The sequence below is a fragment of the Apodemus sylvaticus genome, chromosome 20, assembly GCF_947179515.1.
Source record: "Apodemus sylvaticus chromosome 20, mApoSyl1.1, whole genome shotgun sequence".
Taxonomy (NCBI): Eukaryota; Metazoa; Chordata; class Mammalia; order Rodentia; family Muridae; genus Apodemus; species Apodemus sylvaticus.
In genome coordinates this window covers 4,388,822-4,527,824 of record NC_067491.1, presented here as the reverse complement: position 1 = coordinate 4,527,824, position 139,003 = coordinate 4,388,822, and the positions used below count along the sequence as shown (strand labels likewise).

Below are 139,003 nucleotides of genomic sequence, written 5' to 3'. Positions count from 1 at the left end.
CCTTTCCTGGTCCCCCCCTACACATTATATATTTTTAATGCATCGTCTCACCAGGGCTGATGGTGCTCCTTCCAAGAGCCAAAGACCACCTAACAAAAACCCCAGTGCTAAACAATACCAAAAAGAAAACCCATCTTTTAAGGTGCTGGCCAGGGTTGTCCAAGAGACTCTCAAACATACAGCCTATTCCGTTGCCCTTGGTTACCCCCTGAGGTGGAAGGTATCTTGCTGTTATTGCTAAAGGCAGGATGCATGTTAGAAGTAAGGCCCAGAGACCCCTGAGTGTTTCCTCCCTGAAGTCTAGCTTTCATGATACCAGAGAGCACCATGCAAGCTTCCCAAGGAGGGAGTCAACCTAACGTTCTCCTCAGTTAGGATGCCCGTGAACCAGCATGGATGGCACAATAACCCTAAGATGCAGTCGTGGCACTCATATTTTAACAGTAACCAACAACTCTTTAGTTGAGCTTAAGAACCAGTCAGTAGGGCTGGAGAGATGGCTCAGCGGTTAATAGCACTGACTGCTCTTTGGAAGGTCCTGAGTTCAAATCCCAGCAACTGCATGGTGGCTCACAACCATTCCCATCTGTAATGAGATCTGACACGCTCTTAAATAAATCTTAAAAAAAAAAAAAAAAAAAAAAAAAAGAACCAGTCAGTAAGAAGGAGACCATGCTCAGTGCTGGTGAAATCCTGACTATTAGAGGAGAAGCTACAACTTCTAATTAACCATGCCAGCATAGTCCCCAGCAACAATCTATACACATTTGACCTTACACCGAGAGATAAGTGTACACTTCACCCCTCGTCAAGGAAACTTCTCTTTGCACCAGATGGAGACCACTACAGAAAACCACAACTATTCAAAATGCAGAGTTGTGGGGCACAGTCCCAGTGGGTACAACTACAAAAACACTTCTGCCCCTGAGGCTCAGGGAACCTTGCAGAAGGGCAGGGTAGGGGGGAGCAGAAGAGCCAGAGGATCAGGGAGTTTACTATGAGAGTGTGTCTCCTTGCAACATCAGAAACTACACCCATATAATCTCATCAGGACGACTGCCCAAATGTGAGCTGAACAAGGATAATACCAAAGAACAACTCAAACTGGATGGGGAAAAGGCCACGGGCCTCAGTCCTACACAAAGAACTATAGGCAACTGAAGAAAGGCGGAGAGATGGTTCTCCCCAGGGAAGACCCTTCCCACTGGCTATCCTGTGGCAAATGGTAAACACTGGAGTATACATGCTGGTAGATTACACAGACTGAACAGACTAGGAATACATGTGTATTATATACATATGTGCAATAATAATAAAACAATATTATGTTATTATAATAATAAGAAAAAAGACCTTAGATTTGAAAGAAACTGGGGCTAGGTATTTGAGGAGAGAAAGGGAGAAATGTTATAATCAAAGTATAATCTTAAAAAAATTTAAAGCCAGGCGGTGGTGGCGCACGCCTGTAATCCCAGCACTCTGGGAGGCAGAGGTAGGCAGATTTCTGAGTTCGAGGCCAGCCTGGTCTACAGAGTGAGTTCTAGGACAGCCAGAGCTAATCAGAGAAACCCTGTCTTGAAAAAAACCAAAAACCAAAAATAAATAAATAAATAAATAAATAAAAATAAAAAATAAAATAAAAATAATAATACAGGCTAGTCACGGTGGACCACGCCTTTAATTCTAGAATTTGGGATGTAAAAGCAGGTAGATTTCTGTGAGTTCCGGGTTGGCCAGGCTACAAACAGAGACACCCTACCTCTAAAAAAAAAAAAATCTGTTCTGGGGCTGGAGAGATGGCTCAGTGGTTAAGAGCACCAACTGCTCTTCCAGAGGTCCTGAGTTCAATTCCCAGTAACCACATGGTGACTCACAACCATCTATAATGAGACCTGATACCCTCTTCTGAAGTGTCTGCAGACAGCTACAATGTACTTACATATAGTAATAAATAAATATTTTTTAAAATGTGTTCTGCTAGACCAACAACTTCAGTAGTCTTGTTTGGTTTCTTCTCAGTCTTGGACTTGTCTAAGTCTTGAACAGAGAAATAATTGGTATGAAGTCAACCTCCCTCCCAGAAGGAAAACAAGGGAAAATGAGTCTCCAAGAACAAACAGGGGTGTTAAATTACTTGTGTTTATTTATAACAGACCTTCAGCCAGTACAGTACAAAACTTACAGTAGTATTTCTCCATTACACAAATATTTACTTACAGTATGTTACATATACAAAATGTTTTGCAGTAAGTCTCAAAAACTGGTTTAACTCCCTTTGAGAAAGGAGAAAAACTCTTTAAAAAGAGGGAAGGGGAGGGTAGGTCAGAAACCAGAGGAAGAGAGACAAGGTCAAGGGTCAAAGGGGACACTGAAGAGGCTACAGAGGAACCCTGGGGAGAAGGAGAGGTGGTATTGCACTTGCTTCTGTGTTTATTCTATTTTTGATCTTCATAGTTTCTGATTAAAAATATATATATATTATGTACACAAGGAAAGAAGCTGCCAGAAGTATTATAAAATTCCACTGCAGCTTGGACACTGACACGCACTCACACACACACACACACACACACACACACACACACACAACAGGTCTGGAAAAGTGTCTATTTAGAAATTTTCTCCCTTCCCCCCACTTTTTTGTGGTGTTGTTTTTGAAGAGTGATAAAAACAGAGAACACCTCTTTTCTCTGCGTGGGTTTTGGCATTTTGTTTTTTTTGTTGTTATTTTCTTCTTTTTCTTTACTTTTTTTGTGTGTGTGTGTTTTTATGCAAAAGGACCTGGGAGAGAGCATGAGGAGGTCTGAGGGTCCAGAGCTGGAAGGCTCTGAAAAGTAGCATTTTGTACCTAAGACCCTGGTTAAAGTGCAGTAGTGGGCTGGAGAGAGCGGGGACGCCCCCTCCTCCCGAGCACCTGGTCTTGTCCCTTCCACCTCTGCTCTCATGGGCATTAGCATAGCCTCGGAGGAGTGGCAGTCCTTCCTGTTCCTGGGAGGTCACAGGTGCTAAGGCTGACTAAACAAGGGGAGGGGTGGGGCTCTCTAAGGCTCTAACGCCTCTGAGGAGCTCTTCCTTCCGAGGTATCCTCAGATACACGGGCAGGCGGACACAGAAGAGGTGGGAGCGGGTCTAATGGGAAGAGGCTCAACAACCAGCATCCGAGGAGAAGCCCAGACAGTAACCTCAGCTGTGCTGCCAGCCCGAGAGGGAATTAGTGCCAAGGTTCTGCTGTGAGGACCCTTCCCCTCTCTCAGGGCCACTCCTTTCAGAGCTCAGACCCTGTTCTCTGCCTTTGGCAGCACCTGCTTATTGCTACGTTGCCAGGGAAGAAGAACAGTCCACAAAGCTTCTCTCTGCTAATCTGGTCCTTACAGGAAGCCATGCCACGTGGAAGGAAGAAGGGAAGAAAGGTTTTCACCCCATCACCCTCCTCATGATAGGGGAAGGCAGACTCTCTTCAGCGTGCTTAAGAGCCCCAGTCCCGGGATCTGATCTACCCACCGTTTATCACGCCTCTCACCATTCCTGACGGGGAGTGAGGCGTTGGAGAGGCAGAAGAGAGAAAGAAAGGGCATGCGGAAAGGAAGATGGACGGAAGGACGGGAGAGAAAGGGAAGGGGAAGACCAAGACTATAACTTATGAGGTGTTGTGTTTGGTTTCTTTCTTTTCTTTTTTTTTTTTTTTTCTTTTCTTATTTTCTTTAAATATAGAAAAACAGCCTTTGGTTTGAATCTCAAAGAAGCAGAGAGTGGGATGCTTGTAGCCTTGCCAGGGAACTCTGTAGAGAGAGACTTCCACGTGCAATGGAGCTAGGCCTCCTCCTGCATGGTCTCACGAATCCTCGATTATCTGAATAGCCAGTGTCTGTGACCACCAGAGAAGACTGCCTCTCCTTCCCCCATGTCTGGAGCTAACGTATGGAAGGGCAGTGGAGGTGACTCCCAGTTGTGTCCGTCCCATTCTTGCTGGGGCAAGGGTGGGACGGTGGACGGGCACATACGTGTTATTCATCCTGGGACAATTTTTGGTTATACTGAAAATTGGTAGAGAGGAAAGAGACATCCCTTTCTCCCTGCCGTTGATCATAACAGGGTCCAGGAGCCTGGCAATGAGGCTCCGAGTCCTGCTGGGAGGGAGAGGAAAAAGGCAGCGTGACTGGTGGGGTTGAGAGACCCCGGTCACTGAGCAGCAACCCACTGGTTTCTCATAAGATGGGGACAGAGGAGTCCCTGAGAGCCTAGGAAGGTCACTGGAGTGAAAGAGTTTGACAGGTGGAGAGAGTTCTACCCATCCCCTTTCCCATGCCCTGGTTCTTGGCCAGGTACCTGCAGCTCCCGGCGTGTCAGAGAGAGGGTCGCAGGCCTAGGCTTAGCCCCTGAGATTATAAAATGGGGGCATTCCAAGGAGAGAAAAGCCACCACTGACAGGAGTGGCAAGTTGAGACCAGAGTGGTGTTGAGGGGTGAGCCAGGGAGAGGGAAGGGTGGTATCACATCCTAGAGGGAGGTCCTGAATGTAGTCTTTAGGGGGCTCCGATTCCCAGGTGAGGTCACGCCAGGTGAGGTCAAGAGAAGCCTCAGTCCACAGTGCCTGGGGAGAGTTTCTACAGCCCCTCCTACCTGCGAATGAGGAAATTCTTCATTCATTTAAGACTAGTGCAAGCTGCCTAAAGTGAGTGGGCACGAGAGGTATGGAGTGCCAGGCTGAAGGGTCCCAGAGAGGAGATAATAATGCCACAGAGCTAAGGTGGGGCTGTCAGGAGGTATCAGCATCAAGAGTGAAGGGTCAGATAAATAAGGGCGAGGATTAAAGCAAGAAGCTAAGCGTCTCTTAGCACAGAGAGCAGCTTCCAACCCCTGGGGCTGTCGGAAGATGTGGGATCCACAAAACAATAAAATAATAATATAAAAATTAAAAAAAAAAATCTAGGCTTAGGGCAGAAGGGAGCCGTGGGCAGAAGAGTAAAGGAGTGACCAAGGAAAAGTCATTAATTAAAAAAAAAGCAAATGTGCCGGGGAGAGAGAAGTTAGAAGGAGAAATATAGGCAATGCTCAAATCGGTCTGGGTGGAAGGGAACAGGCAAAGACGGTCAGAGTCAAGTGTGAAGCGAGGTGGTGGCCAGTGGGTGGGGCTACAACGCAAAACTCCTTAGGGTGTAACAGGAATTGGGCTAGACACCTGTAGGTGGGGCAGCGTGGAGGGGGCGGGGCCGAGAGCAGGCCTGGGGGGCGGGGAAAGAGGTCTCTAGCCCACCTTATGTTCCCCCCGGACGATGTGGGAGGAGAACTCATACCGATCCTGGCTGTGATAACCGCAGATGTTACACTCAAAAGGGTCTCTGAAGCCGTGGCAACCCATGTGGATGGTGAACATGACGTGGTCCAGAAAGAGGATGCGGCAGTGCTCACACTTAAAGGCCTTCACCGGCTCTCCACTCTCACCCACCACCCGAAGCACTTCCTTGGAGGGGCCTGGGGTGCCCCGCAGTAACCCCTCCTGCGGTTTGGGGTCCTCTTTGGCATAGGCGGGACTGTGCCGGCCCACCACTATGGTGGGAGGAGGCTGAGGTGGGGGGCCCTGAGGGAGGGATACCACCCCGCCAATCCGATCTTCGTGGTTGCTCTCTGTATCTGTGGAGTCCTGGCAGCCATTGCTGGGGGATGCCCCGGGGTCGGCCAGAGAGCCTCGGGCCCGATAAAGGAGGGGGCCTCCATCTCCCAGGTCCTCGGGTCCCTCACCTGCTTCTCGGGACCCTGGAAGGTCCAGTCGGCTGGGGATGGGCTGCATCTGGGTGTACACAGAGCTGATGACAGGTGTGAGTTCGGAGATGCAGTTGGTGGGTGGAAGGCGGAGGGGACGCAGATGCTCTGTACCTACAAAGGCTAGAGACCCTCCGAAGCTAGGTTCCAGGCCATGGTGCGCCACCAGCTCCACGTCCTTTTCATAGCCACCGTTGGGGTTCACATCATAGGGAAGGTCTGAGAGGCTGAAGCGCATCTGCTTTTCACCTGCGGAGGAGGATCGGATCTCATTGGCTTTGGGTTCGAAGAACCCCAATTCTTTGCTTTCTAACCCAGGAGCTTAAATGTAACAGTAGCCTCATCATTGATATTAATTAGCTTTGGGGACCCAACCCAGGCGTCACACGTGCTGAGCACACATTCTCCCGATGAGCTGTCTCTATGGCCCTAGGTGACCTCACTTTCCCTGAGGGTCAGGCCCTGGACAGGCTGTAGTCCTAGAGCAAGGTCTCTCTATGAAGTCATCACAATAAAACGTTTCAGATCCTCAGAGAGATGTCATTTGTGGGACAAGGAACCACAAGCTGGCTTCCTCTCACTGATTCTAAGACCAGCCCGTGTAGACTGAAGTCCTTGTTATCTCCAAAGGATGGAAAGGTTCAAGGCCCCGTTGAGTCCTCAATACTGACTGCTCTCTACTCCCTCTTATGTGTGTTTTGTGTATATGTGTGTGTGCATGTGTGCACATTCACCATTGTGCTCGTGCATGTGTATATACATACAAGCGGAGGGCGGAGGACAACCTTGGGTATCTTCAGGACCACCTGCCACCATCTTTGAAACAGGATCTATCAAGGGCCTGTGCTTACCAGGTAGGCTAGGCCGCCTGGTTAGTGGGCCCCAGGGTCCACTGTTCTTTCTCTGCCTCCCTGATGCTAGGATTACAAGCACAAGCCACCATGCCTGGCGTTCTTAGGTAGGTTCTGGGGGATGAAGAATCTGGTTCTCATACTTGCCCTCTATAGACAGTGCTATTCCCCCGACTTTTCTGCAGCACGGATTCCCTCTCCATCCACTCCCTTCTGAGTGTGCATCCTGAGCGCCATGGAAACTACTCGGCTCATTTTTCCCCCTAAATCAAATCTCCAGACCCAGGTCTCTCTGGTCGAATGGCAATCAAAACTGCGACGTATTTGAGCTACGGCTCGGAGCTGCTACCTCCTTTCGAACGGGAAGCTCTTACCTACAAACTTCTGTGGGGTGGAGCGCTTGCGTTTGGTGAGGCTGTTGGCCAAACGATCAATGAAAGTTGGCCGCTCTGTCGATGGGTGCAGCATGGAGTCAGGCACCATCTCCAGGTCCCGGATTTCATCACCTGGAGGGGAGGGGCAGGTGGGAGCTGCTGAGTAACGGTGGCATTGGCCAAGCAACCTTTGCCTGGAGAAAACCATCCAGTCAGGAAGGGTTACACCTGCAAACCTGGACTTGCTCCCGTTCCTTCTCCCTCTCCTCTCTCTTCCTCCTCTCACTCCTCTTTCTGTCTTTTTTTTCTTTTTTCTTTTTTGTTTTATATTTTTGAGCCAGGATCCCACTATGCAGCCCTGGAAGGCTTTGAACTCACTGTGTAGATAGACCAGGCTGGCCTTGAACTCACAGAGATCCACCTGTCTTTGCTCTCTACGTGTCAGGATTAAAGGAATGTCTCACCATTGGGTCTTTACCTTAAGCTCGTTCCAGGAACACATTAGAGCACTTGCCGAGAATCATACACGTCTAACCCTTGATCTTCAATTCCTTGAGCCTTCTCTCCCACTACCCTGAGATTATAGAGCCAAACTTTCTCTATGTCTGGATCCCCCTACTGACCTGTCTCAGAGCTGTGCTGGCCACTCATGGGGTTGCTTAGGAATGAATGCTTGGAAGGTTTGCTGAGTGCAACCTCTTCCCTGTGGGAAGAGGTGCTAGAACCACTCGTGCCTGAACTCCTGGCCCTCCCCTCAGCTCTCCTACGGTACGACCCACGGCCCCACCTGGCTGGCCAGCCAAAGCCTGGGCATCAGTGCTGAGGCTCTGTAGGTAGTTGTGGCATCTCTCCTTGTGTTCCTCCAGGGTACTTTGCTGTTTGTAGCTCCGGCCACAGTAGTTGCACTTGTAGGGCTTGCCCACGGTGGGAGAGGAGACTGTGGAGGAGAGAGCAGAGGCAACGTGAGAGGAACTTCTCCCTCCCTGTACCTGGCGCCGCCGAGGTGTCATGAAGGAGCAACAGCATGGTGGCGTGCAGAGGACAGAACATTGACAACTTGATTTTTTTTTTTTTTTAAATTGTTTTCCCTTCCCCAACTCCACTTACAGCAAAGGAAAGGTGAACTAAATCTGAGGGAGCAGCGGACAACATACAGCTAAGGTTAGAGACCCCGTGGCACACTGCCTTAGGCTGGCAGTGGGATTCTAGATGCGCTGGCTGCTTCTCAAAGGAAGTGATGTCATGAGTACTTAGCAAGGGATCTTCCCTGCTAAGCGCACAGGCCCCACCCCAGGATCTCAGAGTCTGGGGCTCAGACTGTGGTTTAACCTTTCTGTGCGGCAGGCGGGCAGGCAGGCGGGTGGCGTAATGGCTGTTTATCAGGCAAGGGGACTTTTTGCTTGCAAGCACTCTGCTTTGGTTGGAGGGAAACTGGCGGGCTGAAGCAACAGAAAGGGCAGCCCTGAGCCCTGCCTGTGCAGGAGGAGCAGCAGTGGTTGGCCTCCACTTGTGTTGTTTTTACCTCCAGCCCTTGTCTGGTTTTACTGATCTTTTTCTTTCTCTGTCACTATACTGAAGTACTGAGACCCCCTAGAGAGCCCCACCCTGACAAAAGCCTCAGAAAGAGCAAAAGAACAGAGAAGATGAAGGGAAAGAAAGAACAAGTTTGCGTTTATTTTTTCTTGTGTTGTTTTTAAAAGAATGTATTATAAAGCACTAAAAGAAAAAAATGGGAAAACAGATTGTTAACTTCTTTAAACTCAACTCTTGGGAGGAGGTTTTTTTGTTTTTTGTTTTTTGTTTTTTTGTTTTTTTGTTTTTTTGTTTTTTTGTTTTTTTGTTTTTTGTGAGAGAGGAGAGGAGGAAACTCAGAAGAATATTTGTGGATATTTGTGTTTATTGCCACCGTTGAGCAGCGTGGCAGCAGCAGGCATTGCTAGGAGACTGGTAATTATTATTCAGCCCCACATATGTCTCTGTTGGCTACGTCTAAATCGACCTTTGCCACGTTACTCTTTGCCCGTAAATGACCCTTTTTTAAAGGATTTATTTATTTATTATATATAAGTACACCGTAGCTGTCTTCAGACACCAGAAGAGGGCGTCAGATCTCATTACAGATGGTTGTGAACCACCATGTGGTTGCTGGGATTTGAACTCAGGACCTTTGGGAGAGCAGTCAGTGCTCTTGACCGATGAGCCATCTCTCTGGCCCCATAAATGACATGTTTAAGAGATGAAATGAGGGCCAGGTTCCTCTCCACCCAAGACCCTTGGGGTTTGATTTGTTGGGAGAGGATCCTTCGGCCCTTTGTTTCTTACAAGGTGAATTATAGCAGAAAGCATCTCATAGAGATGGGACCCACATTTAAGTCCACTTTTCCCCTCCATCTCCAATGGAACCATATTCGAAATCTATTCAGTTGACCTTGTGAAGCGTCTGTGTGGTTGCGGGGCCTTGCAGTGAATATCTTTAGTCCCAGTACTTGGGAGGCAGACCCCGCTGCATATCTGAGTTTGAAGCCAGCCTGGTCTACATGACAAGCTCCGTGTTATCCAGAGCTAAATAGTGAGACCCTTTCTCAAGAAAAAAAAAATCCGGCATTCTTGGCGGCCAAGCTATCCTTGTTCCGAGCAAGCAGGGGGAGTTGCTCTTTCCTGAGAAAGAGGAGCGTGTATTTTGGCCATAGGATCTTGATGAAGGCCAACTAGGCTATAGTCCAAAGCATCAGTTCCCTTGTTAAACAAATGGAACCTGTAGCTCATTTAGTAGTGTGTGTCTGTATGTCTGTGTGTGTATATAAGTATTTGTGTATGTGTGTATATGTGTGTATGTGTATATGTATGTGTGTATGTATGTATGTGTATGTATATGTGTGTAAACGTGTGGGTATATGTGTGTGAAGCATGATCCCCAGCTGCTCATAGGCAGGAGTAGTGGTCTATCCCTTCCAACCCAGTGCTCATGAGATAGACAAGGAGGGCCAGGATCAGAAAGTGAAGGCTATCCTTGGCTACACGGGGAATTTGAGGTCAGCTTGGGATACATGATACCCCTTGTCTTAAAACGTGAAGTGTCTGTCAGGTAAGGGGCATTTTCATCTTGCCTGTATCTGAAATTCTTACCATCACAGAGGGTGACACAAGATTACGACGCGTAAGTCAGTGATAATCAGAGAGACAAAGAGGTCCCAATTTCACGTGAGAATCTGGAACAAGGCTGGATGGAGAGGCAGAAGACTGCTGTGCCTCTCTGGGGCCCTAAGTCCTACTCAGTGGGGCTGAAGAAAAGAGAAAAGCCCAGGAAAGATTCTGAAGATAGACAGAACTAATTCCTCCCTCTCTTCCCTCTCCTCGACCCTCAGATCCCCCTTTCCCTGCCACCTCTAGTCTCTGGATCTGACCTCTTCTCCAATCCAGCCAAGAGTCCAAAACTTGGTAAAATATCTAGAAAGTTCTCCAGTTCTTCATTTCTCCAGTTTCTTCAGAGACACTACCTCGAAATCTTTCACTTGTTTTTGTTGTTTTGAGGCAGGGCCTCACATAGCTCAGGCTGACTGAATACATGACCTTCCTGTCGCCAACTCTCCCGTACTGGGAGACAGCCACACCCAGCTTTGGAGCATCCCGAGTGGACTAGTGCTTTGTTGCTCCAGTTCCCTATTAGCGATCCAACCACTGACCCCTGGGTTCTCTCTGGACTTGCTCTTATCTATGAAACAATTGCCCCTTGGGATGCGGAGCAGAAATGAGATGGTCTTTCCTATTTGCTCCTAGTTTCTGTCCTTCCAGATTTGGAAGCTCGTAGGTTTGTGGGAACCACTAGAAAGTAGAGGGGAGAACACATAGTGATTGCCCAAGACCTCCGGTATTTCAGGAATGGGAGTGGGAGTGGGGTAAATATGGTGGCAGGGCTAGGTCCTGATGCAAGAGAGAGTGAGGAGAGAGCCTCCTTCCATGGGGCTCAGAATTAGAGGTGATGTCACAGGACATCATGGTAGTGTTAAGAGGTGAAAAAGGTCACAGAGAAGCCAGGAACATTAAACCATGCTCTTTTTGCTTTATGTCACAGAATGTGGCAGTAAAAAACCCCAGTGAGGACTCCCACAAGTTCCTCTAAGAGCCTGCTGCCCAAGTCAGTGCGGCAGGGCCCTTCCTGCTTTGTCAGTGTTCTCTGCTCCTGTGACAGACATTATGCTAACCCTCTTGAGAGAAAAGTCTCGAAGCGCCATTTTCTGCACATGCCGGGTACACTGACTAACCTGAGTGTGTGCGGAGGTGGCCGGTGAGTGCGTCACGCCGGCGGCAGGCGTAGTTGCAGAAGGGGCATTTGAAGGGCTTCTCCCCCGAGTGCAGCTTGATGTGACGCAGCAGATTCCCCTTCTGCGTGAAGGAAGCTCCGCACTGATTGCAGTGGAAAGGCCTCTCCCCTACACACGAAAGAACAGGCATGAGGGGTGTGGAAGATCGGAGGGAAACCTTTCCGAGCACTCTGGAGGGGCAGCCGGTGCCACACATCCCAGGCCTACGTTAAAGAGGTCACCTGGGGGCCCTTTTACCCTGGAAAGGTGTGGATTACAGGTGTGTGACTTGAAAACAGAACTTTGGTAGAAGACCGACCAAAAGACCATTGCCCCAAAATAGCTCGGAGAGTCCAGTCTGACCTAGGAGCTCAATGTCTGAGGAGGATAAGCAGGGGCTCTGTATCCCCCCAATACACCCCCCTCTGTTTACATTCTGAGATGAGAAGGCCCTGGAATTCTGTCCCGTTTGGACCAAAAGCTCTCCCCACGTCTGCAAACCTTTTTTGGCGCTGAGATCCACCACAAGGCCTTACACACGCCCCCCCCCCCATCATCACCACCATCTACACTGAAGCTTCAAGAATCCTTCTAGGGGCCCCAGTACCCACTCTCTCTACACCCTGAGAAAAGTAGTAGTGGTTTTTCTTTGTCACAATGGCTGAGGAAAGGGGCCAGGTAGTTACAGACATTCCACGGGGCTTATATTCCTTTCTCTCTTTTCTCTTCTGTCATCTAGGAAACACGTTCCAACTGACCCTTCCATTTCTGAGCATCCCGCCCCGCCAAGCCCTCACTCTCCGGTGGGTCTCTTCACCCTCCACCCTAGCAGAGTCTTAGCACAGCTCTGTGTCTGAGCCCCACCCCCAGCCCCACCCGGAGCTCTTCCATGATGCCTTTGGGCTTACTTACCAGTGTGGCTGCGCTTGTGCACCATGAGCACATTGGGTCCGATGCAGACCATGCCACAGACGTCGCACTTCAGCTTGCCGTTGGGTAGCCGGATGCCACCAGGGGAGTGAGGCTCTGGCCCACTTCCATCGCAGTAGCCCAAGGGCTCTGACAATGAGTCCTCCACAATCACACTGTCATCCTTATCCAGGAGCCGTTCGTCTGGCCCCAGCAGTCTGCTTGACTCCTCATCGCTGTACATCTCCACCTTGATGGAGTTGGCTGGGGGTCGGGGACTGATGTTTAGAATATAGGCAGACAAAGGGGCGGCCATTCCCAGGAAATAATGACACTGTTATAGTCCAATAGGGTGCCTGACTCCAAACACTGAGGCTTACGGGCATCAGGAGGGACAACAGCCTATTTATTATCTCAGGTGAGGACCCCAGAGTCTCATCTAAATTGAAAGCAACGGAGTATGTGTGGGGTGTGTATGCACTGTATTCAGTTGCTGGGCAGAAGAGGTGGCTGCAGAGGAGCCTTAGCTTGAACTTTCTTGTCACTAAGAACGATGTTTGGTTGGGCTTGGTGGTATGCGCCTCTAATTCCAGCACTTGGGAGGCAGGGCCAGTTGTATATATGTGAGTTTACGGCCAGCCTGGTATACATAGTGAATTCCAGGTCAGCTAGGGCTACACAAAATAGACCCTTAGACAGTGTCTAAAAAAGTAGAAGGAAAGAAAAAAGAAGGAAGGAAGGAAGGAAGGAAGGACAGACGGAAGGATGGAAGATATCTAGGTTTGTCTTGGGCAGGAATCCAGCAGGTAACAGAGGCTGGAAAACAGACCTGGGGAGACTGGAGGGGCGAGCAGGCTAAAAGCAGACTAACACTGGAAGACAGGTGTCCTTCTCCTCTCTCTGAGACGAACCCCCCACGCCTCTGCCCAGCAACCTGAGGGGACATGGGGGAGGAGCTTTGGCACTAGCTCTGACCTACATTCCTGGCTATTTCAACCATTTAGAGAATGTCACAGATCTAGACCCAGCTGGGGAGGGGTGTTCAGGGGACCCTGTCTGGCACGAGGAGTGTGGTGAAGTCCTGCTACTGCTACTGTGCATTTTCTGCCTCTCTCTCTCTACCCCAGTGACCATTTCTGTGTTCTGGAACCTTTATTTCTCCTGCTCCCTGCCCCCTCTCAGAATGGGGATTTTCTGTATAGCCCTGGCTGTTCTGGAACTCGCTCTGTAGACCAGGCTAGGCTCAAACTTACATTCCCCCATCCCCCCAATGCTGGGACTAAAGGCGTATGTCAACATGCCCCCCTGGAACCTTTACCTTAATGTCACCCGTACACTTTTTAACTTTACTTCAGGCTGGCATCAGCCATTCACTGTTTCCACAAGCTAGGAGAGCTCTAGGTTCTGGGCTCCTCCCCACCCTGAGAGTCTCGGAGCAGGAACCAGAAGGGGACGGTGTGGAAATGGTGGACGGGGAAGTCAAACTGAAGGCTGAATAAAGCGCTGCCTAGTGCCAGGAGTGGGTAGAGGGTCGCACTTACCACTGAGCGAGCGGCTGGGTGAAGAGTGCTGGCTGTTTGGGGTGCTCACCGAAGGCCCCACTGGGGCCCCAAGGAACTCCTTCTCCAGAGATGAGTCCCCGCTACCTTGGAGGAGAAAACGGATGGCAGGTAAAGCTTGGGCTGAAGCCATCTATAGTCCACTACCTAATGTTTAAGAAAAACTTCAGTTAAATATCACAAACATTTGTCCTATAGCCACGTCCAGGGCAGGCTGGACGTTGAACACCCTACCTTGTGCCCCAGCAGCCGGTGCCCCTTGCTGACTCTGACTTCCGGGAGCTCAGCAGCCCTACCCTACCTTTATCTATGCCCGAGGGGAAGAGCATCACCCACTACCTAACTCTGCAGGAAACAGGCCCAGGGCTGGGCGGGCCGGGGTAGAACAGAGAATAGGGATCTGAGAAGGCAGCAAGGGGCATTTTTACCTACTGCTCTCTCTGGTGTTCCCAGGGGCAGCTTTGGAATCCGTAGGAGAGGGATCTGAGCTGTCCAGAATTAATTGATAATATTAGTAGCAATGATGATAGCAGTTAATTAGTAATTACTGACTGGATACTTGTATCAGGCATTGGTCTGTGTGCTGGGACCGTCTCCTGTAAGCTTCACAATCACCAAATGAAATAGGGGCTGCAATATTATTTCAATTTTTTTTTTGGATTAGGAGGCACAAAAGATGTTATATTACTTGTCAAAACTGGTAGTGACTGAGTTGGGGGCAGGATCACGAACAAGGTAAATGCCAAGTCCTTGGCCACTGCTTGAGTGAGGGTGGGGTGGGCTCATTAGACTTTCTAAATTTAGCCAAACTTCTAAATATCAGAGCTAAATATCAGTTATCCTAAGCATGTCGATTTCAACTTGTTGACAACATACTTTGTAAAAATGTTCTTTTTATCTGCGTTTTAAATCTGATAACATACCTGAAAACATGTGTACCTTCAAAGTTCCCCCTCCCCACAGCCTTCCGCACATATATATGAATGAAATCAAGACACATGTAGATAAACACACAGACACAGATCACACATGTAGATACACATAAAGAGAACATACCTAGTGGGATAAACATCACAGTCGTCTACATTATCTGCTAACATGAACATGCATGGGTATATGCACAAAGGCCTAAACATGGAAGAGAGAGAGAGAAAGAGAGAGAGAGACCCTAAAATTCATCCCTAAAGTTCACCTAGGTTAGTATTTTACCCAGTTTCCCAGCTATGCACATACTTACTTTCACAAAATAAAGATTCCATTATAAAATGGTTGGAGTCCTGGGCCTGAGGCAAGAAATCCGGAGCACACCCTCCTGAGAGCTCCCTCTCCAGCTTTGGTCAGTGGGAAGAAAACAACCACTCAGGACTTTGGGACCATTTCCCATCACAACCTCTCCTAAAGTCCCGTTCCCCGGTTCTGTCCTCGGAAGCCTGAGGAGCCCTGTTCTGTTTTTCTATAGAAAAAGCCTTATGGCTTGAATCTGATTTCCCCCGCTGAGAGGCTCCTTAGGCCAGCAATGGTTTTCTTACAAAGTTGCCTCAAGTCAGCACCCGACACAAACCAGGATGTGAGTGCACGTGCACGGCTCAGGACCATTATGACTTGTAATTCAGGTCCAGTTTTAACACATACCCTTTTGACTGAGTTTACTGAGGTTCGAAGGCTAGACAGGCCGAAAAAGGCCAAGTAAACTCACAATCCTCCTGCCTCAGCCTTTGGAGTACTGGGATTGCAGGCATGTGCATGTACCACACCCAGCTTCTCATTCCTTTCAAAGGTTAGTGCTGACCTACTCCAAGCCACCCAGTATTAGTAAGAAGGGACCTGCTGATCCTAAAATGAGTAAATTCTCCTTGGGAATCCGTATCTGGTCCCAGACTCCTGGAGCTGAGGCTGCCTCTAGGACTAGGGGCTGGCTTTCTGGGGGACAATGTTCTTAAAGGACAGCTTAGGGACACTGAGGGGAGTATTCTTTGTGGCTCTCCCAACGAAGGGCTGCAAACAGAAGAGAGAGCAGGAGCCTCGAGGCGCACCAGTAACTCCAGAGGCTCTTTGAAGCTGCTGCCATCCCTAGGATAAAGGCAAGAGGGAAAACACACTCAAGTCTACTTTCATGGCACTAAAAATCTGAGAAGAAATCTGTGTCAAAGGCCAGAGGGTCTTTGTGGGGCTCCAGGGACTCAGACTTCTAGCCTGAGGCTGACAGGGACAAAAGTCAGATTTGGGAAACTCATCGGTTCCCCCTCTCAGCCTCGGAAAGCCCAGTGAGGGAATTTCAAATGCCTGGGACTTCCAAGAAATCTCAGACTGTCAAAGCCAAGAATTAAGGCTGCTCTCAGGTATCAGAGACATTTTCTCGGTCAAAGCCATTGTAGATTGGCTGAACCTCCAGGGAGCAAAGCTAAACCGTGAGGTCCACAGCAAAGCAACTAGGAGGCGGAGAAAGGGTAGAAAGGCGGGGAAGGGATAGGGATCTCATAAGATCATAAGTCTCCTAAGCTGAGCGAGCCAGCGAGCGAGCGGTCTCACACACCGAAGGAGACCTGCCCTCTCCTGGATCCCTCCAGTGGTTGGTTGCCTCTGGGGAATAGCCGGAGCTCTGCAAGCCTCCACACTGCTCTGCAAGGGATCTCTTTCTCCAGCTTTCTCTTCTTGACCATGGCTCCAGGTGGCAGGAACCTGCTGTCAGGGACCAGGAGTGCAAGAGCAAAGAAAGACTACCACCCCCAGCTCTATTGTGGGCAGGAGGCTGAGGCCCCTCGCCTCAGTTCCAGGCTGAAGCATCTGCTGTCAAAGCTCTTCCTACCTCAGGTCTTTCTACTATCCATTCCCACCCAGGCCTCTTTCAGCATTCCACCCCTGGCTGCTCTACCTCTGTCCCCAAGGCCTAATCAAGATGTCACCACAAGCTCCCACTGTCCAAGTCACCGTCTTTGCTTAGCAACACCAAGCACCCTTTCCCATCCTCCCCAAGTGTAAGGAGGAACGCCCCCTCCCCCGCTACATACACAGCCCCCATCCTCTCCCTCTCCTCAGGCTTGGGAGTTGTTACTGAATTGGCTCCCTAGCCCCATCACCCCCCCTTCCCCCCTCCTAGCCGTCTTCTGCCTGAACTTACATTATCCTTCCCTTGCCGGTGAGACCCTGGGGTGCGAACGCGGCCGCCGCCTTGGAAACGGCGAGGGAGTGCGGGTGGTGTGTGCATGTCTGCGTCTCGGTGGCAGGCAGGGGTGAGCCCAGCCACTCACCTTCCAGGAAGCGTGGATTCCTGGAAGTGAGGGGAACCGCCGTCATTTCGCAGGCAGTGGCAGCCGCACGGTGAGCAGGGGCCCACGGCTGCAGCCGGCAGAACCACTCAGCCCAGGGTGTGTGTGCCGAGAGCTCGTGTGAGTGTGTGTGTATGTGTGTGTGTGTGAGAGAGAGAGAGAGAGAGAGAGAGAGAGAGAGAGAGAGAGAGAGAGAGAGAGAGAGGAGAGAGAGAGAGGAGAGAGAGAGAGAGAGAGAGAGAGAGAGAGAGAGAGAGAGAGAGAAGGAGGGAGGCGTGGATGTGTTTGGGGAGGGGGCAGGAGAAAACGTACGAGTGTGTGTGCGTGGATGCTAGGCTACAGCATCCCTTTTCCAAGACAGTGGAGGGGTGGGAGTAGGGGTGCACAGGGAGGGCAGGCAGATGTGTTTGCCCTCCTGCCCAGCAGACAAAGAGGACAGCAAATGCTTGAGAGGGAAGCAAGTGTGTGTGTGTATGTGTGTGTGTGTGTGTGTGTGTGTGAGGGGGGGGGGCAGGCTTGTGGGGAGGAGGAAGGGGGGTATCCCAGGGAAGGTCCAATCCTCTGCCAGCTAGGGAAGCCAAGGCCCCAGAGGTCATGGGGCCCGGGACACAGGGGCAGCCTCCAGGATCTCGAAGTGGCACAAAGTTCCTCCCCCGGCAAACTCAGGCTCCTGTCCCTCTGTCCCTTCTTCTGACAATTCCCCCTTCCCATCACCGACTAGTGGAGATCTGCGACCCTGAGCTCTTTCTAATCCCTGGCTTGGTGTCTGTCTTCCCTCTCCCGTGCCTCTGGAGTCCTGGACGAATCTGTCCTCTATCAGGATAAGGCCCTTGCCTCCCTTCCCCTCCAGAGGAACTGCTCACTGCTGAGCTGACCTACTTTGGAAGACTGCATTTTCTGATTCCAAGAATCTGGGGCTGGGAGGGGCCGTAAAACTTTGGGCTGCCAATCCTTGCACCCCTCTCTCCTCAGGTTCCCCTAAATGTTTCACAGCACCAGAAGCACTGCTCCATCTGATTTGAGCAACTCAGGTTCTGTTTTCAGTGTATGTGTGTGTGTGTGGGGGGGGGGGTAGGGTGGGAATCTGTGCTGTAAATTAGTGGACTCTTGTTTCCCTCATTTCTTCCCATGGGAATTATCTGTACTTTTAGAAAGGAAGTTGGGGGGGGGGCAATGCGCTTTCATAATCAGGTTCTATGAGACGGTAACATCCCTTAGTGGAATGGGAGACTACTTCCCTTTATCAGGTGGGCAGTGGGGGAGGCAGAGGGCTATGGTGACCTAAGAAAGGACTAATAAAAAGCCAGACACTGGGGACAACTCATTGCTTCCGGATCAGCCCAGAGGTGGGATGGAGGTCAGGAATGGGTTCTCAGATGCCCCATTACACACCCTCTTGGTCATGGCTGGCCCCGAAGAGGCATTCTTTAGACCTAGTGTCAGTTCTGCCCTGACTTTGTCTTTTCGAAGGTAGCTGCTGACATCTAGAGTTCTCAGAACACACAGGAGTGGTTTGGGTTTCTCTTCTGTGCTGGGTCCGCTTCTCACTAGGCCATGCCGACCCGCTTTAAGCAAGTAAGGCTTGCTCTCGTAGCACAGTGAAACAAATAGCCTCAGAAATTTCCTGCGAGTGCCCAACATGCTGCAGACACGCCGGTGAGAAGAGCATGGGGCATTTCCCCAGCCTCCTTCACAGCTCCGTCTGCCTCGTGGCACGGAGTGGGTTCTGTCCACCTGACAGGAACCACCCAGCATTAACTGCTCCCTGGTGTTCTTGTTGCTCAACAGTGAATAAACCTGACTGAACCGGAGGTGGGAGAATCGGCTGGTTCCCCAGAAAGGCCTCTTTCAGTTAAAATGGCCCACCTGAACTGTGTCACTCTGTCAGGCGTGTGGCAAACACGGCACACCCGTACCTCAGCCAGTTCCTTCAGAGTCGGTATCTTTCTGCGCATTACGCAGAGGATGACGGTGTCCTCCCGTCCTCCCGTGTGTCTGACTGATTTTACTCTCTCCTTTGGTACGTGTCAATAAGTCCTTTGCTGGCTCCACTTTAGAGTAAACAAAATACCTCGTAGCTCATTTTCACAATGGCACTCTGGCTTGCTCTATTGAGATGGGCTCTTCACAGGCTGTGTAAGATAGCCTTGAATTCATAATCTTCCTGCTTCTACCTCCTTGCGGTTGAGATTATAGCCACCATAATATTTACTGTATTTTGTTGTTGTTTTGAGACAAAAGGTGTTGTGATATATCCTTGGCTGGCCTAGAACTGCCTATGTAAATCAGGCTGGCCTTGAACAACGCATAGAGATCTGTCTGCTTCTGCACCATCTTGTAAGACTCAACATTTTTTTTTTTTTTTTTTTTTTTTTTTTTGGTTTTTCAAGACAGGGTTTCTCTGTGTAGCCCTGGCTGTCTTGGAACTCACTCTATAGACCAGGCTGGCCTTGAACTCAGAAATCCACTTGCCTGTGCCTCCCAAGTAACATTTTTACTTTTAACTTGAGTTAGGGTCATACTATATAATTCAGGATGGTTTAGAACTCACAACCACACCTCAGCCTCTCACAGACTAGTATTATAGATTTATGATATCATACCTGTTTCTTTAGCCCTGACACTCTAATAGTTTTTAAAAAAAATCTTAAAGACTAACTTTCAGGCCAGGCTGGACAGCACACATTCATAATCTCAGCACTTGGAGAGTGGAGGGAAGGGCGTCCAGCCTTGGCTACATAGCACTGAGTTCATGTCCAGCCTTGGCTACATAGCAAGGCAGACTAGGCTATAAAAGTCTCCAATCTCAAAAGACAAACAAACAAACAAAAATTACTAACTCTGTCTTAGGTTCTTTCTCTACTCAGAAAATTGGCTGGACGAAGCCCCTGACTTCACGCCCCGGGATGGCAGGTGTGCATCGGGGTGCACACTTGGTTTATGGAGTGTCGAGGTCCAACAGGGCCTGGCACGTGTCAGGCACTCAGCCTCCCGAACTGCACCCCAGCCCTCCCCACCCCTTATCTCTTTTTAACTCATTAAACCTGATTGTTCTGCTTCTACAGAGCATTCTTTTTTTTTTTTTAAAGCTTTATTTCTTTATTATATGTAAATACACTGTAGCTGTCTTCGGACACACTAAAAGAGGGTGTCAGATCTCATTACAGATGGTTGTCAGCCACCATGTGGTTGCTGGGATTTGAACTCAGGACCTCTGGAAGAGCAGTAGGTGCTCTTAACCTCTGAGCCATCTCTCCAACCCCAGTGTATTCTTATAATAGGTAATGATCTCTTTTTCTCCCTCTGTAAGAATATCTGAAACCTGCCATCTTGTGGAACAGGTTGGGGGAGAATGAGAACTGGGCTCTCTGTCCCTGTCTTTAAAGTAAACCAGTGGCCTCCTGGCTGAATTCAGACTGTCTCAATTATTATTTTATCGTTTGAGACAGGGTCTCTCTATTTAACCCAAGTTGTCTTGAAACTTACTACACAGACCAGGCAGGCCTTGAGACTACGGAGATCCACCTGCCGTGGAATTCCAAGTGATGATGACACACAGACCTGACTTACCACATGGAGCACCTTTTAAAATATTGAATGATTCTTTTTACTTACTTTAAATTTTGTTTTTCTTTTTATTTTTAAAAATTTATTTATCCTTATTTTATGCACATTGTTTTGTTGTTGGTGGTGGTGGTTTTGTTGGTGGGTTTTTTTTTGTTTGTTTGTTTTTGTTTTTTTGGGTTTTTTTTTGCCTGCATGCCTATTTGTGTGAGGGTGTTGGGTCCTCTGGAATTGGAATTACAGACAGTTGTAACAGTTAAGTATGTATGTATGCATGTAGCTGGCCTGGAACTCACTGTGCAGACCAAGTTTGCTTCAAACTCACAGAAATCTGCCTGCCTCTGCCTCCTAAACACTGGAATTAAAAATGTGAGCTATCAAGGTTGGAGAGATGGCTCAGCAGGTAAGAGCGCCAACTGCTCTTCTAAAAGTCCTGAGTTCAAATCCCAGCACCCACATAGTGGTTCACAACCATCCTTAGAGAGATCTGACGTCCTCTTCTGGTGTCTGAGAACAGCTACAGTGTACTTATGTATAATAAATAAATAAATCTTTTTTTTTAAGTGAGCTATCAAACCCAGATTGGTTTTATTTCCTTGAATCGGGGTCTGATTCCGTGGTCTTCAAATTCATGTTAATCCTCCATCCTCCGCTTTCCAAGTAATGGAGTTGCATGATCACATCTGGCTTGAGTGGTACATGCATCTTTAGCCTCTGCACTCAGGAGGCAGAGGCAGAGGCAGATGGATCTCCACAAGTTCAAGGCTAGCCTGGTCTATACAGAGAGTTCCAGCCTCTCCCCACAACCCACCCAGGGCTACATGATGAAACCCCTGTCTCTAAATAAAGAGAATAAATTTTGATTTCTGCTGGACATGGTAGGGGTGATAACATGATATAGGTCTTATCTTTTTTTGTTGTTGTTGTTGTTTTTGTTTTTTGTTTTTTGTTTTTTTCGAGACAGGGTTTCTCTGTGTAGCCCTGGCTGTCCTGGAACTCACTCTGTAGACTAGGCTGGCCTCGAACTCAGAAATTCGCCTGCCTCTGCCTCCCAGAGTGCTGGGATTGCAGGTGTGCGCCACCACCGCCCGACTGATAGCGCCTATCTTTTTTTTTTTTTTTTAGAAAGATTGATTTATTTATTTCATGCATATGAGTACACCACTATTGCTCTCTTCAGACACACCAGAAGAGGGCATCAGACCCCATTACAGATGGTTGTGAGCCACCATGTGGTTGCTGGGAATTGAACTCAGGACCTCTGAAAGAGCAGTTGGTGCTCTTAACTGCTGAGCCATCTCTCTAGCCCGATAGCTCCTACCTTTAACACAGCATTTCAGAAGCCGGGCAGGAAGAATTGCCACAAGTCTGAGGCCAGCCTGTGGTCACATAGTGAGCTCCAGATCAGCTTGGAGCATATAATGAAGTGGACACTGAGTAGCAGTGTGGGAGAGTGTCCTCCAGTCTGTGGCGTCCCTGCTATTCTATTACCCTCCCCACTTGAAAGTTTGTGAGGGGCTGGAGAGGTGGCTCACTGCTTAAGAGCACCGACAACTCTTCCAGAGGTCCTGAGTTCAATTCCCAGCATCCACATGGTGGCCCACAACCATCTGCAATGGAGTCTGATGCCCTCTTCTGGTGTGTCTGAAGACAGCTACAGTGTGCTCACATTCATGCAATAAGTAAATCTTAAAAAAAGAAAACCAAAGTTTACAAAGATGCTGCGTTCTGTTTGGATGGGACAGAGCTCTCTGTTTGGCTGGTGGTCGCAGCACAGATGAGAAAAGCACATTTCCCACTGTGCACCTGCTTCAGAGCATCCATTTCACCCACCTCTACCCCTCCCTCTCTGCAGTCTAGAAAAGATCCACTATTAGAGATATAAAACCACGAGGGAACAGGCAGTGGCCCACGCCATTAATCCCAGCACATGGGAGGCAGAGGCAGGTGGAGCTCTGTGAGGCCGACCCAGTCTATGGAGTAGGATAGGGTAGACAGAAACCCTGTCTCAAAAAATCCACACCAAAGCAACCCAAGCAAACCACACGGGGTTGCACACTACTGCAAACACTACCACTCTGAGTGGCAGCTGAGACTGACATCTAGTTAAGAAGTGTGTGCCAGGGCCAGAGGCTGCCAGCCTTCCCCAAGTCTCTGCTCCCGTGTCCATCTGAATGGAACATACAGAAGGCATACCAGACATATAGGAACGGTCATTGCAGTCTTCTATGTCCATTGCGAGAAGATCCTGTTGAAAGAGAAAAGGCTTGCTGTTAGGAGCCACCGTTGGGGAGGGGTAAACAGATAAGCTTTTCTTCTTCTTTTTTTGGGGGGGGGGGTGGTATTTGTTTTTTTGAGACAGGGTTTCTCTGTGTAGCCCTGGCTGTCCTGGAACTCACTCTGTAGACCAGGCTGGCCTCGAACTCAGAAATCCACCTGCCTCTGCCTCCCAGAGTGCTGGGATTATAGGCGTGCGTCACCACCGCCCGGCTAAGCTTTTCTTTTATATTCTGGCATAAACAAGAAATCTAAAGGATCAGAACAAAAAATATTTTTTTTTTGTCCTGGGAAATAGACGTTTTTAGACTTATAAATGCAAAGATTTCCTTCAACCTACGTTTCATCTATCTATCTATCTATCTATCTATCTATCTATCTATCTATCCATCCATCTATCCATCCATCCATCCACCTATCTAAAGGCGTGCGCCACCACAGCCCAGCTCATTATATTTATTTTAAAGACAAGGGAAAAAAGTGCACACACACACCTGTCAGTAGTTAGGAACTGGAAGCAGAAGGATCTCCATTTAAGACCTGCCTCGCTCGTCTGCTTTTCTGGATGGTCCTGAGTTCAATTCCCAGCAACCACATGGTGGCTCACAACCTTCTGTAAAGTGATCAGATGCCCTCTTCTGGTGTGTCTGAATACAGGTACAACGTATTCAGAGCTAGGCATGGAGGTTTAAGTTTGAGCCCAATATTTGGGAGGCAGAAGCAAATGGATCTCTTGTGAGTTCAAGGACAGCCTGACCTATGAAGCCTAGTTCTAGGCCAGCCAAGGCTACATAGTAGTAAGACCCTGTGTTATTCTCTCTGTCTTGGGGGTGGAGAGATATCTCTGTGGTGAAGAGCAGTGGACACTCTCTTCCAGAGGACCTGGGTTTGATTCCCAGTGCCTGAATAGCAGCTTGCAACTTTCTATAACTCTAGTCCCAGGGATCCAGTGTCTTCTCCCAACCTCTGTAGGCACGGCACACACATGATGCACAGATATACATTCAATACTCTTACACACAAAATAAAAATAAAATGTCAAAAGAAACACTGGATGTTGTCCTTGGGACTCCAAAAATACTGCACACAATGTTGTGCTTACTTGCAGGTAAGTACTCATACACAGAAAATGAAACAAATACATCTTTTTAAAAAGTCTATATGTTGGAAGTTTATGTACATCATAAATTGTTTTTGCCACTCTCCTAATAGGTATGAATTCCCCAGGGGCAGATCTGCAGAAACCAGAGTGCAGCAGGAAAACAACCTCCAGGAGCCCCGGGGCTCTTTGAAGACTCCTAGGAAGGCAGAGTGAGGAAAGTTTGGCTTGTTGGTGAAGCTGTCTTAGGGGAGTGTAGATGGTCTGTCTCACAGGGGAGAAATGTCTGTTTTCCTGCCTGAGTCTTATGTGGAGCAAGGCTTAGGGGAAAGTCTGAGGTGCAGGCTTGTGTCCATCTGCAAAGCAATTCTCCTTTTCATTAACCCTAGGAACCCTGGGTGTGTGGGGACAATCCTTGTCTCTGCTTCCTGGGATGGACTGAGCTTTGGAGCCAGGGCTAGAACAAGCCACAGCTCTATGGTGGTGAATACATTTCCAGTTCTGACAAGCCACAATTGTAAGTGATTGCTTAAAGTTTCCCCTAGGGGCAATGGTTAGGGCGCCTGAGCGCACATGCTCAGAACACCCTTTGGAACTAGCCACAAATCAAGAAGTGGTCAGAGATCCCAAGACAAGGGAGGTCAGTCTGTACTTAGAAATCAGCAGCTCCACAAAAGGCTTCTGGGATGTTTTTTTCGAAAACAGCTACAAAGCTCAAAGTGTTATGCATGACTTCCCTCAAATGTTCCCCTCCCCCATACAGAAGAGGGAGGGTTTTCCCTTGTTCTGTTTGGAAAAACCTAGGGTTAAAGCAGTTTAGACACTGTCTCAAGGCTCCATGAGACTGAGTTGAGAATTAGAATTGACTCTCCTGCATTGTGAGGTACACTCTTTCTTTTAAGTTCTATTTTTTTGTTGTTGTTGTTGTTGTTTTGGGGATTTGGTTTTTTCAAGACAGGGTTTCTCTGTATAGCCCTGGCTATCCTGGAACTCACTCTGTAGACCAGACTGGCCTTGCCTCGAACTCAGAAATCCGCCTGCCTCTGCCTCCCAGAGTGCTGGGATTACAGGCGTGCGCCACCACCACCCGGCTTAAGTTCTATTTTTATCATTTTAAAAGTGTGTGTGTGTGTGTGTGCGCGTGTGAATGCAGGTGCCCTTGGAGGCCAGAAGCATTAGATTCCCCTTGTCTTGGCTGGTTTCCTGTGTCAATTGGACACAAGCTAGAATCTTCATAGAGAAAGAGGCCTCAGTTAAGGAAACACCATGAAACACCATCTCTAAGGCATTTTCTCAATTAATGTTAATGATGGGGAGGGGTGCATTGTGGGCGGTGCCATCCCTGGACTGGTGGTCCTGGGTTCTATAAGGAAGCAGGTTGAGCAAGCCATGGAGAGCAAGCCAGTAAGCAGCACTCCACCAGAGCCTCTGCATCAGCTCCTGCCTCCAGATTCCTACCCTGTCCTGACTTTGGTTTTTTTTCTGTGTTTTGTTTTGTTTTTTGAAACAGGATTTTTCTGTGTAGCCCTGGCTGTCTTGGAATTAGCTCTCTAGACCAGGTTGGCCTCAAAGTCAGAAATCTATCTGCCTCTGCCTCCCAAGTGCTGGGATTAAAGGCGTACGCCATCATGTCTGGCTTTGTCCTGATTTTCTTCAGTAACAGACTATGATATGGAAGTGTAAGTCAAATAAACCCTTTCTTCCCCAACTTGCTTTTTGGTCATGGTGTCTCATTGCAGCAATAGAAACCCTAAGACACCTCCGGAGTTAGAGTTACAAACAAGTGTGAACCATCCAACGCAGGTATGGGGTCCTCTGCAAGAGTGGTGCATACTCCTAGCCACTGAGCCCTCTCTCCTGTCCCTACAGAGCACTTTCTTAGTTATTTTGTATTTGCTTCCTTTCAAAAGGGAGGCTAGGGCTGGGGCTGTAGCTCAGCTGACAGAGTGTTTGCCTAGTATACACAAAGCCTTGGACTGAATTCCTGGCATAGCTGCTTACCTGTCATTCAGGAGATTGAGTCAGAAAAAGAGCAGAAGTTTAAGGCCGTTCTCAGATACAAAGTTGAGTTTAAAGGGCACTGCGAGCTCCAGGAGATCTTGTCTCAAATAATACCAAAATGAAGCAAAGCGAAACAAAACCAAAAAAAAAAAAAGTTTTTTTTCTTTAGAATGACCCTTAATCGCTTCTTGGCCTTTTGGCTAAGATCAAGTGTAGAGTGACCCTTGTAGGAGGAAAGGGGTCTGTTCCTTAAAAGGTAGAACAAGTTCAGCTGGTTCTTCAGTTGAAACACTGTCTCAGGAAGACTGGCTCCTTCTTGGATCCTTGCTGAAACAGCCCACAGTTTCCAGAAAGATCTCTCTCTCTCTCTCTCTGTCTGTCTGTCTGTGTGTGTGTGTGTGTGAGAGAGAGAGTGTGTGTGTGTGTGTGAGAGAGAGAGAGAGAGAGAGAGAGAGTGTGTGTGTGAGAGAGAGAGTGTGTGTGTGAGAGAGAGAGAATGTGTGTGTGTGTGTGTGTGTGTGCGTGAGAGAGAGAGAGAGAGAGACAGACAGACAGACAGACAGAGACAGAGAAAGCACAAATGTGCTTCTGCTGATGCAGGCCAGAGGACAATCATCTCAGGTGTCATTCTCCAGATGCCATCTACCAGTGGTTGCTGAGTGGTGGTCTCTCACTGGTCTGGAACTTGCTAAGTACACTGGGCCAGGTGGTCAGCAAGCCCGAAGGATCCATCTGTTTCACCTTCCCAACATGGACCCTATGCATGTACAAGCACAGCCATCGACACTGACACTATGCATGCACAAGCACAGCCATCGACACTGACACCATGCATGTACAAGCACAGCCATCGACACTGACACTATGCATGTACAAGCACAGCCATCGACACTGACACTATGCATGCACAAGCACAGCCATCGACACTGACACTATGCATGCACAAGCACAGCCATCGACACTGACACTATGCATGTACAAGCACAGCCATCGACACTGACACTATGCATGCACAAGCACAGCCATCGACACTGACACTATGCATGTACAAGCACAGCCATCGACACTGACACTATGCATGTACAAGCACAGCCATCGACACTGACACTATGCATGTACAAGCACAGCCATCAACACTGACACCATGCATGCACAAGCACAGCCATCGACACTGACACTATGCATGTACAAGCACAGCCATCGACACTGACACTATGCATGTACAAGCACAGCCATCGACACTGACACTATGCATGCACAAGCACAGCCATCGACACTGACACTATGCATGCACAAGCACAGCCATCGACACTGACACTATGCATGTACAAGCACAGCCATCGACACTGACACTATGCATGCACAAGCACAGCCATCGACACTGACACTATGCATGTACAAGCACAGCCATCGACACTGACACTATGCATGTACAAGCACAGCCATCGACACTGACACTATGCATGTACAAGCACAGCCATCGACACTGACACTATGCATGCACAAGCACAGCCATCGACACTGACACTATGCATGCACAAGCACAGCCATCAACACTGACACTATGCATGCACAAGCACAGCCATCGACACTGACACTATGCATGCACAAGCACAGCCATCAACACTGACACTATGCATGCACAAGCACAGCCATCACGCGTGGTGCCCGTCTTCGTTTCTCTCTTCAGGCTGTCCTCCAGCTTGCTTTGTAGTTGAGGACGATCCTCCCGCACCTACCCCAAATGCCTGGATCACCGGCATGTGCCACCATACCCAGTTTTACGCAGCACTGAATGAGAGCTGAATTCAGGGCCTTCTACTTGCTAAATAAACACTCTTTGACTAAGCTATATCCCCAGCCCCTCCTCGCCCTTTTAAAGTGGGTTCTGGTCCTCATGTTTGCAAGGTGAGTAAATACTTTATCTGCTGAGCTGTCTCCCTAGGCCTGGGAGCATTTTCTGAGTTAGACTTTAATCATGGTTGTAAACTGAGCTCTCCTCATTTGCAATGGCTCTGGTCACGTTCGCATGTCATATTTTGAGCAGAATCAGTGCTCAGTTTTCTCCAACTGATCCTAAGATGGTAATTCTGAAAGTAAGAGTGGTCTGCAGTCCGCTGTTCTCAGTCTTGGCTTTCTGAAAGCTAGGAGCAAATCGGTAGATGGACTTTACTCTTTGCCCAAATCTTCCCACAGCACATGACTCCCAACTTTCCTGTTTTCACCCCTCAGAGCACCTCCTCCCACTACCTGAGCAGGCAAGCAGCTCTAAGTTCTCCTTAGAGAAACTGGGTTAAGTTTGGCACAGCCTGCTAGAGACACTCTGGAAAAGGTGGTGTAAGAAGAAAACAAGTTAGCAATTCAATACACACTTTGCTCAAAGATCTCAGATGGGAAGGAAAACATTTAAAGCCACATGGATATGCGGGGCCTGGTGGTACACACCTGTAATCCCATCACTTAGAAGAGGTTGAGGCAGGAGAATCACCATGAATCTGAAGCTAGCCTGCGCTGTATAGTGAGTACTAGGACCAAGACCTTGTCTTAGCACACACACACATACACACACACACACACACACACACACACATACACACACACACACAGATACATACACACACACAGATACACACACACAGATATATACAAACACAGACACAGAAATAGACACACACAGATATATATACCCACACACATACAGACACACACACATACAGACACACACACATACAGACACACACACAGACACAGATACACACAGATACATACACACACAGATACACACACACACATAGATACACACACAGATACACAGATATACACACACACAGATACACACACAGACACAGACACACACAGATACACACACACAGAGACACACAGATACACAGATACACACACACACACAGAAACACACACAGACACAGACACACAGATACACACACACACACACACACGCAGACACAGACACACACAGACACACACACACAGATACACACATACACACACAGATACACACACACAGACACAGACACACACACACACAGATACACACACAGACACAGACACACACACACAGATACATACACACACACAGATACACATACACATAGATACACACACACACACATAGATACACACACACATAGATACACACACACACACACATAGATACACACAGACACAGACACAGACACACACAGATACATACACACACACAGATACACACACACATAGATACACACACACACACACACACACACACACACAAGGTGGTTCCAGCTCTTGAAAAGGTTGAGACAAGAGGATTGCCTTGAACTGGGGCCAGTCTGAACATAATGCCATTCAGTAACAGTAACGGGGGAGAAGCATGTGCACTTGTAAATCCTGCTCAGTGAACTGCATGCAGAGCAACTAGAAATGGCTGGTCTCTCTCCCTCCTCCCCACTAAGAAGGAAGTACTCTGTAGGGGATCAGAAATCAGTCATGAGCCGGGTGGTGGTGACGCACGCCTGTAATCCCAGCACTTGGGAGGCAGAGGCAGGCAGATTTCTGAGTTCGAGGCCAGCCTGGTCTACAGTGTGAGTTCTAGGACAGTCAGGGCTATACAGAGAAAGCCTGTCTCGAAAAACCAAATCCGGGGGTTGGGGATTTAGCTCAGTGGTAGAGCGCTTGCCAGCAAGCCAAGGCCCTCAGCTCTGCTAAAAAAAAAAAAAAAAAAAAAAGAAGAAACCCAAACACAGTTTCCAGAGTGTGAGCAATTCAGGAACCCAGAGAAGATGGGACCCACAGCCTCATCCTCTCCTGTGTGTGTCCCTACACAGCATGAAATACGAGCAAAGCTAGGAGCTGGATTTGCTTCCTACACAGGCTTTACAGAACTGGGTTACAGAGGGAACAGGGCTAGAGATAAATGTAGACAAGTGCGTGTCAGCAACTATATACCCTTTCCAGGAACCAGACCCAAGCTGAGCAACGCCAGCTCCAGCAGCTCCTTAGGGCAAGCTCACGGGCACTGAGGGAGACACACGCTCAGGCCCTGCATCCGTCCTTACAGCAGGCTCATCTTTTCACCCGGTGTGCCTTGACTCGTAACCTCCGCTTAAGTATCAACCAGGTAAAGAAGATGGGTTTCACGATCCAAGAGCTTTGGGAGCAGAACATGCTAGGAATGCCAGGGCAGGGGAATGTCACCTCATTGTCTCCTTTTAGATCTCAGATGGCTGCATCTTTTCCTTTTGTTCTTTCTGCTTCCCTGTCCTCCCCATGAAGACTGCAGAAGAGAAAGTTGAGGTTTTTATGGGAAGGATGGGAATCTCCACCACTGCAACCCCTTGATCCATATCTCATTTCAGGATCAAGAAACTAAGGAAGAAGGCCAAACAAATTACTTTAAATCACCAGGCATGGGGTTATAAGATTTTTTTTTTTTTTGATTTGATTTTTTTGAGACAGGGTTTCTCTGTGTAGCCCTGGCTGTCCTGGAACTCACTCTGTAGACCAGGCTGGCCTCGAACTCAGAGATCCACCTGCCTCTGCCTCCCAGAGTGCTGGGATTACAGGCCTGTGCCACCACCGCCCGGCACAGGATTTTTTTTTTTAAACTATAAGAATGTCAGGGTCAAAGAAACGGGTATGATATCATAAATCTGTAATACTAGTCCACGGGAGGCTAAGGTGCGGCTGTGAGTTCTAAACCATCCTGAATTATATAGTATGACCCTAACTCAAGTTAAAAGTAAAATTATTACTTGGGAGGCAGAGGTGGGCAGATTTCTCAGTTTGAGGTCAACCTGGTCTACAGAGTGAGTTTCAGGACAGCCAGGGCTACACAGAGAAACCCTGTCTCAAACAAACAAACAAACAAACAAAGTATGTGCCCTTATATGCTGAGCCATTTCACCTGCCCAGCATAATCTCAATATGGAGTGCAACCTAGCTTGTACATAGCCTACACCAGCGTGAAAATTGCAACTCTCCAGCCTTCTGAATGCTTGGGTTAGAGTTGTGTGTCAACATGTTGCTATTAATTTGAGCTTCGAAACAACAGTCAGTTTTGAAGTCAAAGAGTCCCCCAAACAGGTGCTTGAAATTACATAGAAGTCTTCATTGCAGCAGAGGATAAAACTTTGGAGAGGTGGAAACTGTCTTTGATGGTGATACTGGTCAGAAGTCCAAAGAGCTCATTGCTGCTTGGGCCAGAAAGACATTTCCAGGCTCCTTGGGTAACAAAGATTCTTACTTGTGATAAGCTGCTTTGGTAAAAGCCTCTCCACTTCCTGAACTAGGACTAGGACAGAGGCTTCAAGAGCTTAGAGCTGGCAATGGAGCTCAGAGTCGATCTCTAATCTCTTGGAAAGAAAAGAAACCAAGCCAAAAGCCACTTATCTGGTCCACAACACAAGTAGCAGAAATAGAACCTGGGAAAAGAGCAGAAGCTTCTGCCCAGGATTTAATCTTGCCCCAGCTGGTAAGCCTGGGGAACCCTGTTTGCTTTTTCTCAGGTTATAAGGTAAATGTTTGGGGGTTATGCGTGAATGTATGCATGTTCACATTCTTGTGGGTGCACATGTATGTGAGTGCATGATGTGCATGTGTGTGCATGTAGATCCCAGAGATGGATGGTGAATCTACATCTATCTGTCTATCTATCTATCTATCTATCTATCTATCTATCTATCTATCTATCTATATCTATATGCATACATGTATAAGCCAAGGTTCTCTAGAGTCACAGAATAGACTAGAGTCTCTATATAGCAAGGGAATTTGTTGATGACTTACAGTCTGTAGTCCAACCAACTCCCCAGCAATGGTCAGCAGCAGCTGTAAATGGAAGTCCAAGGATCTAGCAGTTGCTCAGCCCCACAGGCAAGCAGGTGAAGAAGAGATAGTGAATCTTCCTTCTTCCAATGTCCTTATCTAGGTCTCCAGCAGAAGGTGTGACCCAGATTAAAGGTGCGTGCCACCATGCCAGGATCTTGGACTTGCTTTGTCCCAGATGACCTTGAACTCAGAGATCTCCCCATCTTAATCTTCTGGGATTCATAGCCACTATGCCTCAAGATCTCCATGCCAAGATCCAGGTCAGAAACTTGTATCTCCCAGCCTCCAGATTAGAATCACAGGTGAGCCTTCCAATCCTGGATTGTAGTTCATTATATAGCCAGGGTCTCTCAGTCGAACCCAGAACTTTCTAATTAGCTAATGTAGCTAGCCACCTTGTTCCAGAGCTCCCTTATCTCCGTTTCTCATGTGCTGGGATTACAAACAAGCCACTACACATGACATTTATGTGGATTCTAGAGATATGAACTTCAGTCTCACACTTAAGCCATGTGAAGTTTGTAGGTTCTGTAAACAGGGACTTAAACCGTTGAACTGGAGACATGAGATTTATAAAGAATAATCCTCTTAGTCTCACATCTTTCCAGAAATTATGGGCTTGAGAGCAATACCAAGCTGGTATTCACTGATCTTTGTATGATAATAAGAGCTCTAATCAGCTCGGGACCACACGAGCGTAAGGTTGTGTGCTAGCTAGTGCCTACAAAGTTGATCTCACTGAGAGATCAGCTTCTTATCAACCTTACAAGTTCTTAGATGGTTTTGTCTGGTAAACTTTGACCTTATCTCTCTGTTTCCAGGACAATGATGCTTCTGAGAAGATGCAAATCAACAGCCGGGAACTCAAAGCCTTCTCCAGCAAACAGAATGATGAGACCATTTGAGGCGTTTTGAAAGGTCTGGCCCTATAGCTTGACCCATAGGAAGTGGCACTATTAGGAGATGTGGCCTTGGTGGAGTAGGTGTGGCATTGTTAGAGGAAGTGTGCCACTGTGGGGTGGGCTTTGAAGTCTCCTGTGCTCAGGAAATGCCCACTGTGACACAGTCTCCTGCTGCCTGCAGATCAAGATGTAGAACTCCCAGCTCCTTCTCTACTCCATGTCTGCCCGTAAGCTGCTACGCTTGCCACATTGATGATAAATCCTCTGAAACTGTAAGCCAGTCACAGTTAAATGTTGTCATTTATGAGAGTTGCCTTGGTCATGCTGCCTCTTCACAGCAAAAAAACCCTAACTAAGACACCAATAAAGAATGGGAGACCCCTGCCTCTGTCATAGCATTCTCTACACCCACAGGGCCCGAGTCTTTGTTGTCCCTACAAGTTTAATGAGTAAAATGAGGCTAGAGGCACCTGACCAACTCATCTCTCTTTAACATCCTTAGCTAGTGTGTGTGTATCTATGTGTGCACCACGCATTGTATGTGAAGTAAGGGGGAATGAAGTATGTATGTGTGCACCACACATGGTATGTAAAGAGGGAGTGAGAGTGTGTGTGTGTGTGTGTGTGTGTGGTGGGGGGGTGATAAAGGATGTGTCAATTTGAGAGAAAAGAGTTCTTTTGTAGATGGTGAGGTGGAGATGGGGGAAGATGGACAGTAAAAAAAGTTTCTCCCATGCTGGAAAGAAAGTATAAGCTGCAGATTTTTTTTTTTTTTTTTGGATTTGTTTTTTTCGAGACAGGGTTTCTCTGTATATCCCTGACTGTCCTGGAACTCACTTGGTAAACCAGGCTGGCCTCGAACTCAGAAATCCGCCTGCCTCTGCCTCCCAGAGTGCTGGGATTACAGGCGTGCGCCACCATCGCCTGGCTAAGCTTCAGATTTCAAACTAAGAGGAAATATGAAAAAAAATCTGGTTACAAACCCACCAACAGTGAGCACTTTGGACCAGCATGTATCAGCACTGTTACTAAAGACAGTATCTTCTGTGTGCCTACATTTTTTGCCACCCTACCCTAATCAAAACTTCTACACAATTTCAAACACCTGAAAGAGATACTCTTTTACCTCGAAACTGACTATTTTGGGAAGAGGTCATGTCTTGGAATATGTTAACCTACCGAGCTGAAGGGGCTTCTCAGAAGCTGCCCTGGAACTAACTGCACTAAATGGGTATCAATGTGCGTCTGACTCCAGTGTCTGCCAAGCAGGGCGAGGCAAAGCTCTAAAGAAGCCCCCACAGAGGCAGCTCTGCTTTCCAATGATAAAGCCAGTTTCTTCTACGAAGATTTTTATCTGAGGGACCATCCATGGAGCCAACTCTCCAGTTTTCTTTCTTTCTTTCTTTCTTTCTTTCTTTCTTTCTTTCTTTCTTTCTTTCTTTCTTTCTCTTCCTTCCTTCCTTCCTTCCTTCCTTCCTTCCTTCCTTCCTTTTTTTCTTACTTTCGTCAGGATTCCTCTATGCAGCCCTGGTTATCCTGGAACTAACTGTAGACCAGGCTGGCCTCAGACTCAGAGATTCGCCTGCTTCTGCCTCCACCACCAAATGGTCTCTTTTATTTATTATTTTATTTTGAGACATTATTATTTAGATGCACACTTACCAAAAGTAGGGTGGGGAAGGGAACTGTAGGGATGGCTCATTGGGCAAGAACACTTACTGATCTTGAAGAGGATCCAGGTTTATTACCAGCAGCTACTTGGTGGCTCATTAACTATCCATTACTACAGTACAAGGAAATGTTATGACCTTTCCTGACCCCTGAGGGTACCAAGCATGAATAAGGATCACATACAGAGATGTAGGCAAAACGTCTCTCCAGCCATTTTAGTTTTGAAAAGGGCTCTCACTATATAACCTTGTCTGGCTTGGTAATCATTATGTATGACAAACTGGGTTTGAAGTTACAGAGACCTGCCTGCTCTGTCTCCCAGAGTGCTAGGGATTAAAGATACAAAATATGTGACACTATGTTGGGCTTCATGGTTTTTTTTAAATTTTTAATATTATCTTTATGTGTATGGGTGTATGATGGTTTGACTAAGAATGGCCCAAAAGGCTCATATATTTGCAGACTTAGTCACTAGGGAGTGGCATTATTTGAAAGGATTGGGAGGCGTGGTCATTAGAGGAAGTGTGTCACTGAGGGTGTGTAGGCGTACATTCGGCTATTTTATGGGTTATTTTTCCTTCCACCCTCCTACAACCCTCATCTTCCACTCTTTCAATACCCTAACACTAGATAGGAGAAGGAAAAAAATGATAGAGGGAAAGTCTAACATTATTGTTAGACTGCTTCCTGCTGATGAGGGGCGTTCAGTTTCTTGGGGCAAGTTTGATCTTCGCCATCAGGATATCTAATTTCTTCCTCTTGTTTCTTTTTTTCCCATGACTACTTAATAAGCCAGCAACAAACCATCAATAACCCACCCAATAGCAACCCACCACAACCTCTCCGGGCCCTGGCATTTATATACCCTCTGAAGAGTCCCCAGAATTCCAAACATCACACAGTTGTAGAAACTATCTGCAGCTGGCAAAATCATGCCCCTGCTAGAGCCCAGGCAAATCATAGTCAGGTGCTGTGGACAATCTGATGCGGCCCCACATCCCACACCTGGGATTAAAACGAAAGCATATTCCTATATTTGTGTGTGTGTGTGTGTGTGTGTGTGTGTGTGTGTTTTAAAGAAAACAAAAATGCCAAAATTGTTACTACAGAGGTGGGCTTTGAGATTTCAAAAGCCCATGCCAAGCCCAGAATCATATCATCAATCTCTCTCTCTCTCTCTCTCTCTGGATCTGAACGTAGTTCTCAACTGCTCCAGTGTCTGCCTGCATGCCACCGCCACCATGCCCCTCACCATGACTAAACATATGAAACAATAAGCAAGCCTCCCCTTAAACCCTTTCTCATAACAGCTGCGTTCGTCATGGTGTCTTTTCATAGCAATACAGCTGTGACTGACTGGGAGTTTTAACTGCACATGTGTCTATGTACCAAGTGCACGACTACCATCTACCCAGGCCAGAAGAGAGTGTCATATCTCTTGGAACTGGAGTTCCAGAGACTGTTAGAAGCCACCATGTGGGTGCTGAGAATTGAACCTAGGTTTCTAGAAGAGCAGCAAATGCTCTTGACAACTGCACCATCTCTCCAGCTCCCATCTCAGTTTTTTGAGACGAGGTCTCTCAGTCAGCCTGAAGGTTATTAACCGGCTAGGCTGGCTGACTAACAGATCCAGGAATCTCCCTGTCTCCGTCCCAACGCTCTGAGATTACAGATGTGTTTTTGCATCACTCGGCTTTTACATGGATGCCAGAGATTCACACTCAGGACCTACTGCGTGCAAGGCAAATACCGCATGTGTACACACCTGCGTGCAAGGCAAACACTGCATGTGTACACACCTTCCACCCTGTAAGTCCCGGGGATGGAACTCAAGTCAGGCCATTTAAGCTTAGCGACCGGTACTTCAACCACCAAGCCATCTTGCCAGCTACCAATTCTCTTCACACTGACTAATCTGAAAATTCTGTCTTGAAACCAATGATGGTTTTACCTGAGCGTAAGCTCCCCAAAGATGAAAGGAACTGCTCAGAATGATCCAGGCAAAGGTGTAAAGCCGTGTCTCAGTCTGCCACTAAGAAAGAATCATAATGGTTGACGCTTTCGTTGAAAGGCGGGCAACTCTTTACACACACCGGTTGGTGATAAATTCTCGACCTTGGATGAACACATGGGGTACCTTATTCATGAAATAGTTCATATCAGAAAGTCCACATTCCAGTGAACATTCCACTTATCCCAAGAAAGGGTTAGTCAGATTTAAATGAGACACACGTAGCCAGTCTTGCAGGGTGACGGCCTATAATCTCAACCCTTGGGGGATGGAGGCAGCAGGCGCAGAAGTTCAAAGTTATCCTCAGCTGTAGCAAATTTGAAGCTAGCCTAGGAAAATTGAGATTCTGCCTCAAAAACAAATAGCTGAGCATGGTGGAACATGCCTTTAATCCCTGCACTCAGGAGGCAGAGGCAGGTGAATGGATCTCTGAGTTTAAGGCCAGCCTGGTCTATTGAATGAGTTTCAGGACAATGAGGGTTATACCATAAGACCCTGTTTCAAATAAACAAAAGCCCACACAGAAATTGAAGGAAAACTCAGCTAGACACAAATGCAATCCCAGCACTCAGAAGATTAAAACAGGAGAACAACATAGTTCAGGGCCAGCCTGGGTTACATGAGACTGTGCTTTAAAAACCCAACCATGGTTTGCCGGCTTGCCTGCTTTGAAACCTGGTGACATCAACTCAGTCCCTGGAATCCACATAAAGATGGAAAGAGAGAACTGACTCCAAAGTTGTCGTGACCCTGGCATGCAGCATACAGCTGTGACACACACACACACACACACACACAGAGGCACACACCTAACAAGTCAGGAAAGCAAACAATACAACTCTAGAAGATAAAGGGTAAAAACACTAATGTGAGTCTGTATGAGAAGGCACACTGAGGATGGTTTTAATAGTCAGAAAGAGGCATTTTGCTTCCCACGTTTATGTGGCTCACATCTACAGGTTTGCGATAGGGCTTCTCCTGTGATTCCTCTCTAGAGCTCTTGAGTAGTAGATCTTTTCCTTCCCAGCCCTGCTTCTCAAGTTCATTAGTCTTCTCACTTAAACAGCAGAACAGACAGCGCGCCATCCTGCTGCTTCTCCCACTCTTTCACCGCCTCCTGGACACAGTCGTAGGTAGGCCTGGCTCTTTTTCTCCAGGATTCCCAATGAAGCTCCTAGGCCCCTGCTTTTTCTGGTGCTCTGTCGCTTTGTTTTTGTTGTCCTGTCCCTCTGTTCTGTCTTGGCTTTCCCCGCACAGGAGCCTCCGACATGTCAGTTCCTATCTGTCTTTAGCCCTCTCTGGACCGATCTTCCTACTCATCTCCAATTCTGAGGTCTCTGGCCAAGGCGCTGCAGACAAGCCCCTGTCCCTTAAGACCCAGCTCACCACCTCCTCACCCCCACCCCCAGGCTGCGACTCCCCACTTCGAGTCCAAACCAAAGCCCCGCCCCGAAGGCCAAGCCCCGCCCCTGCCTCGCGCGGGCTCCGCCCCTCACTCACCTGAGGCGTCTCCGCGCGCGCGCGGGCTGTTGGGGGTTGAGGGAGGAGGACGGTGTCGGGTGGGAAAAGAGGGGTGGGGAGTCCCCCACTCTGGCCCAGGTGGCCCAGCGCGGGGGGATGGGGTCACTGAGGCGGCGGCAGCCAGGCCGAAGCCGGGATCCCGGTGCTCAGCGGTGGCGGCTCCATCTCCATCAGGGGCTTCACCTGAGGAGGGACCGGCCCCCCCACAAGGCCCCCCCCATTACGGCCATCACCCCCCCTCCCGAGTAACTTCCGGTCCCACTCTTTCGCGACAGGCGACTGGGCCAAACACCGAGCGCCCCCAAGCCGGGGAGACTGCTGAGGGAAAAAAGGGAGAGGAGCTAGGGGAGAATAGCCGAGCGCCGAAAGATTTAAGTCCAAAAGGCCTTCCCGTGCCGAGGTTAGGCCAAAGCTATCCTTCGTCTGCATCTCATTTGCAAACTAAGTGCACACTGGTTGCCCCACGCGCCTCGGCACGGCTGCCGCGGTGCCAAGGTTTGCCCCTGCCCTCCCTAAGATAAAATCGATTTCATTCCTTTTTGCATTCATAGTCAATCCTGCCTAGAGAGCAGGAATTGGGGAAACAGTTTGAGGGCAACAAACATTTTTTTAACAATCACTTCTCTTCTTCGTAGGTATCTCCTGGTCAGTCATTTAGGTGGTGCTGCAGATGACAGCCTACCTAAGAAGCGAGACACACGCCTTAATTTTTCTAGCGACTGTACCTCCCTCCTGCTAGCTTTGGGTTAGTAGCATACCTCCCTCTTGCAACATGTTCTCTGTCCAGGCTCACGAGGTTCCAGTCATAAACTGACACTTTATTGGGATAGTTTTAAAGTAGCACTCTAAGAGGGAAATCCCCTTGCATCCCAGAGGCAATTGAAAATAGTTATGTAGCGGGGCAGTGGTGGCGACTGCCTTTAATCCCGGCATTCTCCAGGCAGAGGCAGGCGGGTTTCTGAGTTCGAAAGGCCAGCCTGGTCTACAGAGTGAGTTCCAGGACAGCCAGGGATATACAGAGAAACCCTGTCTTGAATGAAAACAAAACAACAAAAAAGATGATGAAGAAAAAAAAATGTACATTTTTATACATTCCACACACCACACACATAGCTGAAGAATCTAAGCAATGTAAAATAAGGTCCTGATGGGAGACAACAGAAGTAGAAGTAATGGTAGGGTAAGAAAGCAGTGTCTTCAGAGCTGCTCTCACCCCCAGCCTCTCTCCAAGCACAGGGTCTGGGGCCAAAAGAGATGTGTGTGCCTAGGTTCAGCTTAAGAAGACATGGTAAATACAAGGTACAACCAAGCAGAGGAAGGAAATGTGTATCTATGGCACTGAGGACTAAGGCTGGGCTGGTATGGTAAAGAGGTCTAGGTGGCTCTTTGGGTACAAACGGTGCCGTTCCATGCTTTCAAGGGACCACCTGAACACGGACGCGGTGCCAGGCATTGCTGAGTACGCCTCGAAGGTTCCAGATTGGGGCTACGGTGTCTGGCTGCACATTGTAACTGTCATCTACAGCTTTGCAAACTATGTTCAGTTCCTTTTGCTCTTCTGACACCTGAGTTTTCAACTGCCATATCCGCCAAGCCCAGGCCTTCCTGGGAAGCTGCTCCTCTCCCTCTAGCTCAGCTTCCTGCCAGGTCAGCCCACCATCCAGGGAGACATCCACCCGAATCACGGCCCTGCCACCACCACTCCACGCGTAGCCCTTGATAGTCACCTCTCCTGACTCTACAGTGGCCCCATCTTGAGGTTGTGTGATAGCTGACTGGACAGGTAGTTCCTGAATTGATGGAGCGAGATCAAAGTCTACCGTGTCCCAGTCCACAGACGGAGAAAAGCCTTTGTAATCCCGCCTCTGCCAGTGACTATAGCTTTCCTCTGACTCCACACTCACTCTACCCAGCCATTTGACATTGCGGGCACCTACCACACCCGGAACCACCACCCGGACAGGGAAGCCATGGTCACGAGGCAGAGGCTGACCATTCATTTCATAAGCCAGGAGGACCTCAGCTTCAGGATTCATGGCCCGAGCCAGAGGGATAGATGCCCCATAGGCAGTTCCAGTGGGGTCTGAATCCAGTCCTTCAAAACAGACATGGGCCTCAGTTTCACAGACTCGGTGACCAGCCTGGGCCAACACATCGCAGAGCCGTGCGCCGGCCCAGCGTGCCGTGCTGATGGCCCCTGTTCTCCACTCCAGACCTTTCACCTCCTTGACCTTACTCATTTCAGAGCGCCGGTTACCAGCACACTGCAGAGTGACAGTGACCTCGTGTTTGGGAAACTTCCGCAAATCATCCAAAGACAGAGACAGTGACTGACCTCCAGGTGCCCCTACTATGTGCAAGCGATAGGTGACTGGGTCCACGTTAGGTACGGGCAGATGGTTCCGGGTGAAGAAAATGGGGTTTGGTGTGATGTAGCTTTCTGTTAGCAGTTCAGGGGGGGGCTCCGCATTAAAGGGGCGCTGGCTATTAATCCGCAGGGCCGGATGGCGCATAGGATCATTAGCATAAGGGTCAGAGGCTTCCAAAGAGGGGGGCGTGCTATCTTCGGGGTTCAGTTCCCCAATCTTATACTCAGCCAGTAACTCACGTACATGGGGCTGGTTGTGGAAAGCATAGAGGGACCAGAAGGGTTCTAAGGGACCTCCAGCTGCTAGCATCAGTTTTGATGGTCCTCCTGGATGCAGTTCCACAAATTTTGTGACATCGAAGACCTCAGAGCCTAGAGTTACCCAGACTCCAGTTTCAGGGCTGTTGTGAGAACGCACATCCTCTTTAGAGTACATTCGTGGTGACTCCTGAGAAGCCTGCGGGTTGGGGAGGGAGAAAGGGAAAGGAACAGGATATTAAATCACTTTAGGTCATTCTGACTCCATCCACATCAGCCTCGGAAATGAAGGGAGCAGGTAGTATTTCTGCAGTGCAGGAAGACAGAGCCATCACAGGCAAGAACATATAAGATCCCTTTGTTCCGACATGGAAGCTCTTTTCCCACTTACCCTACACTGATGCTCATGATAGGCCAGCACCACACCAAGGCCTAGCAGGGACCCCATGACTTTCCATCCCCGAGTCCTTGAGTTATCATCAGAAAAGTCGAGGCTGGGATGCTGGGGCTTAACTGAATCATTTGTGGAGCATGCTTGAACGCAGAGCCTCAAGGGGGTTGACTTGACTCTGGAAGACAGAGATATTAGTAGCACAGAACGACCCGTGAAAGCGCCGGTGAAGTAGTGCCATCAGCCACCTCTCCCTCATTAGTCACCGGTTTTCAGTTGGAATTTGGTTTCTTCCGGATGGGTAGGACCAGTGAGATATAGCTTTCCCTTTCCTCCATCAGTGTACTATATTACATGCCAGATAAGATAAATATCTACCAGATAAGGTAACTGTGAGATGGGCAAGGAGATAAGTACTGGTTGGGATAGCCTACCTGACGGCCTGTGGAAGTCCCACAACCACCGATCGGTACAGCCGCAGCAGCATTGTGGCAGACCTAGGACAAGAAGAAGATTCTAGGTTTCAAACCAAGAAAAAGCCCCAGTGTTTGGGAGACCTGAGAATGCATGGTCTAAATGTGTTCTTAAGAGTTCACTTGGAGCTGGGCAGTAGTGGTGCACACGTTTAATCCCAGCACTCTGGGAGGCAGAGGCAGAGGCAGGTGGATTTCTGAGTTCGAGGCCAGCCTGATCTACAGAGTTCCAGGACAGCCAGGGCTACACAGAGAAACCCGGTGTCGAAAAACCAAAAAAAAAAAAAAAAAGAGTTCACTTGGAGCACTTCAGAGACACACTGTGCAGAAAGGAATGGGGGTGGAGTGGGGATGAAAAGGTACAGAGGCTTCTAGAAAGAACAATGCCCCAGGCCGAGGGACTGAAGGACAGATTACAGGTTTGCCAATTTTATTTTTTTAAATGATGCTGTGTATTGAACCTAAGGTCTTTTTTTTTTTTTTTTTGGATTTGTTTTTTTTTTTTCCCACAGGGTTTCTCTGTGTAGCCCTAGCTGTCCTGGAACTCACTCTGTAGACCAGGCTGGCCTTGAACTCAGAAATCCGCCTGCCTCTGCCTCCCAGAGTGCCGGGATTACAGGTATGCGCCACCACAGCCCTGCAAATCTAAGGTCTTGAGAATGTTATATATCTACCACTGACTCATATCTCCAGCCCCCCTACTTTATAATTATTTCTAAATGGAGATTGATGAAAACAGACAAGAGGAGGTGGCGGCAGCCTAATGGGATAAAGAAGCCGGAATCCTGGAAGCAAACAGCCTTGGATTTGCAAAACCAGGCCTTGGCATTAACCAGCTCCCATGGCAACCCGGCAGGCTCTCTGGACTTGTATCCCCATCTCTACCCAGAGAGCTGATAGGAAGAGTAAACAAGTAATAACATTCACTCTGGCCTCTCCTCTTTTCTCCCTCCACCCTTCTAAAATAAATACCCCATCTGAGAACTGAACCCCAATTCAGAGTCTCCACCCTGACCTCGTAGTCTATGGCATTCTAGTGATCTCAGCAAACTGAGCGGAGTCAATGGCCAGGATGTCAGGGGATGGGCTAGAGAAGGAAGTTAATTGTTCTGCTCTGCCCTGCTGCAGTGTCTTCCTCACAAGCTAGTGTCTCTCTGACCCAGGAGGGTCAAAGGGGACAGGAGGGAGAAGCGCTGGTTGCTTAGATGCTAGGGGTGGGACGCTTACAGATGGCGAAGGAAGGAAGATGGAAAAAGCGAATTTTTCTCCTCTTTATGCCTGGGCCACGGGGATCCGTACTCTTCCTGCTATCTACCCTTAATTTCAGCAACCCACTTTCACCATCCCCATTCCATTCCATTCCATTCCCATCCCAGGTTTGGGAGGGGTGGCCTGATAAATACCGAAATGCTACTCCGTCGTGCAAGCTCCTTACTCTCTGGGACACTTTAGGTAGAAGGGTGTGTGTCTGTCCAGAATTCGGACAGAACAGCAGCCTGCGACCCCAGGAGCACACAGACATCATAAATGGAGATACTGATTCTTTCGCTACTCCTAAGATTTGGAGTTTGTTCCAAGTTACTCCAAGATTTGGCGGCACTGGCCGCCTTGGTCCCACCGTTGCCCTCCCTCCTTCCTCTCCCGGTCGCAGTCGCCTTACCCGGCTGGAAGTCGGCAGCGGAAAAATTTCACCCGCCCCGCGCCGGGCTAGAGCGGCCGGTGCGGAGGGACGGGGCGGGGCGGGGCGGGGCGGGGCTCGGCCGTGACGTGTACAGTCTGTGCGGGCGTCCTCACGCCCCTCGCCCGCCCGGCAGCCATTGGCCCCTAGCTTCGCAGCTGCTCCTGACGAGGACTGGCAGCTGTCGCCAGGTCGCCGGGTCGCAGGGTTGCGAAGCCGGGGAGGCGGAGCGTCGTCGGATCCTGGATGGCACAGGCCTCTGTCTCCCAGGGACCGGGGGCACCCACTCCGGAGAGCGGACCGCAGCTCCGTAGGGAGTCGTGAGGCCGCACTGATGCTCTGCACCGAGACAGCGGAAGGTGACCAGGGCTTCAAAGGTGGCCTCGGCAATTCAGGGTTGCAACGTTGAGCCCCGCTTGTGCTTTAGAGAAAGCAAGGCCAGGAATAACGGGAGAAATGATGCCCAAAATAGTGCCTCAACGATTCCCAGAGTGAATTTCTGAAGTGTGAAAAAGCAACACCGAAAACCCGTGTTTTATTTGAGATAAGGTCTCACTGTGTAGCTCTGGCTGGTCTGAATATTGCTTTGTAGACCACGCTGATCTGGGACACATAGATCTGCCTGCCTCTGCCTCTGCCTCTGGTACCGCGCTTAATTAAAAGCATGAACCACCATACCCTGCCTTTAAATTTTTTTTTCTTAATTTTGCGTAATGGATTTTTTAAAAAAGTGTCTAACAAGAAAACTGCAGCTTAACAAAAGTGTAAACATTGTAGTCTTGTATATAAAAAGTAAAGGACACTAAAAAATTTGCTATTACTCTTAACCATTTACTAGAGATTGAAAATTTGACACTCTGCGCTCCGGGAACAAACATTCATAGACTGCCCTCTAGAGACCAGAGGGTTGAGCTACAGTCGCATCAACTTAAAGCAAACTTTTACCTCTGGAATATCATCTCTTCCCCCCTCCCCCTCCCCCTCCCCCCGTTTAGTTTTTTTTGAGGAATCGGACTATGAATCCTGAGCAGGGAAGAGTACTCAGAAGAAGAGACGTGATAGTGAAAAGGTGATATTGGCTCTAAAGTTTTTGGAAGTGGAAAGGTTTCCAGCCTTTGCATATATCATGCTAACAGTTGGTTCTGCTTTTGTTTTTATATTTTAAGGCAGTGTTCTGTGTAGCCCTGACAATCTTGGAACTTGCCGTGTAGACCAGGCTGGCCTCGAATTCACAAGAGATCTGCCTGCCTCGGCATCCAGGGTGCTGGGATTAATTTAATTAAAATTTCACCTCCAGTCCCTGTTGTTGAAAACAAAGCTTCAGCTGGTGTTACAGTGCAAAAGGGTTATTCCAGCAAATAGGCTGAGGCTGGCCATGACTGTACACAGACTGTCAAACGTGTCCCTCCATCTCCTAGTGCACTGCCTTTATTCTATGGAGCCGCTATCCCCTGTAGCTCAGATGGATCTCCACTTCCAGGTGCTGGGAGTGCTAGGTGTGCGCCACACCTGGCTCAACCTTCAGTCTCTTCACTGCCCAGCTGGAGACCGAAGCAGTGCTAACTTGACAAGGACCCACAGCTGGTGTAGGACTGGCCTGGAAATTAAGGGCTGTTCTGACACTGGCCCTCTAAATTTCCTTTCTCACTTAATACTTATACCTACATCCAATCTGTTTTCATTTTGTGTTTCAGCCCTTTAGACTATGACAGATGGGAAGACTTCAAGCAGAAATAAGAAACATATAGGAAGAGATGTTCCTTGTTGGGGTAGAAGCTATTTGATCAAAGTTAATTCAGTAATTTTTCTTTTTTGAAAATATGGTCTTGCTAAACTACTATTTAGGATGCCTTTAAACAAGTCTTACAGCTTCACCCTTCCTAAGTAGCTGGCAAAAGTGTCACCATACCCAGCTGTTCTTTTTTTTTTTTTTTTTTTCTTTTTGGTTTTTTTGGATTTGGTTTTTTCGAGACAGGCTTTCTCTGTGTAGCCCTGGCTGTCCTGGAACTCACTCTGTAGACCAGGCTGGCCTCGAACTCAGAAATCCGCCTGCCTCTGCCTCCCAGAGTGCTGGGATTACAGGCGTGTGCCACCACCACCCGGTTCAGCTGTTTCTTTTTTAAGACATAGTTTGTATGTATGAGTCATGTATATGTACCATGTGCCTACCTAGCACCTATGGAAACCAGAAGACATCAGCTACCCTGGATCTGGAGTTACGGATGACTGTGAGCTGCCATGTGGGTGCTAGTATTGAACCCAGATCTCTACAAGTCCAACAAGTACTTTAAACCACTGAGCCATCTCCCCAGATATCTTTTTTCTTTTTTGATCTTAAGGTTATGGATCCAATTCAGAAACTAATATACAAATGAGTCCTAGAAAAATGTAAAAATACTGCATATTGGTCCCAACAGTTCAGATACACCATCCATCCCTCTAATCTCAATGTGGTACAAGAGATCCAGACTATATATACCAACACAGAAAAAAAGTGACATTTGATAAATTATGTATGCTCTGAACATAAGTTCACACACACACACAAATAAAAATAAAAACAAAAAGACATAAAAAAGGGTTATTTTCCAAAGTGGTTCTTGAACTGGTTAGAGGAGCCAAGATGGAGGAAAGGAAGCTTGAGGTGTCATGGATCTCTCTGAGCCCTTTCTTCCCAACTTTTAGTTTCAGGCAGACAAACAGTAAAAACAAAACAGTCCAATGCACTTTCTTTTTTCCTTTTTTACTTACATTAAATACATCGATAAATCAGCAGTTGCATTCTGTTACCACGATTGTTATGTTAGGAGAGTGAAAGAAAGGCAAATGCTTTCTTAGGAAAAAAATATAAAGGCAAAAAGATGAGCCCTCCCCCTAAAAACTGATCAAAAGAAAAAGGTAACAGGGGATGGTAGGGAGAGAACAAACCCCTCAAGCCCAACAGAGCTCCAACAAAGGCAGAAGAGCTGGGAGGAGGAGAGGGAAGGCAGCAGGTAGGCCCAGGAACGAAGGCCAATACTGTTCCTAAGGAAGGGAGGGAGGGAGGGAGGGAGAGAGGGAGGGAAGGGAAAGCCTAGGGAAATGGTTTCCCAGCCCCAAGGCAATAAAACATCTTCACTTCTGCAGAGAAGGAATTAAGTTTCTAAGAGACTTAGAGAGCTTCCCTCGAGTCTCCACTCGTAAAAAGGATGTGCCTGGGTGTTTTGCAGATGAACAGGCTCTAGAAAGAATGTCTGTATTTCAGGGCTGTGAGAACTAAGGCTGCCCCTGGATGAGGAAGAGGATGGAGCACTAAATGGAAGAACCTCAGTTGGGTCCTGGAGAATCTTGGCTTCATGGGTCCCTCGGCCGCTCTGGAATACAAGTCAGTCTAAGCCAAAGGGGCAGGAAGGCCAACTCGAGGTTACCACGGTCTTTCCTTTCTTCTGCAAATTTTCCCCAAACTCTGGCTAAAATACCAGTTTTCCTCTTGCTTTGATGGCTTCCCATAGACACCCTCAAACACCTAATATAGTATGTAGAGAGGCCAGAGACTTAGGAAGGACCAAAGCCCTCTGATGATACAAGGCAGTTGTGAGGCACCTTCAGTTCCAGCTGCCCTGTCATCGGACAGCGGGCTCTGTAGTAGGAGCCCCTAGTGGTACATGGATTAGGTAGGAGTAAGTGTGTGTGTGTGTGTGTGTGAGGGGGGAAGGGAGGAACTAAATCCAAGATATTAACAAAAAGAGAGGAAAAGAGGGCTAATGGGAACCAGGAGGCAGAACAGACTGTACAGAGAATAAAGACATATGTATTTACAGGGAAGTAGAAAAGACATGGTAAGACGTAGCAAATTGAATGTGAACCCTGGGAAGATACAACACTCCTTTTGCCTGACCTTTCTTTACTCCACTACCACCGCCCATGCTATTCTGAGGCCACTCCCTAGTTGCTCAGACAAACCTATACCCAAGAAGAGAGGTACGAATCAGTCAGAGGAAGCTAGCAGTGGAGACTGGGTGTGAGTAGCTGCCACTGTTACTGTCTTCTATAGGGCCAAACCTCATTCATTGTAGATTCTATTTAATTAAAACGGTTGAAGGATAGGTAAATCAATCAAAACCCCCCAAAAACATGTATCTTGACTGAACTACCATCAATTAAAGTGCAAACTGCAGGGGCATGGTGTCTGGGGTTAAGGCCATCTCAAGGCCAGGGCAGGGGAAATGCCTATGTATACATAGGCCTCAGAGGACGGTATCAGAAACTGGTACCTCCTCCAACTAGATCACAGCAGAGCTAAAGGTGCAGGCAACCAGTGAAGATTCTTTGGAGCACTCTGAGGTCCAATCCCCACAGTTGAGTGGGGTTAGTGGATGGGGACAAAAGGGAAAACAGCCTTGGGACAAGTTCCAGAGCCATAGATGACACTGCACCTCAACCTTTGTCCTATTTGCTAACAGACTCCCATTCAGTGCCTGCGAGCAAGCTTGACTCCCTGTTCTCACTCCGACCTAGGAACACCCTCCACAAGTCCAACTCATTGGTGCCGCAGTGTTTCATAGGCAAGAAACTCTTACCTGATAAATAAAATGAAAAAGAAATGTTTCGTTACTCCCTCCTGCTCTGAGCCTTACTCTCCCCACAAGGTCTTTAATGTAACTAGAAGTATACCCCTCCCCTCTCAGTCCCTGGGACCACCTTCATCATCTTGTAAAGAGGAGGGGACAGGATCAAGAAGAGTAGTGATGAGAGCTGGGGAGGGAGGTGGGAGACAAAGTCTCCTCTGAAACACCGGGGAAACACGGAAGGGGAGGGGGACAATGAGGAGGTCACTGTCTTGCACCTAGAACACGAAGTGAAGAAAGTTTGTTTGGAAGGAAGGTCCTGGGGAGATGTGACCCCAAACCCCAGAGTAGGGCATAGAAGTGGCAACAGCTGCCTGGTGTTGGTCGCTGAAGCAGTAAAGAGGGCCATGACGGAGCTGTCAGGAGGCCGCCCTCGGGAGCCAGGGCTGTGTGCTGAGGGGGGTGGAGGTTATTTCTTAGCTCTCGTGCTGACTCCATACATACTTGCTGCCAGCCCCCCCTCAGTTGCTACAACACTGGCTCTTGTTCTGCTGGGACTGCTCATGAAGATCCACGCCCCGACTTCGGCCTGCTGCACCCCCCAGATTCTGGGGTTCACTCTTTGGCAACTTCTTTGCTAAAAATAAAACAGAACAAAGCATGGTAGATTTTACTCATATACACTTTCCACCCCAAGCAAGAAGACTATTGAGAGGGGATAGGAGAGATTAAAACAATGATTTGAAGAGGACACAAGGTTTTGCAAACCTCACTGAACCCAGGGAGCTAAAGCTGCTACCAAAGGAAGTGAAACTTTCTACATTGAAGATTTTCTAGTCTGATGGTGCTAGGGACTGAACCCACTGTTAAACCCGACTTTGGTTTCTCTCTGTAGTCCAGACTAGCTTCAAACTCTCGATCCTATAGTCTCAGCCTTCTGAAAGGCAGGATTGCAGGTGTAGACCACACCACCACTTGGCTTACCCCTTGGAAATGGAGCTGCAGGTGGTTGTGAGGCACCTGATGTGGGTACTTGGAAACAAAAGGGGACCTCTGTAAGAGCAGTGTGTACTCTTAGTCACTGAGCCAGCTCTCTGGCCCACTTTTGTTTTGAAGCCAGGTCTTATGTAGCCCAGGTTGGCCTCAAACTTGCTAAACAGCCAACGATGACCTTGATCCTCCTGTCTCCATTTCCCAAGTGTTGTGATTATAGGCGTGCTTCACTGAGTATGGCTGTCATCTTTCTGTGTTAGCCCACGGCCCTGACTGGTGAGATTTTGTGTATGCATTACTGTGCCAGAGTGAAAGGTTTGTTTTTTATTTTGCCTTTTGTTTTGTTTTGAGACAAGTTTCAATACATAGCTAGTAGCCCTGCCTCTACGTTTCGCCCTTCTTCTTTTTTCCTGAGACAAGGTCTATCTGTTCAAGAATTCATTACACCAACCTGACTGGCCTCGAATTAAAAAAGATCCATTGGCCTCTGCAGCCCAAGTTGCAACAACATAATTTTAAGGTTTGTGGCCATCACAACATGAGGAAATGTATTAGAGGGTTGCAGTATAGGAAGGCTGAGAACCACTGGCCTAGTACTTATTATGTAGTGTGATTAGTTTCAAACTTGTGGCAATCCTCCTGTTTTGGCCCCCCAAGTGCTGGATGATAAGCATGTAGTACCATGTCTGACTTTAGGCTTATGTGTTTCTTGTTTTGCTTCTTGGCAGTGCTGGCCTTCCATTTCCTATGCAAGAATTGTAAAACTACTACATCTCCAGCCCCATACTTACAGTAGTAATTTATAAACCCTATCCTTGGTTTTGGGTTAATGATAGCTTTACCTACAAGGAGAGAGAGAAGACTTCAGAGCACTCTGACCTTACCTATTGCCAGGAAGAGATCATTCACGTTCATAGCAGTCTTAGCTGAAGTCTCCATAAATAGTAAGCTGTTGTCATCTGCATATGCCTGAGCCTCCTAAAAGGATGAAAGTAGCATTGCTTTTATATTCCCATGGAGTACTCTAGAGTGAAGGAATAGTTTATGTTCTCTCCTCTTAATGCCCTTTTGTATAAGGACTGTGGTATGTAATATATAATTCATATTTTATATATGGCCCTGGACCCATAATATAATAATGATTCCCCTCAAGATAAACCCATGTCCACTAAATTCAGCAGAGAAGTCAGGAATCTGTGTGTGTGCATATACTCAGATGTGCACACATGTGCATATACTCAGATGTGCACACATGCATGCATGGAGAGGACGGAGGCTGACTTTGGGTATATTCCTTTGAGATGCAGTTCATCTCATTTTTTTTTCTTTTCAATTTATTGTTTGTAGGATGAATGGCACTGCCACCTCTGTACAAACACTGGGGGCCAAGCAGCTGCAAAAGCATCTCCTGCAGGAAGACCTAATTGAGGACTGCCGGAGAGACCAGGGATTACTAATGCAGACAATGTCAGCCAATCAGCTGCTGGTTTAGGAACCAATGGGGCACGGGTGGAGGGTGGTAAAGGAGCTTGCAGTCGTTCAGAGGTGCTTGCTGCCAAAGTCTCAGTCTCTGTGGTTGATTCTGTGCCACCTCACTTCCAACCCCCAAGGGCAGGTAAGGTCAGGCAGCGGGCACTCCAGGGCCCAGACAACAATTGTTTGTATATATGTACACATGTGCATGTGTGTGCATGGCTGAAAGCCATGGTATGCTGATGGAGATCAGAGAATGATGAGGTTGGTTCTCTCCTTCCATCTTTATGTGGATTCCAAGGACTGAACTCAGGCCCCCAGGCTTGCACCTTTACCTATAGATATCTCACTAGCCCCTACCTTATTGTCTTTTAAGACAACCTCTCTCACTGAACTTGAAACTCCTTGTTTTGCCTAGAGTAGCTGGCCAGAAAGTCCCAGAGATACTCCTGTCTCCACATCCCCAGCACTGAGACTGCAGGCAGGTGCAACCTTACCATGCCTTTTTAATGTGAGTGCTGGAAATCCCAAGTCTTCACACTTGCCACACAAGTACTTTACAACTGGAACCACTTCCCCAGGGTAAAGAATCTTAATTGTGGAGCAGGGTAAACTGTGATAGGAGTCTTTGGGTTATGGCATGTCAACAGTCCCTTACCTCAAATTTAACTATTTCCTAATTCCCATTTTCACCCTGGTACCCTACAACCAGTATTTCCCTAGCCCTATCTGGAACTTTCTTCTCATTCCTCTAAAATCTGTTGGCTGCCATTTGGTCACACTGGTGCTGTATTTATCTGGTATACAACTAGGGAATAAGACAATGAAAGCCTCACATGAAAATTTAGGAGACTGGACGGAAGAGGTCCCACATACAGACCAAGGATGCTAGGGAGGGATTCTGTGGGGCATCTTACTTCATACTCCACCATGCGCTTGTTGGCAAGGTCGGCCTTGTTCCCTGCCAAGGCAATGACAATGCTGGGGCTGGCTTGCCGCTGCAGTTCCTTTACCCATGTCTTTGCCCGGGCAAATGTTTCCTGGGAAAACATGAAAGAGAGAATGGGCTAGAATGAGTGCTAATCCACAATCACCACTTTCTCAGACTCACAACTCTCCTTCTCCAGGTGTCCTTCCCTCTGATATCATAGGTCTCTGACAATCCGCATCCTCTGGCTTTGTGCCTGAAGCATAGTTGGTACTTTTATCTTGTTATTTAAGAACCTGTTTCCTCTCCCCACTTAATTTAATATCTACGAAGCTCAGTGAACAGCCCACTTACCTGATTAGTAATATCATAGACCACGATGGCAGCCTGGGCACCCCTGTAGTACATGGGGGCTAAACTGTGGTATCGTTCCTGCCCAGCGGTGTCCCAGATCTCAAACTTGACTGTTGTGTCATCTAGACACACGGACTGGGTGAGGAAGGCCGCTATGAAGGAGAAAATGAACAAGTTGTAAGTGGGACAATGGATGGGAAGATCCCACTCCCCTCCACGTTACCTCTACACATCCTAAGACCAGTTGCCACCAAGGCCCATCAGCTGCAGGTTTGGTGTTCTCTGTTCATGTAAATATTGGAACAGGATCAGGATGGCTTCTGAATATTTTTGAGTACAGGCAGGAGGCTCAGGAGTTCAAGGTCATACTTGTCTATTTAGCAAGTCTGAAGCCAGTCTGGGCCAAGTGAACCTGGATGTATTTGTTCATTTATTCACTTAAGAGTCTCAGAGCTGGGTGGTGACGGTGCACTCCTTTAATCCTAGCACTAGGGAGGCAGAGATGGGTGGATCTCTTAGCCTGGTCTACCTACATAGTGAGTTACAGGACAGCCAGAGCTACATAAATATGCAAACCAGCAAAATATTCATATATCCCAAATAATAAATCTATAACCATAAAAAGCATTCAGACAGACAAAAAGAATTGTAAGGAGCCAGGCATGGTGGGGTTGTCTTTAATCCCAGCACTAGGGAAGTAGAGGCAGGTAGATCTCTGGAGAGATGGCTCAGTGGTTCAGAGTACTGGCTCTTGTTTTTTGTTTTGTTTTTTGGTTTTGGATTTGGTTTTTTCGAGACAGTGTTTCTCTGCATAGCCCTGGCTGTCCTGAGAAATTCGCCTGCCTCTGCCTCCCAGAGTGCTGGGATTACAGGTGTGCGCCACCACCGCCGCCCGGCCAGAGTACTGGTTCTTACACAGGACCAAGTTTCAGCTGCCGGCACCCACATGGTGGTTCACAACCATTTATCTCTCCAAATCCAGGGATCTGATGTCCTCTACAAGCACCAGGCACACATATGGTATACATACACACATGCAGGCAAAACACTAACACACTAGAAATAAATCTTTTTAAAAAGCTGAATAAGGCCTGGAGGGATAGCACAGAGGTTGGGGAGCACTGGCTGCTCTACCATAGGACCTGGGCGCAATTCCCAATACCCCTATGGCAGCTTAAATATAACTGGAACTCCAGTTCCAGGGGATCCAACATGCTTTCATGGTCAAAACGTATAAAAATATAAATTAAATATAAAAAGTTAAATAAGTAATTAAACCAGTAACTTTTAAAAATGAGATTTTCAGGGCCCAGCACACCTGTCCTTCTAGCACTTGGTAGCAGAGGGAGGAGGATCAGAAAGACAAGGTCATTCTTGCTATACCAGTCTGGGCTACGTGATTCCCCATCTCAAGCAAACAAACCCCACAGGATTTTAAAGCCTGCTGGCAGGCACTAGAATAACACACTTCCAGGTGCACATGTGGAGGTTGGAGAACAGTGCTGTGGAACTGGTCCTCTCATCCCATCTTTATATGGAGTCTCATATGTGCAAGACGGGACTCAGGTCTCCAGGTTAGCACAGCAAGCACCTTTACTTCTAAGCTATCTTGTTGACTCACACTTTTTCCAATAAAATAAATTTTATTTAAAAAAAAAAAGACATACCATGTATTTGTGTGCCTACATATGGATATATGCATGTGAATGCAGACACCCACAGAAGCCAGAAGAGGTGTGACATCCCCTAGTTTGTCTTCTAGGATTATAGTAGTTTTGAGCTTCCCACCTCATGTGGACACTAGGAATTCAGGTCCTCTAAAAGAACAGCAAGCTGCCTTAGCCACTGAGCCATTCCTCCAGCTAACATCCCCAGGAAAATTCTTAGAAAGGGTTCTAATACAGACTTCAGCGAGTTATTAAGTAAAAGTGGTGTGCGTGCTAGGTAGAGGTGGTGGCCCAAACCTTTAACCCAGCACTCCAGGAGGCAGATGCAGGTTGGTCTCTGTGAGTTCAAGGCCAGCTTAGTCTTCATAGTGAATTCTAGGACAGCCAAGGCTACACAGAGAAACCCTATCTCAGGGTGGGGTGGTGGAATATTTTTTAGAAGGGTTTTAATATAGACTTAAGCAAGATTATTAAGTCAGTGGTACTTACTTAAGAACAGCTGTGCACTAAGGGTGGGTGTGAAATGAATCTGATTACATATTTGACTATGAATCACTGCTCTGAAACAACAAAAAAATTTTGGTGGGATAGTACTGGGGCCTGAACATGAGGTCTTTTGTATACTCAACAAGTACTCTACCCACTGAGCTATATTCCTAGTCCTTTTTGGTTTAGTCAGGATGTGGTTTGTAATGGAGACTAATCTGGAACTCACTCTGTAGCACATATAAGTTTTGAACCTAGATCCTCACGCCTTAAACTACCAAATATCTAAGATTACAGGCCTGTGTCAATGGGCCTGAACGGCTTGTTTTTAAAATTTTTATTTTTAATTAGATATATATTTGTTTTAAAAATATTTATATTATTATTTTTCAAATTACAAGTACTGTGTGGGTAGTGCCAGTAAGGCCAAAGGTGTCAGATTACCCCTGAGTTGGAGTCACAGGTAGTTGTGTGCCAACTGAGGTTTGCTCAGAACCAGACCTGGGTATGTGTGTCAATGTGTGCCCCTACAAGATCAGTATGTTTTTTTTGTTGTTGTTGGTTTTTTTTTTTTTTTTTTGGTTTTTTGGATTTGTTTTTTTTGAGACACAGGGTTTCTCTGTATAGCCCTGGCTGTTCTGGAACTCACTCTGTAGACCAGGCTGGTCTTGAACTCAGAAATCCGCCTGCCTCTGCCTCCTAAGTGCTGGAATTACAGGCATGTGCCACCACTGCCCGGCTAAGTATATATTTTTTAACTTCTCAGCCATCTCTCCAGTTCCTGAGTATCAGCCTTGCACTGACCCAGAACTTGACACAGTCCCCCTGCCTTAGCTTCCAGAGTGTTCCCATGTTCAGGAAAGAACCACCTCACCCTGCTCTTTGTTTTTTGTTTTCTCCAAAACAGGATTTCTCTGTTACCTCCGTTACCATTCTATAGACTAGGCTGGTCTCAAACATGGAGATCTGCCCGCCCTGGCTCCAGAGTGCAGGGATTAAAGGCATGCATCACCATGCTCCACCTGATTTTCTGACAGGGCCTCACATAGGCCAGACTGGCCTCAAACTCAATATTGTTTTTTTTTTTTAGATTTATTTATTTATTTTTTATATGTAAGTACACTGTAGCTGTCTTCAGACACACCAGAAGAGGGCATCAGATCTCATTACAGATGGTTATAAGCCACCATGTGGTTGTTGGGATTTGAACTCAGGACCTTTGGAAGAGCAGTCAGTACTCTTAACCTCTGAGCCATCTCTCCAGCCCAAACTCAATATTGTTAAGAATGGCCTTGAATGCCTAATCTTCCTGCACTTTCCATTTCTGGGATTAAAAACCCATCCTGCGAGCCAGTTCTAAAATCAAGTCCCAGATGTTCCTTTCAAGTCCTACTCGGTGCTGAACAGTCCTACTAAGCACTCACCTCCAATGGTACTTTCCTGGTACTCATGGAACTGCCCCTTGACAAAGCGTAACACCAGGCTAGACTTCCCCACTGCAGATTCTCCCAGTAGGACCAATTTGAACTGGCATATTTTGCTGGCCTGGGGCTGCCCATTGGGCCTGGCTGTACTTCTGCTAGTCATAGCCAGGTTATCAAAGAAGGAAAAGGTAGAGGGAGGGGAATGCCACAAAGCGGCAAAGGGGGGAGGGGAAGGGGAGGGACTTCCAGGTCTCAACAGTCCTGTAAGAAAAAAAAAAAAAAAGAAATTAGACATAGTTCCACTGAAACTGCATTTTTTTTTACAAAACATTTTTTGTTTTGTTTTATGAGATAGTCTAAAGATGTTGGTATATGGTCCAGGTTGGCTTTATACCTGTGACAATTTTCCTGCCTCAGCCCCCTCAAGTGCTAGGATCAGAGGCAAGAACCACCAAACTCAATAAGGTTTAACAGGGTCTAGACAGCTCAGAGTGACTTGAACCCCTGATTCTTCTACTTCACACACTCCCACTGAAGTGCTAGACCTGCAGGCCCACATGCACCTTACGCCAAGTTTATTCTGGTTTTCTGAGACAGTGTCTCATCACATAGTAGTGGCTGGCCTGGAACTCACCGTGTAGACCAGGCTAGCCTTAAAATACTGTGATCTCCCTGCTTCTTCCTTTGAGTACTGTGGTTACAGGTGTGCACAATTACTTTTTAGAACAAGATCAGAATCTCATTTCCTTGTTTCTAAAACTTGGCTCAGGTAATTAATTATACAACACTGAAAGGTTATTCACACTTCTGATAAGGTCCTACACAGCTAACCTTCAGTAAGGGTGGAGGACAGCAAAATAAGAACTGCTTTTGGGCAGTTGTGGTGATGTGTGTGTGAAGTCGCAGCATTCAGGAGGCTGAGGCAGAAGGATCCACCATTAGCTTAAGTCCCACCCTGCCTACTCCCCCTAATCAGCTGTACACACAAAGAACTGCATCTGCAATAAAGATTGTTCTACCAGAGTGTGACTCGCAAGGAAGCTGAAATGGAGACAAAAAAGGAGTCTTTAATCCCCACCGGGTCTTCAAAGTTTTCCCCTAAATCACAGCAAACTTTATTGGCCTGTCCAACTACAGGTACACTAGAATGCAACTAGTGGTCTTTTTTTCCTCCTCCTCTTACTGACTGGTTGATTGATTGATTGATTGATTGACTGGATGGTTCTGAGGATTTTCACAAGCTAGGCAGGCAGGTATTTTACTACTGAGCCCTTAGTTTTCTTAGATAAGGTCTCATTATATAGTTGGCTTGATGCTTAATATGTAGCCTAGGCTGGCCTCCATTTGATAAAATCCCATGTGCAGGGCACCATACCTTGATTTTTCCCCCTGGTGTCTTTGATGCTATCCTACATTTATGTTTAACATTTACATATATTAATTATTACTATATCCCTGCAAAGCACCCAAGATATGAAAAAAGAAACAAAGAAATGAAGATGAGGGTAAAAAAGATCAGCAGAGGATTGAAGCAGTGTAATCACAGGACTGACTCACACATGGCTGTGCCCTGTGGGCTCTACATCGACAGTCCTAATAGTCCTGACTTACAGTATCATTAAGTTTGTGTGTGTGTGTGTGTGTGTGTGTGTGTGTGAGAAGACAACTGCATGAGTTTGTTCTCCCCTCCTACTACATGGGTTCCAGAAACTGAACTCAGTGCCTGGCCCTGGACAAGCATCTTCACCTGCTGAGCTGTCTTGCTGCCTTTCCATTACTCCTCTAAAGACTTGCACTCTGGCTGGGTGTGATGCTGGACATTCAGGAGGCAGACACAGGTGACTCTGAGTTTGAGACCAGGCTGGTCTACATAGCAAGTTCCAAACCATATATAAACTACATATATATGTGTGTACATCTATACACACCATACACAATTGACTGAGAAATCTGAAAACTATTATTGCAAACCAGAATTAATTTGCTTCTTAACCAACTGTGCATCTTTCTCAAACTGTGGGCTGTACAACAATAATGATCTTAAAATCAGAGGGGTGGAATGAAGCTGTCTCTGGCCATCCTATAGCTATTAGTGCTACTGAAACACTTTTAGATGCTTAGGTGAGAATTTAATATAGAGCATCCCAAGGGCCAGAAGAGCCCTCAACCTTACTACTAAAATTATAGAGCAATGTAGTCCTAGTCCAAGCTGCCCCGCCTCAGGCTCCTAAGTGCTGACATAGGTCTTTACCAGCATTTTTTTAAACTAAGAGTTAACAATGGGCAAATGATCCACTTAAATTTAAAAACAATAACAACAACAAAAAAACCAAAAAACCCAAAACCAAAAAAAAAAAAAAATAACAGTGATCTGGCTGTAACCTTGAGGGCTGATTTGGCTGTGGCTGGCTAGCTGGCTGTCATCTTCCTTCTACACAGTTAAAAGTTTGTCCCTTCTAAAGAACAAGCAAGCTCCCTGGAGAGGAGTCTTCTTCAGTCAAGGGTTTATATGCTGCCTGCCAGGACCTCCAAACAGGCTCTCAGGGTCTCAGAGGCAAGGAAGCGCAGCAGCACAGCCGCAGGTGCCACCATCACCACCTTCAAACCCGAGGCTAAAAGATTAACTTCCGAAAGAGCAGCTGAGCAGGGCCTACTGGGCCAGGCAGATAATCACACTTAGGACCTGTGGCAGAGGACTGCATTGAGTTCAAGGCCAACTTGGAGAATGAGAAAACGTATCTAATTAAACAAACAAAAGCTGAGTGTAGTGATGCCCATCTATAATCTCACCGCTCAGCGAGCAGAGCCAGAGTATCATCACAAAGTTAAAAAGGCAGGGTGAAGGCACCCATGTTTAGTTCTAATACTGGTGAGGAGATCTGAGAGGCGAGGGCCAGCAAAGGCCACATAGTGAGACCTTGACTGAAAATACAAAAATTGACAGCAAACCTGGTCTACTGAGTTCTTGCCCAGCCTAGGTTATACTGCACGACCAAAAAGAAAGCAGCCTCATAGACAGGAGCAGCTTAGGAAAACATCCGCTAACTTGGGAGGACTGAGGTCTGTCCGTAGGTCAGCCCACTGGGGAGGGACACAGGAGGTTGTTTTCTAAGCACCACTACAAAGTCTGAATAACAGGAAAGGTTTGTTAGCCTGCCAGTCCCAACTAGAGGAAGACTGCATTCCTCAGGCCCCCATAACCTGTTTCAACTCAGTACACTAAGTCTATGTAAAACTACTAGAGGCCTGTCATCTGTCAGTAAACAGAGTTCCCAGTACATGGCCCCCACACTCTGCCCAGTCTGAAAACGTCAGCCCTGTAAGGTCAGTCAGTCAGTCGGCTAAGAGCTAATCCATATGGTCAAATACTCCTTTTCTACTTTACAGGTGAGAAACCTGAGGCTCATAAAATTAGTTAACTTGTTATGCATTCAGTATGCACAGCCAGCTGAACAGTATTTCTGCCCCTCTACATCACTATGCTTGCTTTCCTTCCTTTTTCCCTGTGGCTGTGCATCCCAGGTTGATCTGGCAAGCTTTTTCCTTCTATGTGCTGGGATTACAGACATGCATCACCTCACTTGGCCTCCATCCACTGTATTTTGTCTTAAAATTTTTTTGAGGACAAGATAGTCTTATACTTGTGGTGATGCTCTTGTTTTCGCCGCTCAGATGCTGGGATTATAGATGTAAGACACCAACCACACCCAGCTCTGTTGTACTTTGTTATTGCCGAAGACAAGGTTTCTCTATGCAGCCTTGGCTGGCCTGGAACTCGTATTGTAGACCAGGCTGGCTTCAAACTCAAATTTGCCTGCCTCTGCCTCCTGAATGCTGAGATTAAAGGCACTGACACACCAGATCTTACTGTGCTTGTGTGCAAGCATGCTTATGATGACCAGAGGGTCCTGAGATGTTTCTCCAGCACTGTCCATCTGATTTTTTGAAACAGGGTCTCTCTCTGGCTTACCAATTATGCTGGTTTGGAAGGATGGCCAGTGAGCCTCAGTAATCTGTTTATCTCTACACCTCTCCAGATCTCCAAACTTGGGATTACAAGTCTGTGCCTGGTTTTTCCCCCCCTCACATGGGTTTTAGGGATCAAAATTCAGTCTTCAAAAACATGTTTCCCACTGAGATATCTCCCCAGCTCCTCCACTATACTTCTCGAATTTGGAGTGCTTAACTTTGGTGAGATTACCAAAACACAAATGAGTGTGCACCAAATAGAGCTTCTGTCTCTGTTCAGCTTCTGTTAGGACTTGCTTTGCAACTGGAAACTTTCCTAACTGAAAAACTTAGGAAAGCAGGCCTTCCTAGGATCTATTCTTATACTGTTCCAACAGGACTGCCATTACATTCCTCTGTAGCAGGCCTTAAATAAGCCCTGCCTGCATAGTTGGCAAAAGGGAAACTGTGGCAATTTGTAGGACTTGGTGAGTTTTGGAGCTAATGTGAGATTTACTAAAGGAAGATGGGGCAGAAGCCAACAGATACCTTCATTTCCTTTCCAACTTGGGTTAGACTCAAATCACTGAAATCTTGACTTGAGAGTTGCACTACTTAGCTCTGCTCTTTTTTTTTGTTGTTGTTGTTTTTGGGTTTTTTTTTTGTTTGTTTGTTTTGTTTTTTGGATTTGGTTTTTCAAGACAGGGTTTCTCTGCATAGCCCTGGCTGTCCTGGAACTCACTCTGTAGACCAGGCTGGCCTCAAACTCAGAAATCCACCTGCCTCTGCCTCCCAGAGTGCTGGGATTACAGGCCTGCACCACGGGCCTTTAACTGCTGATTCAATAGTATCCAGTAAGTCACTGGCTTAGGAGTTCCACCTCCCCCCCCCCCCTTTTCCCCAAAAGGTGAAAAGCATGCTTATCGCTTATCAGCATAGCAGTGCTAACTCCCTATTATTGACTTGGGAAAGATTAGAACACCTTCCTTAATTTGTCCACCTAAAAATTCCCAAACTTACAGGGTTGAGTATCAATGTCACCAGTGAAACTACATAATTATCTTCTTACTATAGTAAAATTCATCACTGCTCTAGAATCCCCACAAAAGCTAATTAAGACTAAGACTGAAGGGCCAGAGAGCTAGATCTACAAAGTGAATTCCTGGTCAGCCAGGGCTACACAGACAAACCCTGTGTCAACAAAGCAAAACATAACAAGATATAAAAAATTAAAACCATTTGTTTTTCTATGTATATGTGCACATTCATGTGCTTGAATGCCACAGTACATTTGTGGAGGTCAGAAGTCAGCCTCTGGGAGTTGGTTTTCTCCTTCCGCAACGTGGGCTCTGGGAATCAAACACTCATCAAGCTTTCAAATACCTTTCTGTACCTGTAGAGCTATCTGCCCAGCAAGATAAAGCATTTTTTCCTGTATTTACCACTCTGAGTTATATCCATTTACTCTGCTAAACCTTCTCAAAAAGTGGGATTTTTAAAAACGTATGTAATTATAAACCTTCAGAGAAGTAGTAGTTGTTCATTAAGTGTTCCTGAAATCCTTTCCAACCTACTCTTCCCTGGATAGACCTCAGTTCAGTTTAGGGAGCTCTTGACAAGTTTTACAACAGTTCTCTTCCGATAGAGGGACCCCACCCACACGGTACTGTTGAAATTCACCTGGGCCAACTGCTCTTCCTGTCACCCGTTAGTATGTCTCACACGGCCCAATCACACAGTGTCTCTGTAACACTGAGGCAACTCCTAATGCCTACAAACAAACCTCTCTGAGGTTTTAGGGGATGTTAAGCAGGTTTTTGTTTGTTTTCTGAGACCAGGCTTCTCCATGTAATAGCCCTGGCTGTCCTGGAATTCTCTTTGTAGACTAAGCTGGCCTCAAATTCACAGAAATTAGACTGCCTCCGGAGTGCTGGAATTAAAGGCTTGCTCCACCACACCTGGCAAGCAGTTTTTAAAAAAACTTTAGGTCATTATCCCTGGCCTTGAGAAATAAGTTTAGAAATAAAGGTCACACACCACCAGACAGCCAGGTATCCACAACCCCTGAAAGAAAGGTACACTTTAGCCCAGAAACCTGTACTTTCCTCACCTGGGTGACTCCTTTATCAACTCAGTTACTGTTCGGTGAATGCCTAAGTCTTCCCTGAAGCCTTCTCGGGAAGTCAGAGTGGACTGTGTATGCTTCTGTGGCATTTTTCCTCTCAGAGGGCCACTGCATTTCCTTACTTGAAGTCCACTGTTCCGCACTTCAGTTACACTTGGCTTCACAAATGCTAGGCAAGCTGTGCCACTGAGCCCTCGCACCTGACATGTTCAGGGTTAGGAGGTAGATGTGTTGCCTCTACCTGACATGTGGCTCCTTCTCAGAAGCCAAATAGATTAACACACACAGACAAGCAAACCACAAAGGAATAATGCTTGCACTAAAGCAAAGTAAGAGAAGATACAGGGTATGATTTTTAAGAGCAATAAGAAAGCCCTCTTCTCCCAGGACACTATTATAACTCTAGGCCTGTGTCTGAAATTGTACATTGTTAAGTCTCCTTAGCTCCCTAAATATGCAGAAGCCTTTGGTAAATGTAGGAAATAATATTTTAAGTCACTATGAATAATTTACAGCTTAAATTTTAGTAATTCCAGATACAACCTCTATTTTCATTCTCTTTGTGCTTAGGATCTGGTAAATGCTAATCATATATTCTACCACTAGGCTACAATCCTAAACTCTAGATTCAAAAAACAAAAACAAAAACAACAAAAAAAAAATCTTTTGGACAGTAGTGATAGTGTTAGGGATAGTGTCTGCTATGCAGCAGACTTGGCCTGGCCTTGAACTCTGCTGCTTCAGCCTCTAGAAGGCGGTAATCAAAGGCAAATACCACCACACCCAGCTTCCAGATCCTTTCCTGAAAGGTTTTAAGGAGAAGAAAAGCAAAACAAAAACAAACAACAAAACAAAAAGAAAACTCACAAAGTGACTCAGAATAGGACAGGATATGATCAAGGTTTAAAGACTGGCTGTGTAGGTGAGAAAGCTGGGGGGAGGGGCAGGACTGAGAGGTTTTTGCTGGACACCATGCAATGAGCATATCAGAGGGCTTCAAAAAGTCAAAAAAGTCAAGTTCAAACTCAGAGAAATATGGGAATTTCTTGGGTCACTATACCAAGCCAGGCACAAGACAAGATGGTTCCTCTTCAGGAACCGTCCCCATCTCCCTGAGATAAGGAAGAGACAATCAAGTACTGTGAAAATGTTAACAAAGGTGGGGTTTCTGATTTTTTCACTCTAGTAGAGATGCTAACAACTACCCTAAACAAAATTATTTCCTGTAACGTGCCTTTCTTGCCCATAAGAGTTTTGCTCATGCATTTGGGCAGTTTCTAGGCTACCCAGGGCACGACTGTGTGAGTATATATAAAGGACAGCTCTATGTTTGTGCTGAATTTGATAGAAGACAAGATGAGCAGCAAAAGGCACACAATAAATAACAGAGTATCATCCAAGAGAGTGCTGTGGAGAGTGAGAACAGCATTTAGGAGCGCATGAGGAAATCTGTCTTTGCTTGGCTTTTTCTTCATGCGCTCACTAAACGATGCTCTCACTCTCTCCACAGTACGTTCTCCTCTGGTTTCATCTAACTGTCCTATGAAATACGCCCCATGTACAAGGACTCAGATTTTATATATGTCTGTACAGCTTAAACACTTTAATGGATTTTATGGATTACTTTGGTGATTAAGAAATGTAGTGATCCTGGGTCTGGAGAGGTGGCTCAACAGTTAAGAGAGTGCCTGCTCTTCCAGAGGACACAGGTTCAATTCCCAGGACCCACATGGCAGTTCACAACTGTCTATAACTCCAGTTCCAGAGGATCTGACACCCTCACACAGACAGGCAGACATACAGGTTAAACATCAATGCACGTGAAATAAAAATAAATAAATAAATAAAAAAGAAATGTAGTTAGTGATACACGTTATTGAGACGGCTTGGCAGCAAGTTAAGAGCACTTAGTGCTCTTGCAAGAGACCTGTGCTCAGTTTCCAGCACCCACATGGCAGCTTGTAATTGTCTCCAATTCCAGGGGATCTAATACCTTTTCTGACCTCTGAGGGGTCCCGCATGCATGTGGTACATATGCATATACTATGTGGTAAGAAAGATAAATAAATGCAGTGAAAAATAGCATTAGTCTATAAAGGAAAGAGGAGGTAGGATCCCACGGGAGAAACCAATAGGGTCCAATGTATAGAAAATTTGACAGGTCAGCAAACCCCTCCCTCTATATATGTATATATGTATGTATGTACACACACACACTACAATTTAAAGACATCTTCATTCTCTATAATTCGTCTTTTTAAATACCTCAGGGTTTGACCTAAATAGCTAATCTCACCAAAGAAAGAAAGAAAAGAAAGAAAAGAAAGAAAGAAAGAAAGAAAGAAAGAAAGAGAAAAAGAAAAGAAGAGGAAAGGAAAGAAAAGAAGAGGAAAGGAAAGGAAAGAGCTCCTGAATAAGAGGACAAAGAAGAAAGGAGGATGGCAACATTCTGGTAGCTAACTTCTCTCAACTCTTCCCCAAATCCCTTCAGGGATATCACCTCACAGTTCCTGGCGTGGAGACCTCCATTAACTGTCTAGGAAATGCCCAAGTGCAAGCCTCACAGAAGTTTCAATAAACATGCCCCCCCCCTTTTTTTTTAATGGCTGGGGTTTGCTCTGCCCCTTTCCATGCAGACGACAGAGTTCCTCAATTCGAAGTAAAAGTCATGAGTAGTCACCCGGACCACATTATGAAATGGGAAAGGCTGAGCAGAGCACTCCCAAATTTCCTTAATTCTCTCACAGTACGTGAAATAGGAATAACAACGAATACAGTAACACACCTAAAGGAACCAGCTATGAAGTCAGAGTAAAAAGTGTAGGGGGGGTGCTGAACTTGGAGCTGCCAGGAGCCATGGAATACATAATTTTTACCTTTGTCTTCACTCCCTACTCCTGAAGGATCCCCAAAACTTCAAATCACCACACCCAAGCACCTCCGAGAGGCAGAGCCTCCCCCAACCATCATTCCAGAAGTTCCCATAACTGACACCAGGCCCCGGTTCTACTTCCTTCTACTTTGGTCTTCTAGATCAGCACTACATTCTTCATCTACTTCACTGAGCCCAAACCCCTCCCGGCAGCCAGCGCCCCCCTAGTTCCCCTTTCAACAGCCACTCTCCCTGAAATGCCTCCCGCCGGGCCGGGAGCCCCGACCGACGGCGGCCGGGGTCCCGGGGTCCCCACGGACCCAGCCTCCGCTACCCTCGGGGCTGGGCGTAGCACTGTCCCCTCCACACCTCCTGCCAAATGGGCCGGCTTCCCTCCCTCGCTGCCTGGGCTCCGACCCCAGCTCCTCCTCCTCACCGGGGACCCGAGGCCGGCCCCGGTCCTCACCGGCTCCGGGTCCCCGCGCCCGGCCCCCGAGCGGCCACAGCCAGAACCCAGCCGCCTCCCAGCTAGAGGCTCGGCTCCCAGCCCTGCCGATCACCTCCTCGGCGCCCACTAGGCCTGCGGGACAGCCCCTTCTGCCCTCTCCAGGAGGCCTTGGAGCCCTGGCGTCCGCCCGACCCGCCTCTGCCGCAGGCCAGGCTGCGCTCCTCTCGGGACCTCCGCCTCTGCCCTTGTGGGCTCCATCAGCTCGGTACCTGGGGCTCCGTCTCCCCCGTCGGGCCCAAGCCTGTGTGGAACAGACAAACAGCTGCGGCTCAACCAAACTCCTGCCCTCTTCGCCGCCTCCTCCTCCTCACCCGGGCGGGGGCTCCAGCCAATAGCAAGATCACCCGCCTACCGTGGTGGGTGGGCTAAGTGGGCGTTCACCCGCCAATCCTCTGGAAAAAGGCGGGCTTTGAGGGATTGTCACCAATTAGCACAAGTGAGAGACTGGACTGGCGAGGCCGCAGGCCAATAACGAAACGAGAAGCCTTGACGATTGACGGGACAAGTAGCCATTAAAGAGAGAGATCCTGAGAAAGGGGGCAGTGCACCACTGACAGGCATGTACATCAGCCAATAGAACCTCGACACCCGTGACACCCTCCCCCGCCTTTTGACTCGTAAACATCTAATCAGGTGAGTGAAGAAGGCGGGTCAAAAGGAAATTTTAACCAGTATTGGGAAATCTCCGAACTTGACAGGCAGGCAAGGCTAGTGCGAAAGAAGCCCTAGAAAGGCTTTTGGTCGGGTGTGGTGTGGCAATCCTAATCCCAGCACAGTGGATTGGGGTGGAGGCACTTCTAGGTCTTCCTCCTCTACTAGCCCGGGCTCCACAGTTTAACAAGATATCAGTATAGGGAGGGGATGGTTAGAAAAGGAAGTTGGTCTTGGTGGCCCACATGTTTAATCCTAGCAATCAGGAGGATCTCCAGGAGTTCCATGCCAGCCTGGTCTACAATCCGAGTTTCAAGCTACATAGTGAGTCAAAGAAAAAAAAAAGATACCAGCATTAGCCTTCTCTTCTCCCCTCGGCCTGGATTACTCTGGTGCCCCACTTTCTGTGTCAAATTAAGAAAGTAAAGACCTGAAACCAGAGAACTAGACTTTTTTTTTTTTTTTTTTTTTTTGGTTTTTTTTGAGACAGGGTTTCTGTGTAGCCCTGGCTGTCCTGGAACTCACTCTGTAGACCAGGCTGGCCTTGAACTCAGAAACCCACCTGCCTCTGCCTCCCAGAGTGCTAGGATCAAAGGCATGGGTCACCACCGCCCTGCAAACTTTATCTTGTAAGTTCTTTTTCTTACCCCAAAGCTAAGGACTGAACCCAGGGCCTTGTTCTTGCTAGGCAAGCGATCTACCACTGAGCTAAATCTCCAACCTCTTATAAATTCTTTTTAATGGAGCATTAGAGAACAGTAGTTTTTGTGTGAATTGCCTGATTTTTTGATGGTACAAAACCATGACAACGGGAGCTGGAGAGATGGCTCAGCGGTTAAGAGCACGGACTGCTTTTCCAGAGGACCTGAGTTCAACAGTATACTCAAAAATAAAACAAATACATCTTTAAAAAAAAAAATAACAGAAAGTGGTAGTCTGAAGACACATCAGCCTCCTAAATTTTCACATTATTGATATTTTCTCAATGGTTTTTAAATGTGAAAAAAAACATTTAGACAACTTTGATGAGGATTTTGTTGTACTGAGGACTGAACCTAGGGCCCAGAGACAAACTAGAGGCATACCATTCCTGCAGAAGACTCAAGACCTGTTCACAGTACCACACTATGCTGCTCACAGCTGTCTGTAACTTTAGGAGAGATGCAATGCCCTTTCCTGGCCTCTGCGGACACTTGAGATTCACGTGTACATACAATTTAAAAACCAGAACAAACAAATGAAACCCTACACAAAATGCAGAAAGACTGCTGGGACATGGAGTGTTGAGATGAACGCCTCTGGAGCCCACTTGAGTCAAGTTGCTGCTAAGAGAAAAAACTGAAACATTGGTGTGCCCATGTGAGTAGGGAAAAGTAGGAAGGAAGCTTCTTCAGTTTCTCCACCCTTAGAAAGGCCCCACGACAGAGCACGGGAGGGGGGCCTGCACATATAAGGCACTGCTTATTCGCATCCAGAATTTCACCCACACCATTCATTCTTTCAGTAAAAAAATAAATGAATGAGACTCACACTACAGCTGAAAATATTTTCTTTTAATGAATTACAAACTAAATTACAAATAATATTAACAGAACACTGGAGACAAGGGGTGGGAGAAAAAAGTCGTAAAAGAAATAATTTCTTTAAACAATTACAAGATGCCAAAGTGCACATGGCAACAAATCCATCCACACTAATAAAAAAAAAGAAAAAAAGAAACAACAAAACCACTAAAATATCCAAACTACTCTAACTTGAAATATAAATATAATTGTTCACTCTTTTATAGAAAATTTCCCCCAATGACCTAACAAGGCCAAAGCCTTTAAAAAATATCTAGCTTGCTTCCACTCCTAGGGAGTGAGGTGTGACTCTCAGAAGAGGATGTGATAACAAGGCCCTCTGACAACTGAAGAACTGAACTTCAAAAGGAGGGCTGGGAATCTGGCTCATTGGTGGTGCATTTGCTTAGTGAGGGCAAGGTCCTGGGTTCAGGCGTCAGCACCAGAAAACAGTAAGATTGCTAAAAAGAGAAATTCAAGTGTCTTTCACCTTGCCCTGTGAACCACGATGAACAGGCTAGAGTGAAGCGCAGCCCTGTGCCCTCCTGGCTCTTCTTGCCTGGGGTGGTAGACAGGGCACTGGAGGGAATCATTTCTTCTGCTTCTCCAACCAGGCCTCCTTGATTGCTAGGTCAGGCCAAAGGCTAAAACTAAGGTACAAACGGCTTAGGTCTATTTTCAATCTAATTTATTAAAACGGCCCCCTCTTGCTTGGTTCTGAACTGTCCCAATTTAGGCTTCTGCTCATCAGTTCACAAAACAGTGGCAGCAGGAGTCTGGGGGAGTTTCCCTCAACGTGGTAATTGTGAGACAGTCATAAGATTGGGATGGCAAAACCTGACACGGGAGAACTGTCAGTCTTGCTCTGAATACCAATCCTTCTCAGTAACGGCTAAGAAGAGGGAGAGAAGCTGGTGGAAGCCTGGGTAAGTGCATCTAATGCCAAAACCTTTCCCCTTTTCACCTAATCCTTCCCTGTACCTCTGAGTCCCCAGAACTGACGGCCAAGAGAAAAGGCACAGCCAGAAAACAGCAGAAGGCTGACCTGTATCCAAAAGGCCCAGAGTCAGGTCAGACCCCAGGTGGAGAGGGCTTTGGGAAGAACATCAGAGTCGAAGGTGGGGCACTGGTTTAGTCACATCCTGGAAGAATGGGTGAGCCAGGGCTGCTTTGGCTGAAATCCGCTTGTTGGGGTCATAGTGCAGCATTTGCTGGAGAAAGAAAGGTATTCTGACTTCAGCGATGTGGCAGCGGTGCAGACAGACAGCAGGTGTACTCAGAAACTAGGGAACCAGTACTCCTCTTACCGAGTTCTCATTTGCCTCCTCCCGCATCTGAACTAGTCTACTGATGGAGGAAGCAAAGGCTAAGGTACTTCTAAGAGGGTTTAGGGGCTTAGCTTTTCTTCATCCAGGGAAAGCTCCTCTCTGGGAAGTGGGAAGGGGCTTACAGGGATCTATTCCGGGCACTTACTGATAACAAGCTCCGTCCATCTTCATCCAGGGGAGGCACAACTTTGCTAAAATCTTGCCGAGCCCACTTGGGGAAACTTGGCTTATAGTCAGGCATAGAAGTAACTCCTGGCCAAACCACCTCATCTGGGGTCCCCAGAGTCCGAAAGATCCGGAAGAGTTGGTCAATCTCAGAATCACCAGGGAATAGGGCCCGGCGGGTCACCTGAAAATGGGGAAAGAGGCAAGCCAAGGCCCACACAGACGTCAGTCCACATTACCCTTGTACAAAGGAGGTTCCCATAGGCGGTGAAAGGTCAGCAGGGCCCATGACTCCCCTCCCCAGGGCTTATCATGGGGTCGGTCATACAGAGCTAGAGACAATAAAGTCCCTTATCTGTCTCCTTGCCCCTCCTTCCTTCCCCCAACCGTGGCTTCATAGATCCCCAAGGTTGGGTGGGGCTGGGAGGGGGTGAATGTCTGGGGTGCCACTGACACGTAGCAAAGGGATCCCAAGCCACTCACGGGGTATGGGGTAGACACTGCGGTCATCCCCCCTCCTTGTGATGCAGCCACTTCTAGATAGGAGCACAGCGGGCAGAGACTGTGTCTTCCATTTCTTCTGTGCTCCCCACAGCACTTAGCATGGTGCTGGGTACACACTAGGTGCTTAACAAATATTTTTTGATGAATTGAGAGAGGAATATGGGCAATTGTAAAGGTAATGGTGGATAAATTCACATTCTATATGTATATCTATATCTAAGCTAATGGTCTCCAAGCCCCCAGTTTCAACCCAAAGGACCATAAAAATACTACTGATCTGTCTACCCATTATTGCATTAAATGGGATGGGAGCTCCAATATGAAGCTAGGCTTAAAGGATCCTTCAATCTGAAAAGCCAGAGGTTGAGGGGGCAGGGCATGACCAAGTCTACAAAAATAATAGGTGTGGGTTAGTTGGACCTGTTTGCCTTTACTAAATCCCTTGTTTCTAAAAAGAGGTCTAGGACTGGAGAGATGGCTCAGCAGTTATGAGCACTGACTGCTCTCCCAAAGGTCCTGAGTTCAAATCCCAGCAACCATATGGTGGTTCACCACCATCCGTAACTTCTGTCTGAAGATAGCTGCAGTGTACTCACATATAATAAATAAACCAAAAAAGAAAAAGAGAAAAGAAAAAAATAATTTAAAAAAAAGAAAACGGTCTATAGGACAAATGGAGACAAAACAGACCTGTCCAACCCTTGATACTGTGACATGATGTTGTCATCCACAAAGTTCAAGCTCAAATGTCATTAAATCAAATGTTAAAAAATTAAAGCTGAGCCAGGCAGTGGTGGCGCACGTTTGTAATCCCAGCACTGTGGGAGGCAGAGGCAGGCGGATTTCTGAGTTTGAGGTCAACCTGGTCTACAGAGTGAGTCCCAGGACAGCCAGGGCTACACAGAGAAACCCTGTCTTGAAAAAAACCAAACCAACAAAAAAAAAAAAAAAAAAAAAAAAAAAAAAAACCCAAAAAACAAAAAAATTAAAGCTGGGTGCACACCTTTAACCCAGCACTCGGGAGGCAGAGGCAGATAGATCTTTCAGTTTGAAGCCAGCCTGGTCTACGGAATAAGTTCCAGGACAGCCAGGGCTACACAGAGAAACCTTGTCTTGTAAAACAACTCCCCAAAAACCAAAACACCAAAACAAACAAGTAAACAAAAAACCCAAAGCAAAAACCAACAAACAAAACCCAAACCAACCAAAAGCAACAACAAAAAAAATAGCACTAACAAAACAAAAACCACTCTTTTAACTAAGTTTATGATTTTGTGTTGAGGCCACAGTCACAGCTATCGTTGGAAGCATGTGGCCTGTGGGCCACCTGTTGTACTAAATGGAATTCATTCTTCCACATATTTGAGGATTAAGGCCGGAACAGCTGAATGAGTAGAGCCAGCAGGGCGGCTCCTGCCTGTCACGGCATCCCATGGGCCAGAGGGTAATGGTGGAAAGTGGAGCCCAAGCAGAAGATCAATAATACCAAGCCAGTCGGGGCTACGTGGAGAGACTATCTCAAAACAGAGCCACAAAAACGAAACAGAATGGCTGAATGGGTACAGAGTGGTATATATACCAGATAACTAAATCTGTTTACGGATATTCCAAAATGTTGGTGTCGGGGCAACCACCTCTACAGTGGTGGTACTTAAGAGAACCCTGTGATGAAAGGCCCATGGTTCCAGGCCAGGAAAAGGGCTTTGCTCTTGGATGTAGGCGTGGGTGGGCCGCATGGAACATGGCGGGCCTCCATACCATTTCAGCAAAGATGCAGCCCAGGCTCCAGATATCCACGGCTGTGGAGTAGTACTTGCAGCCCAGAAGAATTTCAGGAGCTCGGTACCACAGGGTCACCACCTGGGGAACAAGAAGACAATAGGGGTTACAAGGCAGGGAGGGTCACATACCTCAGTTCAACGAAACCCTGTTACCAGCTTCTTTTTAAAAAGGGTTTTATTATTATTTTTTTATTTCAATAATGTGCACACATGCATGTCTATGAAGGTTTCCACAACTTCATGCAGTGTCCTCAGAAGCCAGAAGAAAGTGTGTTGATACCCTGGAGCTGGAGTTAAGGGTGATTGCAAACTGCCAGACATGGGCTCTGGGAATTGAACTCAGGTTATTTGCAAGATTATACAATCCTAACTGTTGAGTCATCTGTCTATCCAATCATGTAATTCTAAATCCCCAGATTTGAGATGTTCCTGGAAAATCTGAGATATTTAAACAGTATAGCAACCGGTTTTCCTGTCCTAGTATCTAAGTCCAGGCAACCTTATTGTATGAATTCAGTGCATATTATCTTAAGACCCTTTGAGCTGGGCAGTGGTGGTGCACGCCTTTCATCCCAGCACTTGGGAGGCAGAGGCAGGCAGATTTCTGAGTTTGAGGCCAGCCTGGTCTACAAAGTGAGTTACAGGACAGCCAGGGCTACACAGAGAAACCCTGCTTCGAAAAAAACAAAACAAAACAAACAAACAAAAATTCCCAGCACCCATATGGCAGTTCACTACAATCTGTAACTACAGTTCCAGGGTATCAGACGCTTTCTTTTGACTTGTGAGCACCAAGCAGGCTGTGGTACAGATATACGCAAGCAAAACACTCACGCTTTACATAAATAAATACCCTTGGGTTGTCAGCGATTCCATTTACCAAGGAACTCTTACCCCAGAACTCTGGTAATTTCTGAATGCTGTTACAAACATCTCCCAAGACTCTTAAAGAAAACCATCAAGGGACTTACCTCATGAGTGTAAGTTCGGACAGGGACTCCAAAGGCTCTTGCTAGTCCAAAGTCTGCCAGCTTGATAGACCCCTCTGCATTGATAAGCAGGTTCTGGGGCTTAAGGTCTCGGTGCAGGACACGGTGAGAGTGGCAGAATGCCAGGCCCTGGAGCAGCTGGAACAGATAGCTCTGGCAAAGGAGAAAGGGAGGTTTGTTTTTCCATCACAAGGGACAGATACGACTTTCCCTCAACATTCAATAAAACCTTAACTATATTAGATGAGAACTACATTATGTATAGTTAGGGCGGCCGGTGAGGGGGGTTGTTTAATTCTTTATTTACATTTATTTATTTATTTGTTTGTTTTTATTTATTTAGAGGGGGCAGGGGCATGCCACGGTGTATGTGTGGAAGTCAGAGGACAACTTGCAGAAGTCTGTCTTCTTGTGTGGGACCTGGGGATGGAGTTCAGGCCGTCAGGCCATCAGGCTTGGAGGCAGACTCTTTTACTTGCTGAGCTATCTTGTCAGCCCTGTTTGTTTGTAGGGCCTGGAACTTTGTAGCTTGGCTGCCCTTGTACTTACAGACACCCTCCTGCCTCAGCCTCCAAGTGTTAGGATTATAAGCACGAACCAACACACATAAGTACAACATAACCACACATTGTGTGTGTGTGGGGGTGTGTGTGTGTGTATGGGGGTGTGTGTGTATGTTTTTATTTTTTTTTTATTTTCTATATTCTTTGTTTACATTCCAATTGTGTTTTTTTTGTTTGTTTGTCTCCCCCCCCCCCAGGACAGGGTTTCTGTGTATAGCCCTGGCTGTCCAGGAACTCACTCTGTAGAGCACCAGATTTCTGTAGATCAGAAATCCATCTGCCTCTGCCTCCCAAGTGCTAGGATTAAAGGTGTGTGCCACCAATGCCTGGCTAATAAGGATCTCTTTCACTGAATTTTCAGTCTGCCAAGGACATAGACCAGATACTACTCCCTTTTTTATTTTATTTTATTATTTTTTTTGCATACCCTTTCAATACCCTGCGGCTAGCACACTGAAGGTGTGGAACTGTGTGTTGATACATTCAAAGTAGTTCCAGGAGTGAACCCAGCTCAAAAACAGACAACAGAGACTCACTGGTTATTTCTCCCCTGCATCACAAGTAGAAAAATTTTTTCAAAGAACCCACCAACTGCCCTCAATATCCTTTATCTGAGTGTTATCTGATCTCCTTCCTGCCTGAACTGCTTAGGTTGACTCACAGGAGCTCAATTTTGATTTTTCTGCCCATCCTAGGGTTAATGGCTAATGAGCAGGAAAGGGAGGAATGTTAAAGTCTGAAGTCTGAGAAAAAGCCAAAATGAATCATTACCTGACTGAATTACCTGCCTCCAGTTTTCCCTAAACTATGTGGGCTGGCACTGAACAGGATTACCTTGATGAGGGGAAGAGGGATGCCCATGAGAGCGGACGCATCCATAAATTTCTTGAGGTCCTGGTGCAGAAATTCAAAAACCAGATAAAGCTTATTTTCTGTGTGGATGACATCCAGCAGCCTGCAAGAGAGGGTCCAGGAAAACAGAGTTGAGGGAGAGAAATTCCGAAGCTAAGCAAGCAGAATTCATCTTGGTGATGGTGTCTCAGACTAGACTTACTTGACGATATTAGGGTGGTTAAGTTCCTTAAGGAGAGAGATCTCTCGGATGGCAGTACTGGGTACACCTTCAGTCTCACTTGGAGAGGTTTGGGAAAGCAGAGACAAGAATACGGTTACAAACATCATTCTCTCAGGGATATATATATATATATTATATCATCCCCCCCCCCAAACCCGTGAGCAAGGCAGCAAGGAAAGGTGCTGTGGGGAGTCAATTCCTGGGTAGTCAGGGTGTGGCTTTTAGACATAGTTAAGGTCATTATTTCCTCTTTTCCCAGTGGAAGTTAAGAAGAGCCTCCAGGTGAATGAAAAGCAGAGGAAAGGTAATAGGGGAGGGGGAGAGTAGCTCCCAGCCTCCCCAGAGGGCCAGTGAGTCTCAACTGCCATTCTTTTCAAAGAGGGCGAGGGTTCTAAGTATGGTGCTGGAGCAGCGAGGAGAGACTTCTCTGGTTACCACACAACCCAACTCCATGAACAACAGCCCTGGGCACTACCCCGCTCCCACCCGCGGCTTTCAATCCCACGTCTCCGCGGCTTGCAGATTTGGGAGCACAGCGGGTGGAGCACGACGAGAAACTTTCCCCTGAATTCTAGCCCCGGCAGTGCCGTCCGTCGGGGCGGGGGTCCGCCGTCCGCCAACCCACCGCTCGTCGGGCGTCCCTCCCCGCGACCTTCCGGTCCGGTGCGCTCCGCTCCGGTCGGGGAGGCTACCCGCCTGTTGGGGAAGGGGGTTGGGGGACAGCCGGGAGCTCCCGGCTAAGGAGTTCCGGCTGCGGAGGCCACTCACGTGTCGAGCCGGATTTTCTTAAGCGCCACAACTTCTCCCGTCAACTTGTTTTTGGCTTTGTACACCACCCCGTACGTGCCCTCGCCAATCTTCTCCACCTTTTGGAAGTTCTCCATGGAGCGCGCTGGTGAGGCGGCTCAGGCCCCCCGGGAGCGGGGCCCGGGAACCTGACGAAAGCGGGCCGGACCGGCGGAGCGGAGGACCTGGGGGCCTGGTGAGCACGGCAGCCCCCAGCTCGGGATGGAACGCAAGCGGAGCTCAGCCCTTGACAATTTGTCCAACTTGAAACAATGTTGCCGCCTCCCCCACAGCTCCAGACTGCCATCCGAGGCCCCGCCCCTCCTTCCCGCGTTTCCCTGGCCCCGCCTCCCGCCCTTCCGATTGGTTCGCGTCACGAGGGCGGACCGGACCCCCGCGCTCCCGCCTCAGAGGCCACGCCCTGGGCGGGCGAGCGGGCGAGCCTCGCAGCCCAACTTTTCCTCAGTTCCTGGTTTAGGCTCCGCAGGCCGGAACTGGGGATGTTTCTGGTCTACGGATTTTATTATTACCTTTCTCTCACAATTTTCACCACCCCTTGGGTGAGATTAGATTCCACCTGGCAAAGAGAGTCTCCTTTAAAAAGCAAAACCTGCCGGGCGGTGGTGGCGCACGCCTTTAATCCCAGCACTTGGGAGGCAGAGGCAGGCGGATTTCTGAGTTCGAGACCAGCCTGGTCTACAGAGTGAGTTCCAGGACAGCCAGGGCTACACAGAGAAACCCTGTCTCGAAAAAAACCAAAATAATAATAATAATAGTAATAGTAATAATAATAAAAACCTGGGAATCTTTAAAAGAAAAAGAATATGTATTTTATTTTAAATTCTCGTGTGTGTGTCTTTTTTTTCCTCACTTTATTTTTTTCAGTAGTAGGAGAGGTGGTCCTATGGTTAAAACTGCGCTTTCAAAGGTCCTGAGTTAAATTTCCAGCAACAACATGGTTGCTCACAGCCATCTGCTGTTTTTGATCTTGTGTGTGTCTTTGCGCGTCTGTATGTAAGTTTTCACATAAGCGGCAGATCCCCTGGAGCTGAGGTTCTAGGCGGTCGTGAGCCTGGCTTGAGTGCTGGAACTGAACTCTGGTCTTCTGCAAGAGCAGTCTGAGCTCTTAACAGCCATGCTGTTTTCCCCAGCACTCCCACCTGCTTTTTTTTGAAACATCTCATAATGCAGCCCTTGTTGGCTAGAGTGCATTCAAAAGTTCGGGTTGTCTTCGAACTCAACTCACAGAGATCCGTTTAGTTCAGTCTGCCGTGTGCTGCAGTGTGGGGCATGAAACCCTCTCCTGTCTCTCCTCTCCCTCTCTCTCTCTCTTTCTCTCTCTCTCAATCCCTCTCTCTCTCCCCCACACCCTCCCTTCCTCCTCTTTCTTTTTCTTCCCCCCACCCCCACCCCCAGACAAGGTTTCTCTGTGTAATCTTGGCTGTCCTGGAACTCACTCTGTAGGCCAGGCTGGAAAATCGGGACTCTGATTGTAAAGGATTCTTTGGCCAGATAACAGAGTCGTTTCTCAGCCTAGCCTAATACTGTCTGACTGTTTCGAGGTTCATTGGCTGCTTGTGTTGTTTTATGGCTGGCAATCTACACTCCCAGCCCCTTCTGGCTGCTTTCGGATAAAGGTGCTGTTTCTGTCTTCAGAAACTGTTGGTTTGACTCAATTCTCTTCAGTCTTGTCTTGCTGAATTGTGACTGTGAAGTATGTGAATTGCGGCTGCCCATTAGTGAACTCTCTCCAGAATGATAAGTGTGTGTGTCAGTGAATGTGACCCAGTGAAACCAGAAACTGTCATTGAGCAGTGGGATGAAATCAGTTCCGGTTCTTCCTTCTTCCCAGGTTTCCCCTCCTCTGGAGGGAGAGGAGGAAGGCCTATGCAAATAAGCGCCCCTTTCTATAAAGGGGCTCCTTCCCACCCCCTGGTACCTTTGGCTGCTGAAAAGAGGACCAGTATGGGTGTCCAGAGAAGTCGCTTCTTTCCTGTGATTGTGCTGAGTGCTCTGCTGTCTGTGAGGGCCATAGAAGGTGAGTGTGTGTGTGTGTGTGTCTGTGATCAGGAACAAGTGCTATTAGCAATTGCTGTGGGTTTCCCCCTTCTAACCAGACAATGCTTCCGGCTTGTCTTATTTGATTTAGTGAGGATATAGTTTTGTTTGTTTTTTATTTGTTCAAGACAAGGTCCAGTGTAGTCCAGGCTAGCCTCAGATTCACTATGTACCCAAGGATGTACTCGAACTCCTGATCTTCATGTTTCTAGCTCCTAAGTACTGAGATTACAGTCTTAAATCGTTCTGCCCTAGGATGGAGCATAGACTATTCCTATCTGATGCAAGGGGCAGAAAGCACGGCCCTAATTCTGAGGTTTCCTAGAGCCTCAAACAGGGGCTCCAAGGAGGTGAGATGAGGCGGTGGGGGGGGGGGGAGTGGGGGAGATCCTTTGGGTAACATCTTAAGTGGTAGGAGATGTAAAGTAGAGAGAAAAAGAATAGGGTAGTCAGTAAAGCCAAACTGATAGACCACCTCTGCACCTGGGGTGGGGACGGATGAATACAGCCCAGGCCTTGCGTTCTAGCCCTGGGAGAGGTCTCAGAAGGGTCTCAGCTGAGCATCACATGAAAGGACTCTGGGGGATTGAGGCCTCCTCGTGACCGGAGCAAGGGGAGGGAGTGAAGGGTGGTGAGAGGGTCTGGAATGTCCCGTGCTGCTGAGGAGGGAGAGTGGGCAGTCAGAAAGAATGGCGCATCTCATGACTGTTGTTGCTGCACTGGCTGAGGACTCCCTAAGATGAGCCCAGAGCAACACCCCGAAGAACCCTGGGCGGGAGAACTGCGTTAAGGACAGCTAACCTCTGTGCTGCGATTACATACATGTGCATATGTATATGTGTGTATACATATGTGTATGCATGTATATGTGTGTACATATGCATATGTATGTATATGTGTATGATGTATAGGTATGTGTGTATATACACATATGTATTAACTATTTGAGTCCTCGGTCTCACAAAGTTCTGCAAAGTTCCTTAATCACACTTCTTCACTTGTACTGTAATTTCTAGGCTTTGGGGTTTGGTTTTTGGTTTTTGTTTTGTTTTTTTTTTTTTTTCCTTTTCATTCCTTTTCTGAGATGGAGTTTATTAACGTGGTTTGCAGATGTTCTGTTCACACCCACACACCTGAGGCCCTCAAGATACTGTGCTTACATTTCCTTTTTTTTTCTGTGTTTACATTTCAAACACTGACTTTAGTTTTAGTTTTTTGTTTGTTTTCCCACCATGTGAATCTGGGGAACCAACTCTGGTTGTCAGGCTGGGCAGAGAGCATCTTTACCCCATAACCATCTCACTTGCCCAAGATTTTCTCCTGAATACATATTTTAGACAAAAACAGTAACCAAAAGGATAAAGCAAATGTATCAAAATGTTGGTGATTTTTGGATTCGGGTGAAGGGATATGTTCACCCAGTTTATTCCTTTCTTTTCAGACATATATTTTAGCTCTAGTCTCCCAATGTAACCTCAGCCGGTCTCCAACTTGTAGTGATTTTCCTTCTTCTTCTTTGGAGTGCTGGGATTACAGATGTGATACACGATACCCAATTAAATTATAATAATTATGTCTCCTCACCTCCAGCCTGTACAGGCTTCTTTTTTTTTTTTTTTTTTTTTAATTTTTGGATTTGGTTTTTCGAGACAGGGTTTCTCTGTGTAGCCCTGGCTGTCCTGGAACTCACTCTGTAGACCAGGCTGGCCTCGAACTCAGAAATCCGCCTGCCTCTGCCTCCCGGAGTGCTGGGATTACAGGCGTGCACCACACCGCCCGGCTCTGTACCGGCTTCTTCTCATTCCTCCCTCTTCCTTTTCTCCCTTCTCCCTCTCTCCACATGTTCCTGGCCACCTCTCTTCTCTCTCTCTCTCTCTCTCTCTCTCTCTCTCTCTCTCTCTCTCTCTCTCTCTCCTCTCCCTCTCCCTTCCTTTCTTTCTTTCTTTCTCTCGGTTTTTTGAGACAGAGTTTTTCTATGTAGCCCAGGCTGACCTCAAACTCAGAAATCCTTCTGCTCTGCCTCCCAAGTGCTGGGATAAAAGGTGTGCTGTGCCACCACTGCCTGGCTCCTTCCTTCTTTCCTTCCTTTCTTTCTTTTTCTCTCTTCCCCTCCTTCCCCTTCTCTCCTCCTCCTCCTTCCCCCTCCCTCCTCCCTTCTCTGAGACAGGGTTCTGTAGACAGCGCGGCTCTGGAACCCAGTATGTAGTCCGTGCTGTCAACCTCATGGTGATCCTATGCTGCTGCCTCCTGAATACATGCCCTGATGCCACAGTGGCCTTTCCACCATGTTAAAAAGGAAAAAAGAAAAGGTCTCTGAAGAACTGGAGAGTTGGCTCAGTGGTTGTTCTTGTAGAAGTCCCAGGTTCAATCCACAGCACACCCCCATGGCAGCTCACAACTGTTCATAATTCCAGACCCAGGGGGTCAGGCGTTCTCTTCTGACCTCGGGTCACTGAGCAAGCACTTTGGTGTGCAGACATCCATGCAGACAGAAGACACACACACACACACACACAAAGGTGAATATTCTTTTATTTTTGTTTGTTTGTTGAGACAGGAGTTCTTTGTGTAAAGATTAAAAGTATGCACCAACAGCATCCAGCAAAAAACGAATAGTCTTTAAAAAAAGAATCTGAGCGGGCCACGGTGGCACATGCCTTTAATCCCAGCACCCAGGAAGTAGAAGCAGAAAAATTTCTGAGTTCAAGGCCAGCATGGTCTATGGAGTAAGTTCCAGAGCAGTGAGAGATACACAGAGAAACCCTGTGTGGGGGGGGAATATATTATATATATATATATATATATATATATATATATATATATATATATATAACAAAAAATAAGATGAACTGAAGTATGGGCTGGAGATACAGCTTAGATGGTAGAGAGTTGTTCAAACACACATAAATCCTGGATTCTAGCCTTATGTGGTTCTAGCACATACCTAAGCCTAGCATTTAGACAGTTAAAGCAGGAAGGTTGGGACTTAAGGGTTATTGTCTACTACACAGAAAGTTTGAAGCTAGTCTGTGATGCACAGAGACAGAGGAGTGAGAGCTAAGGTGAGACTTTGTGGTGATTATGGGCCAGTTTATTTATTTTTATTTTATTTTATTTTAGGTTTTTCGAGACAAGGTTTCTCTGTATAGCCCTAGCTGTCCTGGAACTCTCTCTCTGTAGATCAGGCTAGCCTCAAACCGGCCTTTTGGGTCAGTTTAAAAACAAAGCCATGCTTTCTGGGCTGCAGGATGGCACACACCTTTAATCCCAGCTTTTGTGAAGCAGAGGAAGATGATCTCTGTGAGTTTGAGGCTAACTTGGTCTTCGTAGAGAATTTCAGGCCAGCCAGAGAAACTAAAAACAAACAAATAAACAAACAAACCTTTCCCACCCCCAGCAATCAGGTACAGTGTCCTGGATCTAGAATTCCAGATCAAAGCAAGAAAATCACCCAAGTCCAGAAATTTAAGACTAGCCGGGCAGTGGTTGTGCACGCCTCTAATCCCAGCACTTGGGAGGCAGAGGCGGGTGGATTTCTGAGTTCAAGGCCAGACTGGTCTACAGAGTGAATTCCAGCACATCCAGGGCTACACAGAGGAAACCCTGTGGAGGGGAGGTGGGGGAAACAAAACAAAACAAAACAAAAAAAAAAACCTAGTCTATGCAACAACATAAGAAGACTTCATCTTGGGAGTGGGGACCCAGAAAAGGGGAAATCATTTGAAATGTAAATAAAAAATTTATCAATTAAAAAAACAAGAAGACAGCCGGGCAGTGGTGGCGCACGCCTTTAATCCCAGCACTTGGGAGGCAGAGGCAGGCGGATTTCTGAGTTCTAGGCCATCCTGGTCTACAGAGTGAGTTCCAGGACAGCCAGGGCTACACAGAGAAACCCTGTCTCGAAAAACCAAAAAAAAAAAAAAAAAAAACAAGAAGACTTCATCTTAAACAACAATTGTTATCTAATTCAGTGATAGAATGCTTCTCTAGCACTTACAAAGCTCCTAGTTAGACTCTAAATACCACCACTAGCAAAACAAAACACCAAACAACAACAGAAACAGAGAGGAAGGTATCTTAGGTTACGATTGCTGGGATCAAACACTATGACCAAAAGCAACTTGGGAGGGAAGGGCTTATTCAGTTTATAGACCAACACTGCTGTTCATGACTGAAGGAAGGCAGGACAGGAACTCAAGCAGGACAGGAACTTGAAGGCAGGAGCTGATGCAGAGGCAATGGAGGGGGCACAGCTTACTGTCCTGCTCATCATGGCTTGCTCAGCCTGCTTTCTGATAGAACCCAGGACCACCAGCCCAGGGATGGCCCCACCCACAATGGGCGGGGCCTTCCCACATCAATCATGAAGTTAGAAAATGCCCCTGACAGGCTCCATCCGTTAAGCACCGATCCTATGGAAGCCTTCTTTTTCTCAGCTGAGGCTCCCTCCTGCCCCATGACTCAGGATTATATCGGATTGACTTAAAACCAGCCAGGTGAGTCTCGGTGATGAAGAGCACTTGCTTGCCAGCAGACCTGGGTTCCTTCCCAGTACCTTCTCTAGTCAGTGTGCCTTGAAAGAGTCTCTAACTCCAGCACCAGGACATCCAATGGCTGTGGCCTCTATGGGCACCTATACTCACATGATTAAAATTAATAAAAATAAGCTGGGCTTGGTAACATGTGCTATTAATCCCAGCACTCTGGAGGCAGAGGCAGGCAGATCTCTGAGTTTGAGGCCAGCCTGATCTACAGAGTGGGTTCCAGGACAGCCAGTGCTGTTACACAGAGAAACCCTGTTTTGAACCACCCTCACGCCCAAATAATAATAAAAACAAATCTTAAACAGAGGAAAAAAGAAAAACACCAGGTGTGTGGCATCTGTGATTGGACTTAGCAGGCAGGGGCAGGAAAATGGCAGGTTCCAGGCTGGCCCAAGCTACACGGCTTCAGGTCTAGACCAGCCTAAGCTGGAATATAGAAGGCCTATCTCAAACAAAACCACAACGACTAACCAAAACTCAACAACCTGCGACGAAGAAAGACTCTAACCCTAACCCTAACCCCCTGGGGTCAAATGACCCTTGCACAGGGGTTGCCTAAGACTCTCAGAAAACTCAGATATTTACATTACAATTCATAACAGCCTGAGGAACTGTATTACAGGGAGGCAGCATCGGGAAGGTTGAGAAACACTGCCCTAGCTCATCTTCTCAGCGTCATTGCTCACAGTGCATATTGCTCATGCATATCGGTCTCCAGCTCGCCATGCAGCTGTCTGCAGCTGTGTTAGCTTGTGCTATCCCTTGTTCCATCCCGCACTGAAGCCTTCCACACTGCCAGGGCGGAATTAACCTGTTCATCTGCCATTTTATTATACTATGCTCTTTTTTTTTTTTTGAGATGTATTTATTTTATGTATATGAGTACACTGTGAGCCATGATATGGTTGCTGGGAATTGAACTCAGGGCCTCTGCAAGAGTAGTCAGTGCTCTTAACCACCGAGCCATCTCTCTAGCCCCTTAATTAAAATTCTAAATCTAACATCCACACATACAACATCGTCTGGTGTGAGCATGTGAGCATCCGTGTACGGGTGTGCATGTATGTGTATATGTGTAAACAATAAACAATTTAAATAAAAAGACATTTTAGGTGTGATGATGCATGCCTTTAATCTTGCACTCTACAGGTCTAGAGTCAGTCTGGTCTACAAAGTGAGTTCCAGGCCTGGTAGGCCTACCTCGTGGAATCCTATCTCCAAAAAAAACCCCCCAAAAAAAAAACCAAAAAAACAAAACAAAACATTTTTGAGCCAGGCGGTGGTGGCGCATGCCTTTAATCCCAGCACTTGGGAAGCAGAGGCAGGCAGATTTCTGAGTTCAATGCCAGCCTGGTCTACAAAGCGAGTTCCAGGACTACACAGAGAAACCCCCCAAACGACCTGCCCCCCCCCCCAAAAAAATTAAAATGTTGTTTCTAGGGTTTTTTTTTTAAGACAGGTCCTCTCTGTGTAGCCCTGGCTATCCTGGAGTTCTATTTGTAAGCCTGGCTGGCCTTGAGCTCACAGAGATTCACCTGCCTCTCCCTCCTAAATGCTGGGATTAAATGTATGCACCACTATACCCTGCTTTAAAAAATTTAATAAAAGCACTTAAAGAAATATAAAAAGAGGGTTGAGACTATAGCTCTCAGTGGTAGGGAACATACAGGTGTTGGATCTCAGTGCTGCCCTCCATCTCTCTGAAATTAATTAGTTTCACTTTGAATTTGACAGTGAGATGACCTGGGACACAGCACTGTCCTCTGAGAAGGGACTAAGGATCCAGGATCTTATGGTACACTTCTTTTTAGGATCCAGGAACCAGGACTGGCTTGGTATCTCAAGGCAACTTGTAACTAAAGCCGGGAACAGGCAGCTGTACCCTGAGTGGACAGAGGAGCAGGGGTCTAACTGCTGGAGAGGTAGGATTTGGAAATTCTGGGGAAATGGGATAAGAGGAGACTAAGGGGGCTGGAGAGATGGCTCAGTGGGTAAGAGCACTGTCTGCTCTTCCAGAGGTCCTGAGTTCAATTCCCAGCAACCACATGGTGGCTCACAACCATCTGTAATGGGATCCTTCTGTGGTATGTCAGTGATAGGGTGCTCATATACATTAAATAAATAAATATTTTAAAAAGACTAAGAATAGGGTTAAATTTAAGCAGGTTGAGAGAGAGGTTTGGAGATGGGAAACTGGAGTCCCAACTAATGTGGTGTTCCTTCCCAGGTGGCCAGGTGTCTCTGAGGGTCAGTAATGACGGGCCTACACTGGTTGGTGCAAACGCCTCCTTTTCCATTGCCCTGGACTTCCCTGAAAGTCAAAAGGTACTGCCCGATGGTCAGGTTATCTGGGCCAACACTACCACCATCAATGGTAAGTACCTTTCTTAATACCTCCTGAGCCTTATTCCCAGGGCTCAGATTCCCAGGTATCCCCAGTAAGCCCAGGGGAAAAACTCCTTCCTCTTGTGTCTTAGTCAGGGTTTCTATTCCTGCACAAACATCATGACCAAGAAGCAAGTTGGGGAGGAAAGGATTTATTCAGCTTACACTTCCACATTGCTGTTCATCACAAAGGAAGTCAGGACTGGAACTCAAGCAGGTCAGGAAGCAGGAGCTGATGCAGAGGCCATGGAGGGATGTTTCTTACTGGCTTACTTTCCCTGGCTTGTTCAGCCTTCTCTCTTACAGAACCCAAGAACACCAGCCCAAAGGTGGCACCACCCACAAGGGGCCCTCCCCACTTGATCACTGAGAAAATGCCCCACAACTGGATCTCATGGAGGCACTTCCCCAACTGAAGCTCCTTTCTCTGTGATAACTCCAGCCTGTGTCAAGTTGACACACACAACCAGCCAGTACACTCTTGTATTTTTTTTTAACAGTTCTGGCTAGGGCCTCACACATGGTTGTCAAGTGCTAGTTCATCAGCCTTTACCCTCCCCCCAATAGAATCTTTAAAAACAAAACAAAAACCCTAAATGATATTTATACTCATTTTGTTTTGTTTTGTTTTTCGAGACAGGGTTTCTCTGTGTAGTCCTGGCTGTCCTGGAACTCACTCTGTAGACCAGGCTGGCCTCGAACTCAGAAATCCACTTGCCTCTGCCTTCCAAGTGCTGGGATTAAAGGTGTGTGTCACCACTGCCCGGCTTATACTCATGATTATGGTCAATATATATATACTGTAAGTATACAAAATTATAGTTACCAAATCGGAGGACAACAGATTGCTGAAGTTGCACAGGCTTAGATGTAAATCCATCAGTAGCTCTGACGCTGGACAGGTTAAGTTGCTGTGTGCCTGTTTTTCTGTCTATAAAGTGGGTGTGGTACCCTGACAGAATGTTAGGAAGATGAAAACAGGTTCATCTATATAAAGTCCTCAGCAGAGTTCTCTGGACCTATAGCAAATACTTACCCTTCACTGCTGCTGCTCTGAATCTCACCAGAGTCACTGTAAACATTTTATCCTGTGGACATCCAGTCTCCTAGTTATGTTCTCTAGGATGTGAATCTCAAGGTTGTGGTTTCTACAAATCCCCCACTCCCCGTCCTACATGGGTTATAGTTTGGAGACTGTAGTTCCAGCTACTTTCACAGCCCCGTCCACCAGGAGCTATTTAAGGAGTTTGAGCGCACACAGAAGAAAGACAGAGCTTGACTGTGTCTCCCTTCTAGGGAGCCAAGTGTGGGGAGGACAGCCCGTGTATCCCCAGGAGCCTGACGATGCCTGTATCTTCCCTGATGGTGGACCCTGCCCGTCTGGTCCTAAGCCTCCGAGGAGAAGCTTCGTTTACGTTTGGAAGACCTGGGGTGAGGTCTCCAACTGACATCCTACCTGAGGAGCCTGCCCTTCCAGACACCTTCTGGAGGACATCCTCAACCTCCCTCCTCCGAAGCCTTTTCAAACTACCTCTCCGTTCTTTTTGACCAATTGCCCACCCCTTCCTTGCTTTTCTCTCAGGACAATACTGGCAAGTTCTGGGGGGCCCAGTGTCCAGACTGAGCATTGCGACAGGCCACGCAAGGCTGGGTGCACACACCATGGAAGTGACTGTCTACCACCGACGGGGGTCCCAGAGCTACGTGCCCCTTGCTCACTCTAGTTCAGCCTTTACCATTACTGGTAAGGGCTTAGAGAGAAACAAGGCCAGTCAGAGAAATAGGGCAGAAGGTGGGGAAACTGACTTGGACTAGAAAGAGGAAGTAGTATCCAACCTTCGGGGTGGGGGTGGGGGCAGAAAGACCTGGGCAGAGACATGAGAGGCTTAGAGACAAAAATAGATCTGGCCAGTCGGCTTGTGCCTGGAGAATGCGGCTGTAAAAGAGATGTGACTTGGTCCCCGTTCTGATTTTTCTGGCCCCAACTGCAGACCAGGTACCCTTCTCTGTGAGTGTGTCCCAGCTACAGGCCTTGGATGGAGAGAACAAGCACTTCCTGAGAAATCATCCTCTCATCTTTGCCCTTCAGCTCCATGACCCCAGTGGCTATCTGGCTGAGGCTGACCTCTCCTACACATGGGACTTTGGAGACAGTACTGGGACCCTGATCTCTCGGGCGGTTGATGTCGCTCACACTTATCTGGAGTCGGGCTCAGTAACTGCCCAGGTGGTACTGCAGGCTGCCATTCCTCTTGCTTCTTGTGGTTCCTCCCCGGTCCCAGGTACCACAGATGGCTACATGCCAACTGCAGAAGCACCTGGCACCACATCTAGGCAAGGAACCACTACAAAAGTTGTGGGCACTACACCTGGCCAGATGCCAACTACACAGACCTCTGGAACCACAGTTGTACAAATGCCAACCACAGAGGTCTCAGCTACTACCTCTGAGCAGATGCTGACTTCAGCAGTCATAGATACCACACTGGCAGAGATGTCAACTATAGAGGGTACAGGTACCACACCCACAAGGCTGTCTGGAACCACCGTTGCGCAAGCAACAACCACAGAGGGTCCAGATGCCAGCCCATTGCTGCCCACACAAAGTTCTACAGGTAAGAACACATGAATGAGGAGGTTCTTTTTTGTTGTTGTTGTTGTTGTTTTTCGATACAGGGTTTCTCTGTGTAGCCCTGGCTGTCCAGGAACTCACTCTGTAGACCAGGCTGGCCTCGAACTCAGAAATCCGCCTGCCTCTGCCTCCCAAGTGCTGGGATTAAAGGCGTGTGCCACCACAGCCCAGCTGAATACTTCTTGCAAGCAGGCTGTCAGTTCTCCACTCTGAAGTCTCACCCAGACTCAGATGCTAACCAGTCCTTTCTTTATCATTGTGGCCTCCTCAGAATTCTCACTAGCTCTAAGGCCTACAGACTGTCCTAACCAGATGCAAGAAATGTGGAGTTCAGGAAAGGAGTTTTCCCTAGTCTACCAGGGAAGAATGGGTTGGTTTTATTTACCTCCAAGGATAACAGCTAGGAAGCCAAGGGAATAGCCTATGGTTATTAACAAAGTTGTATTACATTTTCTGTTCAAGCACGAAAACAGATATTTCAGATTCTGACACCCTGATTCTGCCATTTCTAATGCTGAAATGGATTGACACAGGCTAATTCTCTAATCCAGGACCTAGCCCCATATGGGACATAATATTTGTAGCTTTTTTTTGGAATTTTTTTTCTTAATTAAAAAAATGTGAGGCTGGGTGGTGGTGGTGCACACCTTTAATTCCAGCACTTGGGAGGCAGAGGCAGGCGGATCTCTGAGTTCGAGGCCAGTCTGGTCTACAGAGTGAGTTCCAGGACAGCCAGGGCTATACAGAGAAACCCTGTCTTGAAAAAAACAACACACATACAAAAATGTGAGATGACTCAGAGGTTAAGAGCACTGACTGCTCTTCTAGAGGTCCTGAGTTCAAATCTCAGCAACCACATGGTGGCTCACAACCATCTGTAATGGGATCCGGATGCCCTCTGGATGCCGGTATGTCTGAAGACAGTGTACTCACATACATAAATACTAATATATATATATATATATATATATATATATATATATATATATATATATTATATTACATTATATACAGAGAGAGAAACAGAGAGAGAGAGAGAGAGAGAGAGAGAGAGAGATAGTTTTCTTTCCCTATGTGGGAGAAGAAAAATTTTCCCCTAACATAGATTCCTTATATATGAGACCTAGCAGATCTTGGCTGATTCAAAGCCAGTCATTATAGGATCCTGTAGCTCTGGTTGTACTTGGGACAATGCATGCTTGGTCTCTAAGAGGGTTGTTGACTCTGCCCTCAAATCTTCTCCTGACAGGGTCCATTAGCCCTCTACGGGATGACACAGACACCGTACTGCTTGTGAAGAGACAAGTTCCCCTGGGTTGTGTTCTATATCGATATGGCTCTTTTTCCCTCACCCTGGACATTGTCCGTGAGTCTTGCCTATGTTGGGGACTGAGGAAAGGAGGCAAAAGCTGCCAGGGCTGGCCAGGACCTTGGGAGAAATTACTTGAGAATACTCCAATGGCAGAGAGAGTTTTGGGAGAACACCCCCTGGGCTTTCCTGCATATGGTCTTGGTAGAGGAATCCTAACTTAAAACATTGCAACTTTGCAGAGGGTATTGAAAATGCTGAGATCCTGCAGGCTGTGCCATCCAGTGAGGGGGATGCATTTGAGCTGACTGTGTCCTGCCAAGGCGGGTGAGTGTCCTGCTGGTGGCCCTGTTAACCTTCGAGGATGACTGTCACTCTTTCTCAGTTCTATCCCTTTCCAGATCCTTTGATGCAAACTTACACTCTTTCAGGCTACCCAAGGAAGCGTGTATGGACATTTCATCACCAGGGTGCCAACTCCCTGCCCAGAGGCTGTGCCAGTCTGTGCCACCAAGCCCAGACTGCCAGCTGGTTCTACACCAAATCCTGAAAGGTGGCTCAGGGACTTATTGCCTCAATGTGTCTCTGGCTGATGCCAACAGCCTGGCAGTGGCCAGCACCCAACTTGTCGTTCCTGGTAAGTACTTAAGAGCTAGAAGAAATGGAATGGACAGAGGCTAGCTGGGAGGGAACAGACACTGAACCAGTATCTGGAATTCTTGCTTACAGGTCACGAAGGTGGCCTTGGGAAGGCTTCCTTGCTTGCAGGTGTCTTACTGGTGTTGGTGGCTGTGGTCCTTGTATCTCTGATACATAGGTAAGGCTATTCAATATCCAGGTCTTCATCCATTATTACCACCAACCACTCTTCCTTCAGGGGTGCAAAACTACTACTCCCCTGAGGAAGCATGGCATCCAGGAGAGAGCCCAGGGGTGGAGTCAGACAGGCTGCAGCTTTTCTATGGTAAAGTAGGACGTAGCTTTAAACATCTGAAGATCATTGGCATTAGAAGCTATGTGGGTAAGCCTCCTGGGGTAGAAACAAGAGTGAAGCAACTGATGATGTGTAGCTGTTGTTAATATTAAGTGTCTGAAGGCAGCAACAGTATACTCATACACATAAAACAAATAAATAAAAAAAGAGTGAGTCAGAGGCCAGTGATTTGGCTCAGTGGGGAACCACCAAGGCTGACCACCTGAATTCAATCTCTGGTGCTAGAAGAGACCACATTCCCCCAAATTTCCCTCTGACCTCTGCATGTGGACCACGCACCCCCACCCATAAGTAAATAAAAGTGTAAAACTCAAATCAAAACAAATGGGGTAAAGCACATCATTCACCTATGAAAAAGGTAAACTCTGCAGGACATGGTAGCACACACCTGTAGTTTCAGCATTTAGGAGGCAGAGGTAAGTGAATCACAGTGAGTTTGAGACTAACCTGGTCTATATAGTGAGTTTCCAGGACAGCCAGAGCTACATAGTGAGACCCTGTATTGAGAGGGAGTAGGGGGTGGGGACACTTATGGGGGTGAGGGAGGCAAGGGAAGATGAACACTAAGTAGGGTAGGAAGAGGGTGAGAGCCACAGTCAGAGCCGAGCAGACCTGGGATACAGGGTTAGCACAGGCAGGCTGCCCTTGCTGACCGGCTTCTCCGTTTCTCTCCATACTAGGCACAGACTTAAGAAGCAGGGCTCAGTTTCCCAAGTGCCACATGGTAGCACTCACTGGCTACGCCTGCCTCCGGTCTTCGGAGCTCGCCGCCTTGGTGAAAACAGTCCGCTCCTCAGTGGGCAGCAGGTCTGATCATTTCTCAAGTCGCTGCGGATTTCCTGGGGTTGATAGCATTTTTTTTGCAGTCTTCCCTTCGATCTCAATCCCTACCAATATCTGAAATAAATTCTCAGAACCTTGCGGTAGGGTGGAGTTCTTTGTTGCTGCTGTTGTTTGGTTATTGTTTATTCTGTCTGCTTTTAAATCTGTAGAAGGGTAAAGGTGTAAAAAGAGACGTGGCGCTCACGTAACAGATATCCCAGTGATGGAAAAAGGAACTTTATTAGATGAGGCATTTTCAATGTTACGCGTTGCTGGTTGTGTAAGGATGTCTGTATGGGAGCAGTGAGGTGGCAGAGGATAATAAATACTGTGAAGCTGATGGAACATCCTTCTGGGCTGGCGGGAAGGTGTGGCAGCATCTAGACAGTAGGAAATCTCCAGGAATGGGGAGGTAGATTCAAGGCAGAGAGCATCCTCAGCTCCAAAAGCCAAAGAAATTGTAGGAGGCGGGAGCCGGACCCATAAGCACAGGCATCTGGTTCTTATGGGTAATCTTGATCTGAAAGGAAGGGGAACGCATGCATTTGGAAGCCCGTCCCGGTGCCTTGGGTATCAGGGTTCTGGGATAAGCTGCTAGGACACTGAGAAACCAGAAACCGGAGTCTGGGAATAATGGTACACAGGGGAACCCGGGGCTCCGGGGAGAAGTACAGAAGCTGCAGAGTGGAGACTTAGTTCTACGGGCCTAAGGGTGCAGCCTCTGCAAGCACAGACAATACTCACTGTACAGGGCGCCTGCATCCAGGGCTCCCCATCGATTTGCATAGGGAGGGTTTTTGTGGTCCTGCGGGAGGTCGAGAAAGACTGGTTGAGACATCCTTACCAACCAAACCTCAGAACTCTGCTTTCTCAGGTTAGCTTTGAGACCTTCTATCATGGAGAAAGACTCAATAAAATGACCCCCACCGCATTCCCATGAGCCATCACCTCCCTCCCCTCAGGAGCCCTGGCTGGAGTCCTCCTTACCTGAATGTGATCTCGGAGCACTTGGCCAGCCGGTGCCCAGCGCTCTTGAGCCTGGTATAGATCTGGCCCATCTCAATCACACCCTCGATTCCTACCACTTCCAGCCGCTTGTCACTCATGTCTGGGGGGTTAGAAGCAGAAAAGAAGCGAGTTCTCCCATAAGATTCACACCTTCCCCCCAGGTCTGCCCGCGTTCGTGCCCAGCGGCCCTTGTCTCACCCGGCACACAGGTTTTCAGGATATCGGGGTCTGTGATTATTTTGGCCATGCTGCCTAATGCCTGGTTGATCTCACATGTGTCCCCGTGAGGTCTCTTGGTGTCACCCCAGAGGTTGGAGCCACCATGCATGCTGGGGATATTTAATACCGCAATGCCTTCTAGGGATAGGTGGCTCAGATCCAGTAGCTTCCCACACATCTGAGAGGAGAGGGGCAGAACAGTAGTTAGAGAGCACGCAGAACCTCACCTTAGAGCTCTGTCACGAAAAACAGCTGCTCCTGCCAGGATGAAGAGGTATGCAGGAGGGCTGGAGAGGTGACTCCACAATTAAGAGCACCAACTGCTCTTCCACTAGGTCCTGAGTTCAATTCCCAGCAGCCACCATGGTGGCTCACAACCATCTGGAATAGGATCAGATGCCCTCTTCTGGTATTTCTGAAGACAGCGACAGTGTACTGTGATTTATATGCGTACAGTTTACTCATATAAATGAAGTAAATAAATCTTTTAAAAAAGTGATTAAAAAAAAAAAAGAGGTATACAGGAGAGCAAAGCCAAAAAGATCTAATGGATATATATATATATATTTTTTTTCAAGACAGTTTCTCTGTGTAGCTCTGGCTTCCTGGAGTGTCCCAGAGTGTCCTGTCTACTCACTCTGTAGAACAGGCTGGCCTCAAACTCAGAAAGCTGCCTGCCTCTGCCTCCCAAATGCTGGGATTAAAGGCTTGTATCACCTAAGAAATGTATTTATTAGCCTAGCGTGGCAGGCACACACCTTTAATCCCAACAGTCAGGAGGCAGATGAATTCTGTGAGTTTGAGGCCAGCCTGGTTTATAGATTAAGCTCCAGGTGAGTCAGATCTATACAATAGAGACCCTGTCATTAAATGAAAAAGTCATTAAAATGTATTTATTTTTTTGTCTTTATGTGAGCGGATGGGGGCATGTATGTATACTTATGTGGCAGTAGAGGACAGTTTATAGGAGTCAATTCTCTCCTTACTTCCTGTGAGCCACGGGGACTGAACTCAGGCTAACAAGCTTGGTAGCAAACTGGTTACCTGCTGATCCATCTCACCAGCTCAAGGGACTAGTGTATCTGAAGGACTTGGTAAATCAGGGCTGGAGAGCTGGGTGGTCAACACATATGTCATATTCTCAAGGGCTTCTATGTAGGAAGAAACTTGAATACAAGAAAACGGAAAAATTTGTAATCCCAGAATTTAGAACTTTGAGGCAGGAGGATTGACACAAGTTCCAGGTCAGCCAGGGCTACAACATGAGGCCCTGCCTACAAAAAAGCTAAAAAGATGTGGGTCCTGTTGGTATTGTCGTACGCACCTCAATGGTCAGGGATTCTTCCAGCTTTTTGCACGTGGAGAAGATGGACTCAGATGTGGCAAACTCCAAGTACCAAAGCTTGTTCTTCATCCTGTGTGGCCAACACAAGGCCAGCGGGGAAGAGACAAGTTACACAGTGCTGACAGCGACCAGGAAGGGCAATGGCTTCCCAGCTCCAAGGGCAACAGTAGTAGCTTTAGTTAGGGGTTTCCTCGAAGTGTTTATGCTCATATCTAACCAATCTATGTCAAACTTGGTTACAAATCCAATCTTGTTTTTTTGTTTGGTTGTTTTTGTTGTTGTTGCTGTTTTGGAGACAGGGTTGCTTTGTGTAGCTCTGACTACCCTTGAACTCCAATATAGACTAGGATGGTACCAAACTCAGGGATCTGACTGCCTCTGCCTCCTGAGTCAGTACTGGGATTAAAGGCATGTGCCACCATGCCTGGCGCAAACCCAGCCTTGATACTGGGTGTACTTTTAAATACTTATTTTGTGTGTACACTCATGCGTGCGTACAGAGGTCGTCCTATTCTGTGTGTGTGTGCTTGTGCGTGTGTACAGAAGTCAGCCGACAACCTACAAGAGATACTTCCCTCTTTCTACCATGTGGGTTCCAAGGATCAGACTCAGGTCATCAGGCTTATGCGTAGATAACCACTGAGATAACCTTCCCCCCTCCCCCCTCACCTGCTATTAAACTTCTCAGGATATTTCTCTCTCATGAGATGGAATCGGTGAGCGATCGAAGCATCCTGGAGAGTTACAAGCGTATTTTAGAGACCAGACTTACCTGCGTTCAGAGCTCTTTCTCTGCTAAGTTCTCTTTCCCTCTCCCTCTCCCTCTCCTCCCAGCCCTTCCCCTCTTCTCTCCCCACCCCCTTCTTGAGTACAGCATGACCCAAGTTCATTTTGCATTTTAGGTACCACTTATGTACCTAATTCCCAATTTTCCCGCGTCTCTTCCTTTTTGATCTCCAAGTTCTGCCTGCATAACCCACACGTCTCCTCCCTTCGCCCCGACCCTACTCCACTGACCACGCCAATGGAGAAGTAGTTATTGATGATTTGAGAGGGAACTGGATCACTCTTTTCTCCATTTTGTTGGGGTATCACTTCCAGGAGCCATCGATCGAGATAGACCACCTTACTTATCTCTATATCCTTGAGAATCTTTCTCAAATTCTCACCTTCATAACCTAGAGGTGGAGAAGACAGGCTTGGAGCCATCCCTGAGCCTCAGAGAGCCCACTCTGAGCCCTCTGCAGACTCCCCGCCCTCTGCCTCCGTCTGTAGGAGCCCCCAGCCCCTTGCCAGGCAAAGGGCAAGATGCCCAGGTTCTAGGCTCCAATGATAATAAAGTCAGCCTTTCACTGACTCTTCCACCCTGTTACAGAAAATAAACATTTCCAATGTGTATACAGATATAGAAATTATTCCAGTATACCTTGAATAGTGAAAGACAAACTGAAAAAAAAACAAAACAAACCACTGAAAAAGAGTTGACAGCCAGGTGTGGTGGCCCATGCCAACAACCCCAGCATGTGGGAAGCTAAAGGAGGATTATTGAAAACTTAAGGCCGTCCTGAGCTACACAGGAGTTCAAGGCTAGATTGTACTGTACAATGATACCTTGCCTCAAAACACGAAAATGTAGCGAGGAGGGGGAGGGGGCCTGGAGAGATGGCTCAGTGGTTAAGAGCACTGACTACTCTTCCGGAGGTCCTGGGTTCAAATCCCAGCAATAACATGATGGCTCACAACCATCTGTAAAAAGATCTGAAGCCCTCTTTTGGTGTGTCTGAAGACAGCTACAGTATACTTACATATGATAAATAAATAAATCTTTAAAAATAGAATGTAGCTGGGCTGTGGTGGCTCATGTCTCACTTGTGAAGCAGAGACAGGTGGATTTCTGAGTTTGAGCCCAGGAAAAACTATGTTTCTAAAAAAAAATGACCAAACCAACCAAGCAACTAAACTCACAAAAACATGCCAACAATTATGTATGTATGTATGTATGTATGATATTTTAAGGCAGGATTTCTCTGTGTAGCCCTGGTTGTCCTGGAACTCACACTGTAGACCAGGCTGACCTCAAACTCAGAGATATACTGCCTCTGCCTCCGGAGTGCTGGGATTAAATCATACACCACCACCTTTCAGCAATAAATTTTAAAAAATGCTTAAAAGGCTTAGGGTATGTAGCTCAGTTGTAATGCTTGCCTAATGTAATGGGGGACCCTGGGCCTAATCCAAAAACAAAACAAAATGTCAAAGCCATCACAAACCTACATATTGGTGTGTTGGAGCCCATAACACAAAAGTATCACAAAAGAAGAAATACCAGTAATATACCTATCAAACATGTGCCATATCACTGTAATCAGAAGAAATGATAATCACAGCTAACTTTGTGTTGCCTATTGGATTAAAGTTAGGCCATCCTGGGCTACATGGGAATTCAAGGCTAGCTTTGAACCATTTATTAATTTAATAATAAACTGGGACTCTCACTTGCTGTTAACATAAGTGGGTTACTCGCTTTAGAAGGTAATTGTTTAACAAAATGTTGTCATGGCAGCAAGGAGTGAGCAGAACTAAGCAGGAGGGAAAGAGGCAGCTTAAAATTTCAAACAGTGCCCAGCACTCTTGAAATTTTGTATCACAAAATAGCTAAAAACTACCAGAAGCTGGGCATGGAGGTGATTTAATCTAAGTATTTAGGAAGTGGAGGCCAGTGGATCTCTAAGAGTTGGACGCCAGCCTGGTCTATGTGTTGAGATCTAGGAGAGCAAACACTACACACTAAGACTGCCTTAGACAAACTAAAGACAAAAACAAAACCCTAAACCAGACCAGCAAAACCAGACTGGTGTGGTACTTAAAATTAGAGAAACAAAACTAACAGGTAAGTTGGTCATAGTAAATATAATTAGCTAATCCTTCCTGGCCCTATACTAACAAACTCGGAGCATTACATTTAGTTAGCTCTTTCTCTCTTTTAAAAGGCTGAGGCCAGCCTGGTCTACAGAGTGAGCTCCAGGACAGCCAGGCTATACAGAGAAACCCTGTCTCGAAAAAAACCAAAAACCAAAAACCAAAAACCAAAAAAAAAAAAATTATTAATCTTTATTTTTATGTGCATAAGTGATTTGCCTGTATCAACAGCCAGTGTTCTTAACCACTGAGCCATCTCTCCAGCCCATTAAAACTTTTTTTTGACACAACAATTCCACTTTCAGGAAACTATAGAAGATAATGTGCGCGCGCACACACACACGCACACACACACACACACACACACACACACACACACACACACAATAAGAAACCAGAGGACAGTGACAAGGCTCAGTGGGTAAAGGTATATATGCCAAACCTGAAATTTTGAGTTTGACCCACAAGTTAGAAGGAGGAAACCGACTCCTGCAAGTGACCTCTAACCACATGTAGAATTAAAGGTAAAACAAAACAAAACAAAACAGAAGCTGGGCATGTTGATAGGTCCATGTAATCTCAGCACCTTGGAGGCTAAGACAAGATGATCACAAGGCTACCTGGCAATAATCTATTTCAAAAGAAAGGAAGATGACAGAAAACTATGAGAAGATTTCATATTGGTGTGCATCCAGAAATTAGGTGGAGGGACAGACCCCAAAACTTCAGGGAGTAGCTTATAAGGAACTTTTAAATTACTTTCTAGGCTTACATATCTGAAATGTTTTTATTACTGCGTTTACTGTTAAGGGTTTGATGAGGATGTGTGGGGAAAAGTCTATTTTCTGCAGTTCCTTGATGGCAAAACACCACGATTTGTCTTTCCACCTTTCACCCATCCAGCTTTACTAAAGATTGTTAGGCCAGCAAGATGGCTCAGCAGACAAAGGCACTTGACACAGGCATGACAACCTGAGTTCGAGTCCCAAGACTCCTGAGAGTTGTTCTCTGACCCACACACCTGTGCCTTACATATAGAGACAAACAGGTCAAGTTTTTCTTTCTTTCTTTCTTTCTTTCTTTCTTTCTTTCTTTCTTTCTTTCTTTCTTTCTTTCTTTCTTTCTTTCTTTCTTTCTTTCCTTCCTTCCTTCCTTCCTTCCTTCCTTCCTTCCTTCCTTCCTTCCTTCCTTCCTTCCTTCCTTCCTTCCTTTCTATGATTGTCTGGGACTTTTGCCAAAACCAGTATTTTTTGTATAGTTGTTCATTTAACTATAATAGCTCTTCTCTTGGCCTCTGAAAGCTCACTCTCTTGTTACAGAGCATGCTTTGTAGAAGCAGTTTCTTCACAGCTTCTGCGGTAGGCAGAATAACAGCCTATCAGAGATCCACACTTGAGTATTAGCACTCATACGGAGGAGCCAAGTGTGGCGGCCTTCCTTTGGAGTCCCAGTTTCTTTCCATGAGAGGACAGGAAAATGGCTCTACTCCAGAACTTGAGACTAAACTGGACAACACTATACGACTTTGCCTCAAATAATGAGAATCAATCAATCAATCAAACAAACAAACAAACAAACACTCTTTCACAGTTAGAGAGATCCTTGCAGGGAAGATTAAATTAGGGATCATGAATGGGCAGTTATCTTGGGTTATCCGGATTATCCAGATGCACTTAGAACAATCACAATCATCATTGAAAGTAGAAGCAGTGAGGACCAAGTACGGCAGGTAGGATAAGACGGTGATCCTATCACTCAGTCTGAGTCCAGGGGATTGATTGTCTTAGGCTTAAGGCCTGTCTGCACACCACAGTGAGTTCCAGGGCAGCCTATCTCAAAAACCCACTGGCTGGCTCAGCAGACGAAGGCTGGGAAGCCTGAGGGCCTGGGTTTGAACCTCGGGACTCACTTGATATCGAGAACTGACCCCTGAAAGTTTTCTTCTGACTTCCATATGACCACTGTGGCACATGTATGCACGCCCACATACACAGGTGCACATGTATAAACACATACAAATAAATGACTTCTTTTAAAAACCTGGGGTGGAAGTGGGGGTGGGGTGGGGAAGAGTTCCAAGGAGACGAGACCATGGTGACAGAAGGGAGAGATAACGTCACTGGTTGGACAGGGCCTGCCAGCCAACGGAATGAAAGCAGCCGCTAGGAACTGAGTTCTCCCCAGACTCTGCTGAACCCTTCATTTTAGTGAAACCTAGCTTGGTTTCTGTTTTGGACTTCTGTGCTCCAGAGCAGTAGGCACTAACTTCATGTTGTTTAGGTGACTTTGGAGGATTCTTACAACAGCAATAGAGCACTACTAAAGATGTCTATTGACCCTGCTTAGCGCTTAACATGTGCTTACCAGGCTCCTGGTCATTTATCTGTCAGGCTACAGTTAATGCCAGGAACAGATGGATCTCCAAAATATGTATTCATTCTCTCTCTTTCTCTCTCTCTTTCTCTCTCTCTTTCTCTCTCTCTCTCTCTCTCTCTCTCTCTCTCTCTCTCTCTGTCTCTCTGTCTGTCTCTCTGTGTCTCCCTCCTTCCCTTCCTATCTTTCTTCCTTAGTCAGGTGTCTCTTTGTAACCTTGGCTGGCTGTCCTACAACTCTGTAGATCAGGCTGACCTTGTACTCACAGGGATCAGCCTGCCTCTGTCTCCCAAGAGCTGAGATTAAAGGTGTGCTCCACCACATCCAGCTTCAAAATGTTTCAGCATGTTAATCTATTTATCTGAAGATTATTATTATTATTATTATTATTTTGGTATTTTCGATTTGATTTTTTTGAGACAGGGTTTCTCTGTATAGCCCTGGCTGTCCTAGAACTCACTCTGTAGACCAGGCTGGCCTCAAACTCAGAAATCCACCTGCCTCTGCCTCCCAAGCGCTGGGATTTAAGGCGTGCACCATGACTGCTCGGTTGTGGTTTTGATAATCAGAAAAAGAGGCGGGCAGACAACCACTTGATATACAAGGACCTTGCTGGCTAGGTCCTTCAGCTCAGACACACCTCTCACCCCTACACTGTTCCGCACTCCCCCACCACACTCCTTTATCACGAGCCTTAGAGTTGTTAGGGAAGGGGGACTGTCTGTTACCCTCAATAGCCCTTGGTTCAGGATACCATCCCTTTTTTCTTCCAAAGTTCCTTCTTTGGCCATTCTACCTTGGTCCCAGTTTTGTGTACCCCTCTTCTCACCAACACTCTTTATACCAGAACCCTAGGTTTTTAATCCCCCACCCCAAAACAGTACTTATTTATTCATTTACTCATTTACTTGCTAATGTGAATGGATGTTTTTGCACCATGTGTGCTTGCCGTACCCACGGAGGTCGGCCTCAGATTATCTAGGACAGGAGTTGCAGAAGGTTGTGAGCCACCATGTGGGTGTTGGGAACTGTGCCCAGGTCCTCTGGAAGAACAGTCAGTACTCGTAACTTCTGAGCCATCTCTCCAGCCCTGTGTCTTTCTCTCAAAGCTCCCCAATCTCGGCCAAACTCCTCTTTACCACTTACCTCCTCCCCATCTTAGGCAGCGAGCCAGATCATTTCCGGTGCCTAGGGGCAACACAGCAACGGGAGGCACGACAGGAAAGTTGGCTTTGTCTGAGGAGAAGGCAGGTGAAGAGATGGATGGAGGAGGCCCGCCCCGGAACACTACTGCCCCCATCTCCTGCCCAGAGGGAGGGTCGCCCTGCACTGACCGATGGTCTCTAGAATCCAGCCTACTGTGCCGTCTCCACCACACACCAACACCCGGAACTGAGGAACGTCTTTGAAAAATCTGAGCCTGAGATAAAAGGGAAGAGAGAAAAATGAAGGAGGATAACTAAAATCTACCCAAGTCCTGGACAGATTAAGTTACTTCTTGTCTCTCGTTCCTGTGACCCTGTTCCCACTCGTCAAAAGACTGGGCGGCTGGCTCAGCTGATAAAACCCTGGCTTTGCAAGCTCCAGGACCTGAATTTGATCCCCAGAACCCACACAGAAATGTCGGGCATGGTGATGCGTTGTTATTATGGTACCGTAGGGAGATGAGATGGGGGATCCCTGGGCTCACTGGTCAACCAGTCCAGTCCAGTTAATGAGCCGCTGAGAGAGCCAAACAAGTGTGGCATTCCTCAAGGTGATGCCTGAAACTGTTCCTTGGCCCTGAATCACTCAAACACCCCCAACTCCCTACCCTACACACACACACACACACACACACACACACACACACTCTTTGTATGCACACACACACATTTTTCAAGTAGGTAAAAGAACTTGCTGAGCAAGCTTAGGAACTTGATTCAATCCTCACTTTTTCTCAAAAGTTGTCCTAGGACCTCTGTGGCACACTCATACACACACACACACACACACACACACACACACACACACACTTGCACGTCCACACCTCAAACCCTGTGATACAACCCCTCACCTATACGCACCCTGGCTCCGGACCGTCCTTCAGGTTGAACACCTGCCGAGGGTTCAAAATGTACTGGAACTTCCAAAGCACACTGCATGAGAGGAAAAGAAAGGCCCGTAGCAGGGATGACAGGACTCATGCTCTGTACTCTGTTTTTATTCACTGTTCTCTAATGTCTTCCCCCAAGGAATCCCTTACACACACACACACACACACACACACACACACACACTCCTCCCCACACACTCTGATCCTCTCTCTCCATCTAGAAAGGACCAGCACACCCCTCCTCACCTCTGCCCCTGCTTGCCACCGCTCTTAAGATTGATGAAGACTAGAAGGGGGTGGGTGTTAGAAACAGGTTCAATCTGCAGTAGGAGAGGAAAAATAAGGATAAATAAAGCAGGACTTTGTCAAGGACAAAGGCAGGTCCTGCAGAGGCACGGGACTGGCATTTTCCAGGATACTTTTCCTCCCCGTCTCCTCCTCTACCAAGCTGGAGGTTTTAGAGAGCAGGTATCCCTACTTTCCACTTCAGTCCCTCCCCAGAAGACTCCAGCCGAAAGCTGGCATGACCGTTAGGCCCACGACCCTTGGCCCTGTACCCGAAAAGCCTCAGGGGTGCACATGCTTGTATCGTCTGTGGTCTTATATTTGCATTCTTGTCCAGATGCCTGGGAACAATGAAAGAGAAAGAACAATATGAGCTATCTGGGGATCAAATGGATGGGTCTCATTTGGAGATCCTCTTTTCTAAATGTCACTCTGGCTGGGTATGGTGGCTCACACCTATTCTATAATCCCAACACTTGCGAGGCAGAGGCAGGCAGATCTGAGTTCAAAGCTAGCTTGATCTGCATAGCGAGTTCCAGGCTAGCTAGGACTTAAATAGTGAGAAACAGTAATGAGTCTCTCTATCAAACCAAAGGTATTCCATGTATAGTGGTATGTCCATAAGGAAGCAGCGATACTTTCCTGTTCTGGGAAAGCTCCTGTTCCCAGCTGCTGATGGGGGACTTACCAGGACGCTGGGGTAGATGGAACACGGAGGCAGGATATGATCACGGAGTAACCCACAGTCACACTCGGGACCGACAGCCTGAAGACAGTCATCATGGATCTAGGAGCACAAAAGGGAAATCATGCAGGAGACGTTGTCAGTTCTCAGCTTGAGAGTATGGACAGGAAAGAAAGCCCTTGGGAACAAGAATAACTATGGCAATAAGAGAGTAGAGAGGGTCTCTGGGGCGCAGCCTAGAGGGACAGTTTCTGAACTGACCTCCAGGTGGCACCACACACAATGCAGTCCTGTTAGGCTGTGGTAGGACCGGATCTTTTTCTGGCAGCGATCACAACGCCCCGAATGACAGCCTCCTCGAACCCATACGTGTGACTGGACCTTAGGGGAGAGAGGCAGGCCCTTGTCTGGGAGCACCTCGGGTGGAAGGCAACAAGGGCAGAACAGGGCTAGGGACCAGGGCCAGGGTGGGGTTAGCAGTGTGGGGATGAGCAGGCATGGGGTCACTCACACCAATGTCTTTCCGAGACTTGGCATAGGTGCTGACTTCACAAGGCTGGGCCTTCATGGCACAGTGGTCATGAACAATGTACTTACAGACTGGGGAGAGGGAAGAAGGTCAGAGCCTTAGTGGTGGCCTTTCCCCCTCTTCTCCTTTCTTGGGAGTGAGGAAGGATCACTCACTGGAACAAGACATGCAACCCTTGCTGCGGGGCTGTGGTAGGGAAGTTTGCGAGGGCAAACCTTGTCTCCCTCTCCTAACAATGCAAATGCCACCTCCTGTCCGTCTCCACACTGTCCCCATGCTAGGCCTGGGACTGAGCTGGAAGATGTCTGCAAGTCTGAGGCAAGCCTGGTCTACATATCCAGTCCAGGCTGGCCAAAGCTACACAAACCTTGTCTCAATAAAATAATAGAATCTTTGATGTACTGCAAAACAATAATGCCTCCTTTTAATTAATTAATTGCATGTGTTTATGTGTGTGGGTATGCATGCGACACAATGTATGTGGAGAGAACAGAGGACAACTCTCTGGTCAGTTCTCTCCTTTTATTGTGGGTACTAGGGAATCGAACTCAGAAAGTCACGTTTGGCAGCAAGTGCCTTTACCCACTGACTCATCTCACATCCCTGTTGTTTGTCTGTCTGTTTTGAGACAGAGTCTTATGTAGTTCAGGCTGTACTTTTTTGTTTGTTTGTTTGTTTTTGTTTTTTTTTGAGACAGGGTTTCTCTGTGTAGCCCTGGCTGTCCTGGAACTCACTCTGTATACCAGGCTGGCCTCGAACTCAGAAATCTGCCTGCCTCTGCCTCCCAAGTGCTGGGATTAAAGGCGTGCGCCACCCCTGCCAGGCCAGGCTGTACTTAAACTTCGGCTGTAACTGAGGCTGGCCCTGAACTCCATGTCCTCCTATCTATAGCTGAGGAATGCTGTGATTGCAGGCATGTGCTAGCAGTAACAGCATCATCAACATATTTACTGTTCATAGTTATCTCCTTTTTCAGTCAAGGGAACTAAAGGTTAAAGAAAAACCTGAAACTGGGCATGATGACTCACGCCTTTAATGCGGCATTCAAGAGGCTGAGGCAAGTTGGGTGTGGCGGTGCACACCTTTAGTCCCAGCCCTCGGGAGGCAGAGGGGGTGGGGATCTCTGTGAGTTTGAGGCCAGCCTGATACATAGCAAGTGGCAGGACTACAAAGAGAGACTCTGTCTCAAAAACAAAAAGAAGAAAGAGGAGGAGAAGGAGGGAGGAGGGGGAGAAGGAAGAAAGGAAGAGGAGGAGGAAGCAGTAGCAACAGCAGCTGCCACTGTTGCTACTGAGGCAAAAAGATTGTTGGGAATTTTGAGGTCAGTTTGGGCCATATAGTCCCAGGCTAGCCTGAGCTACAGTGTAAGATACTGTCTTTTTATTTACAAGTTTTTTTAAAAGATATATTTATTTATTTCATGTATATGAGCACACTGTAGCTGTCTTCAGACATACTAGAAGAGAGCATCATTATGAGCTACCATGTGACATGTGGTTGCTGGGAATTGAACTCAGGACCTCTGGAAGAGCACTCAGTGCTCTTAACTGCTGAGCTATCTCTCCAGTTCTACAAGGTTTTTGTTTGTTTGTTGTTTGTTTTTCTATTTAAAGATTTATTTATTTTATGTAAGTACACTGTAGCTGTCTTCAGACACATCAGAAAAGGGCGTCAGATCTCATTATGGATGGTTGTGAGCCACCATGTGGTTGCTGGAATTTTAACTCAGGACCTTCAGAATAGCAGTCAGCGCTCTTAACCACTAAGCCATCTCTCCAGCCCCCCAAAAATGTGTAGCCCAGGCTGGCCTCGAACTCATGATCCTCCTGCCTCTGCCTCCTTCAGCAAATCCTACCAGCATATGCCACAACAACTGGCTGGTTTTTTTGTTTTTTGTTTTGTTTTGTTTTGTTTTTTAATAATAAAGATTATTTTGAAAAAAAAAAAAGACATATGGGCTTGGGTTTGAAACTCAGCACATGATACAAATAATAATAATTAATAACAGAAAGTTCTGTTGTTTCCCCAGGATCATAGAGTGAGTGGCAGAGCCCTGAATTCAGATCCTCGTTCTCTGCGTTCATAACGTCCCATCCCCACTCACGGCTGAGCCTCCCCGCTCCCGCATTCCCGGCGTGACTCACGGTTACAGCTCAGGCCCTGCTTGCCAAGACCAATGCTCAGCTCGCACAGGTTGCAGTAGACTGGTCTGGGGAATCTCTTGGGTCTCCATATATGGTTCCCATCATCTTTCATAGTCTAGGAGGTCACAGAGGATGCCAACTTCTTAGAAGGCTCATCTCTGGTTCCCTGGTGAGTATACCCCAAGCTAGCGAGCGCCTGCCCTGCCCTTTCCAACCGTTTCCACTCACCACATCCATCCCCAGAAGCACAAGCAGTGGCACGGTGGTAACCCCAGCCCGAACCCACTCGGCTAGGGACACAGAGCCGCTGCCGTCCTGGTCTAACTCCTTCATCATCTCCTGAAGAATCTGATTGGACAGGAAGAAAGACCTTTTGCTGTGAGTGGCCCCCAGACTCTCTCCACTGTCCTCTAGGACACCACACAGTCGTTCTAGCAGAGGGACCAGGTACCCATGGGAGATGTGGTACGGCGTCCAGGACCATGGGGGTAGTGGGGTACCATAAGGCAGAGGACAAACTGCCTCACCGGTCTCAGCTCAGACACATCCCAGTCCAGATATTCGGCCACTCGCATCATCTGAAGGATGATTTTTTCTACTTCCTGGAGAAAAGAGGGCAAATGACATAGCTAGTCACATACTATCACCACAAAGCCAAAACCACATGCTTGCTATGGCCACTATGCAAGCGTCCTCTAGAAATCAGGGTTCCTGGATTCCACTTCCAGATCCACCTCTTGTTCTTGGGTACCCCTGACAAGTATTTGCTGGTGTCACATCTCCTGGCTTCCCTATTTAAGAGCCCAAGTTCTTGGGAACTGCTTCCACAGTTAGTCCTAGGGATTAAGTATCTCCTCGATACCACTGTCTCCTGCTCTTTCTTTTTTCAATGGCTGAGGAGGATAGTGTTGGGGATGCTCTGCAAGCACTGTGTCACTGAGCTACGTGCCACAGGCAAATGGACAGACTCCCTCGGCCAGCACACACGTCTCCCGCAGCTCACCGTGCTGTCCAGGATCCCATTTCTGTCCATGTCGTACAGCTTGAAGGTGACTGTGAAGTGTTTGGGGAACTGGGTCAGTTTATGCCAGAGATCCGAAGAACTCATCCATCCCAAGGCCAGGCGTGGTGGGCCTGTAATCGCGGCACTTGGAAGGTAGATTTCTATGAGTTCAAGGCCATGCTGCTCTACATAGGGAGTTCCAGGCCAGCCAGGGAATCATAGTGAGACCCTGTCTCAAAAATATTAAACACAACAAAAACAAAAACAAAGACCCCAAGAATTCAGAAAGCGAGCGAAATAAAGAGATATGGAGGGAGCTTGAAGTTAGGAATAGGACTGACAGATCAGAAAGAAGGGAGGCACAGGGTGTACACTTGGAATCCCAGTACTCAGGAAGCTGAGGCAGGAGGATAGACAATTTGAGACCGGGATGGGTGACACATTGTGAGACCCTCTCATATACAAATGAAAGGAAAACAACCACGCATGCCAGCCTTGGTAATTACAACGGAGGCAACACATACTTCTATAACATCCGAGGCCACCTGCATGGGGATGCATAGATGTGGGGACTGAAGTGACTGGGGGGGTAGCATTAGCGGCAGGCAGCTCAGGAGAACAGAGGAGGAAACAGGTCCATTCTCAGGTCTCACCTTGTCGCCTTTAAAAATCCCAAAGGAATGTGGAGGGGGGGCTGGGGAACACTGCCCTCCCCTCTTCCCCTTTCCATTCCTTTTTTTTTTTTTTTTCCTGCTTAGAACAGCAAACTCACACTCTAGCTTGTCCTCTGGCCGCCCGCCTTCCAGGAGGGTAAAGTAGCAGGAGACATCACTGAGACAGATCACACTGGCTACAAGATGCAAACATGGCAGTCCGAGGGTCAGGTGTACTTTGGGTCTTTCTTCCTGTGCTTTCCTCAGCTCTCCCGTTAGCCTTCTTTTTACTCCTAGCTCAGTGAGGCCACCCTTTACTCCCCTCTCTCTTGACCAGCCCACAATGTGTGACTGTTTCAACCCTCATCCCCAAATTCAAACTACTTTCCCATCCCCGCCCCCCCCAGGCCCAGGCCAGCCCTACCTGCTCAATCGTACCTTTTGACTCAGTCTCCTCAGGCACACCTTGACTAGTGTGGAAGGACCAAAACAGAGCCCAGCATAGGTGATGGGGAACCTCCTCCACTTCCAGATACATTTTCATGAATTGTTCAAATCCCAGGTACCCAATGGCCTGTGATAAAAGTGAGTGTTATTTTGGGGGGTCTGCAGGATGGAGAAGCAGGGGACTGAGGAATGGGGGTAGACGATGGAGGCAGAGTTCTGGTAAGCACGAGAGGCAGAATACAGTTTCTTAGGCCATCTCCTGAGTTACTAGGATCTCTTGTTTTGTTCTAAAGCAACAGCTGGTTGTTCTAAAGTAACAACCAACAACTGGGGTCTTTAGAGGGGAGAAAGAAAGAAGCAGGCCCACAAAAATTCCCGGAAGTTGGGGATCCCAGTGGAGAGGTAGTCGAGGAAAGCGTGCCCGTACCACTTACATCTCCCTGGCAATATCTGTTCATGGCACCATCGTCAAAGACCCTCAGCACATCGCTGACCCTTTTGGTGGAGTCTGAGTAAAACAAGAACACAAGGATAGTCTGGCCCCTGCCACAGTTCCACTTGGACCCCCGCAGGTCAAATGGGCCGAATGAAAGGAGCCAATGCAAGAAGGCAAGAACACGCCAGCTCCTCTACTGCAATAGCCCTCTTTCCAACCCCTTTGAGGCCTGGGACAAGCAGTCAGGAGGGAAGGTGGCTAGAGAGGCCCGGCCTCCGGCATGATGGGCTGCGTGAGGAGAGCAGCTCTGGGTGTCTGGGACACTGGCATGAAGTCTCTTGAGGATGAAGTCTCCAGAACTGAAGGACCAGGAGAAAGACTCACACTCTATGTACTTTTGCAGCTGAGCAAAGTCTTCCGGGCTGATGAGGCCCTTCTCTTTGGCCATCTTTCTTCTCTTCCTGAGACTGATCACAGAGATTGCCTGGTAGTACAGCCTGTTATGTTTGTTTGTCAGAAGGAAAGCCTAGGGGAAGACCAGAGAATGGAGAACACCAGTTGTCTGCATCGTGTATTCCTCTCTCCCTCCCCACCCCCCCACCCCTGTGTCTGTCTCTAACTCTCCCCGACAGGCCTGTCCTGTCTTTCTTTCTGACTCATCTCTGACATTTTCTTTCATTTCTGTGCCTTTCTTCCACTGCGACTTCTCCCATCTGTCTTGATTCATCTGACCACTATCACCACACCGTCCTCACTGCCGGCCCTCCCACCCCCAAGCTCCCCGGGATGCGCTTGGCCCTGTTCAGTCCCCACCCCTCACCCCCCCTTCAGGCTCTGTGGCCCCTCCCCATCTCCTGTCCTCCCAAGGTTCTTACTACCTCAGCACACCTCATAAGGCAGGACCCCATCTTGCTCCTCCTTCAGCCACCACCCCCGAGCCACACCCCTGCAACGACCTCTAGCGCTTCGGACACGTGACTCAGAACTAGCAGCGGAGGCTCGGATCCTACCTAGCCCGGTTCATATCCCGGGGCTTGAGGCTTTCTAGGGACGGGCGGGGACTTGGCTAGTGGGACTGGAGGAGGTTGGAAAGGAAAGCTCCGGTTTCCGGGGTGCAGGACTGCTGAGCTGCTTGCTCAGCTATGATGTCAGATCTTCCACCATGCTGGGTTACCAGCGCTTACGGAGCCCCACCTTTTGGTCCTGGACCAAAACAGGAATAATTACGTGGTACTCACTAATACCTGCCTAAGGACTGAATAATAAAAAGGGTGACGTTTCTTGATGGTGTTGTTTTGTTTGTTTGCAAAGGTCTCTCTACTACGTGGTGCGAGAACTGGCTGTGTAGACCAGGCTGCAACAAACTGGTTCCGCAATTGGTCTGCCTGAGCCACTGGCCCGGATAAGCTATTGTATCCAGGACCCTGGGTTTCCGAGATAAATGAGGCAATGAGCCTCAGCCCAACCCACCTTGGTTATTTAATAACAGCAACAACAGTAATTACATATTTTACAGAAATAAATAGTACAAACCTGCCGAGGAGTTAGACTGCTCAGACCTAACTGGATTCCACTCTTGGCTGTGGTGGGCCTGTGGTTTGGAATAATTACACCTGAAAACCAGGGAGAATGGTACCTGCCTTTCACAGTTGGAAAGTTAAATATATTAAAAAATACCTCACATTATGCCTGTCATAAAGGAAGCCTACAAGAAACAGCAGCTATTACTGTACTGATGCAACTAAACATTTAAATGAAAAAATTTTTAAGAAATCACACAAAAGAATTGAACGTTCAGATAAACAAACGAGCAGTGTAGGGCTTTGCCAACTGTAATCTAAATTCTCAGGAAGAGGAGACAGGATTGCCAGGAGTTCAAGGACAGACTGGGCTATGTTGTGAGAACACACGGCTGTTTAAAACTTCTCTCTCTCTCTCTCTCTCTCTCTCTCTCTCTCTGGGGGGGGGTAAACTTTTGCAGGCCCACACCTATGATTCCAACACTGGAAAGGTGTGGGAGGCGCTGCGGGAAACACAAGGATTTCCGTGGCTACAGGGCAAATTCAAAGTGGATACAGGATACATTGAGATCCTGTTTCAAACAAACATTTAAAAAACCCTCACATCAGTCAGGGCGATGTTGCGTTCATCCCTGGAACCCTGGAGACACTGGAGAGGCTGGAGCAGGAGGGTGCTGTTTGAAGCCAGGGAGACCTTATGTCAAAAATTACAACAAGAGCACATGGTAGAGTACACCTTTCATGGAAGCACTCTGGAAGCAGAGGCAGGGGGATCGCTGTAAGTTCAAGGCCAGCCTGCTCTACATAGTGAGTTCCCAAACAGCCAGGGCTATGTAGAGAGTTCATGTCTAAGAACAAACAAACCCACTTGCTACTCTTTTAGAGAACCTGATTTGATTCCTAGCACACATATCAGTTGGCTCACAATAGCCTATTAATTCCACTTTTAAGAGACGTGATGTTCTTCTGCTGCCCTCCACAGGCACTGCACACACATGGCAGACACTCAAATATATACACACATAACTTAAAAATAAAATCCATCAATCTTGGTGGCCTATGCTTTTAGTTTCAGCACTCAAGAGGGAGAGGTAGGTAGATCTCTGAGTTTGAGGATAGCTCAACATATTGAGTTTTGGGATACATTGTTCTTTAACCAGACTCTGTCTCAGAAAAAAACAAAACAAAACCAAAAAAATGAAGGGGCTCAGCGGTTAAGAGCACCGACCGACTGCTATTCCAGTAGGTCCTGAGTTCAATTCTCAGCAACCACATGGTGGCTCACAACCATCTGTAATGGGATCTGATGCCCTCTTCTGTTGTGCCCAAAGAGAGTTACAACGTACTCACATAAAATAAATAAGTAAATCTTTAAAAACAAAACAAACAAACAAACAAAATCAAGAGGGGCTGATGAGAAGGTTCAGCAGGTAAGGGAGGAGCTTGCTGCACAAGTCTGGCAACCGTAGCTGCATCCCCAGAACACATAAGGGTAAGTGTGAATATGAAGGCTGGAGAGAGGTGGCTCAGCGGTTAAGAGCACTGGTTCCTCTTCCAGAGGTCCTGAGTTCAGTTCCCAGCAACTATCTATAATGGGATCTGTTGCCCTCTTCTGGCATTACCATATATACACACAGAATACTCATACATAAATAAGTAAAAATTAAAAAAAAAAAAGCGACAATGAGCTGGGTGGTGGTAGCTCATACCTTTAACCTCAGCACTTGGGAGGAGGCAGAAGCAGATGGATCTCTGTGAGTTCAAAGTCAGTCTGGTTTTTAGAGCGAGTTCCAGGACAGCCATGGCTGTTACAGAGAAACGCTGTAAAGGAGGAGGGGGAGGAGGAGGAGGAGGAAAAAGAAGAGGAAGAGGAGGGGGAAGAAGAGGAGGAGGAAGAGAAAGAAAAAGGGAAGAGCGAACAACTCCACAGAGTTGTTTTCTGACCAACACGCGCATTTATACTACTGTGGCACAGCACACACTCACACTAAAAATAAACACAACTTTATAAAGAAAGGGGAAAAAAGGAGGAGGAAGATACAGCTGAAGCTCAGGAAGGCCGTGGGCTGCGAGAGCCCAGGCACTGATAAGCCGGGAGTGAGGCTGCGAGAGCCCAGGCACTGATGAGCCGGGGGTGAGGCTCCAGCCCCAGAGCACAGCAAGGCCTCCGCCTTCAATCCGCTCCACTCTCCCTGCCACAGCTGCCCCCTGTTCTCAAGCACGCCAAGGTTTTACCTGACCATCACACGGGACTTCCTGTTCTGTCTGATTAGGACATTTCCCCTGTTCTTAGCAGAGCTATCTTATCTTCTCTCACCTGAAATACAGCTCCTTCATGAGAACTTTCTTGATGTTAGCTCCTGTCTGTCGGTCCATCCGTATCTATCTATCTATCTATCTATCTATCTATCTATCTATCTATGTATTGAGGCAGGGTCTCACTAGCCCACGCTGACTTGAAACTCGTGTAAATCTTCTGCCTTAGTCTCTTACTTTTCTTGTTCTATCTCAGTGTGGCTTCCCTGTCAAATCACAAGTAGATGTTTTTTATTTGACCGAGACCTTGGTTCCGCAGAGGCAGGACCTTATCAGCCTTCTTTCCGCTCTTTCCTCGGCACCTAACACAGTACTTGGTATGGACTGAATTCTCAATATGGGTTGAACAAATGGTTCTATGAACCTGAGTAGCCATTTTTGGTGGGATCCATTAGTCCAAGTTTGGACAAACAGGATGTCACTGAATGTCCACTTGGCAGTCAGGAAAGTAGAAGATAACTTGGAGGGCACATAGTAGGTACTAAGTAACATCAGTGTTCCAAAGGCTCTCTGAGAAGATTTGAAAATGATCTTTTAGGACAATGACACCTGAGAAAAGGACTTTGCCTTTCTGGCCTTGATCAGTGACTACAACCCATCCTTTGCTGCCAACAGAGCAGATGAAATACATGAGTCTTATGATCAATAGAGATTGAACAGCTTAATTAGCATCTCTGATTATTGCTGGAGATTTTTAGATGATTCCAAAGTTCTGGGAAATGGAGACCAAGGGAGAAAACAAACTAGGAACCAAGAAAAGAGAGAGGCCAAGGCGCCTCTCTGGTCACTCTTCACAGTGACACAAGTCCTTCCTGTCCCTTCTTTGATTCTCCAGGTCTCACACCTGGGAGAGGCAATATATATGGAAACTGAGAACGGTTTTTTTTTTTCTTTTATTGTTTGTTTTTGAGCCAGAGTCTCACTATGCAGCTCTTGTTACAGCCTCTTAAGGGCTAGGATTACAGGCATCTGCAGCCACACCCTGCTGGAGAATGGACCTTTGAATTAGGTGCAGGCTGGAATCTCAGCTCTTGGATGAGTCCTTTTACTCGCTGAACCACATTACTATTTTTTTTTAAGATTTATTTTTTATTTATTCTGAGTACCTGTCTTCAGACACACTAGAAGAGGGCATTAGATCCCATAACAGGTGGTTGTGAGCCACCATGTGGTTGCTGGGAATTGAACTCAGGACCTCTGGATGAGCAGTCTTAACTGCTGAGCCATCTCTCCAGCTCTCCGCATTAAAAATTTCAAAGCTGGGAATCAAACTCAGGGCCTTAAGACCTCAAGATGTCAAGTTATCCTTCTCAGCAGTGTATAGCTACTGAGCTATACACACTAGCCTGATTTTATCAATAAATAGGTACCTAATCGATCACAAAGTGAGTTTTAAGTAAGTTTACATAGTAATTATAAATAGTGTGTGATCCAGAATAAGAATCCAATAAACATCAGCCAATATCATATAAGGTAATACACAAAAAATAATTTTATGTCTGGTAAAGCATAGTAAAATAGACAATTCCAGCTACTCAGAAGATTCAGACAAGGGGATAGAAGGCTTAAGGCCTGCCTTGGCTACAAAGTAAGTTTAAGGACAGTATGGGAAACTTTGGTGAGACCCCGTCCCCCTACAAACACCTAAAATGAGAAAAAGAAGTGCAGCTGGGTATTAGGAAAAATTACACTTTTAAGCCAAACTCACAAAGTCTAGTGACTTCTATCAGTAGCAAGGCTCAGTTACGTACCTTCCACCTTAAAGCAAAAGTACTTATGTCAGGTACAGACATGTAGTAGCATCAGGATCGTGAATTTGCCTCTGAGAAAATGAGGAGGTGGCTGGAAACTATTAGAGAGTCAGAAACATCTGTGGGTTGGGACCTTGGACATGGGGGCTTCTAGGGATCTAGTCAGATGCCCTGACTTCTCTCAGAGAGTATAGGTTGGCTACCTGGACCTGAAAGAGAGCAGACTACAGGGTCCTGGGACCTTACGGACCTGGAACAAGTCCAAAGTGTCCTCCAGCCTCATCCCAACCCTGAGGCTATAACCTGGGCTAGTCCAGACAGATGCAGGGCTGGAAGGGTGGGGTCTGTGGTCCTACCCCCAGCTATTTGTGACTCACGCTTCCCTTCCTTCCCCCGGTTTCCCGGACTCACCTCTACCAACTTAGGGTGAGACCAGAAGAAATTGACTTAGAGGGAAAGAATCCTAAAATATCCTGGCCACAGTCAAGACTCTAGATAACCTGCCGAAAGCACATTCACCAAATCTTGGTGCCTCCCCTTCTCCAGATCTTACTTTAAACACTGAATACTAAAATTGCAGCTATCGAAGAGATGAGGTTTCCACAACTGGCACTAACACTTAATGTTTCCTTTCGCTTCATTGCTTACTTTCAAATTCACCATTACTCAAGAATTAGCGTGTTTCTAGGATATTCAGGATGTACCAGCGAGAGACTTCACAGAGTCTCTCTTTAGAGCCAAACCTAATGAGCTGGACTAACCACATCAGGTATCCCTCAGTCCCCAGGGTTGGGGGGGGGGCGTTCTTTCCTCCCCATCCCTGCTACTAGTCAGAGATTTTTTTTTTTTGTCTTGAAGCATCAGAATTTATTAAATCACCACAAACATCAGGGATAGTTGTGTTGCCTGGATAAGGGGGTGGCACAGTATGTTCCTGTACGGAGGGTGTCGTAGCTACTAGTACAGGAGGAAGTTATGATGTTGGCATAGTTGGGGGATGTGGGCTTGTATTTTCTGAGGCTGTGGAGATGACCAATAATATTTGCTTTTCTTCCTCGGTAGTCAGGTTCATTTCTCATTTAAAGCTGAAAAGTGGCTTCCTACCCAGTCTTTTCTGACAATTCCCCTTGACAGGTGTGGAAAGAAGGATCGGAGGCCAAAGAAGAACCCTTCTTCACCCGTGTGGCACCGAGGGTTTCCAAAAGGCACCTTTCTTCCGAGTTCCCAGGAGCTGAGCTTCCCTAGCTCTCCGAGTGAGCAAGAGGGATGAGGGTGATGGGAAGGTCTGGGGGGAAACGCAGCTTACCCCGGTCTTGCGCAGCGCCACGGCAGCCCCCGCGTCCCAGAGCAAACCCTTCCAGCAGCAGGCTCCAGTTGTCAACGCTTCCTTCTCTGGACGCCGCAGCCCTCGCCCAGCCGGTGGGGCGGCCCCTTCCGCTGGGTGCGAGACGGTGCGAGTGGCGCGGGGCTCGCGGGGGCTCTACCTTGACCCGGGAGAGCGCACGGTCGGAGCTGGGGCGCCGGAGCCCGAGCTGGGCAGGAGGGGACGGGCTAGGAAGACGCGGCCGCCGCGGGGCCGCCCAGCTCCTGACGACACACTGCCCGCCCCCGACCCAGCCTGCCCTCCCGCCGCGCCCGCGACCACCGCTGTTGCCAGCTTGCTAACACAATCTGCCCCGGGCCTCCAGAGTATCTCCAGGGCTCTGGTTTGTGCCACTCTCTCCACTCCTACGCTTCTATCTTCCCACGCCTGGGGCAGCCCGACTTCTATTTTTCTCTCCTAATTAGTCAAAGCCTCTCCCATCATCCCTTCCCTGGAAGGCCAAGGTAGGGGTCAGGGTGCTGATTGGAACCACCCAGCAACTGGTCAGCAATTGGCCGGCCCTCCAATCTCCAAATCGTCACTTTGGACGCGCCTGCCCAACTCAATGACTCCACATTCAGGAGAACCCAGAGGGGCAAGGCCAGAGTTCCACACTTCACAACCCTAGACCTAGCTACATTTCCTTCTCCACATAGCTCCGTATTGCTTGACCCTGCCTGAGAGAGATCATTGCCCACCTCTCCTCCGAGTTCCTCAGCTCCACCTCGGGCTTGTCTATGCACAGCGTTTTCTCTCAAGAACCCATAGCCTTTCCTTAAGACCGGGGAGGAGTTTTAGGTGCGTAAAGCCCGTTTGACTGTGTTCACCTTTTCTCAACCCAACTCTAGCACTTTACCCTCTGGCCTTGGCAGATGGCACTGAGGTCGCTGGGCAAAGGTAGCGGCTGAAGGCAGAGGCGTTCAGTTCCTCCTACCTGTAATTGGAGCTGTCAGGACTCTTGGAACAGCATGGTTGGTGTGAGGCTGTACCGTGAGGAGATCAATGACTGGGGATTTACTGGTAGCGACTGGGGACCCAGGCATCCTGCACCCCGGCCCCGCCCCAAACCCCGGACTAACTCCCTCCTACCCCTCTCTGAAGTAGGAGGCCTTACAAAGCCCTGGGTTCTTGGAATTGCATCCTCTTACAGCCGGGAGTAAAAAGGAACGAGAGAACAGACTGTTTGTTGGAAATGTGTGAAATGTGTGTATATATTTGGGTGCAGTGAGGGTCAGAGAGAAGAGAGAGAGAGAGAGAGAGAGAGAGAAAGAAAGAAAGAAAGAAAGAAAGAAAGAAAGAAAGAAAGAAAGAAAGAAAGAAAGAAAGAAAGAAAGAAAGAATATATTAGGCCCTCTAGTGGAAACAGTGGAAGTAAGCAGTTCTCAAATATTTGGAGACAAAGCTGTTGAAGCAACTCTCTGGACTCTAGGGTAATGTTGTCGTTATTATTATTGTTGTTGTTATTTAAACTTTAGATTCAGATCTGGAGTTGGAGAATGATCTGTCTCTGGTCTGCTGTCCTTTTCAGGTCTGTTCTGTTTTTGTTTGCATCCGGATCCTTCATTGTTTTGTTTTTGTTTTCATTTTTCCTCTTCCTCCTCCATCGTTGTCACAGTATGTGATGAACTGCAGATGAACTTCAGTGGCTGGAACATGCTTCTCCAGCGCGCCGCCACTGACATCCACGATGTCCCACACCCTTCTTTTTAACAGCGTATTCTTCGCCTTTGGCAAAGCTTCTCTCTCCTTCCTATATAGCCTCTGAATTCACAGTTTAAAAAAAAACTATTTTTTTTCCTGAGACAAGATTTTCATATGATGTAGCCTAGGCTGGCCGTGAACTTGTCATCCTGGCTCAACCTCTCGAGATCTGGGTTTACTGGTGTATGCCACTCCTGGTATCAACAGACACTTTTGAAGGCCTCTTTATACCTGATCTTTGTTCTTAGTTCTGTAGGATAAGCAAAATCATAGATTGAAGCAAGTGGTCAGATGCCTGTAAAGTGTCCTAGATAGTGATCACCCTAAACAAAGATTCTGTTTAAATAACACTATGTCCTAAACTACTCTTCAAATCAGTCCTTGCATAAAATCAAAGACTCTCCTACATTAAAAAAAAAGGCATAGGTTGGAATATGATTTTTTCAATAAGGAATAAAAGGAACCTAGTCTTACTGTAGCACCTTTGTACCTTATTTCAGATTTGTGCTTTACCATACTCCCAAGTCAGTTGTCGGTGGGGGGTGGCAGGAGAAAAGCAAAGAAATGTCTACAGAGGTGGTGTTGGATGCCTATAGTCCCAGGTGCTTGTCTCTTGAATCAACCACATCATACGAGTCAGAAAAAAAGACACCACAACGAACAAAGGGAAAGGAAAAAACAAGCCTGTTTTCCCAGCCTCTTCTTCCTCTGGGTGGGGGTACACATCCGGGGCCCAGGACTGGGTCCAGGGCCAGTCTACTGAACAGACAATTGAGTTTCACTTCCTGCCAACCTGCAGAGATGGGGGCAGGATGTCTGAGGGGTACAGTGATGGGGCGTGCCCAGAGATTAAAGAGCAAACAGGTCGCACTAGGATTTCCCCTCACTGAGCAGGTCGGTGGAGAGTTGCAGAGACCACTCGAGATAGTTCAAGTCATGCAACTCACTGATTTTCAGAGGCACGGTTCCAAATTCTCTTCTTCCTTTTTGAGAAGAGGGTACTAGATAGACCCATCAATTGGAGTACAATTGATGAAGGAACAGATATGGGCTGGTGGTCTTGGGGTGTAGTTCATTGGCCAGAATGGCTGTTTGACTTATGCTAGCTAAACTAGTATTCCCCAGCACCACCCCCTCCTCCCTACACACACGCAGGAGGAAGCAAAGGCATGGGTGAACACACACACAAAGTGAAGGATGAAAGCACACACGTGTAGTAACATGTAGTACGCAAATAGCGTTAAAGTCATTTTGAGACTTGAATTGGAGCCCAAGGAGAGAGGTCAAGCTGGGAGAACTGCAAGGAAGGCAATGTGTGTGAGCTTTTGAAAACTTATTTGAGTTCTTCAGTTTTTATTTTATTTTATTATTTTTTTTTTCTTGAGACAGGGTTTCTCTGTATAGCCCTGGCTGCCCTGGAACCCACGCTGTAGACCAGGCTGGCCTCGAACTCAGAAATCCGCCTGCCTCTGCCTCCCAGAGTGCTGGGATTACAGGCGTGCGCCACCACGGCCCAGCTGCTGGTTTATTTGTTTGTTTGTTTTTTGGCTTTTTCGAGACAGGGTTTCTCTGTGTAGCCCTGGCTGTCCTGGAACTCACTCTGTAGACCAGGCTGGCCTCGAACTCAGAAATCCGCCTGCCTCGGCGTCCCAGAGTGCTGGGATTAAAGGCGTGCGCCACCATCGCACTTTAACGTGAGCCATAGTTGGGCAACAGAGGAAGGTGAAAGAGTTATGGGGAAAGCTTTGTAGGAAGAGGTCAGAGTCTGACACCTGAGGAGAGGAGCTAGAGCCAGCACCTTCCTACAGAAGAGGAAACAAGTTTAACAGGACTTAGCCCCAAAGGAACTAAGTTGCAGAAGCGGGAGGGAAGGGGAGGGACCGGGACAGGACTTTGGCGTCCCTTTGAAGAACGAGGCTCTGGACCGGGCACAACCTAACAAAGGGAGTGGCCTCGCAGTCCCCATAGATTTAAGGGTGGAACTGTGCGCGCCACCCAAAGCTAAACCGAAGTGCTGGGCGCGGCTAATTAGAATACTGACTGGGTCCGCCCCAGAGCCTTCACCCTGTGCCCTCTGACCCGGGAGGATCCACAACTGAGCAGCAGGCCAAGAAGTTACCTCGCCGCTGAACTCCCCAGGGCTGCCGCCCAGTTCAGCCATGGAAGCCGCCAGCACCGCTGAGGCCACGGGCACAGGTGACCGACCCGCCGTGCGCCGGGCTTTGCTTTGCGCACCCCTTTCCTAGGTCTCTGTTCTGTCAACCCGGGGCCGAGAGAGATCGGCGCGCAGAGCAGATCTGCTCACTCCGAAGTGTTAGTCGGGGTCTCGTGCATCCCTGGGATTTCTCCGCCCATGCTTCCTAACGCGCGCCCTGGGGCTGGGTGCGGGCCAGGGCCCTGCAGCTCCCGTCCTTTTCCCAGCTTTTCTACTGGGCGCCGGTGGGCCTTGAGCCTGCGAGGACTGTCTGGGATGAGGCTTATGTCGGAACTTCTCTTCGAGCCCCGAGGATTGTTTTATAGACATTAGGAGGTCAATGGTGGTATCGGTGGTAGTAAAAGAGCCCACGACCATGAGCGTCTACACGCCCTCTTCCGCCTCCCGTGTCAGAGAAATGGTGCAGTCTCTCTTTAAGATTAAAATGGTGGCTTGCTAGGATGAGGACTCCACTTCCGGTGGGGAGGGGGCGGGACCCCAGCCCGCTCACGCCGGAAGTGGTTCGGGTTCTCAAGATGGCGACTCCCTATGTAACTGACGAGACCGGCGGTGAGTGCGGGAATCGCGGAGCCGCTTCTCCCGGGATTCTTGGGTTAGGGGTTCGGACTTTGAAAAGGGTTTGTGCCACGCCCATCCCGGGGCTCCTCCTTTGCCACGCCCCCGTATCGCCTTCCCCATTCATTCCTTTGGGTTGTTACCTGCGCCCCCTTCTGGTCTCGTGTTGGGGGGGGTCTCTGCTTCCGGGCTCCCAAACCCTGGGGTCCTTCAATGTCCCCTGCTCCGGGACCCTTAGGAGCTTCAGCTATTCGTAGCTGTTGAGTCCCGTACCTTTTCAGGGTTCTCCAGCATTATGGGCTCCTGCACTATCCGTTCCCTCCAATTCCAACCCTCTTTCCCCCTCCCCCATCTCTTACTGTTATACCTGCTCTCCACCCTTCCCTGTTTTCATTCTTTTTCTCCGAGCTGTGTCTGCTGATGATCTCATTTGCTAGATAGCGCTTTCCTCACTCTTTGCCCCGTCTTCATTTGTTGGGGGTGGGGGGTGTCCCTGAAATCCAGAGGTGTGAAGGGAAAAGAGGAATTTAACTTTCAACTTGACTTTTCTCATTGGTGGAATTTTCCATTTAAAGTGGGAGAAGACAAACAGGAAAGTATATACTGGCCTTTCTCTCAGCATCTTTGATAATTGATAGAACCCCATGATTTCTTAAAGGTTGAGTAGAACTTCAGTCTAGCTGTCTGAGATGCTAAAGTTGTCCTGTTTGTGTGTGAAACTGAGAATCAGTTTTATGTTTTTGTCTTGTTTGTAAATTGCCTTGTCTTTAGAATAATGTGCAGTATTGACTCCGAGATGATCAAATAGATAGACGAAAGACTTGAGAAACGCAGTGTGAGCACCTGGTGACTGTAGCCCTCATTTTGGTCTTCATGTGTGGTCACTGACTCTAGGGTTTTGTAGAAGTGATCCTGTGATTGTGAGGTAATGCACGGTGTGTTTTAAAATGTGCCTGTGTGCTTCTTGGTTTGCTTTCTATGTTCCTATTTTATGATACTTAATGACAACTTGGTTTTCTGCCACCTTTCCCTGTTCTTGCATTTCAAAGTGTTATAGAAATGTTGCCTTATGTTCTCTACTCAGTAGGTCTTTAGCTAGCAATCAGTATTGTTTTGTTTTGTTTTGTTTTGTTTTTTAAAAGACAGGATCACATTATGTATCCTTGACTAGTCTGGAACTCCCAATGCAGACCAAACTTGTCTTGAACAGAGAGCTATCCACCTGCCTCTACCTCTCAGGTGCTGGGATCAAAGGTGTGAACCACTGTGCCCAGCCTTTAAAAAGCAACTTTTTTCTTTAACCCCCTTCCAATCCCCAGATATTGTCTCACTATGTGGCCCTGGCTGGCCTGGAGCCCACTACTGTATAGAACAGGCAGTCCTTGAATTCATAGAGATTCACTTGCCTCTGCCTCCCAAGTTGTGGGATTAAAGGTGTGTACTACCATGACAGGCAATTTGCAGCTTTTTTTTTTTTTTTTTGGTTTTTTTTGGATTTTGGTTTTTTTGAGACAGGGTTTCTCTGTATAGTCCTGGCTGTCCTGGAACTCACTCTGTAGACCAGGCTGGTCTCAAACTCAGAAATTCGCCTGCCTCTGCCTCCCAGAGTGTAGGGATTACAGGCGTGCGCCACAACTGCCCGGCTCAGCTTTTTGTTTTGTTTTGGTTTTTGTTTGTTTGTTTTTTCCGAGACTGAGTTTCTCTGTGTAGCCCTGGCTGTCCTGGAACTTACTCTGTAGACAGAAGCTGGCTTTGAACTCAGAAATCTGCCTGCTTTTGTCTCCCAAGTGCTGGGGTTAAAGGCGTGCGCCACCACTGCCCGGCCAGTTTGCAGCCTTTAATGTGTATCTTCTTACTCTTTTTCTATTCCATCTGGCCCCTGCCCTGCCATAGAGATATTTTCTGTTCTTTTTGACTTTGTAGAAGAGAAAAATAAGCTGTTCTTTTGCTTCTCTGCTTTTCAAATGCAATTATAGCAAAATGGCAGTGTTCCTATCTACTGCCCACAGATTATGGCTTTTTGGTTTTTATTTTTAAGACTTATTTTATGTGTGTGAATGTTTTGCCTGTGTGTATGTCTGTGCATCATTTGTGTGGTTGGTGACCACAGAAATCAGAAGAGGTATTAGATCTGGAGCTGAAGTTTCAGTTATAAGCTACTATGTCAGTGCCAGGAGTCAAACCCCCAAGTCCTCTGTCCAGTGCAGTAGCCACTCTTAATCCCCAAGCCAACTCTCTAGCCCTTTTGTTTTTATTTTTGTTGTTATTCTGTCTGTAGCAGCTTGGGAATACTCTGAACTCCTTAGTTCCTGAGCACGAGATCATTGACGTACCTTTGTATTTTCAGCTACACCTCAGGATTCCTACAACCTGGACCTCATCTGTGACACATTTCCTTTCAGGTATTCCCCTTCGCTTTAGCCTCCTCACCAGTCGCCATTTGACTGTCTCAAAGCCACAGAGGCAGCTGTTTGCCCTCTTTAGGTTTTCTGATTTCATGTGTGTGTGAATGTGTGTGCTTGCCTGTGTGCACATGCATGTGTGGGTGCAGGTCCACGTGCATGTGGAGGTCAGATAGATGTTGATGTCGGATGTCTTCCTTGACCACCCCACTCCCCACCAGCACCACCTTATATCTGAGTCTAGGTAGTCAGGGTGCTCCCGGGATCCTGTCTCTGTCTCCCAAGTGCTGGGACTGTAGGCATGCCACCAACCCCAGTGTGGGTGGGTGCTGGCCATCTGAGTTCTGGTCTTTATATTAACGGGTCAAGTGCTTAACTTCTGAGCCGTGTCCTCAGCCCCCTCTTATCGGTTTTGTTTACTTTTTGGCTGTTTCAGGTAGAGTCTCTTGCAGTTCAGGCTGGCCGTGAACTGTTCTTACTGTCACCACTTCCTATGCCTGCATTGCAAGTATTCAGTTCAGTACTGCACGTGGATGTCTTTGTCTTGAATGATATCCATCAACTCTTTTATTGGTTTCTGATTTTAGACTGTAATATATTACTAGAAAAGAAAATCGGAAGTTAGAAGATTCAGTCTAGTGTTAGCTTCTGTCAATATCATAGCTTTTTGCCAATTCCTGCTTCCTGGTATCCTAGATTCTCCATGACTATTTTACCAGACTCTGTCATTAGCCCTTTAATTCCTCCTTTTGTGGCAAATACTCTTTTTCTGTTTCATTAGAAAATTAAGGCCTGTCATTTCTGTTCTCTCTGAGCCACAGCCCGGTACCTGTCGCTCTCCTTCCTCTCTCCTGCCCTCAGGATCTCACCTCAGCGCCTTGGCTGCTGGGATGGGTTATAGGTGTGAGCTGCACTGTTTAAAGTCTGGGTTTCTTGAATATTGGGTCTCGCTGGTCTGTGGCTTGACTGTGGCTGTTCCCAGCACTTCTTTCCTCCTGTGGTGCTTGTGCCTTTTCTGAGTGTTAGAGAATGTCTGTCAGCTCTTGGCTGCACTGTCACCTTTCAGGCTCACCTCTCTGACGGCGGCTTTCACTGTCCTTTATGCGGACCCTTTTCTAGCCGTCTAGAGCAACCTTTTTGTCCCTTTGTAAAACTTTGATAGATTTTAATTATTCTGAAACAGTGAGATGATATAGACATGGTTTTTCAGAACAGCCTTAGATTTTTAGAACAATTGAGAAGATGGTTCAAAGAAGTCCTATACACCTCACACCTTTCCCTTTTACTAGCATTTTATACTGATAAATTATATTTCTGCAAACTGTAAACTAATCAGTGTCAGTACATTATTATTAGTTAAAGTCATAGGTTATTCAAGTCAGGCATGGTGGTTCACACCTGGGTTCCTAGCACTTGGGAAGTAAACAGAAATTCTACCACTTTGTGGCCAGCCTGGGTTATGTAGACCTTGTCTCCAAAGACACCAAATTATTGAAACTTCCTTAAACTGGGGGGTGGTGGCCCAGGCCTATAATTCCAGCACTTAGAAGGTAGAGACAGTCTTACCTCTTGAGTTTAAGGGCAGCCTGGTCTACATTGTCTGAGAGAGAGAGAGAGAGAGAGAGAGAGAGAGAGAGAGAGAGAGAGAGAGAGAGAGAGAAATTAAGAAACAACCTTTCATAATTTTTTTTCTGCTCCAGGATCTCATCTAGCATGTTATCATATGTAGGTCTTATGTCTCTCATCTAGCATGTCATCACATGTAGGTCCCATGTTTCTCTAGCATGTCATCACATGTAGGTCTCATGCCTTTTTAAGGACAGTTTCTCACACTTTTCTTGCTCTCAATCTCCTTTTTTTTTTTTTTTTAAATATTTATTTATTTTATGTATACAAGTACACTGTAGCTGTCTTCAGACACCAAACAGAAAGTATCAGATTCTATTGCAGATGGTTGTGAGCCACCATGTGGTTGCTGGGAATTGAACTCAGGACCTCTGGAAGAGCAGTCGATGCTCTTAACCGCTGAGCCATCTCTCCAGCCCCGCTCTCAATCTCCTTTAAGGGCTTTTTTTTGTGGGGTGTTGAGGTGTGAGTATGTGTGGTATATACTTGCATGTACCCATTCATGATTTCAGAGGCCAGCCGTTGTCCTGTTCTTCTGCCACATTCCATCGAGAGAGGATCTTTTGTTGGGTCACGGGTGCATACGGCTACACCTGCCTTTTTACTTGCACACTGGTGATGCTTTTAGGAGTACTTTAGTATATTTATGAGTGTTTTGCCAACATATACATTTGCTTGGTGTCTATAGTTAGAATATAGACACAGTTGTTAGCTGCCACTTAAGTGCTGGGAATTAAACCTGGGTCTTCTGTAAGAGCAACAAGTGATCTTCATTGGTGAGCCAGTTCTCCAGCCCCAGTGGTAGTGAGGGTTCTAACTCAGGTCCTATGCTCCCACAGCAGTGCCTTTACCCAAAGCTACTTCCCAACAGTTTTCAGCAATGCTAGGCATGTATTTTGAAGACCACTCTTGTATTGGCATTTCTTCTTTCTCCCTATTTTTAACTCTCTATCCTGTGTGTGTGTAAGAGAGAGGATTGTTTGTGCTTATATTATAGTGCACACGAGCGCGCGCGCGCACAGACACACACACACACACACACACACACATAAACACACTCCAGGTTTGTATGAAATACTGTCTAGCCTAGAGAGGTCTTGAACTCTGGATCTACCTTTCCTTAGCCTACTGAGTGCTAGGATTCCAGGTATATGTCACCATCCCCAGCTGTTTGATGTTTCTGTCATTAAATTTAGACTGGATGGTTTTAGAGGAAAACAATAAAGACAGGTTACAGGTTATAAGATAACAGTGATTTTCTCTAGACCTCTGTATAGTAACACTGATATCTGAAGTAGTGTTTATAAAGTATTTCCACTGTAAAAGTTTACCGTTCCTCATTTAAAATGTTTTATTTATTTTTATGTGTATGGGTGTTTTGACTGGATATATGTCTGTTTACTAGATGTGTGTGTTGTCAGAAAAGGGCATTGGCTCCCCTGGAACTGGAGGTGCAGGCAGTTGTCAGCCGCCAGTGGGTGCTAGGAATTGAACCCTGGTTCTCTGGAAGAGCAGTTAGTACTTAACATCTTACCACCCCACCTCATGCTTTATGAAGGCTGGTGGTCACTGTGAGCCCAGGTCGGGAATAGGTATTAGGTTTCCTTTTAAGGGCAGATTATTTGGAGTCCTCTTCTTTGTTTTTGTGCGTGCGCGCAGTTTTTTAGTATTTTTTGAGACAGGGTTTCTCTGTGTAGCCCTGGCTGTCCTGGAACTCACTCTAGAGACCAGGCTGGCCTCGAACTCAGAAATCCGCCTGCCTCTGCCTCCCAGAGTTCTGGGATTACAGGTGTGCACCACCACCGCCCGGCTGGAGTCTTCTTAACCTGTTTGGGATTTTTTTTTGTTTTATTTTGGCTTTTTGGTCATTTGGTAGACCAGGCTATCCTGGAATTCAGTAGGTAGCTCAGGCTGTCCTTGAGTTCACAGTAGTTTTCCTGTTTTAGCTCTCCAACTGCTAGTTTTACAGGTGTGACTTTGTAGGCTAGTATGCATTTATTTTGTTTGTTTGTTTGTTTGGGTTTTCGAGACAGGGTTTCTCTGTGTAGCCCTGGCTGTCCTGGAACTCACTCTGTAGACCAGGCTGGCTTCGACTTAGAAATCCGTCTGCCTCTGCCTCCCAAGTGCTGAGATTAAAGGTGTGCGCCACCATTGCCTGGCCCATGCATTTATTTTATTGTTTAAACGTTTCTGCTTTACTGATTTTGGGTAGGAGTGGGGTGCTTGTAATGCCAAGGATAGATTCCAGGGATATTTCAAGGATCGATTGCCAGATTTAGGCAAGAATTCTACCACTCAGCTGCACCTCCAGCTCTCAGCTCCCAGCCCACCATTGTTTCAGTGCTCGTTTGTCTCTGTGTAGCCCTGGCTGTCCTGGAAATGAAACTCTGTGTAGACCAGCTGGCCCTGTACTCAGAGATCTGCCTGCCTCCACCTTTTTAATGGTGGGACTAAAGGCATGCCACATTACATCCAACTTGCCCTCAGCCGAGCTCAAGTGGTCCTTGAAGTGATCTCTGAAGTAACGCGGTCTGTAGGTACATGGTGCACCTACAGGCTAACAGTACATCATTTATCCTAGTACCTGCTGTTACATTTGCCAGATTTCTTCCTTCCCTTCGTCCTTCCCTTCCTCCATTGTTATTAAACAGGGTCTCCTTTTCTAGCTCTGGCTAGCCTGGTTCTTGCTATCCTTTTACCTCTTCCTTTTTTTATCCTTTTACCTCTTCCTTGTGACTTCTACAATTACAGGCATGTGCAGTATTTTTAAACATGGTTGACTTGAGTGAGTGGTGTTTGTATCTTCTTTTTTCATTTGATGTTATGATAACGGTGGTATTCTTTGCTATAAAAGTTCTTTAGCTGGGGATGTGGATATAAAACGGTGGTTGAACACTTATATATGAGGTCCTAGGTCTGTCACTAGTATTGCAGAAACAACTCATTAGTCTGGGTGTGATGGTATACATCTGGGTCTTAGCATCTCAGAAGGCTGAGGTGAGGTGTTACACATCTGGAGTCTTAGCATCTCAGAAGGCTGAGGTGAGGTGTTACACATCTGGGTCTTAGCATCTCAGAAGGCTGAGGTGAGGTGTTACACATCTGGAGTCTTAGCATCTCAGAAGGCTGAGGTGAGGTGTTACACATCTGGAGTCTTAGCATCTCAGAAGGCTGAGGCAGAGAATTGCTTGAGCTTATGGCTTTGGAGCTAGCCTAGACCAGCAGGAAGAAAAGGAGTTCCTAAAGCTTCTTTTTGTTTTTGAACTTAATTTACTTTGTGTATATGAGTGCTTTTCTTGTAGTGTACCCCTGTGTGTCTGTTGGGTTCCATGGAACTGGGGTTATACATGGTTTTGGCCACTGTGTACTAAACTTGGGTCCTCTGCAAGAGCAACAAGTGTTCTTAATCTCTGGGCCATCTCTCCAGATATACCCCCACCTTATTTTTTAAATGTGAAATGCTTTGTGAATTTGCATCCTTGTACAGATACCTTGCTAGTCTCTATATTGTTAGTATATGTCCTGCCAAGGTAAACATGAAATAGTTGTTAATGCTGGGTGGTGGTGGCGCACGCCTGTAGTCCCAGCACTCTGGGAGGCAGAGGCAGGCGGATTTCTGAGTTTGAGGCCAGCCTGGTCTACAGAGTGAGTTCCAGGACAGCCAGGGCTATACAGAGAAACCCTGTCTCAAAAAAACCAAATCCAAAAAACAAAAACAAAACAAAAACAAAAACAAAAGGAAACCAGTATGACCACCCTGTCTCAAAAAAACCAAATCAAAAAAAAAAAAAAGTTGCTAACAAGCCTTTGGGAATATTGCTAAATGATAAAATGGATGATAGGACTATTCGCAAAGCTTTATACAAAGCACATATGAGTTTCCTGGATTTGTCTTAAGTTTCTTATGTTTTTCTGTGTTATACATACTAGTGGGTGTGTGCACATGTGTGTGTAAAGGGTAGGGGTTGTTGACCTTGAGTATCCATTGGACACCCCCACACAGCACCCCTTTTTTGAGATAAGATCTCACTGAGTAGACTTGGATGGCCTAGAACTCATTTTTTGACAAAGCTGGTCTCAAATACACAGAGATCTGCCTGTCTCTGCTCCCTAAAGGCGTGCAGTACCATGCCCAGCTCCACTTTGTTTTTCAAAGACAAGGCTCTCTGAATTTGGAGCTCACTGTACAGCTAGGCTGGTTTCTGAGCTGGTCTGAGGGAGCCTCCTGTCAGCCTCCCTAGTTCCCTCTAGCCTGCATGAGTTCTGGGGGTGGTATCCTGGTCCTGCGAGTGCAGACGTGTACCTCTGTGCTGGAATTTAGATTTTTGTGCTTGTGTAGGAAGCGCTTCACCAACTGAGCCATTTCCCAGTCCCTGTTTTTTTTTTTAATTTCTATTTCCTTTGATTAGTAGTAAGTTTGAACTTTTTTGTATTACATTTATGTATTTATCTGTATTTATTTGGATGTGTGTGAGCATGCTTTCTTGTATGTCAAAAAGCAACTTAAGGGAATCATTTCATCAGTTCTCCCCTACCCCCATATGTCAGGCTAGGTCAAAACTACCTCCAGTGTATTGTAAAGTGCTACAGCCCTTGGAATTCAGAGTTTTGATTCTAGTTTCTGATACTGTTTACTAATTGTAACTTGGGGAATGTTAATAAATTTCTCATCATGTGTGAAACTGGAATGATATTTCGTGGAGTTGTGAAAATTAAATAAGATGTCTGTATTGAGCCCTGTAATTGCTGCTGTCATCTTCTGGGAATTGGCATGAATTCCGCTTGTTCTGCTCAGACACTCACTCCCTGTGTGCTCACCTGGCACGCACAGAGCCTGGGGTCCAGCGCACACCAGATTGTGGGGGTGCACAGCTGTCATCCTAGAACTGAGGAGGCAGAAGAATCACAAATTCAAGGTCATCATCAGCTGCATAACAAGTTTAAGGCTGACCTGGGCTACATAAGACCCTAAAGATAGAAGACACTCTTCTATAATATGAGCACAAACAATCCTCTCCCTTACCATGTTTTAAGAGAAGGTCTCTTTAAGTCAGTCTAGCCTTGAACTCATGGCAGTCCTCCTGGCTCAACTTCCTGAATGCTGGAATTTCAGGCCTGAGCTAAATTTCTTGAAGATTTAGTCAGGCGTAGTGGCATACAGCTTTAATCCCAGCATTCTGGAGTCAAAGGCAAGTGGATCTTGGTGATTTCTAGTTCAGCCAGGGCTACATAGTGAGAGGTTATCTCAAATAAAATAAACTTGTTGAAGACTGTTCTCATCTTGTAAGTGATAATTATATCCAGAGTAAACAAGACATTGTGAAATTGCTGGTGTGGGGTAGCTTCGTGTTAATAAGAGCCCATTCTAACTGTGTTAGCATACTGTGACTTTTCCAATGCTGTGATTTTGTTGTCTCATTACCCTGTCCCTTTCTCTGCATAAAGGAATATTGGCTGCTCATTTGTTATTATTTATAACCAATCTTTAAGGTCAGATCTTGAGGCCTTAAACTAACTCCTAACTCCCTGTCACCTTCGCCTTTGCCCCCTCACCCTGCCCATTACACACACACACACACACACACACACACTCACACACTCACACACCCTCACACTATTTTTTTTCCTGAGATAGGGTCTCACCACATAGCCCCTAATGACTCAAACTGGCCTCTCTACAAGAGAAATGTGTAACCTAGTCTTACAAGACTAGCTTAGCCTCAGACATGACATATGTGTAGTGGACTTGAGTTGATTCTCTCCTTCCCTGGGTAGTAAGGCTGGCACCCAGGCACTTTCTTGGACAATACTTAAAACTATTCTCTCGTTCTTTGCTTGCCCAACTTGTCTATTTCCTCTTTAACATTAAAAACATTACTATCATTTCATTGTTTTATAGTCAAGATTGGGTCTTACATAGACAAGTGTGGCTTTGGATCCTGATCCTCTTGCCTCTTGAATTCTAGGATAATCAGAATACATTGCTATGCCCAGTTAAACCTGGTTATTTAAGGCAAGCATTCCACCAGCTGAGTTACATCTCCACCATGTCTGTGTTTGTGTGTGTGTCAGTAATGGGGAGGGTTTGATATGTAGCACTGGCTGTCTTGCTCCTTGCTTCAGCTCACAGCAGTCTTCTTGTCTCAGTCTCTTCCGTTTAGACTGTAGACTCCTGAAACTAAGGACATCTTACTCATACATAATGATAGGTTACTAGAATGTGTGTCATATTTAATTCACTCATAATCTGACTTCTGACCACTGTACTTTCTTGAGGCTTTATTCTTAGAAGATAAATAAGGATTTCAAATTAGCAAAAAATTGTTTTCTTGTTTGTGTTTGTTTTTGTTTTACAAGATTGAAGGATTTCTCTGTGTACCAGCCCAGTCAGTCACTTTGTAGACCAGGCTGGCCTCAAATCCACAGAGATTGACCTGTCACTGCCTCCCCAGTGCATCACCACTATAAAAAAAGCTATTTTTAAAATCCCCCCGCCCCGTCCTTAGTGTCTATTCAGTATTTAATAGTGTTAAACACTTGACCCCTTAAAATAGTATTTAATATACTTTAACACTACCATAACTTTTAAACTCTTGTTTTCCGTGGCATAGCACTTGGAATATTTCCTGTCAGTGCTGTTGTTCTTTCTTCCTTGAGAGCAATAACGGTCATTTCTCTAACCTGGTTACCCTCTTTACAATTATTTTAATTAATTTATTTTCTTATTTATTTGTTGGGAGGGGGCAAACTTACGGCACATTTATGGCAATAAGCTCAGCTTACAGGATCGGTGCCCTCCGTCCACCTGTGGATCAGACAGATGGTCAGGCCCACAGGCGGCGTCCGCCACCCAGCCACTGAGCCACTGGCTCTGTTTTTTTTTCTTTTTTAGAAATTGTGTCAGTGGTTAAGAGCACATACTTTTCCAGAGGACCCAGGTTCAATTCCCATCAGTTAACTGACTCACAACTGCCTGTGACTCTAGCTCCAGAGGAATCCAGCACCTCAGGCCTCTGCAGCACCTGCCCTCATGAACGCATACCGGCAAATAGACACTTAATTAGAAGCGATAAACCTGGGGAGATGGTTCATTGATTAAGAGCACTCACTGCTCTTCAGAGGACCTGAGTTTGGTTTTCCCATATCAGATAGCTCATCACAGTCTATAACTCCAACTCCAGGGGAATCCAGTGCTTCTGATCTCTGTGGGCACCTGCGTTCATGTGTATATACCTGCATGCAAGCATACACCCACATATAATTTTTAAAAAAATCTTGTAATGACAGCAACAACAAGAAACAAATCTTTAGAAAAAGGAAAAAGAAACTGTCCCCAGGTCTTAAGAGTTGTTAGTCCTGAGAGCCTGTCACGCTCAAATCTGTGACCTAGATCTCTTTCCTTGTAGCAGGTCCCAGAGACTCAGGTCTTTACCAGGTAATTCCCAGGTCCTGTGGAGTTCTCCCAAGCCTTGCTGTATTCCTATTTATTGTCTTTCTGTGAATCTTTAGTCAGGACCCTGTTTATCTTAGTTTTAAGAGTTAAGAATTATTTGGCTCAGTATTTAAGAGCATTTATTGCTCTTGCACAGGACCTGGGTTTGATTTCCAGGAGCCACTAAGTGTCTGTAGCTCCATTTCCAGAGACTCAGACGCCATCCTTTAACCTCTGCAGGCAAATCACATACGGTGCACACATATACATACAATCAAAACACTCCACCACATACATAAAATAAAATGAAAAGAGGGCTGGAGGGATGGCTCGGTGGTTAAGTGCACTGACTGCAGTTCTGAAGGTCCTGAGTTCAGACCCCAGCAACCACATGGTGGTTTACAACATCCCTAATGAGATCTGGCACCCTCTTCTGGTGTGTCTGAAGACAGCTGCAGTGTACTTAACATATAAACAATAAATACATCTTTAAAAAAAAAAAAAAAAGAAAAGAAAGTTGGCTTTTTGGTTTGTTTGTTTGTTTGTTTTCCGAGACAGGGTTTCTCTGTGTAGCCCTGACTGTCCTGGAACTCACTCTGTAGACCAGGCTGGCCTCAAACTCAGAAATCCGCCTGCCTCTGCCTTCTAAGTGCTGGGATTACAGGCGTGCGCCGCCACCACCTAGCTAAAAGAAAGTTTTTATTGCTAGTAGAGTTAAAGAAATAGTTTAAATTGGATGGCACCCATCCAATGTGGGGAAATAACAAGCTTTAAAATCATTATAGCATCTGTTCCTGATGTGTAGTTTCTGACTGTACGCGTTATCTGAAAGTCCTGCCGCTCTGCCCTTGGTTTTCACTTCTGCAGGTGGGAATGGCCAGAGTGCTCCCTTCTGTTTGAGTTCAGTTCACCCTTGGGTACCACCGAGGCCAGAGGCTGGAACCAAGATAGCAAGGGATAGGTGCTCCTTTGTCCGATGTTCCTCTGAGGCCTTCACACACTGGGTGTCTCAGGCCGCTGCCTCCTGTGACTCACTGTCAGCTACAAGTTGTAGCTTTTTGTCTACAGTGTCAGTTGTCCATGGCCAAATGAGAATCAAAAATAGAGTACAGTACAGTATTTAGAGATACCATTCTTACATAATGTTTATTATGGTATGTTGTCACAGTCATTCTAGTTTACTGTTATTTGTGATTTATAGATTAATTGCTCTATCCTAGGTTTGTAAGTAAAAGAGAAAAGAATATGCAGGCCAGGGCAAGTATACCTTACCCAGAATGCTTAGGATCAAAGTGCTTTTGGACTTTTTATCGGGTTTAGAATGCTCACATATATGTAATGAGGCATCTTGGGGATGACATACATCAGCATTCACTCATGTTTCATAGATGCTTTCTTTATACTAGCCTGCATTGAGTCAGGGCTTCTCTGTGTAGCCTTGCCTATCCTGGTACTCAGGCTGGCCTTGAACTTACAGAAACCTACCTACCTTTGCCTCTGAGTGCTGGGATTAAAGGTGTGCACCACCAGACCGGGCCTTCTTTTTAAAACAAACAAACAGGGCCTTACTACATAGTTTTGGCTGTCCTGAAAGAAGAAATTTTAATTTTATAAAATGTCCTTGTTGTACTTACATTTGGTTGTGAAGTTAGATGATATAAAAATTCTCATAGTATCTTGTTAATAATCAAAAGGTTTCAAATTTGGGGGGCATTTCAGAGTTTAGATTTTTGGATTGGGGATGTTCAACCATTGTGCAGAGTTCAGTGCTGCTTGTAGTTTTAAGAATGCGCTGGGACCGCTTGGAATGTGTCCCCTCAGATAAGGGTTCTACAGTGATCTCTGTGTAGATAACTTAAATTGTGTCTCATAAATTTCTCCCTGGTTCTGTATATAGTATTGCTTATCTAGTTGTATTAACTGTCTTCACAGAATTGTTTTCTTTGCGTTAGTGGCTTTAACTCTCCCAGGACTCAGCATGTAAAGGTGACGCTGTCTTCTCACCTCCTTACTAGAGTGCACTACAAAGCAGGCAGAGCTTTTCTTGCTTTGTTACCCTATTTCTGGTTTATAGTGACTAGAACAGCAAGTGCTCGATAAACATTTAGAATCCATGTGTGCATGAATGCCATTACCACATGTCTTTCCTACAGATACATTACAAAGGTGAGAGTATACTTGTGAGCAACACCACACTAAATCCACTGTCACTATTTCGCTGTTGCCGCCATCTCTCCTACCCTGCCAGGCCTCAGCACCATGTCCGGGTGGGGTCTCGCTCACCCCACTCTCACTGCTGAGCTGTTCTCTCCCAGCCAGCTCCCCCAACTGCTCAGCTTTCCTTTCCGCCATCGATGGGCCCACACTCCAGTAACCAAGTAAAGCTTAATCAATCAATCTTAAAGCTTAATTAATCAAAAAATCTTAATCAGATTTATGTATCAGTAATATCACAATTTATAAGATGCCAATACCATAATTTAAGAGCCAGTTGATAATGATAAAAGCTTTATCCCAATATTTACAACCTTATAAAAGCTTAGCTATTTTGGCTAGTAGATGTCACACAGGTCCATGTCTGAAACCATCTCTCCTTCTCTCTCCTCCTGCCACCTCTGTGACTCCCCATCTGCTAGTTCCGCCACCCCTTTCCTATCCAGTCACAGGCCTTCCACTGACCTAATATGATCGGACATGGAAAATCCTGTTTGCTTATGACTTCTTCAGTTCAAATCTTGGCCATCTTTGGATCCTATTGATTCATTCAAAATGAAAGTCTCTTTTTCCTCTCAAAACTATCTATATAGACCATCTTAAGTCGTCTTCTCACATTGCATGGTTATTTCTATTTTTTTTCTACTCACAGTGTATGACTCACTTGCTCCTTTGTATCTGTGGGTTTTGCACCTGCCAACCAACCTTGGTCTAAAAATAATTCAAAACTTTAAGGTGTGTGCCTACAATCCTGGTTTTTTGGGGAAAATGAAGTAGGCGGGTCACTTAAGCCCAGAAGATCTGACAACATAGCAAGAGGTCTCCCCCCAGTTTTATCTCTGTGTACACGTACATGTGTGTATGCATTTGTGTGTAGGTGTCTACAAAGTCCAGAAGGTGTTGGCTCTCCTGGAGCTGGAGTTGCCAGGACTTGGGAGCTGCCTGACCTGTGTACTGGGCACTGGACTTGGTTCTCTGCAAGAGAGAGCAGAATGCGCTTTTAACCACAGGGTGACTCACCAGCACCTGTGTGTTCTCAGACAGCATCTTGCTGTAGAGAGTCTTTTGCCTCAGCCTCCTCAGAGAGTGGGTTATAGTTCTGTACCACCACACTCAACACTGTACTGAATGTATTGGTTCAGCTAGGATTTACTATCTTCTGTGAATAAAACTCCTTGCTATCAAGTTCAAAAACAAAATCCCTGCTTTTAACTAAATAGGCAGTTATACATTGTTTTTGAAGGTGTTCACATCCCACCTGAGTGGCTGCTAAGATTTTTTTTTGAAGATTTATTTATTATTATATATAAGTACACTGTAACTGTCTTCAGACGCACCAGAAGAGGGTGTCAGGTCTCATTATGGATGGTTACAAGCCACCATGTGGTTGCTGGGATTTGAACTCCGGACCTTCAGAACAGTGTTCTTAACCGCTGAGCCATCTCTCCAGCCCTGGAGTCCCCATCCCCATCCCCCCCCCTAGTTTTTCAAGACAGGGTTTCTCTGTGTAACCCTGGCTGTCTGTAGACCAGGCTGGCCTCAAACTCAGAAAATCTGCCTGCCTCTGCCTCCCAAGTGCTGGGATTAAAGGCATGCGCCATCACTGGCTGGCTTGTTTTTTTTTTTTTTTTTTTTTTAAGATTTATTTATGATATATATAAGTATACCGTTGCTGTCTTCAGACACACCAGAAGAGGGAATCAGGTCTCATTAAAGATGATTGTGAGCCACCATGTAGTTGCTGGGATTTGAACTCAGGACCTTCAGAAGAGCAGTCACTGCTCTTAAACCGCTGAGTCATCTCTCTGGTCCATCTTCTTTTTGTCTTTTTTTTTTTTGGATTTGTTTTTCCGAGACAGGGTTTCTCTGTATAGCTCTGGCTGTCCTGGAACTCACTCTGTAGACCAGGCTAGCCTCGAATTCAGAAATCCGCCTGCCTCTGCCTCCCAAGTGCTGGGATTACAGGCGTGCGCCACCACCGCCCGGCTATACTTTTCCATTCTTATAAAATTGAATATAAATTAATTTAGCTAGCTGGGAGAAACCCTTTCTCGGAAAAAAAAAACAAATCCATAAAACCTAATTAATTTAGCTATCTATAAATAATACCTTAAAATTTTTGAAGGAATTTCTTACGCTAAAATTTTAAAGTTTGGACTAACTGACCAGAGGTGATGTGTTTGATTTCTCACCCCTCTGTACTCAGTGTAATTCTGCATATTGTTGTTTGGTGATTATCTGGCATTGAGTGTCCTGCCAGGTCCCTATTGCTGGGATGAAACATCATGACCAAGGCAACTTGGGAGGAAAGGGCTTATTTGGCTTTCACTTCCACATCACTCATGATAGACCGGTTTAAAACACTAAAAGACTCATGTCATAGATATTTCTTGATGCATGCCATGTGCCAGATGTAAGGCCTGACTGGCATCTGCAGCCCGCATACCCTCCCTTCTGCACCAGCAACTCCTCGCTTCAGCAGACTAGCCTCACCACCACCAGTCTTTCATTTCTCCAGGTTTATGTGTTGCAAATGTTTTGTTTACATGTCCGTCCATGTACTGTGCATGTACCTGTAGAGGTCAGAAGAGGGCGTCAGATCCTCTGGACCTAGAGTTATGGATGGTTAGGGGTCTCTGTGTGGGTGCCGGGGCCTCTGCAGGAGTAAGAACAGAGGCTCTCTTAGCCTCCAAGTCATCCATCTCTCCAGCCCCTCACCGTCTATGCTGTTTCAGAGGGAATATCTCTTTCAAACCCATTTTTCACTTTCTTCCTCCTCCCTCCCTCCCTCCCTCTCCCTCCCTCCCTGCCTTCCTTTTGCAATAGTATCCCTTGTATTCCAGGCTGGATCTGAAATTGTTCTGTAACTGAAGCTCAGCCTTGAGTCCCAGATCCTCTGCCTCACCTCCAGGTTCTCTGAACAGCAGCCAGGCTCCTCACTGCGTCTTCTTGTGCTGCCGGCCTGGCTCTCGCTATTCCCTGACATCACCTGTCTGACTCTGAAGAACTGTTTCCTGCTGGGCGCATGGCTCAGTGGCGGATGCTGGCCTACTGTATGCAAGGTCCTGAGTTCAGTCCCCAGTATCTCCTCCACAAAAAAACAAAAGGAGGGAGGAACTCTTCTTCCCTGAGTTCTTACGCCCAATACCATGTCTCTTTGCTTTTTTCTTTCACCTCCAACTGCTGTATCATATCTCAACCATTTTTTTCTTTTAAGAGTTTTTATTATATTGTTGCTGATGATCGTGTTTTTAATTGTTGAGCCATCTCTCTGGGCCTCTAAAAATATTTTTACTTTTTTAATAATTTTGAGTCCATGTTATTTAGTGTATGTGTGCACGTGTGCCAGGATGCATGGGTCCCCTGGTATCTTTATCTACTGAACCTTAAAGCTTTTCATGGGGCTGGGGCTGTAGCTCATTTATAGACTGAATTGGTAGTATAATTTTGAGACTAGCCTGGGATACATTAGGCCCCATCTCAAATGCGCACACACACACACACACACACACATTTTTATACACTACTTTGATCTTTTAAGTGGGAACAATTCTTGGGCGCATGGCGTGGTTCAGTGGGTAAAGTGCTTGAGCAAACCTGAGAACCTGGGGCTGACCCCCGGGACCCCCGGAAAGAGCTGACTTCTGAATGTCTCCTCTTGATACCTACCTGGGCACCTTGTTATATCTGCGCATACACAATCAATGTACACATAAATAAAAGACATGAACAGTGTCCTTTGCATCCACATGTTTCTATGCCTTTGTAATCCATTTTCCTAAAAGCTTTGGTTTTCAGAGTCAGTCTGAGAGAAATCTCTCCCTCGGTGTCTCCTGCTCGCTCTCCCCCATGTACTTCTTTCTTTCTTGCCTTGGACCCTGACAGTCGGTTTCTTTACTGCTTTTGATGCTCCCTTTGCCTTGTACATTCTCAGAATGCCGTCTCTCCCTGGTCTGTCTGCACATGTTACTTAAAAAGCAGCAGCAGCAGCAGAGCAGCTCCGTGAGGGCAAGGATAGTGTGCTAGACAATAAATAACAGAAGATAGGAAGCTGCTATGAGAAATGCCTTAGTTCAGTGGTCTCTATCATCTTGGCACTCAGAAAGTAGAGGTGGGAGAACTGCAGGTTCAAGGCCCGCTTGGTCTACACAGTGAGCCTTATCTGTCTTCTATTCTGATGGATGGATGGTGCGGGGAGCTGTGCATATTGATAAACTCTTCTCTCACCTTGGAAGAGGTTTGAAAATGAGAGACTAACTCCAGCTTAACTTCTGTCATTTCAGGCAAGTACATTGCCTCAACACAGAGACCTGACGGGACGTGGCGCAAGCAGCGGAGGGTCAAAGAAGGATACGTGCCCCAAGAGGAGGTCCCAGTGTGCGTGGTTAGGCTTAACGGGTTTTTAGTGGGTCCCTACACAAGTATAGCGTATTATGCCGTGGAGTTCAGGGATGAATCGTCTGGGCCTGAAAGAAATGGAAGGAGGGACAACGGTCTCAGGAGAGGAAGGAGCTGGGATTGAGGGGTGAGTGGGGGTTTCCCCAACTAGCCTTGTTCGTTTGACCTCTATTCTCCAGGATCGCTAGACAGTAGTCAGAGGGCCAGGGCCACAAATTCTAGTCCTGCAAACCAGGGACCCTGCAGGGCAGAGAAAACGGGAATGTCATGGGAAGGTGTGAGGTGGGAGAAGTTAGGCTGAGGTGAGTCCTGGAAGCTTTAGCATCTCTGTTTCTTGCAGCTATGAAAACAAATATGTGAAGTTTTTCAAGAGTAAACCAGAACTTCCCCCAGGGCTGAGCCCTGAGGCCACCATAACACCAGTCACCCCATCCAGACCTGAAGGTGGTGAAGCAGGCCTCTCCAAGACAGCCAAACGCAACCTAAAGCGGAAGGAAAAGAGGAGGCAGCAGCAGGAGAAAGACGCAGAGGCCTTGAGCAGGACTCTTGATAAGGTGTCTCTGGGAGACACAGCCCAGACGCCTTGTGCTCTCCACGGCCCCCAGGCCAAGCCTCTAGCTGCCTCTGATCCATCCGACTCTGCTGCCACCACAGAGAAAGCTAAGAAGATCAAGAACCTGAGGAAGAAGCTTCGACAGGTGGAGGAGCTGCAGCAGCGCATCCAGGCCGGGGAGGTCAGCCAGCCCAGCAGAGAACAGCTGGAGAAGCTGGCTCGGCGGAGGCTGCTGGAGGAGGAGCTGGAGGACTTGGAGTTGGGCCTGTGAGGCTTCGGGAGTAAGGGAGTGGACTGCAGAACAAACCATGGGGTGCTCTGGGGTCCAGGGAGCGTGGGCCGCAGCAGTCAGGAGGGGCACCCCCATCCTGGCTCCTCCACCTCCTGTGGCCCGACTCCGTCCTCCAGAGCCTAGGCTCTCCTTCATCCCCCCTTCTCCTCAGCTCCTGTTTCTGGACCTTCCCCTCCATCCCAGTGTTCACACTCTGAGTGCCGACCCGAGGTACCTCTGCTGCTGATCTGGGTGTCTTGTTGAAAAGGAAACCGGGGGGTGGGAGTCTGGAGTCTGTTAGGCCGAGGGTACAAGGAGTACCCACGTTTTGGAGTCTTGGTTCCTGTTCACGGTGTTTATGAGTTACTTCCCTGGCCGCCCCAACCTCTTTCTCCCCCCACCTTTTTTTTTAAAGAAAGAATAAATTCAAGTAGACACATGTGGTCAGACTTCGGCTCTGTTCTCAACTCTTGTCTTGTCAGATTGGTGAAAAAAGACGCTGAAGTTTTAATGGTGCTAGAGATTGAACCCAGGGCCTTGCACATGGTAGCTTTTCTGCATCCCAAACCCTTAATATTTTAAAGTTGTATGTCAACTGTCTGTGGTAGGACTCTGGAGACAGAGGCAGGATTGCCAGCATTCCAAGGTCTACAGGGTAAGACCATCTCAACAAAGTGATATATGGCAAACTTAGACCTCAGTAACACAAGCTAGCATTGAAATCTACTGAAATGTAGAATAAAAATTAATTTGACACTAATGTATGTAACATTCTGCCACACAATAGTACATCTGCTGCTCCTTCCTCATTGCTTCTGAGGATAACTGGTTGACTTCAGATGCTGGAACGGCTTTTGAAATTTCATCTTGGATTCTGCCTAAGATGATATCAGGGCCAAGTAATGACGTGTCAAGGTATATCCAGAAGATCTGCTGTTCATCTCTTGTCTTACCCATGCCACGCCTTTGTCACATACTTGTCACATGGGAACCATAGTCAGCTCTCAGGATTCAAAGGCCCTAGCTTCACTTAGAAGTCCCACCAAAATCAACCCTGTTAAATTCTTATCCTCTCCCAGCCCTTGTAAAGCTTTTGGGTATTTGAGAATCCTTCCCTTACCATTACCCTCACCCTCAAACATTAGCTAAGCCACGCACCTCGTGTGTTCCACGTGTGTATGCCCATGTCAGTGTCTGTGTGCCCTTGATACCACACAAATGTGGAGAAGACATCCCACCTTGTTCTTTGAGGTTTCTCAATAGGCCTGGGCTCGCTGATTCTGCTAGGCTGACTGGCTCGTGAGCCTCAGGGATCCATCTGCGTCTGCCTCCCTAGACTGAACTGTCTTCCCTACTATAATTGTCAGACATTGTCATGTTTGCTTAGTTCTCAACCACCCTCATTAGACAGGGAGTTCCTCCAGCTCCCAGGATCTCTGTATAACCTTGACTGGCTTGGAACTGGAATTCACTGTATATAGATCAGGTAGTCATCCTCCTGCCTCTGCTTTCCCAGTGCTGGGCTTAGCACTGGGTGTGGGCTACTATATTCCTAGAGCCTAACAGTTAAATTCTCAAATATCCAACTGAAATAAGGCTTGAAACCATGCACAGAAAAGAACATGACTAATAATAAATACTTAGCTGGGAACCGTAAGAGACCAAAGCCTGAGTTCCTTTTTGAAGGAACCCGACAGTTACTATATATGTACTTTCCGATATATTATGATAAACATACCTAGATGCATACAGGTTCCTGAAGGGTAGGGTGGAATTGAAGTTAGCTGTCAAGAGTGCTAACCTAGTGTGGACAAAGTCCTGGGTGTAACTCCCAGAACCACATAAAGCAACAAGACAGCACACGCCTGTAGTCCCAGCACACTCAAGAGTAGAAGCAGGAGGATCCAAAGTTAAGGACACCACAGTTCAGGGCAATGCCTGAGTCCCCACTGCTAATGTGAGTGAATAAAGCTCCCTCAGGCAACACTACACCAGGACTCTGCGTGTCGTGTGCTGGGTACTGTTACATGGCACAAACTAAGAAAACGCCTCTAAGAGACAGCGCTGTTGGCAGGCCTGAGGGGCATTTTCTTAATGCGTGGGGCTATCCCTGGGCTGTGGTTCTGGGTTCCATCAGAAAGCAGGCTGAGCCAGCCACAAGGAACAAGCCAGTAAGCGGTATCCCTCCGCTGCCTCTGCGCCAGCCCCTGCCTCCAGGTTCCTGCCCTGTTGCCCTGTTTGAGTTTCTGTCCTGGCCTCCTTCAATGAGGATTAGTGCTATAGAAGCATAAACCAAATAAACCCTTTCCTCCTTTTCTCTTTGTGTTCTTGTTTGTTTTGGTTTTTTTTGACACAGGGTTTCTCTGTATAGCCCTGTAGACCAGGATGGCCTCGAATTCACAAAGATCCACCAGCACCTCCCAAGTGCTTAAAGGCATGTACCACAACCCCCTGGCTGAAATGAATATTTTTTAAGGATTTATTTTTATGCTTATATGTCTATGTGAGTGAATGTCATCTGAACACAGATCAGGTGCCTGTGGATTCCAGAAGAGGGTGTAAGATTCCTTGGAGTTGGAGTTACAGGTAGTTGTGAGCTGTCTGAAGTGGGTCCTGGTAACTGAATTTAGGACTGCTTCAAGAACAGTATGCTCTTAACCTCTGAGTCATTTATCTATCCCTGATAAAAATCCTTTATTAAAGCTGGTGTGGTAGAACACACCTTTAGTTCCAGAACTCAGGAGGCAGACAGATCTTTAGGAGTTTCAGGGCTGCATAGTCAGAACCCTGTCTCAAAAGGGGGGAAAAAGGTAACAGGTGTAATTGGTATGTGTTTTAGTTAATTTTCAATTGCCCTGATGAGATACCATGACAAAGGGGACTTATAGAAGAGTTAATTTGGGGCTTACGGTTTCAGAACATTAGAGTTCATGATCATCATGGAGGGGGAGCATGGTAGCAGGCAGGCTGGCAAGGGTCCTACATCCGCATCTCCCAGTGTTAGGATCAGAGGCCACCTCTGTGCTCAGCAAGGATGACATTTGGTTAATGTGACTCACACCTCCTGAGAGTCTGGCAGTGAAAACCTGGCCTGCATTTGCAGGTCTCAGTGTGGCAGGTGTGTGGCCAACTTGCTTTCAGTTTTGCAGGGTCTGTTTCCCTCCACAGAAGAACATTTGCATGTAAATTTGCAAGAGTCTTCAAAACATGGCCCATGAGACTGGTGAATTTAGAGCCTACCATCCTGAAATTAGCATACTGGTTATTTTAAGTTGAAGAATTTAGCTGGTCTTTGCTACATTGTGGGGTGGGGGTCTTCTTTTTCCCCACTCCCATTTCACCCCTATCACTAGATAGGAGAGAAAGGATAGAGGGGGAGAGAGAGGGTCGAATCTAATTTCTGTCTTGTTTCTTCTTTGGGTATGAATACAAGCAAACTGCAATCAACACCCCTGAATCCACTCTATCTCTCAGGGTCCCAGCATTTTTTTTTTTTTTCGAGACAGGGTTTCTCTGTTTAGCCCTGGCTGTCCTGGAACTCACTCTGTAGACCAGGCTGGCCTCGAACTCAGAAATCCGCCTGCCTTTGCCTCCCAGAGTGCTGGGATTACAGGCGTGCACCACCACCGCCCGGCTAGGTCCCAGCATTTAAATACCCTCCAAAAAATCCCCCAAATCCCAAACATCACACAATCACAGAAACCATCAACAGCCTGCAAAAACATGCTTCTGCTAGAGCATGAGGCAAATCATAGTCAGCTGCTGCGACACAGGCCCAAATCTGTTGGACATACCCTGTGGCCATCATTCTGACTGGACTCCACCCCTACAGTCACCTGGCTACGGCCAGGTTTTTCCTGCTCCACAGTTACCTGGCAGTAGGTAACCCAGCATACTTTAAAGGGAACTGCCAGGCCCCTCCCTGCTCTCTTGCTTAGCACTCTTGCTTTTCTCTCTTGCCCTTACGCTCCTTGCCCGTTCGCCCTCTCTCTTCATTCTCCCCTCTTTCCACG

General features: G+C 47.0%; 7 protein-coding genes across 20 annotated transcripts; 2 read left to right on the top strand and 5 right to left on the bottom strand.

The window, feature by feature from the left end:
* Window positions 1-2,140: 2,140 nt before the first annotated feature.
* Window positions 2,141-17,150, bottom strand: Ikzf4 (IKAROS family zinc finger 4). Of its 3 annotated transcripts, XM_052165624.1 has the most exons (8): window positions 16,872-17,150; window positions 14,991-15,084; window positions 13,736-13,840; window positions 12,198-12,458; window positions 11,247-11,414; window positions 7,772-7,921; window positions 6,985-7,116; window positions 2,141-6,008 (listed from the first exon to the last, which is right to left on the bottom strand). In XM_052165624.1, exons 1-8 carry the CDS (start codon window positions 16,956-16,958, stop codon window positions 5,245-5,247), a joined length of 1,761 nt encoding a protein of 586 aa, XP_052021584.1. In that variant the 5' UTR covers window positions 16,959-17,150; the 3' UTR covers window positions 2,141-5,244. The 3 variants fall into 3 exon arrangements, with proteins under 3 accessions (XP_052021584.1, XP_052021585.1, XP_052021586.1); XM_052165625.1 differs by lacking the exon at window positions 14,991-15,084 and having other exon boundaries at window positions 16,872-16,928; XM_052165626.1 differs by lacking the exons at window positions 14,991-15,084; window positions 16,872-17,150 and adding an exon at window positions 13,988-14,016.
* Window positions 17,151-38,688: 21,538 nt separating this feature from the next.
* Window positions 38,689-43,112, bottom strand: Suox (sulfite oxidase). Its single transcript, XM_052165729.1, has 4 exons — window positions 43,042-43,112; window positions 41,343-41,405; window positions 40,909-41,086; window positions 38,689-40,716 (listed from the first exon to the last, which is right to left on the bottom strand). The coding sequence occupies exons 2-4, from the start codon at window positions 41,393-41,395 to the stop codon at window positions 39,307-39,309; spliced, it is 1,641 nt and encodes a 546-aa protein (XP_052021689.1). The 5' UTR covers window positions 41,396-41,405; window positions 43,042-43,112; the 3' UTR covers window positions 38,689-39,306.
* Window positions 43,113-46,115: 3,003 nt separating this feature from the next.
* Window positions 46,116-64,699, bottom strand: Rab5b (RAB5B, member RAS oncogene family). 2 transcript variants are annotated; one of them, XM_052165146.1, is made up of 6 exons: window positions 64,594-64,699; window positions 54,932-55,192; window positions 51,355-51,506; window positions 50,990-51,112; window positions 49,484-49,577; window positions 46,116-48,243 (listed from the first exon to the last, which is right to left on the bottom strand). In XM_052165146.1, exons 2-6 carry the CDS (start codon window positions 55,092-55,094, stop codon window positions 48,128-48,130), a joined length of 648 nt encoding a protein of 215 aa, XP_052021106.1. In that variant the 5' UTR covers window positions 55,095-55,192; window positions 64,594-64,699; the 3' UTR covers window positions 46,116-48,127. The 2 variants fall into 2 exon arrangements, with proteins under 2 accessions (XP_052021106.1, XP_052021107.1); XM_052165147.1 differs by lacking the exon at window positions 64,594-64,699 and adding an exon at window positions 64,437-64,574.
* Window positions 64,700-66,567: 1,868 nt separating this feature from the next.
* Cdk2 (cyclin dependent kinase 2) lies at window positions 66,568-74,105 on the bottom strand. 2 transcript variants are annotated; one of them, XM_052165494.1, is made up of 8 exons: window positions 73,771-74,105; window positions 72,982-73,059; window positions 72,762-72,882; window positions 71,347-71,517; window positions 70,353-70,454; window positions 68,574-68,717; window positions 68,071-68,274; window positions 66,568-67,808 (listed from the first exon to the last, which is right to left on the bottom strand). In XM_052165494.1, the coding sequence occupies exons 1-8, from the start codon at window positions 73,884-73,886 to the stop codon at window positions 67,704-67,706; spliced, it is 1,041 nt and encodes a 346-aa protein (XP_052021454.1). In that variant the 5' UTR covers window positions 73,887-74,105; the 3' UTR covers window positions 66,568-67,703. The 2 variants fall into 2 exon arrangements, with proteins under 2 accessions (XP_052021454.1, XP_052021455.1); XM_052165495.1 differs by lacking the exon at window positions 68,574-68,717.
* Window positions 74,106-75,635: 1,530 nt separating this feature from the next.
* On the top strand, window positions 75,636-88,631 carry Pmel (premelanosome protein). The gene is made up of 11 exons (XM_052164734.1): window positions 75,636-75,826; window positions 82,202-82,312; window positions 82,618-82,764; window positions 84,072-84,206; window positions 84,358-84,519; window positions 84,767-85,390; window positions 86,657-86,773; window positions 86,959-87,043; window positions 87,148-87,353; window positions 87,446-87,533; window positions 88,391-88,631. The coding sequence occupies exons 1-11, from the start codon at window positions 75,676-75,678 to the stop codon at window positions 88,521-88,523; spliced, it is 1,959 nt and encodes a 652-aa protein (XP_052020694.1). The 5' UTR covers window positions 75,636-75,675; the 3' UTR covers window positions 88,524-88,631.
* Window positions 88,632-88,753: 122 nt separating this feature from the next.
* Window positions 88,754-112,663, bottom strand: Dgka (diacylglycerol kinase alpha). 6 transcript variants are annotated; one of them, XM_052164728.1, is made up of 25 exons: window positions 112,558-112,663; window positions 111,567-111,697; window positions 105,058-105,199; window positions 104,672-104,745; window positions 104,229-104,364; window positions 103,910-103,987; window positions 103,138-103,187; window positions 102,662-102,736; window positions 102,363-102,482; window positions 102,135-102,249; window positions 99,973-100,061; window positions 99,723-99,842; window positions 99,465-99,563; window positions 99,049-99,117; window positions 98,738-98,811; window positions 98,463-98,534; window positions 97,731-97,816; window positions 97,543-97,632; window positions 92,122-92,282; window positions 91,774-91,838; window positions 91,084-91,174; window positions 89,739-89,937; window positions 89,520-89,640; window positions 89,277-89,337; window positions 88,754-89,052 (listed from the first exon to the last, which is right to left on the bottom strand). In XM_052164728.1, the coding sequence occupies exons 3-25, from the start codon at window positions 105,119-105,121 to the stop codon at window positions 88,969-88,971; spliced, it is 2,193 nt and encodes a 730-aa protein (XP_052020688.1). In that variant the 5' UTR covers window positions 105,122-105,199; window positions 111,567-111,697; window positions 112,558-112,663; the 3' UTR covers window positions 88,754-88,968. The 6 variants fall into 6 exon arrangements, with proteins under 6 accessions (XP_052020688.1, XP_052020689.1, XP_052020691.1 ...); XM_052164729.1 differs by lacking the exon at window positions 111,567-111,697 and having other exon boundaries at window positions 112,558-112,654; XM_052164731.1 differs by lacking the exons at window positions 111,567-111,697; window positions 112,558-112,663 and adding an exon at window positions 106,207-106,286.
* Window positions 112,664-115,280: 2,617 nt separating this feature from the next.
* Window positions 115,281-135,429, top strand: Pym1 (PYM homolog 1, exon junction complex associated factor). Of its 5 annotated transcripts, none has more exons than XM_052165366.1 (3): window positions 115,281-115,520; window positions 118,442-118,496; window positions 134,507-135,429. In XM_052165366.1, exons 1-3 carry the CDS (start codon window positions 115,484-115,486, stop codon window positions 134,988-134,990), a joined length of 576 nt encoding a protein of 191 aa, XP_052021326.1. In that variant the 5' UTR covers window positions 115,281-115,483; the 3' UTR covers window positions 134,991-135,429. The 5 variants fall into 5 exon arrangements, with proteins under 5 accessions (XP_052021326.1, XP_052021325.1, XP_052021322.1 ...); XM_052165365.1 differs by lacking the exon at window positions 118,442-118,496 and adding an exon at window positions 134,052-134,145 and having other exon boundaries at window positions 115,298-115,520; XM_052165362.1 differs by lacking the exons at window positions 115,281-115,520; window positions 118,442-118,496 and adding exons at window positions 116,019-116,088; window positions 134,052-134,145.
* Window positions 135,430-139,003: the final 3,574 nt, after the last annotated feature.

Excerpts from the sequence above, each read along its gene's own strand:
- Ikzf4 (XM_052165624.1), bottom strand. The coding sequence starts at position 16,958 with ATGCACACACCACCCGCACTCCCTCGCCGTTTCCAAGGCGGCGGCCGC. Across the intron at positions 15,085-16,871 it reads ACCGGCAAGGGAAGGATAAT|CTGGAGAGGGAGCTCTCAGG; the intron begins GTAAGTTCAGGC and ends CACTGACCAAAG. Across the intron at positions 7,117-7,771 it reads GGCTTTGGCTGGCCAGCCAG|GTGATGAAATCCGGGACCTG; the intron begins GTGGGGCCGTGG and ends CCTCCCCTCCAG.
- Suox (XM_052165729.1), bottom strand. The coding sequence starts at position 41,395 with ATGCTGCTGCGGCTGTACCGATCGGTGGTTGTGGGACTTCCACAGGCC. Across the intron at positions 41,087-41,342 it reads GGACTTCCACAGGCCGTCAG|AGTCAAGTCAACCCCCTTGA; the intron begins GTAGGCTATCCC and ends TCTGTCTTCCAG. Across the intron at positions 40,717-40,908 it reads ATCATGAGCATCAGTGTAGG|GCTTCTCAGGAGTCACCACG; the intron begins GTAAGTGGGAAA and ends CCCAACCCGCAG.
- Rab5b (XM_052165146.1), bottom strand. The coding sequence starts at position 55,094 with ATGACTAGCAGAAGTACAGCCAGGCCCAATGGGCAGCCCCAGGCCAGC. Across the intron at positions 51,507-54,931 it reads CCAGGAAAGTACCATTGGAG|CGGCCTTCCTCACCCAGTCC; the intron begins GTGAGTGCTTAG and ends TCTCCTTCATAG. Across the intron at positions 48,244-49,483 it reads TGATCTCTTCCTGGCAATAG|CAAAGAAGTTGCCAAAGAGT; the intron begins GTAAGGTCAGAG and ends TTTTATTTTTAG.
- Cdk2 (XM_052165494.1), bottom strand. The coding sequence starts at position 73,886 with ATGGAGAACTTCCAAAAGGTGGAGAAGATTGGCGAGGGCACGTACGGG. Across the intron at positions 70,455-71,346 it reads TCCGAACTTACACTCATGAG|GTGGTGACCCTGTGGTACCG; the intron begins GTAAGTCCCTTG and ends CTTGTTCCCCAG. Across the intron at positions 68,718-70,352 it reads GCTGCATCTTTGCTGAAATG|CACCTAGTGTGTACCCAGCA; the intron begins GTATGGAGGCCC and ends ATATTTGTTAAG.
- Pmel (XM_052164734.1), top strand. The coding sequence starts at position 75,676 with ATGCAAATAAGCGCCCCTTTCTATAAAGGGGCTCCTTCCCACCCCCTG. Across the intron at positions 82,765-84,071 it reads CAACACTACCACCATCAATG|GGAGCCAAGTGTGGGGAGGA; the intron begins GTAAGTACCTTT and ends TCTCCCTTCTAG. Across the intron at positions 87,354-87,445 it reads CACCCAACTTGTCGTTCCTG|GTCACGAAGGTGGCCTTGGG; the intron begins GTAAGTACTTAA and ends TCTTGCTTACAG.
- Dgka (XM_052164728.1), bottom strand. The coding sequence starts at position 105,121 with ATGGCCAAAGAGAAGGGCCTCATCAGCCCGGAAGACTTTGCTCAGCTG. Across the intron at positions 98,535-98,737 it reads GGTGGCAAGCAGGGGCAGAG|TGTGCTTTGGAAGTTCCAGT; the intron begins GTGAGGAGGGGT and ends CCTCTCATGCAG. Across the intron at positions 92,283-97,542 it reads CTGCCTAAGATGGGGAGGAG|GTTATGAAGGTGAGAATTTG; the intron begins GTAAGTGGTAAA and ends CTCCACCTCTAG.
- Pym1 (XM_052165365.1), top strand. The coding sequence starts at position 115,484 with ATGGAAGCCGCCAGCACCGCTGAGGCCACGGGCACAG. Across the intron at positions 115,521-134,051 it reads CGCTGAGGCCACGGGCACAG|GCAAGTACATTGCCTCAACA; the intron begins GTGACCGACCCG and ends CTGTCATTTCAG. Across the intron at positions 134,146-134,506 it reads CCCCAAGAGGAGGTCCCAGT|CTATGAAAACAAATATGTGA; the intron begins GTGCGTGGTTAG and ends TGTTTCTTGCAG.